This window comes from Diospyros lotus, chromosome 9, assembly GCF_014633365.1.
Source record: "Diospyros lotus cultivar Yz01 chromosome 9, ASM1463336v1, whole genome shotgun sequence".
Taxonomy (NCBI): domain Eukaryota; kingdom Viridiplantae; phylum Streptophyta; class Magnoliopsida; order Ericales; family Ebenaceae; genus Diospyros; species Diospyros lotus.
Window position 1 is genome coordinate 1,334,882 of NC_068346.1, and position 120,893 is coordinate 1,455,774.

The 120,893-nt window shown below is 36.2% G+C and overlaps 8 protein-coding genes and 1 pseudogene across 11 annotated transcripts; 7 read left to right on the forward strand and 2 right to left on the reverse strand.

Annotated features, from left to right (window-relative positions):
- The first annotated feature begins 22,418 nt into the window (after nucleotides 1–22,418).
- Nucleotides 22,419–28,608, forward strand: LOC127810632 (mitochondrial outer membrane protein porin 2-like). Its single transcript, XM_052350203.1, has 6 exons — nucleotides 22,419–22,605; nucleotides 22,714–22,781; nucleotides 27,246–27,356; nucleotides 27,446–27,532; nucleotides 27,623–27,831; nucleotides 27,922–28,608. Exons 1-6 carry the CDS (start codon nucleotides 22,539–22,541, stop codon nucleotides 28,226–28,228), a joined length of 849 nt encoding a protein of 282 aa, XP_052206163.1. The 5' UTR covers nucleotides 22,419–22,538; the 3' UTR covers nucleotides 28,229–28,608.
- Nucleotides 28,609–32,479: 3,871 nt separating this feature from the next.
- On the reverse strand, nucleotides 32,480–33,159 carry LOC127810666 (60S ribosomal protein L26-1). The gene has a single exon (XM_052350249.1). It carries the CDS (start codon nucleotides 33,093–33,095, stop codon nucleotides 32,655–32,657), a length of 441 nt encoding a protein of 146 aa, XP_052206209.1. The 5' UTR covers nucleotides 33,096–33,159; the 3' UTR covers nucleotides 32,480–32,654.
- A 1,540-nt stretch (nucleotides 33,160–34,699) lies between these two features.
- Nucleotides 34,700–38,633, forward strand: LOC127810665 (BTB/POZ domain-containing protein At3g49900). The gene is made up of 4 exons (XM_052350247.1): nucleotides 34,700–35,053; nucleotides 35,204–35,273; nucleotides 35,358–35,870; nucleotides 37,779–38,633. The coding sequence occupies exons 1-4, from the start codon at nucleotides 34,815–34,817 to the stop codon at nucleotides 38,529–38,531; spliced, it is 1,575 nt and encodes a 524-aa protein (XP_052206207.1). The 5' UTR covers nucleotides 34,700–34,814; the 3' UTR covers nucleotides 38,532–38,633.
- Nucleotides 38,634–39,075: 442 nt separating this feature from the next.
- Nucleotides 39,076–43,756, forward strand: LOC127810082 (adenylyl-sulfate kinase 3-like). 2 transcript variants are annotated; one of them, XM_052349324.1, is made up of 7 exons: nucleotides 39,076–39,507; nucleotides 39,837–39,974; nucleotides 41,508–41,657; nucleotides 41,772–41,890; nucleotides 42,038–42,122; nucleotides 42,570–42,616; nucleotides 42,761–43,756. In XM_052349324.1, exons 1-7 carry the CDS (start codon nucleotides 39,213–39,215, stop codon nucleotides 42,854–42,856), a joined length of 930 nt encoding a protein of 309 aa, XP_052205284.1. In that variant the 5' UTR covers nucleotides 39,076–39,212; the 3' UTR covers nucleotides 42,857–43,756. The 2 variants fall into 2 exon arrangements, with proteins under 2 accessions (XP_052205284.1, XP_052205285.1); XM_052349325.1 differs by lacking the exon at nucleotides 39,837–39,974.
- A 77-nt stretch (nucleotides 43,757–43,833) lies between these two features.
- LOC127810081 (peptidyl-prolyl cis-trans isomerase CYP65) lies at nucleotides 43,834–64,064 on the forward strand. Of its 2 annotated transcripts, XM_052349323.1 has the most exons (12): nucleotides 43,834–44,125; nucleotides 44,241–44,303; nucleotides 44,406–44,509; nucleotides 59,492–59,583; nucleotides 59,687–59,776; nucleotides 59,926–60,001; nucleotides 60,103–60,461; nucleotides 61,888–61,922; nucleotides 62,073–62,144; nucleotides 62,257–62,545; nucleotides 63,412–63,525; nucleotides 63,643–64,064. In XM_052349323.1, the coding sequence occupies exons 1-12, from the start codon at nucleotides 43,998–44,000 to the stop codon at nucleotides 63,850–63,852; spliced, it is 1,632 nt and encodes a 543-aa protein (XP_052205283.1). In that variant the 5' UTR covers nucleotides 43,834–43,997; the 3' UTR covers nucleotides 63,853–64,064. The 2 variants fall into 2 exon arrangements, with proteins under 2 accessions (XP_052205283.1, XP_052205281.1); XM_052349321.1 differs by having other exon boundaries at nucleotides 43,836–44,125; nucleotides 61,888–62,144.
- A 5,103-nt stretch (nucleotides 64,065–69,167) lies between these two features.
- LOC127810676 (protein SHORT-ROOT-like) lies at nucleotides 69,168–71,485 on the forward strand. Its single transcript, XM_052350268.1, has 2 exons — nucleotides 69,168–70,463; nucleotides 70,608–71,485. Exons 1-2 carry the CDS (start codon nucleotides 69,645–69,647, stop codon nucleotides 71,274–71,276), a joined length of 1,488 nt encoding a protein of 495 aa, XP_052206228.1. The 5' UTR covers nucleotides 69,168–69,644; the 3' UTR covers nucleotides 71,277–71,485.
- Nucleotides 71,486–88,270: 16,785 nt separating this feature from the next.
- LOC127809852 (ADP-ribosylation factor-like protein 8a) lies at nucleotides 88,271–104,996 on the forward strand. Of its 2 annotated transcripts, XM_052348991.1 has the most exons (7): nucleotides 88,271–88,637; nucleotides 88,948–89,014; nucleotides 89,560–89,641; nucleotides 89,753–89,785; nucleotides 89,919–90,040; nucleotides 104,415–104,576; nucleotides 104,664–104,996. In XM_052348991.1, exons 3-7 carry the CDS (start codon nucleotides 89,579–89,581, stop codon nucleotides 104,779–104,781), a joined length of 498 nt encoding a protein of 165 aa, XP_052204951.1. In that variant the 5' UTR covers nucleotides 88,271–88,637; nucleotides 88,948–89,014; nucleotides 89,560–89,578; the 3' UTR covers nucleotides 104,782–104,996. The 2 variants fall into 2 exon arrangements, with proteins under 2 accessions (XP_052204951.1, XP_052204950.1); XM_052348990.1 differs by lacking the exon at nucleotides 88,948–89,014 and having other exon boundaries at nucleotides 88,272–88,637.
- Nucleotides 104,997–105,735: 739 nt separating this feature from the next.
- Nucleotides 105,736–111,953, forward strand: LOC127809851 (pentatricopeptide repeat-containing protein At5g67570, chloroplastic-like). Its single transcript, XM_052348989.1, has 9 exons — nucleotides 105,736–106,331; nucleotides 106,649–106,840; nucleotides 107,779–107,860; nucleotides 107,991–108,182; nucleotides 108,275–108,388; nucleotides 108,868–108,961; nucleotides 109,041–109,198; nucleotides 110,539–110,976; nucleotides 111,103–111,953. The coding sequence occupies exons 1-9, from the start codon at nucleotides 106,237–106,239 to the stop codon at nucleotides 111,694–111,696; spliced, it is 1,959 nt and encodes a 652-aa protein (XP_052204949.1). The 5' UTR covers nucleotides 105,736–106,236; the 3' UTR covers nucleotides 111,697–111,953.
- Nucleotides 111,954–112,091: 138 nt separating this feature from the next.
- On the reverse strand, nucleotides 112,092–112,644 carry LOC127809853 (splicing factor 3B subunit 6-like protein; annotated as a pseudogene).
- Between the last annotated feature and the right edge of the window lie 8,249 nt (nucleotides 112,645–120,893).

Consider the following 120,893-nt stretch of genomic DNA (forward strand, 5'->3'; position numbering starts at 1 on the left):
AGCTCGCTCAGTTCGACATAAAGTACAAACTAAGGACGACGATAAAGGGTCAAGTGTTGGCAGACTTCATTGCCGAGTTCACTGGATCGATTGACGAGGATATAGAGAACTTGAAAGGACCGTCCTGGGAACTATACCTTGATGGGTCATCAAGTGAACAAGGAGCGGGAGCCGAGGTTATGCTAATAAGCCCAAAATGTCACAAAATCCTCTGCGCCCTGAGATTCAGTTTTTCGGCCACCAATAATGAATCCGAGTATGAAGTCTTATTAGTTGGACTCCGCCTGGCAAAGGAAATATGAGTTGAATCCTTGGAGATCTTCAATGACTCCCAGCTGGTTGTCAACCAAGTACGGGGAGAATATCAGGCCAGAGATACAAAAATACTTGCATACTTACAAAAGGTACGCGAGCTCTTAGCCACTTTTGAAAAATATGAAATACACCAAATCCCCCGCTGCCAGAACTCCCATGCGGACGCATTAGCTCGCCTAGCAACTGCCCGGGATACGAAATTCTTAGGTGACATACCTGTGGACTTTTTAGCTACCTCGAGTACAGAACAACGAGCTGAAACAATGGCGATCACCGTATCCCAAAACTCGTGGATGAATCCTATCTTGGGGTATCTACAAGACGGGAAACTGCCGGAAGACAAGTTGGAAGCACATCATCTGCGAGCTCAAGTAGCTCGATATTGCATCTACGACAATAGACTATACAGGAGGGGGTTCTCAGCCCCGCTCCTGAGGTGTATCGACGGCACTGACTGCCAGACCATGTTAGAAGAAATTCATGTAGGTCTATGTGGTAATCATGCAAGGGCACTTTCGCTGGCACAAAAGGCCCTCCGACAAGGGTTTTATTGGCCCACCATAAAGTAAGATGTCGTGGAGACAGTCAAGAGATGCAAAAAGTGCCAAAGGTTCGCCAAAGTTCCGCGAGCTCCGCCAGCTTACCTGCAGCAGATGAGTAGCCCGTGGCCCTTTGACATTTGGGGCATGGATTTAATCAGGCCACTCCCAACGGCTCGCGGAGGGTGCAAGCATGCCATAGTAGCAGTTGACTACTTCACCAAATGGGCAGAGGCTAAAAAGTTTGCGTAGATCATTAGTGTGAAGGCACAAGCGTTTACATGGGATAACATAATCTGCAAGTTTGGAGTGCCGCAACAAATAATAACGGACAACGAAACCTAATTCACCAGTGAGCAATTCATCCAATTCTGTGAGTCGATGGGGATCCGAAAAAGTTTTACCATCGTTGATCACCCCCAGGCCAATGGGCAGGTTGAAGCTGTCAACAAAATAATCAAGCAGACCCTGAAAACAAAGCTTAAAGCTAGAAAGGAGGCTTGGGTGGATGAACTGCAAATAGTGTTATGGGCCTATCGAACAACAGCTCGAAGCAGCACTGGAGAAACCCCATTCTCAATGGCGTATGGGTCGGAGGCTATGATCCCCGCTGAGAATGAAGTGGCCAGCCACCAAAGGGCCACCTTCAGCTCAGATCGCAATGACGAGCTGCTAGCGGCTAATCTGGACCTGCTAGAGGAATCGAGAGATGTAGCTCGCGTAAGGGTCGCCATTTATCAACAAAGGGTAGCACGATACTACAACAGGAAGGTCCGAATCCGACGTTACAACGTCGGAGACCCAGTACTACGTCTGGTGCTCCTAGGAGCACGAGTGACAAGCGATGGCACCCTAAGCCCTAATTGGGAAGGTCCATTTATTATCAAGGAAAATCTGAATAATGAAGCATATCATCTGGCAAACATGGACGGTTTTCCTCTCCCACGAGCTTGGAACGCGGAACACCTTCGTCCTTACTTCAAATAAATGTAATTGTTCTTGCCTATGCTTCGCCTTTTTATTACGATTAACCTTCATGACTCTGGTTAGAATTCATGAACTTTTATTGCACTTTATTCTCATTGGTATTTGATTGAATACCCTCGAAATGAGGGGCTGAGAAGCCATGGTTTGCAAGGTGGGGCCTAAGTAACCTAGCCACTATGTTACGGTTTACGGCTTAACTGAGCATTCACCTTGGTCCCTCCCTCAGGTCGTGGTCTGCGAGCTGAGAACCATTCATCTTAACTTAATGTCATGGTTTGGATGTTGGAAATGTATGCCCTAAAGACACGTTTAGTTTAATTTATGGTAATGATGTTTCTTTTATTCAGTTTATGGCACATATATTATTTGCATTTAATTGTTGGAAAGGTGTCCATGCTATTAAGTAAGTGATTCATGTGATGGGTCGTTCTTCACAGTTAGGCATGAATCATGGGTACTTAATAAGCAAGAAAATATTACTCTTGATCTTTTGATAGAACTGGACACTCTATCATGATAAGATCATTGTGCAATAGATCCTAATGGAGGATGGCTTGCCTTAGCCAGTAAACAGTCCGTTTACTCTAATTGTACAAGCGCATTTGGAATGCGTAGAGTGGACCTGTGATAGAAGCTAATGACAAAGTACTAATTATCATGGAGCTAGTCTATCACTGCTACTACGTGGACGAGTACTCTAATACTTGAGTATTAGTTGGTGGTCTAGTGAACCTAGAGCTATATTCTTAGATTCATTGTAGGTGAGGTCTGTCAAAGATCAATATCCTTTTGAGTTGGGAGTATGGTTTCTAATTAGCTAAGACAGACTAATACAAGATAGTTTCTGTGATTCACTCCCTTGTGATTGTCCAAGAATAATCGAATAATCCAGGGCCCTAGGAACGTGACTTAAGAGTGTGTGCTTCTGGGTAGCTCCTAGTGATAAGCAAGTACATTCGAGTAGTCACGGATTATTGGACTAGTGATCTAAGGATGGTAGAAGTCATTTAGAAAGGTGTTAGTACATTATTCCTTTCTAAATGATGGGTGTTACGCAGAGGGGTATTTTCGTCATTACACTAGTAGGTCAAAGACATGGCATATGCAAAATTATTCGTGGGGTCAGTGTTACCATATGGTGATAATTGGAACACTTAGAATGACAAAATATAGCTACTAGGTAGCAGGGATATTTTGGTCATTTTAGTAGCCGTGAATAATTTGTCTTTTGGTCCCCGGGGTAGCTCGATGTAACTCATGTATTTTTTAATACATTTGGCTTATTGGATGAATCACATTGAGAGAGAATTATTTTATTCAGAATGGTCCATTGGGCTAGAATAAAATAATAGTTCATTAGGGTTTTTAATTAATTAATTGGGCTAACCCAATTAGAAAATTAATTAAAAGATCTTGGCCCATTAGGGTTTGGCCCACTAGGGTTTTAACCCTAGGGTTCTCCCTATATATATCTCTCTTTAGTTGTTTTTTCATCTAAGTCGTTTTTCATTCTTCTTCACCGAAGAGAGGCCACGAGTTCGAGTCATACTCCGGAAGATCGAAAGGGTGCGTTTGAGTTCTGATGCGACGAAGTCGAAGGCTAGCAGGACAGCCGTCGTCTCCACAACGCGAAGAAGCTCCCATCGCTCCATTCCGTCCGGTAATCCGCCGCAAAAGTAAGTCTCCTAGATTCTTATCAATACGAGGAACGGTTTTGATTTTAAACTGCTTCCGCTGCATGCTTTGTTTCCTCGTTCATGATCCTTCATTGGAACCTATTGAGCAACCACTTCCACAAGTAACTCCGAGCTTGGGTTCATTAGCCGAGGTCCTTTTATCTTGGCCTAAGCCATGGTCTGCGACCTACTTGGGTGGTCCCTCTCGGTTCAATTAAAACTTGTAAAAGCCACTGGGTGTTAGCTGAGGCCGTAACGCGACCTACCTGGACACACATCTCGACTCAACAAGTCAATGAAATAACAAGCCATGATATGTTAGCTGGGTGACTGCACTCTCACCCTGCAATTAAAACATAATAAGAACAAATCATAATAAAACTTTTATATTTTTTTTATTTTAGTGAGAGGTTTATACTCGCCAGTGTACGAGTGCAGTTGTAGTCCAAATTTAAATTTATATTTTCTGGATGAATCCAGGTCGTCCACTGAGAGATTTATTTATGGCAAAAGAAAAAGAATATCACACACACGCACACGCATTTGGACAAATTGGCAACAAGATTTTTTTATGAGTTTTTTTTAGACAACAGATACTAGAAAATAAAGTAAGGTTGAAATTGAAATAAACATTAAACGTAAAAATATGAATTTGGATAGTGCTTGAGTTAAGACAATTTCAGTACCAACCCGTTGATTCCCAAATTTTAGCATAAAAAATTAGCAACATTAATTTAATTTTAGATATGAGGGTTTGTTATTAAATGCAATTAGAGATGATGATAGTTCTAGGTTAAGCAATCCCCATACATGATATGCGAGATTCTAATTTAAGCAACCACCATAAATCCAATTGCAATTAATACACAAAACAACTAAATTAATCATCTGGGTTTAGGTATGATAGCGTTTCCAGTTTTAGTAACTCTCATACATGGCATGAAAGCTCTAAGTTAGGCTTACGCTCCAATCCAAACCTAGTGAGTTTTTAATAATTAATACACACTCATACTGAAATTTAAATTAATGTTACTTATTTAAAGCGCAGCTTTTTTTGGGAATCATTGGCGTTGGACACTGTCCTTGCCTTAACCCAAGATTAGATTTAACTACTCATTTTTATTTGAAAGTTAATTGACATAAATTTAAATGACGTAATTTAAATAACAGAATTTAAATGACAAGAAATTTAAAGGCATAAACTAACCGGCCATTTAGGCGGTGGATAATTAAATGACAAGAATTAAAATTGCAGAAATTTAAAGGCATAAACTAACCGGCCATTTAGGCGGTAAATAATTAAATGACAAGAATTAAAATTGCAAAAATTTAAAGGCACAAATTAACCGGCCATTTAGGCGGTGAATAATAAAGTAATAATAAATGACATAAGAATTTAAAAGAAGAAAGAAAAAAGTAAGATTATAAGAGAAAGTACTAAAGAAAATGAGAAAGAACAAGAACAATTCTCAAAGAGAGAATTATAAGGAAACAACTAAACTTTTATTCAAGAATAATAATCACACTTACAAATGCAATCAAGTGATCTATTTATAGGCCACAAGATGCAATACAAACCACACAATTTCAATTATTCAACTAGACATAATTATATCTAATGAGCACTCACACACTTAAAGTTAAATGGATTTTAGCTATAATACACACCTAATATTAAATGGATTTTAGCTAAAATACATACCTAATAAAGCATTCATAAAGTTAAATGGATTTTAACTATAATATCCACCTAATAGTTAAATGGATTTTAGCTAAAAAACACACCTAATAAAGCTCTCACATAAAAAATAAAAATAGATTTCTATAAATTGGTTTTTAATCTTCATTAGGATTAAAAATAATCCTTGGGCCTTCTCCAAATAATATCTTCCATGGGTTGCTCAAATTGGGTCTTAATTCTTCATGGGCTTGAATTCTTCATGGACTTTAATTTTTCATGGGCTTGATTTCTTCATGGACTTGAATTCTTCATGGGCTTGATTTTTCCATGGGTTTGATTTCTTCATGGACTTGAATTCTTCATGGGCTTGATTTTTCCATGGGTTTGATTTCTTCATGGACTTGAATTCTTCATGGACTTTAAGTCTTCATGGGCTTGAATTTTTCATGCCTAAAAAAATAAAAATAATTTAATGTTATTAATAAATTATATATTATATATATGTATTACACATGGCACATATATATATTATATTATATTATATATATATTACATGCATGCATATAATGATGTATATGTATTATGTATAATTTTATATATTATTATTATTATTATTAAATTTTACTTTAAAATTTCATTTCATTCATTTTTCAATTTAAACTTGCATATAACCATAAAATATATATTAATATCTAATTTAAACCATTTTTAAGATCAAAAGAAGGGTATAATTATAACAAAATTTTTACAAAATTAACCATTAATCACTGGGGTCGCCCTATGACCTACTTGAACATATAACTTGGCGGTACAAGTTGATTTTTCACTAACTGGGGTCCTTTTATCTTGGCTTAAAGCCATGGTCTGCGACCTACCTGAGTGTTCACTCCCAATTTGTTAAAACTTGTCAAAAGCCTCAATATGCCAATCGAGGTCACGACACAATCTCATATCCTAGCAAATTTTAAATATTCAACCGTGTCAGTTGATGTCTGTCTTAATTTGCCTAAATAAGACTATTCGCGACCTACCAGACACGCGTCTTGATCGTCTATCATGACCTGCTCAGCCACTATATGTTAACCAAGATCGCAAGACAATCTGCCTTTACATACACCTCGGCAAGGTACTCGTTATTTTGTTAAGACATACTGGATGGGGGTTTCTTGGAAATTGCCTAAGTATAAGTGTTCGCGTTGATTATTACAATTATCATCGACGAGCTAGTTCGAGCATGTTAGTCTGCGAGCTGGGAAAACTCCGGATCTATCTAGACCTATGTTTGGACGATTCGTTCTTAAGTTATATTCTCGAAGGTTTCTTCTGAGTCAATCTTTCAAGCTAAGGTATACAAAAAATTTACCAAAGTTGTTTTCAAGTTATATCATGAAGATCGGTTATTATGCCAGGACTTCGTCAGAATTTAAGTCTGATTAGCTTGAGTTCACAGAGGAATTTAAGGCGAGATACACAAGTACAACAAATGTTCCTTTTCATTTTAGCTCGCATTACAAAAAAAAAAAAAAAAAATACATAGGGGCGTCAAAGCTAGGGGGTGCGGTCACTTCCACAGGCTGGGCCTCAACAAATGGAGAGATATCGACAGACTGGGCCTGCTGAGGATCGGTAGCTCTAGATTGCTCGATCTCAGCAGCCGATGCCACGACCTCCGATGAATCGAGCAGAGTGGCGGCCTTGGCGGCTTCAGCCGCATATCTCTTCACCTCTTCGATGGCCTACGCATCGAAGAAAGAAAAATCCATTTCAGGGTGATTCAGCCAAAGAGTGTACAGGAACGCCGACAGGTGTCGGACTTGGCCTCTTTGCGCGCTAAGTCCATTCGAGCCCCCACTTTCGCCCTAATATCATCAATGGTCTTTTTTGCGATCTCCTGCAAATGCTTTTTAGCTTTATTTAGCTCGCCCGTGAGCTTTGAGTTCGCAGACTCCCACTTGCTTTTTGATCGACGGAGCTCCTCGTCAAGGTCTTTATTTTTCCGCGCCGCCTCGCCCAGACGCGTCTCCGAGTCTTCAGCCTCCTTCTGAACAGAGAAGAGCTCGGCCTCTAAGGCTTTCTTCTCTTTCTCAAGCTTCCCGAGGTCAGCCTGGAAAGTCGTATTCACCGCATCTAGCTGCGCATTGAAGTCCAGGTGCTGCTGCTTAAGCTTCATGGAGGCGAGAGAAAGCTGTAGGAAAATGATGGTTAGCTCAAGAAAAGGGTAAGCTAAGAAATTGAGATACAAGAGAGAGTAACTTACCACCAAGCTATGACGAGCAATATACTTGTAGAGGGTAGCCCCATTTACCCTCGAGTCGTTCAAAGGCTTCGCGGCTGCGTTTAGGAGGGTGGGTATGGAATCCAAGAGGGGGCCAACGAAGATCCCGCCCAACAAGTCCTCCAAGGCCGGTCCCCCTTCAGGAACCCTAGCCTTTTTCTTCCTGTCGTCCTCCTGCTGTGAAGGCTGGCTGAGTCTCCTTTTCGAACCCACAGCCGGGACCCTTTGAACCTCGCTCGCGACCTCCTTCCCGGGATCCCGAGAGGCGGAGACTCGCTGCCTTGATTGCTGCGGGGGACACTATTGTTGTGTTGGCGCAGGGAGGAGGCGTTGCTTTGGCTGCCCTTGGCCTTGTTGTTGTGGCTGGGGTTGTTGCGAGTGTTATTTCTGTCGAGGCTGGGGCGGTGGCCGCGATTGCTCCGACCTCGCCCCCTGTGAACTCTAGCTCAGGGCCGCAGAGGAATTAACCCCTGGTCTGGCCCTAGACCTCTTTGGCTGGACGAGCTCAAGATCCACCATACCTCCGACTTGGCTCTGAAAGGCGGACTGGAGGACTTTCGCACCAAGGACCCCGACGCGGTCTCATTTTATGACCTCGGTATCGAGGGAATGGACGAACTGGTTATTCCTGAGCAGCTCGTCGGTTATCTCGAAGCTCTCCGAATCCAAGCCCGTAGCAACGAGCTTGTCCAGAACCTCGACGTCTTCCATCGATAGCAGTGGTTTCTCGCCTCCGAGGTCTGCATGACAAAAATAAACGTCAGAAACATTAGACAAAGTAAAGCAATCTAAGTCAACTAAGCGCGCCCTTACTCGGAGTGAGTACGAAACTAAAATTGTCGAGCAACAAAAGCGAATGACAAGAAACGAAGAACCAACTGGACTTGTAGTCGCCCACGTTGGATTTCCCTACCTTGGGGAAGGATGGTTTTATACTGCGAAGGGCGAGCTGCCAAATAATACAGCTCGTCCTTAGCATTCTTGAACGAAAAAAGAAATCTAACTAATTTCGGTAATGGCGGGGGAAGACCGTTCCCGAGAAACAAAATGGTTGGCGAGGTTAGTTGGGCGTACGAGTTCGGTGTCAATTGAAAGGGGGTGAGTTTAACATCGTTCAAGAGGGAAATAAGATATGGAGCTAAGGGGAACCTAAGGCTGGACTCAAGATGCTGGGGGCTAACGGCTATAAAATTTGATGGCGGGTAGGCCGCATGGGAGCTCGGGGCAGGGACGTACACAAGGCAGTTCCTAGAAAGGCGAAACTCCCGAATGCAAGACGCCATCTCATGATGCTTGGCCTTAGATGGAAGTCTTTTAAAGACCTCGCGTCCCGAACTCCCTTCAGCGACCCGATCTTGGACCTCCAGCTCGGTTTCTGAAAAGGTTAGGACGACGATCTCCCTAGACTGCGAGCTCACACCCTCAAAGTCTTGACCCTCCATGATAAGACAATCTTCAGAGTTCGAAGTGTCGTTCTCTCCTACGATATAGTTGCAGCGCTTTTGACCTAAATTTTTGCGGTATTGGTTGGACATCTACAAAGGAAAAGAAAGAACAGTCAGGTCGCAAATCACGAACCAGACCTCAAGAATCTAGAAAAACCCTAAAAACATCCCCTAAATCTTTTAGGCCGAGTGCTTTGCAACGGGGTGTCGCCTAAGGCAAAGGGGCTGTAGCCGCAAGCCTGGTATTCCATGGGAAGCTAATCCTAAGGTCATTGTGCCCAAAGGCCCAGCAAATGCCGAACCAAATCGTGTCGTTTCCCCAAAAATGAAGACGACATCGATCGACGAAGCCAGCCACTGACGACTAACTGACGATGGGCGGCCTCACAAGAAAAAGAAGAAAAAAGAGAAGAAAGTCACAGCAAACTTACCAAACACTGAAACCTGCCGTCTGTACGGAGACTTGTATCGAGCACCGGGCGGAAATGGTCAGCGTCTGAGAGAATGGCAGCAATGGAAGCCTTAAGAGAAGAAGGTGAAAGCGAGAAAGCAAAGGCTGGAGAGGATTTCGAAAATGGCATGAAAGAGGGAAAGGGTGGACACCCCCTACCATTTATACTAATAGCCCAGTCGACCCAACCGTCTGATCAAAAGGCGACTTACCACATGCTTCGCATCCAGCGGCCGCACGACAGCTTGTGGGTCCCACTGGCACAATCATGCGCCGTAATGGGGGAATGTGCACACTAAATGCGCTACAGACAAGGCATGCTGCGTGAAACGACGAGACTTAAAGTAATTGGGTAGAAGTCGGAGGGATGGAAGAACAGTTGGCACACGTCAGTTCCCAGCACGAAGATCGTGCCGCGAATTGGGAGGGCTTATGTTATATGTATTTCCCGCATCAACCCGCATGGGCCAGACTCGGTCCGATGGACCGACCCAATCACCCAAAGCTAAGAAGGCCCAGACAACGTCACCAAGGAAAGTCCAGCCACCACCGAAATCTGAAACTCGTAAAACAAGCATCCGACGAGGTCCCAGCAATCGACTAATGAGCTCCCAGAAATATCCTTCAGATCGTTGGACCATCCAGGTTGCTGGCCTAAAACCTCCAGCTCGCATGAGTGGCAAAGCTGCTGAGAAGTCAGAGGTAGTGTCCGTTCACTTTATCTGCAACAGCCCATGCCCCTCGTAATGAGGATCCCACTCCTGGTTTTGTGAAGACGATAAGGGCTGTTTATCCCCCATTATACACTGATTGTATTTCTTTATGTTATCTAAATTGTAAAAGCCCCTCGATATAAATAAGAATGATAGATATCAAGAGCGACAGGGAGAATAATCGGATATCGCCATTCTGAAGGAATAATTATAGTGTGGTCATGGAATAGGTATCGTTCTGACCAAACCACGTAAAAATTCCGGTGTTGACTCTGTTAGAACGGGAAATGCTATGGCACACACCAAGAGGGGGGGTGAATTGGTATAATTAAAAGCTTGGTAGAAACTTGAAAACTTTTTGACTCAATTGAGGTTTTAGTGACTTAAAACATAGAACATATGAGATGATAAATGTAAAGTAAGAAGAATAAAAGACACAAAGAATTTATAGTGGTTCGGCTTAAACCAAGCCTAATCCACTACCTTAGCTCCCACTAAGGATTTTAAACCAATTCACTAAAATCTCCTACTTACACAAGTAGGCCCTCTAGCTACACAAGCTAGGAAATACAACCTCCCAATTTAATGGGCCCTCTACCTACTGCTAGGAAAAATACAACCTCCCAATTTAATGGGCCCTCTAGCTATTGCTAGGAAAAATACAAACAATCGAATAGAGAATCTAAGAGTACAACTCTTAGTTACAATGATCTCTCAAAAATGATACAAGGCTTGAAGTAAATAATTACAAGTGAAGATCGAAGCCTTGAAGAGAGAAAATTAAAGCACAGACGATTTTAAATACAAATGAGAATAACAGTAAGCTCAAATAATTTCATTCCCATCCATTAGCCTTCTCTTGATCATCTATGACATGTATATATAAGTGTCCCACAAAGTTGAAGAGAAATATAGCCGTTTGGAGCCGTTGGGATTTGAAAAAATAGCCGTTGGAGCTTTCTGCAAAAAGAAATAGTCGACAGAAGAAATGCATAGTTGACTATTTTTACAAGTAAAACAAGAAATAGTCGACAGACAAAACGAATAGTCGACTATCTTATAACACAAAATTTACAATAGTCGACAGACACATTTGTATAGTCGACAGATGCAGAAATATGAAGAAATTTTTGAATTTTATGAACAACAATAGTCGACAGACCAAAAGTCATAGTCGACTATCCTTACTCGATAGTCGACAGATGGCAAAAATAGTTGACAGATGCCTTGAATAGTCGACAGAACAACCAAAATAGTCGACTATTTTGAGGCATAGTCAACAGAATGAAAAACATAGTCGACTATCCTTTTGAAAAGATTGAAAATTTATCAAATCCTCATTTGATTCTTTTGAATCCTCATTTTGATTATTTCGAAAGCAAGTTGAGATCATCAAAAGTATATTTTGAAACAAATCACTCTCAACAAGCAAGTTTTTCAAATCACTCTCAACCATACTCAATATTTTTTCTATAAGCTTTCATATCTTGCTTCAAAACTTATATACTAAAAATTCATTTTCTCATTCATATAATCCACATAGTAGAAATTGATTTTCATATAGTCATTTATCAAAACCATTCATTACCAAGAGATATTAGATATCAAAATACTAAGAGATAGTTTTCTAAAATGAACACTTTCTAAAATGAACACACTTTCAAAAACATGTTCTAGTTGGTCTTTTGCCTTAGAATTATTTTGACCAACGATTTCAAGGAGATTCTTTTTAGATCTTAAAACTTGTTTATGCTAATCTCCAAATAATATAAAAGATCATAGATCATTTTAACAAAGCACTTTGAAATTGATTTTTATTTCCTAACCATATGCTTTGATTGAGAAAAAAATACATTTGAAATTTGTCATCATCAAAACTAAACACAAGAGTAAAATATCAATCTCTCGCTTTTTGATGATGACAAAACTTAAAATCAATTTCAACATATATCTCTCCCCCTTTTTGTCATAAATCAAAAAGGTAAGTCTTTTGAAAAAATGGACTCTTCCTGGAATCAAAAGATAATCTCTCTCCCCCTTCTAAACTCTCCCTCAACGATTGTTTGAAAAACTTCATATTTAAATAAAAATATTTCAAACGATTTCACAAATCTTAAAATAAATAATCTCCCCCTTAAACCAAAATCTTTTCAATAGAAATGAATCATAATCAAGTAAAGATAGTTTTAAGAACTAGAGATAGCTCCCCCTTAAGATGACATTATTAATATCAAACATAATTTTTGAGCACGTCATATATATATATATATATATAAACTTTTTCATGAGATGCAAAAAAAAATTTCATACCATTTTGGGAACTCATGATCATATCAGAGCCAATCTATATCTTTCAAAGTAATCACTCATATTTAAACAATTAAAGCACTAGATCAAATGCATAGCCATTCATCATATAAGAGGCATATACATTAAATGATCAATATAGGAGTGAAATAGATCATTTCAAGCAAATAGAAAGACTCTTTTTGAAAAAGACTCCCTTTTAAACTTATACGGGAGGTTTTAAGATATAGAGACATTTTTCATATAAAAATAGAATAACAATTTGTCTCAATTCAAATGATTTTCGCAAGAGTAAAATATGACAATGATCATAAATTTGAGGAATGAACCACATGCACTCATATATATATGTTCAAAGAATAAGTAGTCATCCAAAAGTATAAATCTAAACAAGTTATGGCAGATTTAATGCAAGACATATTAAGGATAGGCTTTAAGAACATACATTTATCTTTTAATAATCTTAGCCATACTTGTAATCACATAGGATCATTACATATAGATAACTTCAAGAAGCAAGATGATCCTTTAGCAAATAAAGCATGATTTCATACTCAAATATTCATTTGTCACACAAAGATAATCAAGCTATTTCATATAAGAAAAATAGCATTATAAATAATTCAAGACATGAATATTATATGCCATCAAGAATATATCATTTATCAATTTTTTTGAGATCTAAGAAATTGGCGGCCAAGCCCTTTGATTTAACCAATGATAGATTTGAGAGACATGAAGGTGTTAGAACGGGAGATGCTATGGCACACACCAAGAGGGGGGGTGAATTGGTTATTTTAAAAACTTAATTGATAGAACTTGAAAAACTTTTTAATACAGGTTAAAGTTTTAATGATTTAAAACATGAAGCATATAAAATGACAAATGTGAATCAAGTGAGGAATTAAGGAATGCTTGAAAAGATAAAGATGATTTAAAAAACACAAGCACACAAGAACACCAAGATTTATAGTGGTTCGGCTTAACCCAAGCCTAATCCACTACCTTAGCTCCTCACTAAGGATTTTTCAAACCATCCACTAAAACCCCCTACTTAAACCAAGTAGGTCCTCTAGTTCGAGACTAGGAATTACAAAACCTCCCACTCAAATGGGCCCTCTAGCTATACAAGCTAGGAAAACAAGAAATATATAGTTGGAGAGAATCTAAGAGATGAATCTCTTAGTTACAATGTCTCTCAAAAATGATACAAGGCTTAAATGAATGTAAACAAATTAAGATCACAGCCTTGAAGAGAGAAAATTGAAGCACAGTGAATGTAAATAGAAACGAGTGTAAAATGTAAGCTCAATTCAATTCGTTCCCGTCCATTAGCCTTCTCTTGATCATCTATGACATGTATATATAAGTGTCCCACGAAGTTGAAGAGAAATATAGCCGTTTGGAGCCGTTGGGATTTGAATAAATAGCCGTTGGAGCTTTCTGCAAAAAGAAATAGTCGACAGAAGAAATATATAGTTGACTATTTTTACAACTAAAGCAAGAAATAGTCGACAGACAAAACGAATAGTCGACTATTTTATAACACAAAATTTCAATAGTCGACAGATGCTGAGATATGAAGAAATTTTTGAATTTCATGAACAAAAATAGTCGACAGACCAAAAGGCATAGTCGACTATTTTTACTCGATAGTCGACAGATGCTTAAATAGTCGACAAAACATAAAAAATAGTCGACTATTTTGAAGCATAGTCAACAGAATGATCCTGATAGTCGACTATTCTTTAGAAAAACTTGAATTTTCAATACATCCTTATTTGATTATTTAAAAACTCATTTTGATTATCTTTAAAGCAAGTTGAGATTATCAAAAGTATATTTTGAAACAAATCACTCTCAACAAGCAAGTTTTTCAAATCACTCTCAACCATACTCAATATTTCTTCTATAAGTTTTCATATCTTGCTTCAAAGCTTATATATTAAAAATTCATTTTCTCATTCATATAATCCACATAGTAGAAATTGATTTTCATATAGTCCTTTATCAAAAACCATTCATATAGACATTTATCAAAACCATTTCATTTCCAAGAGATATTAGATATCAAAATACCAAGAGATAGTTTTCTAGAATGAACATACTTTCAAAAACATGTTCTAGTTGGTCTTTTGCCTTAGAATTGTTTTGACCAACGATTTCAAGGAGATTCTTTTTAGATCTTAAAACTTGTTTATGCTAATCTCCAACTAATATAAAAGATCATAGATCATTTTAATAAAGCACTTTGAAATTGATTTTAGTTTCCAAACCATATGCTTTGATTTAGAGAAAATAAAAAGACATTTGAAATTTTTCATCATCAAAACTAAACACAAGAGTAAAATATCAGAAGGATCAAAATTTCTTCAGATAAAATCACTTGAACACAAGGATTGATAGGGATTTATCTAAAGTTTGATTTCCAATAGATTTGGACATGATACCAATTGATATTTTCTTTTTGAGCAAGATTCCTTTAATTTTTGCTAGGGCTATAGCATTTGTATTGGCACATTTGATTTAGAATATTGTGGGGATTTATGCCATAGTCTTTTTGTTCCATCCATAAGATTTGAGCAACTACATATTCACCTTTAGTGAAAGAGAATAAAATGGAAATTCACTTTCTTTTAAACAAAGACACTAGGAATTTTCTTAAAACTTGATATGGATCACTAGTGTTCTTTTTAGCTATTTTGCCTCCAAGATGGAATTCATTAGGATTGGATTGAAGTCTAGCTCATAGGTAAACATTAAACATGATGTTCATCCTAGTAGCTATCAAATGTAGCAATGGTCCAATCATATATCTATATAGCTCATTTTCCACCATTTGGCTTTTCCATAAATGTCTAGGCTTGATGAACTGCTCTTTTGAGAGGATGGAAATATTAAATTTCTTAAGAAGATGTATTTTGCTTAGACATGAGGATTATATTCATCTCAAGTTCCCTTTGCATTAGATTGACAAATTGATTCCATAGGAATTTATTTGAAGATGCTGCATAAATCATTTGTAAATTCATAAAATGTCCTTATTATGAGGCTTAGAAACAATGTTATATCTATTTGAGCTCTTTTAAGGTTTTCTTCTAGAACAAACTTGCTAGGACTTCTATACCATGACTTAGGGGCTTTTTTTAAACAATATACTTCCTTTGAAAATTTGAACATATGATCCTTTCATTGAGAATTCTCAAAACCAAGAGAATTTATCTACATATACTTCCTCATTTTTAACCATTCAAAAATGCACTTTCAATATTCATTTGAAATAGCTTAAACTTCTTATGACATGCACATGCCAATAATATTCTCAATGCTTCTAACTTAGCTACGAGGGTATAAGACTCATTATACTTGATTCATTTTTCTTGATTGTACCCTTTAGCTACTAATCTAGATTTAATTCTAATTTTGTTTATAAGACCCTTTTGGTTACTATGATTGGGTGATCCTTAGGTCTTGGAACCAATTGCATACACCACTTCTTTCAAATTTATTTAACCCTTCTTGCATAGCCATAAACCAATTTTCATCCATTAGAGCTTCCTTAATATTTTTGGGTTTATTTGAGAAATAAAGCAACACATTTTCTTATTTATAACCATTTAAAGATGCACTCTTAACATTCTTTATGTAGTTTAAAGGATTTGTGACATGCAATGCCAACAACATTCTTATGGATTCTAGTCTTGCTATGGGAGCATAGGTTTCATCATGATCTTCCCCTTTTTCTTGACTAAACTCTTAAGATACTAATCTAGCATTTTCTAAACACCCATTTGGTTTGAGAATGGAAATAAGAATTTCTATAAGAGGGTGGGAAATTTGAAAAGAATAATAAATTTTCTTTCCCTTTTTTTTTTTTTAAAAAAAATCTTTTTCAAATGAAGAAATGTCACCGGTGAAGGCTACGGCTTTGTTAAACCTCAAGACCTTGAAATGGCACGATGAGGTATCAATCGTGTAAAGACAATCCCTTTTTGCAAGTAATAAACCTAGATTTGAAATGCAGAGAGACAAGTTTCGAAATATAGATATGAAGATTTTAAAATAGAAGTTTTTTTGTTTATGATGTTTCTATTTGAGATAAGAAGATTGCAAATTGACATTCATTCTAAATAAATGATCTAGTCCTTATTTCTTTAAAAAGATCTTCTATGATCTCATTACCTTGCACATATTTTCTCTTAGAAAAGATGATTCTCTTTCTTCATAAGATATATTAGCATATTGTCCTTTGATAGATTTGATTCTTTTGATCTAATGAGAATTTTTCAGATTTTTATCCTAATTCTTCATCACCACCTTCCATAGGTTTTGGAAATTCAACACTCACATAATTAACTATAACTATAATAGATTCTTCTACCTTTAGAGTCATATTATTAAATACTCTATATGCTTTATTTTGAGTAGAATATCTTAAGAAAATTCTTTCATCACTCTAAACATCAAATCTTTCCTAAAAAGTTTTTACCATTGTTAAGGATAAAACATGTACTACCAAAAACATGAAAATATGAAATCTTTGGTTTCCTTTCTCTATATAACTCATAGGGGTTTTCTTTAAAATAAGCTTTATAGAAATCCTATTCAACATATAGCATGAGATGTTAATGGCTTAGACTAAAAAGGAATTTTGTCACATAGCACAATTCTAGCCATTTCTTGTAAAGATCTATTTTTCTTTTCAAGTACCTTATTTTGTTCTAGCACTAGAAAATTATGACCAATACCATTTTCATCACAATAGTGCTTGAATTGTTCATTTCAAAATATCCCCATGTTCACTTTCTAATTTTTGAAATACACATACTTTTATCTTTTGAAAATATTTCAAATGGGCTAAATATTTCACTTTTAGATACAAGACATATTTCCCAAGTTACCTAGAATAGTCATCTACAATGAGACGGATAAAATGTTTTTCACTTTAGGCTTTTGGATTCTCATAGGTCCAATAAGATCTAAATAGATTGAGATTAGAGACCTAGAGGTTGAGATTTTATTTGAAGGCTTAAATGATATACTTATTTGTTAGCCTTTCATGCATGCCTCACAAATATTTTTCATATTTAAGCTTTAGGCAATTTCTCAACAAGATCATGTTTGGATAGATTATAGAAGCATATTCATATTTGCATGACTTAGTTCATTATTCCATAGATAAATAGATGAGAGATGAATGATATTAGGCATTTCTCTTATACTAGATGAGAATAAGTCTATGCACAATTTCTATCCAGTTTCTTATAATCTTTATTTCCTTTGTTTTGAGACAAAATACTTCACATAAATTGACATTAAAGCATACTGTATGTCTCATTTGTTTTTATACATGTAACCTTACAAGAATTAGCATCAATGCATTTATTATGATTCATATCACATAATCGGTAACAATGATCAAGATATGTTTAAGGCCATTTATCACAAACACATTTTTCAGCACATATCAACAAATGTTATTCTCCCCCTTAGTCAATGCATATATCACAACAATATAACTCTCTCTTAATTTTAGAAATCAATATAAGTTTTCAACAAAATCATAAAGCCACACTTATAACTCAAGATCATCAAAACTTATAAACAGAGAGTTTAGGGAAAGAAATATACCACCAAGAATGAAATTCAAATATCTCTTACTCTTGGTTGGTAAAATGAGAATCTATTGGAGTTGATTTTCTCCTTCATCCCCCTTTTCTTTCATGCTTGATTCATCCGCAAGGATTTCACTTTAAATTTCATTTGGATGTCAGGCAACCTGCACAAATAACTATCCACAAGCCTTTGGTGCCCAAACCACCTTGAGATCACCATTGTTAACATAGAAGGTTCTCTTTGGAACCCAAATTTGTTTAAACCTATGTGGACTATTTCTTTCAAAGCCTTTGTTTCTAAATTGATACCAATAGCTAGAATGTGAAGCAAAGGATTTTTGTTTCCTTTTTATGACGATTGTTTGCTTCTTATTCTTATGCACATTCCTCTTAAAATGAGAGTTTTTAGGTATCAAAACATGCTTGGATCCTTGGGGTTTAATATTAGAAACAGTAGACACCTTAGTTCCCTTAGGAATCCATTTCAAATTAGGACCACTAGTTGATTTCCTTTTAAAAGGACAACAAAATGCAATGTGGCCTTTCTTGCAACAATAAAAACATTTAATATCATGAGAGGTGTGTGAAGGTGAGCTTTTGACATTAGCTCTTAGACTAATAAAATTTTGAACACCTATTTCATGATCACAAGAATTTGAAATCTCCTATTTTAAAATGAATTTCTCATTTAATGCACTGTTCGAGGATTTCAATTCAAATTCTTCCAAAAAATTTTCCTTTAAAAATTCTTTATTGGAAGTAATCAAATATTCATTATTAGATTTTAAAACTTCCAATTCTTTTCACAATAAGTCTAATTTCTTTTGAACAGTTTTATTTTTCAAACATAGCTTTTCAAAATTTTCATATAAATCCTTCAAAGCATTCAACTCTTTATTTGTAAAAGAATCATGGTCATTATTTTTAGCATTCAAAGAACCAGACTCATGATCATTTTCAATATCATTACAATCATTAAAATCGACAGTAGAAGTAGAGGTTACCTCCTCTTCTTCATTTACCATGAGACACGTGTTTGAGCTTTCTTCACTAGAGGTATGAGAACTTTCTTTCTCCTCTATTTGTTGATGATTCAATGGATTTTTAACCTGTAAATTTTCATCAACATGCTCACAAGACTTGTCAGAGAGATATAATGAATCAAGAGTACTCAATATCTTTTTAGCACTAGAGCACTTAGAAATTTTTGCATAAACATCTTCAAGTAAAGCTTGATGCAAAATTTTCATAGCTTTGATATTTAAAACAAAACTGTTTTTATCATCTTCACTCCAAACGGATTTTGGTTTTGAAACAAATCCTTTTTCTACAATATACCACAAATTAAAATCAATAGATTGCAAGTAAATACAAATTCTTTTTCTCCAAAAATCATAATAAGAACCATCAAAGTACAGTGCCACATTTGTAGGATAACCTTCCTTAAGAGCCATGGATCTCTCCTTAGGTTGTTAGACCTTGAAATAGGGAGTTAGGCTCTGATACCAATTGTTACGACCCGATCGAGCAATAGGAAGGAGCATAACAACTTACCCTGATGGGCCTACGCGAACTTCCCAGAGGGGGTCACCCATCCCTGAATTACTCCAGGTTAAGCACGCTTAACTTGGGAGTTCTTTGCCAACATTCAGCCCAAAAGGTATCCAGCTGGTGTTGATACCTAAAAACTCTCATTTTAAGAGGAATGTGCATAAGGATAAGAAGCAAACAATCGTCATAAAAAGGAAACAAAAATCCTTTGCTTCACATTCTAGCTATTGGTAACAATTTAGAAACAAAGGCTTTGAAAGAAATAGTCCACATAGGTTTAAACAAATTTGGGTTCCAAAGAGAACCTTCTATGTTAACAATGGTGATCGACTCACGTTAGAAATTTGGGTTCCTTTCTTCTTCTTGGCATTTTTGGATTTACTCACCGCCGCCCAAAACGAATCACGATCGGCTAAAATCGAACGTCGACAGGTCTATAACAAGCAAATATTCTCATTCTCTTCAATATTCAATCATGTCGTCTTTAGCCTTAATTTTCGAATTCGAAGATCATCTTGCCTCAAACCTTTTGTCGTCATTCTCACTCTCGCGTTTGTTGGTGGTCGTCATTGGTTTCCAACAATTGCTTCTTGCTTAGTGTTTGTGTCACTGTCGCTTCAATCCTCTGTAACTAAGAGGATTGAGATAATAATATTTGGTGCTCTTGCCATCATTTCCTTCGATTGTTTCTTGCTTATTGCTTTTGTCGCTGTTGATTCAAGCCTCAGTCCTCTCATCGTCGTTCCTTCTCACTGTCACTACTGATTGCTTGGTACTCAATGTTGGTGTCGCCGTCGATTTGTTTTTACTATGTTTGAACTAATTTTTATAATTTTTTATATTAAAATTATATTTATAAAAATTTCTTATATTTTTTTAATTTACATTTACCCTGCATTTTTTTTTTTAAATGCTATGTTTTCATTTTCATTTCTATATAACCTAGTTCAGGAACCTTCCAAGAAGTGTTCAAAGGGCCAATTGAGAAAAATCTTAGAAGCATTTCGACATTGTCATAAATAGTATCACATAATAAAAATTTATATTTTCTTTCATGCATATATTTTATATAAATATTTTATTTATGAAGATTCATCACTTGGAAAGTTTATTTTATAACTTGAGTTCATCTCTTGTGATATTCAAACATTTAGGTGAGGCAAGCAATTCAAAGAGAAATGTAGTTCTTGAAATGTATGTTTTGTAAGCTTCATTGTTTTTATGACATGTCATATTCATGTTTATGTGATGTACTAAAAGCATGTATAGATTTTATTTTAATAACAAAAGTTGAGTGTTAAGGGGAAGAAAATTTTGGAGGTGAGATGTAAATCGTAAATGATATTTATGATTTTAGCAAATATTATTTTGAAAGTAAATAAATTCCATTTTAATTATACTTACCTTTATAGGATATTAATGGTTTTTGAGTTTTTATTTTTATATAAAATAAATATATGACATGTCAATTGAAAACTTGACATTTAGATCAAAGTGTTTAATATTATTGATTTATTTATTTTATTATTGTTGTTACCAAAATATAACAATTAAAATTTGTGATGTAGGGTCTACTCGAGCTCGGTATCAGGTGAAGTTAGGTTGCCGTAAGAGATGTTGCTTCAAGGGAGATTGTCGTTAGGATGCTCGCTGCAAGGATTTGCCGCTAGTTCTCACCACTAACTTTTGTCACGAGGTCTTGCCACTAGCTCTTGCCTCTAGGTTCGCCGCAAGGATTTGACTCTGTTAATGCTGAGAAAATAGGTTAGAAGGCTCGCGAGAATCTTCCCCGCTAAGACCCTCCGATGCCAAAGTCAATCCCGAATCCTGATGAATATTCAAGAAAAAATAGTAAAGTGTATTCAAAGTGTCTAGATTTTACCAAAGTTGGGGCCCCTATTAATGTTCTGTAGCTGGGTATTTATAGGGCACGGTTCTCAAGGGTGGCTGGTGTCGACACGTGGCGGTTGCTGAATGGGTCAGAGCCAAGCTAAAAAAGTGAGGGAGATTGCTACGACGTAGCCGCGGGGTAGCTAGGCCTCTTGGCAGTGTGCCTTGAGGCCAACACTGCCGCAAGGCAGCAACTCCTTGCGGCATGCGGTTGCGAGGCTGTTGTGCCTCGTGGCATGCAGCCGTGAGGCTACACCTCGCGGCATGCAACCGTGAGGTTGCACCTCGCAACTGTAGGCTGCCAGCTGGCGACAACAATTGTCGCTAGCTCTTTCACTTCTTTCATCACTTTCTTTTCTTTTTTTAATTTTTTATTCCCTCTTTTTTTCATAGCACAACAATTATATAAGTAAATAATTAAATTATTGTCATTAAGTTATTTTGAAAAATACTATTTATTAAAATAGTTTTATTCTATTTATAAGAACTAAAATTAACTATATTAATAAAAATATTTAAGTAAAAAAAATAATCCGCAATTCACGTAAACATAACCTTAAGGTAATGTTTATTAAAATAAATAAAATAAAATTATATTAAAATAATTCATAGGTTTAAGATAATTTATTCTAAGAGTAAAAGATAAATTTATTTATATAATTTAAAATAAAAAATATATGACTTTTTTTTTAAATAAAATTTATAAATATAATAAATAAATATTTAAAATAATTTTTATATTTCATTTTTTTATCCATATTCTAAGCTAACAAACACTAACCAACCAAAAATGAAAATGCTATTTACACCGTCGACTGAGGTGGTTGTAAGAGCGCATAGCAGGATTCCCATATCGAGCCACGTGTTACTATGTCCACCAGGGTCCCTATCAACGGTTGGAATTAGGTCTGTGACGAACAAAGGTCACAGGCGTGGACCTTCCACTTTCCCCCCACGATTCAGCCCCATTTTGTAACCATGGAAGAACTGAAAGCCCCTATTTCTCCTCGTCGCACACGCGATTCACAGACACCGAACAGTTTCCTTCTCTATATGTGTCTGTCTGTCTCTCTCTCTATACGTGTTAGCAAGTATGGGCAAAGGACCTAAAGGACCTGGAGGTCCTGGACTCTTCTCCGATATCGGCAAGAAAGCCAAAGGTAATCTCGCTCGCAGCTCCACTGTTTAGATTTTCTCTCTTTGGTCAACTTCGCCATTGCTAGGCGTGCTTTGTTTTTACCGGTTGTATTGGTGTTGATTTGAACTAGATCTGCTGAGCAAGGACTATACTTCGGACCAGAAGTTGTCTATCTCGACTTACAGTGACACCGGAGTGGTATGGATTTGATTTCTTCGTTTGTCTGTATAGCCGGCATTATTAGATTGTTGAATATCTCCGGTCTGGTCATAGCTTAGGTTTATCGAGGATTGTGGCATCGTTTTAAGTCAATTGTGCCTGAATAATGTATTTTCGGTGTGTTCTTTTCTGCTTCTATTTTCTTCAATTTTTTATGCGACTTGCAGTTTTATCGTTGTTTGTGTGATTTATTGCGGTGTTCTGTTCGATGAAGGTACAGCTCGTATTTGTCCTTGAACTTGCTGCCTTGGTCTTTTTCCTACGTCGGGAACAAGAGTCTTTTATGCATGATCTTGAATTCTTGACTGGAAGTATGTTTTTTTGTGATTGAATGGAGGTACAGCTATTAAAAGTTGGGTCAAATTGCAAGCAGTTTTACTTCAATGGAGTGGTGTGCGCCGCCCCGCATTTCTTTTGCTAGTATAAATATTATACATGGCTAAGCAACTTTTGAGCAATAGTAAGAACTTAAGTTGAATAGAGCGTACGCAGCCATTTGTTATTGTTACAGGCTAGTATATTTAATGAGCTCATGTATATTCTATGAAATGGTTTCCTGGTACGTTCTTCAAATCTATTATGTAGATCTCGTGCTAGTGAATACGAGTTCTGCAAAATTGTAAATTCTAATTACATATATTTCTATTTAGTTGTAAATGTGATAAATGAAATAATACAATAATTAGGAACACAATTTATTGAAGGATAGATAGGTAATATTTATAATCTTGAGCTATATATGATGGATCGTTTAATAATAGCGTCCCCTTCACCAGGTAACACATGCTTCATTAACATAATGAAATGTACCAATAATTGAAAACACAATTTATTGAAGCATAGACAGCTAACATTTACAATCTTGGTCTGTATATAATAAATTGTCTTTTAGTAACTTTCTCTTCAACTTAGGATGTAACACCACAGGTCCTCAGTCTTCACGCGAAAGTGCTAGCTGAAGGTGGCGTGGGTTTATGAGATCAAGAAATATACCTAGAACCCCCATAATGGACTACCAATGTGGGATTGTGTCATGGCAAATTCTCCTCCAATTCTTAGCATCCTTGCTAGGCCAGAAATCCTATTTTCAATCTAACCCAAGTAAGTAACTTAGTCTCAAAACACTTTGTTGACCCTCACTTGGTATTGGTTTTAGATTGGCTTTGATTCCACTTGTAACATCATGAGTCCATACCAGTATTATTAAAGGCCTAAGGCACACTATGGCGCAAAAGGGTGTTGGAGCCTGAGGCCCGCCTAATGGAACTAAGCACATGCTAACTAAAAATATATATATATATATATATATCCTAGTTGAAGAATAAGTTATAAAATAAGTTCTAACTCCTAATAACATATTCACAAGCATGCTATCAAGGAAATTAAAAAATTCAACATTTACTAATGAAAAGAACAATAAAAAATACCAAAAGATGCAATCTAAGAGTCTTTAAGTCAACTTAAATTAAATCTTAAAACAATTTATAGGTTTTAAATCTTAATCAAGATTAACTAATTATGCATTTTAAATAATCTAAAAATCATCCTCATTATCAAGATTAAATATTTCCATATTTTCATCATTAGAAGTATCATCTCTAATACCTTCTTCCACATCATCTCCCTCACCATCTTCATCTAGTTTAAATTCAATTGGAGCATTTAAAGTAGTAGCCCTTTTACTCATTGTCAAATTTGTAGTTGGAGTAATAAATTTAAACCCTAAACTGTTAAAAAATAAATAAAGTAATAAATAATAAAATAAAAACCCTAAAAAACAGTTAAAAAAGCCTAGGCGCACCCTGATGGTTTGCGCCCGCTTGGAAGCATTCCAGGCACCCAAGGTGCGCCTTGGGCCTAGGCGCACCATTAATAACACCGGTCCATACTCAAAAGTGCTAGCTAAATGTGATGCTTGAGTTCATGAGAGTAATAAATATACTCAAGACCTCCTCAATAGACAATTGATGTTGGATTGGGTTGTGATATATGCCTAGAGATTATAAATATTATTATTTCAGAGGGGATATAGGGAAAGGAGGGGAGTTATAGAGGAGGGAACTAACATACTGAGAAATAGGAAAGTCTCTTGAGTCATGACATGGAACTGTGGGAGAGGGTAATTGAGCAAAGCTTAATGAAACAAAACCAAGGTCGCTGGAAACTAATTTTGGGTTTATGTTTGTAGGTCAACAATGCAAGCTATTTCCTTGGCTGTCTATTGAAAAAGACACATAGATAAGCCAAAAAAAAAAAAAAAAAGTTTATATAATGTTTGTGGATTTGGAAAATTGTATGGCAGAGTTCCAAAGAAGTCATTGTGAAAGTGTTGGATTAAAAAGTAGTTTAGATTGCTTACATAAATTTTATGAACTTGTATTGTCAAATAAAAAGGTGTATTAGGACTTCTGAAAGAGATATTGAGATTTTCCCAATCATATTTAGATTTCTGTAAGGACTCTTTGCTCTTGTGATGAATAAAATTACGAAGCACATCCAAGAAAAATGCTTTGGTTCATGTTATTTGTGGATGATATTGTCTTATTGGATGAGACAAAAGAAGTGAATAATAAATTTGAATTATGAAGAAATACCTTAAGTAGGCTAACTTGGGTTTGTCCTTAGTAATTCTGGTCCATAAAGCCATGAGGATTGGGGTTTAAGTTGTCATCTTTGTTTCTCCCCCACCCCCCAAAACCAAAGTTAGACCAGATATGTCTATAGGAAGGAATAGAGTGAATTGGTTCTTTAAGGCCAAATCATTAGTTATTGTTATTCTTAGCCCATTAGTTCCTGGTTTTGATGAGCTTAGCATAATAAAACTCTTTTCATAATTAAGCAGCATCCTTGTTGTGAGTTCGGGGGCAATCTAGTTGCCAGAGCCTCTTGTTACCAGAAATACCAGTGACTTCATGTGTGGTTATCGGCTGGATCTGCAGCATCACCGGACTTGGTGTGGAAAGACAAACCATGCTGAAGCTGCTGAGTTCGTCCCGCTGAAAACATCACCAGAAACAGGAGTCAAGTTGCTAGCGTGGCTCCAATGCAGGGTGGTTGGAAATGTTGTGGTGTCAGCACCAACTGGCGATCACAGGAAGGCCTTCTCAGTTGGGCGGGGAGGAAGAGAGAGGATGGTGGTGACTTTTGAGCAAGAATAAAAAAAATTGGAAATGGAATGGGTTTAAAACCTGTTCCATTTTTTCCACTCCAAAAGAAGTTGCCAAAATTTTGAAAACAGAATGTAAAAACAAAATTTTGAAAACAGAATGTAAAAACAAACACCACTTCCACTGTTTTCATTCCAAAATTTGAAATGGAATGGAAATTCTGAAAATGGCAACATTTTCAAACAGGCCCTAAGTTGTCTTGGTCTTAAATGTAAGCTGGGAATGCTTTACTGTTGAATGAAGGAAAAATTGAAGTACAAAGTATTCCACAATAAAGAGAAAAGAAATGGACTCATGGCCACATTCTGAGACTTAAATCCACCAGTAGCAGCAAGCAAACCTTTTTTTCCTGGCAATATGAGCCTGGACAGAATTTTTGTGGTGATTGTAAAATAATGTGTTTCATTGGCTTTTTCATGTACTTGAAGTTTATTCTTTTTAGTTAAATATCTTCCAACTTTCAACCAGAAAATATTATAGTTAAATATTCTTCTAAATTTCTATGTCAATTTAATGAGAAGATAAAATATGAAGATGCACAAATGGGAAAGGTTTTCAGTAAATAAAGGTTCAGAATAGGCCCATTTCTTGCTTCCTCCATTGGAGTCATCGGACAAACTTCCTCCATCCCCCCCCCCCCCTCCCAAAACCGCAAAAAGAAAAAAGACCCAAAAAATTCTCTCCCTCTCTCATGGAAACACACAAAAAGGAGAAATATTATCATTCTTCTTGTGTTATTAATATTTCCTTCCTATTTATATAGTCAAACAAGAAAATGAGTTCCATGAGTTCCTTTTGGAGTGTGTCATGTGGCAGGTTATACTTGCCAGATCTTAATTTTTATTTTTAGTGATATACCTTTGGCTGATGTCCTGTTGATAAAGTGAATGTCCTGAGGAAGCAAGATTTTCATATTCCTGCAGGTTCTATCTTCAGTATCTAATTTGATTGATTAAGTACTTTTGTGTAATTGATGAGCAGGTTTAATTGATTTAGTACAGTTTGTGTACTGCAAGGGTTTTTTGTGATACGTTTGAACAAGTTAAATCAAAGTATATGTGTTTTGTTTATGCCCACTTCTAGTTGATTTAAGTCTTGCCAGTGCTTTTTTCTTAATGAGTACATAATTTTCTGGAACCTTAATTGTTGGTAATCAAATGCGGATGTGGTGCCTTTTCAAATTTCTTGATTTGGATTGTTTGAATTTGCATTCTGATAGGGAGCATTAACTCATTCAACTGCTCTTTTGATTGTTTACCTATTCTTTCATTTGTAGGCCATCACATCAACTGCGACGAAGAAAGGAGGACTATATAATGGGGTTGTGGCATCACAGTACAAATACAAGAACACATTAATTGATGTCAAAGTAGATACAGAGTCAAATGTGAGTTTCCTAATACCTTTGTTTTCTAGACAATTGAAATTACAGCTTGTTCTCAGTAGGCATATTCTCTTACAACACTGTGTTGGTAGATCTCAACGACTCTAACTACCACCGAGGTTGCCCTACCTGTGAAGACTATCCTTTCACTCAAATGGCCTGACTACAGCTCTGGAAAGGTACATCTAAAGCAAATCATAAACGAAAAGTTAGTTATTGATTACTTTAGATTCCGAATGCTAAAACGTGGCAAATCCTTGTTTATACAGATTGAAGTTCAGTACTTCAATTACCATGCAACATTTGCTACAGCTGTTGGTCTCAACCAATCCCCTACAGTTGATGTTTCAGCAACCATTGGTACCCCAACCATTGCCTTTGGTGCTGAGGCTGGTTATGAGACCACTTCTGGTAAATTTATCAAGTACACTGCTGGGTTAAGCGTGACAAAACCAGACTCTTGTGCTTCAGTGATTCTGTAAGTTCATCACACACTGTAAATTCTAATGTTAGTTGGCAGACATTTTTCATAAGTTTTAATGTTGATTGCTTGATATTGTCCTAGCAGGGGTGATAAAGGTGACACTATAAGGGCATCATATGTCCATCATTTCGATCAATTAAAGAAGACTGCTGCTGTGGGGGAGATCACTAGAAGATTCTCCACAAACGAGAACACATTCACCGTGGGAGGATTATACGCAGTTGACAACCTGACAGTGGTGAAAGCTAAGCTCAACAACCATGGTAGGCTCGGGGCAGTCTTGCAGCATGAGCGTGTACCAAAATCAGTTCTAACCATCAGCACCGAGTTCGACACCAAGACATTGGAGAAGACTCCAAGGTTTGGCTTGTCCTTTGCTCTCAAGCCATGATGATTTTATGGAGGAGATGATGATTGTTGAAGTTCACCCAATTGATTTTTTTTTTTAATTGGCGAGTTCTTGAAAGGAGCTCCCAATAAATGGTTCCGCAGAGCTGTCATATAGATTCTCAACAACTCTGGATGGATTACTTCAATATGCTCGGGCCCTTCCGTGGTCTGTTTTTCTCTCTATCTGCGATAAATTTTGACCATTTTTTTTCTGGCATCTGCACAATTATTCTTCTTGGGAAATCTTTTGTTGGGTTTGATTCAAAACTTCGCCTGCTTTGGTTGTCTTCCAGTACCCAGCTATCCATGTATTCTTCTTTCTGGCATCATGTATTGAGATAATCCTATTTGAGCATGGTATTACCTTTTCAATTGATGTTACATTGATAGCTTTGGTGGTATGCATGCTAAGAGAATTGGCAACTGTGAGGGGGCGGGCATGGGCCCGGCCACGGGCCCCACCTCACACTCCCCCCCTCCTTCTAGCCTGCATCGGGCAACATACGTGGGCAACATAGCTGGGCAAGATATGATATGAAATCAGATTCATTGCATTTAATGAGAAGCTTTTAGGAGATGGACGGTTTCCTTGCTATGTGCGTCGACACAAGCCAGTAAGGATGCAACAACCTGACACATGATCATCTATCTCAACCTAAGTTCTTCAGTTATAGCAACTCTTCAACCCACAGCCAGCGTTCTGTTCTGTCTTTTAACTTCCCATGTTTTAATCGAATTCTCTCAATTCAATTACCAGTATTGGCCTCACCGGTGCTTAGGTGAATAAATGGCATGGCCCATCCCCTCGAAGCACAAATCTTAGAGATTGTTGTGTTGTGGGAATTCATAGCACGTTTTATCCAAATGCAAATGGAAAACATTGACGAGCAAGTTTTATTCAGCAACTCCGCGTAGAAGGAACCGTCGATCCATGCGTAAATTTTGAGTAAAACGTTTATGTAAGATTTAATAAACAGGGGAGGCTGAACTAAGCGGGTGTTTGGCTTGTCGTTTATTAAGATGGCTTTTAAGCCTTTTATTTAAAAACTGTCTAAAATTTTAAAATTGACTAATCTGGATAAATTATCAGAACATAATAAAAAAAATTAAAATGAACTTGAATATTATAAATAAAATTTATAAAAATATTAATTTTTAATAAAAATAAATTATAAATTGATGTTGATTAATAAAAATTTTATCATATTAAATTATATATAATTATTAAAAAAATATATTAATATAATATTTTAGGTTCAAATTTAAATTTAATTTATAAAAATATTTTATGCTTTATGTATACATATATATATATATATACACAGAGAGACGAGCAAGAGATGAAAGCAATGATAAGATGGCCACGATGGAGATTAGACAACGATGGCAATGAGTTAGCGATGACAATGGGGCTAAAGGCGACAAAGCAGATGGAGATAAAAAATAAGCAGCAATGAAGGCAACATAGGGAGATAAAGGCAACGATTGGGGGATGGAACTTGAGGCAGTGGCCATTGCCACAATGGAGGAGATAGAGAGAGGTGACAACACGAAGGAGATGGAGGGAGGACAGAAAGAGTTTTGTGATGTTTAAGGTTGAAAATATGATAATTATTAGAAAACAAAATTATAAAATACCTGATCAACTAAATAAACTATAAAGGACGTTTTGAGAAAAATTGGAGAGAAAACTTTACTAAAATGCTGTCCATTAACGTGTAATCTCTTTAATTTTTAACAAACATATAATTAAATAAATTATATAATTTTTAAACTTCATTGATAGCTTGTATGCGGTCAAATCAGTCAATCAAGAAATGTGATCTTTAATCCTTTAACTAAAATTTGGCCATATTCTACTTTTCAATAATTTATTTTCGTTCCCTTAATCCTTCAATTAATCGAGAGTTGCCATTGAAGCATAAGACGAAATTTTTATTCCACATCAAATTAATTTTAGGGTCTGTTTGATAGTCTAAATTTTTCAAAAAAAATATAATTTTTTTATCTATTTTTTAACTTTTGCATTGTTTGATAATATTTTTTTTCAAGAAATTCATTTTCCAACTTTTGCTCACGTCATGCCATTTTTCTCCAAATCAAGGAATTCAAATTCTTTGGGTGGAGATGGAATTTTTCAGGGAATTGGAAAATGGAGTTGGGCGGCTGGCAGGCTCAGTAGTTTTTTTTTTTTTTGGGGGGGTGGGGGGGGGAGGTAATGTAATAAATATATATATAATAAATATATAAATATATATAAAGTAAATAAGTTTAATTTAGGATGGTTATTTAATAAATAAATATATAAATATATGTATAAAAAGTGAATATGTTAAATTTAGGGTGGTTATTTAATAAATATAAATATATATATATAAAAAGTGAATATGTCAAAAATTATATATAAATTATTTCTTTAGAAAATAAAAAAAAAATAATTTTGTAGTTTCATTTTTTGAAAAAATAATTTAATTAATTTAAAATATGTTATTATTTTAATTTTTTTATACAAGATTTAATATTTTTTAATATATTTTTACCATTGAATTTCATAAAAAATATGTCATTTTCCATCAAACACGAAATGTCAAGAAAATTATCTAATTCTATGAAAAATATTACCAATCAAACACCAAAAAATAAAAAATAACATCATTTTTTAAGTAAAAAATTATACCAATCAAACAGCTTAAATTTCTAATTTCCAGGAATTCATTTTCTCTAGAATTCAATTCCCTAGGATTTATTTTTTTTCCACTCAAATTCCACCCGCGCCCTTAGACTACTAAAAACCATACCCTTTGGCCCTTTAACAAAAATTTTAACATATTCTCTTTTAACTATTTGTTTTCAATTAACTAATGACTTAATTAAAGTGATAAATAAGACCAACCTTCTACACACATAAAATTAATTTTGACAAATTCCTTTTTCCTCTTACCACTATTTACATTCAATATATTGTATGCAATTCCAAGTTAAATTTCCAAAGAATCAAACTTTGTACAACTACCAAATTTATCTTATAATTTCATTAAGCAAATTTTTATTTATCAAAATTAATCTCATGCGTTACAAAGATTTCAGCTTTCCGTCGTTAACTGGAGTTAACTAAAGAATTAAAACAAAAACAAACAAATAATTAAAGGAGAAAATATGCCAAAATTAATCTTATGTATTCAGTCTAAAAAAAATAATCTAACATGTAATAAAAATTTCATCTTTCGTATCACCGTTAGCTTAGCCAAAAACTTTTAGTTAAGTCAAAGGATGAAAAGGAACGAAAACAAAATGATTAGAGTGATGGAATATAATTAACTTTTAATTAAAAAATTAAAATTTGCATTTGTTAATAGTTCATATATATTAAGCTTTTATGTAATTAAGATCACATCAAGGAAATTTTTACATTAAAGTTTCGTTTGTATATAATTAATTACCAATGCAAGTCTTTCAAGTAGGGGTGTTCAAAAAAATCAACTAACTGCAGAAATCGACCAAACCGCACCGCACCGTGTGATTTTTTGAGGGAAGTGGTCCGGCACGGTTTGAGAAATTCTCAAACCGTGCAGGTTTGCAGTTCGAAGATTTCTTGGCTCGGTTTTAAACCGAACCGCCCAATTATTTTGTAATAACAAAAAAATTATGAAATAATTTATTCTCAAAAAAAAAAAACAAATCTAGTAAACAGATTGTCTGTTTTGTTTATATATAAACAGATCGTGGACAATCTGAAACAATCAAACAGATTGTCTGTATAAACAATCAAGTTTACAGATTGTTTATTTATACAATCTGTTTTCTGTAAACAGATTGTATAAATATTAAACAGATTGTTTATATATAATTTTTTATTTATTTTGGTTTATGGACTAAATGGTTGGTCAAACAATTCATTAAACAATGAAAATTGCACCACAAAAATGGATAGATTAATATTTTGGATGTTTTAAACAAACCGCGGAAATCACACCGACCCGCACCACAAAATGGATAAACAAATGCGGTGTGATTTCTACGCACCAAATCAGACCGCGCGGTCTGGTTTGACAGAAAAACCGCACAAGCGATCAGGCGTACTGAAAATGTCAAAAACCGACCAAACCGGACGGTGCACACCCCTACTTTCAAGGCGTTATTTTTGGTGGACATGGCTAACCTTCCAGCTAAATTAAACTATCTAGACTAAACATCTATAGTCAGAACTCAACTCAAAATATGTTGTGTAAAATCTCAACCATTCACAATCGACTGAAGGAAAAAGGGAGCAATTCATAGCTATCAGCAGTTATATCAAAATCACTAAAGGGAGAATACTTCTGACAAACACCTGATTACCAAATCGAAGTTCTCAAAAAAACATAACAAAGCACCAGTAAAATCATCTATAGCGAACAAATAAACTCAAGTACCAGAAGGCGACAGCCTCAGTCCACGCTCTGCATGATATCCTCCGCGGTGAACTTGGTGCCTTTGTCCTTATCGGCGGCGGCGCGGCCCTTGGCCTTGCGATCCAGGAGCGACTTGCGGTCCTTGTCGAGGCGGAGCTTGGTGATGACAACCTTGGAGGGGTTGATGCCGACGTTGACAGTGGAGCCGTTAACCTTCTCCCTGGTGATGCGCTCGACGTGGATCACCCATTTTTTTCGGTAGACCTGCACGACCTTGCCCTCGCGGCCCTTGTAGGTGCCGCGCACGACCTGGACCTCGTCGTCCTTCCTCACTGGCATCGACCGAACGTTGTACTTCGATCGGAGGTCCGTCGACAGAGGGGCGCTCATCAGCACTCGCCGAACGCTCGACGGCGCCGTGAAGTGCGCCTTCCTGCTCTTCCGGCGGGAACTCGAAACCCTCGGATTGTACTTCATTGTCTCACTCCCCTTCTCTCTTCGCCGCTGTGCAACTCGAAAACGGCAACGAATTGTGAAACTTTTAGGGTTTCCTGCGAATTTATAGTCCTTTTTTTTATTTTCTTTTTCTTTTGAGGGAGCGACGCCGCGGGCCCTGCCCTAGCAAGCTCAAAAAATTCCTTCAGGCCCAATAAATAAGCAGGTGACCATTAAGGCCCATTCTGTCAAAGTTGTCGGCCCAGTCTGTTTTAAAATATTTAAGAAAATTATTCAAAAATTATATTATTTAATAAATTATTGTATTCCTGTTGTTATTTTATTATGATTTTAAAATACTTTTAGTTTTAAAATTGAACAAGTTTCATGTTCATTTTTTTAAGGAATTGAATTTAAAAAATAATAGGACAATATTTATATAAGTTTCAACAATTTTTATCATAGTAAGGTTTTTTTAGATAAATTATCGTAACTTACTATAAAATTAAAATATAAAATTTAATGTATTTAAACTTTAAATTTGAATTTTAATTAGCATATTTAAATTTTAGGAATGTAAAATTTATTATTTGTAATTTAAAAATATCTAAATGTCAAATAATATTTGAAAATTTGAAATAGATACAAATGTTTAAATTTCAATATTAAGGTTAATTTCAAATATTGAAATGAGATATTTGGATAGAAATATATACAAATTTAAAAATAATATTTTAAAAATATAAATATTCCCGTGACAATGGATGAGATAGATTATATTAAAGAGCTAATACTTATAGTTGACTTTCTTCAATCTTGTTTTAGTTGTTGCTTGCCTTGCAAAAGGAGGGTGGAGTTTTGTCCCCATATATGTTTTTTAATAATCATTAATTGATAAATTCTAATGATAAAATTAAATGTCATAAAAGTATGAAAACTTAGTCTCTATATAATATTTTTATAAAAAAATAAAAATATTATTTAAACACTAAATGTGACACTTCTATATTACTCATGTTTAATCAATATAAATATACGATGATAAGAATTCATAATTAATGAAAAATAAATAGACATAATCATTTTTAACCTCTTTTTAAAAAAAAAAATTAACTCTTCAAACAAACTAATTATATTATATAGTCACTTTTTTTTCAGATGAGGTATAACTTAGGATAAAAAAAAATTAAATAAAATGATAAATTTATAAAATTAGTTAATAGGGTCAAAACTAATAAAGTGTCTATAAAATATAATTAATTTATTTAAGGGGCTAAAAATATTTTTTTTAAAAATAAGTTAAAAATAAATTTTTTATTTGTAATATGATTAATAACTAATATAAAAATATTATACTAAATATGATTGGGTAAGTGTTGAAGCCAACATTTAATAAGAAAAAGAGTAAATCAAAGACCGTACGTCTTTAAAGTATAAGTGGACTGATCGAATGATTAATATGTTAGTATTAATTTAATTTGTAAGTTCGATCTTTGTCCCGTACAAGAGTAAAAAATTCAACTTATAATTTATCTTTCATTATGTAATCAAAGATACAAATATCAAAAATCATAGGAAAGACAATTATCCCAAGAATAAAAGTAAAGGAATAAAGGTAAAGGGAGGCTCCTCATCGACCATTTTGAGGCAAAAAAACAGCAGACAGAGATGGTATACATCCGATTGAAATGAAAAGTTTTGAATTTACGAGAAAGTTGCGGGGGGAAATTAAGGCAGAGGCATTTATGGTTACTGCAATGAATGCACCAACCAATACACAAGACAGAAGAAACCATAACCGCACCAGTACCAGCCAAGGAATTTCTCGCTTATCTCAAAACCCTAACCCCCCCTCCCCCCAATTCGACGGTCATCAGAATCAGCTCCATCGCCATGGAGAGATTGAAGGTTTGGGAGGATTTGGGAGTGGTGGACACCATCCATGAGGAAGAGGAAGAACATGAAGATTCGTCTCCCCTCCATTGCAGAGTGAAGGCTTGGTAATTTTGTTTTTCTCTCTCTTTCGCTCGTTTTCTGTTTCTAAGAATCCAACTATGAATATTTTATGGCATTCTGGTAAAGTTGCTCCTGTTGACATTTTTTAATTATTATTTGTTTTATGTGAATCGGTGTGTTGGAATATTGATCAGGACATTGGCGACAAGATGTGAAACTGATGTGTTGATTCAAGTTCAGGGCAAACATTTCCATCTTCACAGAGTACTGATATAATAAACTGATACTTTCAAACGATTGATGCAAAATCATTTCTAATTAGTTACTGTTTTTGTGTTTTGTTCTTAGGATCCTCTGGTAGAAAGGAGCCGTTACCTGAAGCGGCATCTGGAGAGATCGCCGGAAATAACTCTGTCTCCGCCGTTTAAGATTACGGCAGAAGCATTCGGCCTTGTGGTCGACTTCTGCTACGGTGCGGACATCGTGATAACCCCGTTCAACGTCGCCGCTCTGAGAGTGGCGGCGGACTTGCTGGAGATGACAGACGCCGACGACGCGAGCTTGAGGCAGAGAACAGAGGCGTATTTCAGACTGGCTGTTGGAGTCAGCCGAGAGTACGCCTTGATCATCTTCCGGTCGTGCCTGCCGTTGCTGCCGGAGGCGGAGACGACGTCGGCGTTTGTCAGCAGATGCCTAGACGCGTTCGGATTTATGGTCGACGACGATGACAGTGTTGTGAGTTGCTTTGACGGCGTTAAAACGGTGCCGCTTCAGGATTTCCAAGCGGTTGTGGAATCCTTGCGTTGTCGGTTAACTGGGAGTCACGACGGGCTCTATAGAATCATCGACCTTTACCTCAAGGTAAATAGTTTCATTTATTCAATTTTATCATAATTTCACATTCTGCCATAAAAAATAATAATAATGAGTTAAGTTTTGACTATATGAATTTTAATTTAATAATTATTTATTAATAAAAAATAATATAAAAAACAATAAAATAAAAACAGAGTACAAGATATACATGATTCAATCATGTGATCTACTATGATGATGACAACACCTCAGAAATACCGTATTAGTGTAGAAAACGTTTCAAAAATATTAATAAAATATAAAAAAAAAATATTTATGAACCGTTTTAGTACAAGAAATGTTTTGGAAATATTGAGAAAATACTAAAAAAAATATTTCTGGACCATTTCTGTAATTTTGAAGGCATTTTGGGACCATTTCATAATATTAAGAATATTAGAACTGCAATTTTGTTAATAAAGAGGTTACAGTGGCAAATTTGGGGGAGTCCCAGAACTATAATTCGTTTAAGTCCCCTTCTTCTCAAATGAGTTACATCTATAGGTAGATAGGACTAAGGCTGACATGGTTGCAACCTGTGTTTGCCCCTCCTTATAAACTATTTTTTTTTTTGTATTTTACCAAGTTAGGGATAGAATTTTTTTTCAAGAAAATTATTGTTAGTTTTTGATTAGTAGGTCATGATTCATGGATGGTAGGATTTATGTTTATGTTTATTGCATTATAAAATTTATGTTTATTTTTAAATTAAATATTTTTTATTAAAAAATATATTTATAAAAATACCCTTATTTTTATTTATTTATGTGTTTTCTTATATTTTAATTTTTTTTAAATATTAGGTTGCGTTCTTTTTGCTTTTCAATTTTCAGTTTTAGATTTTGAATTTATTTTCAGTTTTCTATTTTGGTAATCTGTTTTTAGAAAATTAAAAACACATTCTCTTTGTCATTTTGAAAAACTATTTTTTAAAATAGAAAATTAGAAAACACGTTCTCTTTGAAATTTTAAAAATATTTTTTAATAATATTTATTCAATAAATTTGATTATTAAAGAAATTATAAATATTTAATGTTAATATATTATTAAAAATATATATTTTTTAAAGTTAATAAATTTTATAATATTTTTTCTATTACAATAATAAAATATGAATAAATAAATAAATAAATGTGTTTTGAATTTAGAGTTTATTTTGGATAAAAACACTCAAAACAATTTTTTGTTGTTTTGAGTTTTCTTTATAATTTTTTTTTATTTTTAAAAATAGTAAAGAGAACGCATTTTTATTATTTTAGAAAATTAAAAATTAAAAATAATTTGAAAACAGTAAAGAGAACGCAACCTTATTTTTCTGTTTTTGTTTCATATTCATTTCTTTTTTTTATTTTCATGCAATCTAGAATCCATGTACACGGAGAGTGATAAATAGTTTTACTATAAAAAAATTAAAATAATACATCACTTAATAGAAATCTTGAATACATTCAAATTACTCGTACTTTGTCTCAAAAAAAACTATCTAAAGAGCCATCATATACCATTTAATACTTTTTTATCCATTATCACTATAACTCTTTAAAAAATCATATTTGGATTTTTACTTTTATTTTTTAGTAATATTAAGACTTATGATTATGTGTCGCATTCTCGATAGAAGAATATGAGGTGTTAGATAACACAATAACACATAACTTTTTTTATTTCTAGCATTATTTTTTATTTTGAAGGATAATTACACAAAATTATTTAAAATTAACCATAATATTCCCTTTTGATTAATGACAATTTTAACTAAGTGAATATGTTAAATAAGCATAATCTTTAAAAGAAATTTTTTAATAAAAATTGAAAATATTGTATAGGAAAAAGTAAATATTAAAACAAATTTTAATATAATTTTGAACAAATTTCTCAATTCGAAGGGCCTTTTCCATTGTTAATATACACAGGAAAATGGCGGCAGAATGACAGAGGAACAGAAATGGCGAATCTGCAACTCCATCGACTGCACCATGCTCTCGCTTCGTCATCTCACGCACGCCGTCCAAAACCCAAGCCTCCCGCTGAGATTCCTAGTCCAAGCCATGTTCGTCGGGCAGCTCACCACCCGCCGCTCCATCCTCGGCGCCGGCCGACCCGCCACCGCCGACCGCCGCCACCCGGACCCGACCACCCTCGGCGCAATCCTCCAGAGCGACGCATCGCTCCGCCACGCCACGCAGCTCAAGGCGTCGATGGACGCCACAAGCTCCCGCATCCGGTTCTTGGAAAAAGAGCTCGACGGCTTGAAGATGCTCCTCCACGAGCTCGAGTCCGCCAGGCTCAGCTCGGCCGGCGGCGGCGCAGAGAATCGGGTCGAGCGCGGGCAGAAAGGTTCGGTTTCTTCCGGCAGCTTCCGGATGTTCATGAGAAGAGAACAAAGAATTATCGGCGGCCGGGCTTCTCCAATATCTGAAATGCCCGATGATGCGGGAACTACTCCGAGGCTTGAGAAAAGATTAGGCCGGAAATTGGTTGACAGATTGAAGGACGCTTTTCGTTCGTCGAATTCAGAATCAAAGAAGAAATCTCAGAGCATAGCTCGGAGCAAAGTGGTAGAATTAGATGGGGTAAGAGACGGAGAAGAGTATGGAAATCTTCGGAACGTTATCGTCATAAAGAAAGATGTACCCTTTCACCGGCGTGCTCGATCTTTAGGCTAATGCTTCATTCTTATTTATTTAATTTATCTCTCTTTTTTTTTCTTAATTAATCATTTTGTATTAATATCTTTTTATTAAAAAGTCATTATTTTGTTTGTGCATTGGGGTCACAATTTTCGCCAGGTGTCAAGACAAAAAAAATATAATTTTTCTTTAGAAAGTCACACATACAAAGGGTAAAAGTTTATCCCCTCCTTCAATAATCAATGATTGTTAAAATAGAGTACACATTATCATTGAGAATCATGTTAGATGTATATTTATTTTGTATATCTTGAACTACATAAGGGGAATATTATGATCAAAATATTCTGCGCCTCACACGCGCCTTATGAGAAATTTTTTTGTCATAATACTCTTTTATGTAGTCTAAAATATACAAAATGTAGTTCAAAATATACAAAATAAGTGTACCAATAGCATTTTCCTATCATTAATTCATTTATTCAACTTAAAATGCTAAAATACCCGCCAGTTCCACGTGATGTTCTCAACGGATTGCACGCGCGCATGCCTGTAAGGAATATTTCAGTTGTGGCGTCAACAGAATTTCCGTGCGCGCGCGCTTTCCCTCTTTCCCCATCTCTCTCTATATATTAATCATCCATTGGCTTCAGCTAGAATGCGTTTCACATTCGTTCTTCTTCTATTAGAATCCTTTTGTCTTTAGTCGATTCAGAGATGATTGCCGTTCGCAACCGACATTTCATCAGGAGCTCTTCGCCGCCGGAGATCGGCCCAGGGGGCTCAGCGCCGACGAATTTGGGGTTTCTGAAGCTCTCGGTGCCTAATCGTAGTGCAAAGAGCTTGGCGCTAGTTAGTGGAGATGCAAAATGGAGTTCTCTCGTCTCGGTTAAGGCAATGGAAGGGTTTGAAAAGCCGAGTGGCGATGGTGAAACTGAAGAGAATTTCGCTCCAGAATTGCACCAATCCGACTCCATTACAAGTGATGACGCATTGAGAATGGCTTGCGATGGTATTCTGTTGGCCACTTCTGCTATTTTCTGTTTCAACTGTGAAAAGTGCTGGTAGTATTCTACGTATTTGTGGTTTCATCGGTTTTATTATCCTACATTTTTTTTTTTTTTTTTGCTTCTATCTTATTGCATACATGTGGAACTCCTGTTCTTCTTACCTGTATCCCCTCGTACTTTATTTGCTTCCGTTTCAATTGCATATTCTAGCTCTTGCAAATCGTTGCTAATTCTTCATTGTTTATTTTTGTGAATATTGCTACGAAATATCGTTGCTAAACTTGCTGCGGATCCAATATATCGACATTTGTTTAGCTAATAATCTAAGCAGGTAAAAGTTGCCGGTTTTCTACCTTCAGAAATTCAACAAACATTGCTTGGCATAAGAATCCCGTTGAGAAAATTGATATGCGGGAGTCACTTCAACAGAGGGGTTGTGTCATATGGATCACAGGTCTCAGTGGTTCAGGTTTGTGTGCTCAAAAAATCTAGTTAGAATTAGCTGTTTGATTAATCTTTGCCAGGACTTTGGACTATTTACACCTTATACCTTTGGATGCTTCTTAAGCCATTTTTCCTAATTAGATTCATATAGGAGAAAATTATTGCCTAATAGAAATGAAAGTTCTGCAAGTTTGCAAGATGATGACTAAATATGGTTTTGCTGAATGAGATTTGGCGCCAACGAGCAAATCATCAAAGACCATGGAAATCCAAAACCTGAGTTTAACTTCATAGAATTTGCTATGGGAAATTTGTTGCTTTGGAGGGTATAATATATATGAAACTCGGATACAGGATAAATTTTAGAAATGAAATTTAAATTACTAATCACACCTTCTGCATCTAAAAAGCTACATGAAATAAGAGTTCTAGTGGATAACTTTGGAACTGAAAGGTCTTTTGTTTGTGCTAAGGAACTTTATTACCTGTATTATAAATTAGCTGCAATTTAATTGGCCTACTTATAAGAGTGACCCTATTAATGCTTATACATAGACAACTGAAAATGAATATAAAGTAACATGTGTGTGCCGTGTGGTTCATGTACAATCAATTGTAATTAATTATTTTGTTTTGTGTTGTCCCACTTGCGTGACCGCACAATAATGCAGTTAGTTGCATCTGGTGACTCAGGTTGCATTATTACTGACTGGTACGGGTTGCATGCTATAGAAACAGATAATGTATTCTAATATGGGAACGAAAGATGTAGAGATGGGTAGGTTAAAATGATTAGTTTAAATACTTAATACTTTGTTTAAGTGTTAATTACCTAAATACTAAGCAGTGGTCAAAATAATTATTTGGACAAGAAGTATTTGATTCAGTTAATATTCAATTTGCATGGGAAAGAGGTAACAGTTTATTGGTGTATGAATTTGCAGAATTAGTAATTCCAACTATTTACCTAGTACAACCAAGGTTTAGAAGGCTCGAGTTTATTTATACAACACATGATGCTGACCGCAAAACAGGCAGGGTATCTACTTTGAGCAAAACATGCAATGGATGGAAGTATTTTTTATCTTGATTTTGCAAATTTATCTCTATTTTTGTAGAGATGCTGAAAGTCTTGGAAACATGAAATTGATACCACTATCACCCCCACAAGTTGCGACTAGTTTTTGTATGAAAGAATTCCTACTTGTAATTTTTCAATTGTTATCTGAAATCCAAGTGCACTGTCACTTGGTATCTTTATATCTGAGATTTACAAAATTGTGCCTTCTAAAAGAACTTTACATCTGTCAAGTCCAATATAAATCAGATCCCTTTTTGTTTAAGGAAATTGAATAAAGATTTGATAATTGCTCTAGGCATATTTTTGGAAATTTGCATAACTTATGGTGATAGTACCCTACTATTTAAGACACAAAATTTGTTTATCTTTGTAGTATCTTCCACCCTTGTATAAATCCTTATGTTGCTTTTGGTTTCCAAGTCTTGCTGTAACCTAGTATATCATTTTCATTTTAAAATACTTGGACTCTAATTTTAGGCAAGAGCACTTTGGCATCTGCTTTAAGTCGAGGCTTGCACTCCAGAGGAAAGCTGACCTATGTCCTATATGGTGATAATGCTCGTCATGGTCTGAACTATGATCTTAATTTTAAAGAAGAGGATCGTGCAGAAAACATCCAAAGAATTGGTGGGTTTTAAAGGTTCAACATTTGTGTAACTTCATTGATTTCTCATAAGAAAAAGGAACCTTCATTGATTCTTATATGCAACTTTGTGCATTTCATATATTTATGGTTCTCAGGGGAGGTGGCGAAGCTTTTTGCAGATGCTGGATTTATTTGCATTACTAGTTTAATATCTCCCTACAGAAAGGACCGAGATGCCTGCCGTGCACTGCTACCAGGAGGAGAATTCATCGAGGTTTGTGCTGTTACCTACATTGATAATTTTGCTGATAAATTTGTCGATTTTAATAATTACTGCAAAAAAAAAAGGAAATAATGGACTTTTTTGGCAGAAATAAGAGTTTTTTCATTGCCAATAAATGATAAAGCATATAATTCATAGGTGTTTATGGATGTCCCTCTTAAAGTATGTGAAGCAAGGGACCCTAAGGGCCTCTACAAGCTTGCTCGAGCTGGAAAAATTAAAGGTATCTTCTTGTGGTCTCTTAGAAGACTGGTTTCGATATCCAGAGTGACCTGTTACTGTTTCACCATTTTTCTGTTAGTGTTCTAAATTAAGTTTTTTACTTATGTAAAAAGAAATTTGAGCCTGCTTGAATATCTCCTCTAGTGAACAACTTGTTCCAATGGTATCATAATGTTTTTTACAACAAGAGTAGAAGAGTAGTTAGGGTATCCGCTGGGTATTGTTAACCTGATGTTGCCAGCCATTCTAGCAACTTGTTTGATATTCAGAATTTCTAACATACCAATCTTTTGATAGCAATAGTTGGCCTAAATTCATAAACCTCCAACAACACTTTTGTTCAGGCACACTCTTTGTTTATGATTCTTATCTGATTTAGCATAGGATGAGTTTCATGCTACTATTTTTCTTCTCCTCATGTGACTTTTGTTGTTCTTGTATCTGGCAGGTTTTACAGGGATTAATGATCCATATGAGCCACCATTGAATTCTGAGGTGATTATACTTGCCTGAATAACAAACAAAGATGAAGTTTGAGACGTTCAGATCAAGGATTTCTAGCTTTATAATGGAACCGAGATATAAATGCCATGTTTCCTGCTTGTTTATCCATTGACATTGACTTGAATTTCCTCGCAGATAGTGTTGCAACAGGAAGAAGAGGCCTGTACTCCAGATGAAATGGCTGCAACAGTGATATCTTACTTGGAGGAGAAAGGTTATCTTGGTGCCTGATTCACCAAGTCTAGTCCTCCAGGGTCATCAATTGCAATAACTGACTGGACAGTGGACACTTGAAGTACCATTTCATATACCTTGATTGAATATGAAGTTTTGCAAGTTTATAGTAGCACGAGCCATAGCCATAGCCATATAGTTGAGGGTCTGCAATTGTCCCCTCAATTTTGTGAAAAATACATATTAGTGTTTGAACACAAAATAATACATATTAGTGTTTGAACACAAAATATTTTTCCCAAAATTGGCCCCCTTTAATACATACCTTGTAGGTCCTTTTTTAAAAACAAAAATAATAATAAGTACTAAACAAAAGAAAAAAGAAAAGAAAATCAACGATATTCCTTATACTTTAAGGATTATAGAAGAAATAATGATACTATATTTGATAAGTAATTATTGGAGGAATGATTGTTTGATCAGGTATTATGGAAGGGATGTCTTTTTAAGCAATTGAGTAATATATTATATAAACATAAGATTTATAAGGTTAACAGTTGATTCCTATAAAACTTACTTATTAGTTAATAATTATTATTTTTATTTTGGTTTGATAAGAATAAAATAATTGTTATTAAGAGTGATGAGTTCTTATAAGATTTCATCTTTAATTTGTAATAGGTGTAACTAGTAATATAGTTATATTATACCTGTGATAGGTGTAACTAGTAATACCTGTGATAACAACCCTAATCTAGATTATATATATTATATAGTTAGTTCTAGTATTTCTACTAGTAAAAAATATTATATAAGTGAGTAAATTAAAAAATAAAAGGGAAAAATGGAGTGTTAGTACGTTCAAATTGGTGTAACAATCCCATTAAAAAAAATTAATTTATTCGAACTCGACAAACAAAAAAATAAATTTAATTCGGTTCATGGTTTATTATATTTTTTAACTAAAATTAGAAACAAACATAAAATAATTAAAAACGAGCAGAATCAGAAGCAACCAAAATGGGGTAAAGGGATCAAACTCTGCCGTCGTTTAGAGCGTTTGGACTGAAGAGGTGTAGATTGGAGGAGTCAGAGACGAATCGCTGGAACCCTAATTTTCTGTTCAGTAGTTAATTGAAAGAGTGGAAGCTTTTCTCGTTTCATTTACAGACGTCGCCGGAACCCTAATTTTCGCAAAATGGGGAAGAAACAGCATAGCAAAGATCGAATGTTCATCACCAAGACCGAGTGGGCAACCGAGTGGGGCGGCGCCAAGTCCAAAGATGCCCGCACCCCTTTCAAACGCCTCCCTTTCTATTGCTGCGCGTAACTTCTCTCTCTCTCTCTCTCTCTCTCTCTCTCTCTGTATTTATCTATTTTTCCCTTTTCGTTTATGTTTCTGATTTCGAGCTTTGTCTTGCTCGTGTGAATCTGAATGCAGTCTCACATTTACGCCATTCGAAGACGCGGTGTGCACCGAAGATGGCAGCCTTTTCGACGTATTGTAAGTGTGTCTGCAATTCAGTGGCTCCTGTTACGTCTATGGCTTTTTAGTTAATATTCATTTTAGGGGAAATTCGTTGATGGTCCATTGAATATGGAATAGGAACATCATCCCATACATCAGGAAGTACGGCAAACATCCAGTTACAGGAGCTCCACTCAGGCAAGAGGATCTTATACCCCTTGTTTTTCACAAGAATTCTGAAGGTAGTAAATTTTTTTTTTTGGTTTTAATTGCATCTTGTTGAGTGTTTATTCTGCATGGTTGTCCATTAGAAGCTTAGTTGAGATTGGATTTAGTTTTTAAGCAACTTGTAATACATGAGCAATCGAGTGTGTAGGAGACCAACCCATTGAGTGTAGGGTTTGAATGGAAGAAGTGGTAGATGACGCTTAAATTACATTAGAAACTTACAGTGCTTCCTAGATATTTCACCAGAAAGAAAGAATTTCAATAAAGAATTTGGAATTTGTGTGGAATGTGAGAATTTTTAAAACTAAATTGGATTTTGATGGAATAAAACTCTGTAATGTCAGGACTTGTGAAATATTGTGGACATGGTTGTTTTAATTTTTAAATGCAGTTTTGGCTTATTATTTCATGCCATATCCTTACAACAGTGGAGGTCTCTCTCTCTCTCTCTCTGATAATAAGTAAAATTTTGTGCCATGATCTTGTCACAATCATAGCTATTAATATTGTACCAGATTTGTAATTGGCAGTATTGGTATCAGGCGACACCGAGTATCATTTCAGATACATCACTATAATAAATAGGGCTATTAGCACCAAAAAGCCAAACGATTTCGGTTTTGGCAATTTTATCCAATGTTTTCAATTTTGGCAAGAAGAGCCTAATTTCTGAAATTAGTTGCAATTTTAGCCAATGCTGAAATCAATTTTGACTGGTGTGTGGCTTTGCCCAGGTGGCATGCCACTTGGCATTTAATTTATTTTTTAATTTTTTCTTTATTTTTTGAAGAAAAATGCTCTCTAACATACACACCAACATATATATATATATATAACACATAGAGCAACATATATATATATATATACACACACACACACAACAACATATACACACACATTAATATATATATATACACACAAGAAAAGTCCGATCGAAGAAGTTCGATAATGAAGGCCATATAAGTCTGATAATGAGGGCTAGAATAGTCCGATCAGAAAAGTCCGATCGGAGAAGTTTGATAATGAAGGCTGGAAAAGTCCGATTGGAGAAGTCCGATAATGAAGACCATAGAAGTCTGATAATGAAAGCTAGAAAAGTCCGATCGGAAAAGTCTGATTGAAAAAGTCCGATCGGAGAATTCTAATAATGAAGGCCATAGAAGTCTGATAATGAAGGCTGGAAAAGTCCGATCAGAAAAGCCAGATCGGAAAAGTCCGATAGAAGAAGTCCGATAATGAAGAGTGTAGAAGTCTGATAATGAAGCCATAAAAGTCTAATAATGAAGGCTAGAAAAGTCTGATCGGAAAAGCCCAATCGGAGAAATTCGACAATGAAGGGCATAGAAGTCTGATAATGAAGGCTGGAAAAATCCGATCGAAGAATCTGATAATAAAGGCCATAGAAGTCTGATAATGAAAGCTGAAAAAGTCCGATCGGAGAAGTCTGATCGAAAAAGTCCGATAATGAAGGCCATAGAAGTTCGATAATGAAGGCTAGAAAAGTCCGATAATGAAGGCTGTAGAAGTCCGATTAGAGAAGTTCAACCGGAGAATTCCAATTGAATTTCTCTGATGAAGGCCGTCAAACTTCATCATCGATCTCTCTCTTTCACACTCTCTCTCCCTCCGCCAGCGCCGCTGTCACCCCCCACCACTGCTCAATCAGCCGTCTGTCGCCCTACCCGTCGTCAACCACTGTATATATATTGTTGTGTGTATATATATGTTGTTGTGTGTGTGTGTATATATATGTTGTTGTGTGTGTATGTTTATATATATAAATGTTGTTGTGTGTAAACATTTCTGTATGTGTGTATATATATATGTTGTTGTGTGTGTATATAAATATATGTTGTTGTTGTGTGTGTGTGTATATATATGTTTTGTGTATGTGCAGAGAAGAGAAGAAAGAGCATTTTTTTTTTTTAGAAAATAATGAAAAAAAATTAAAAAATAAATTAAATGCCAAGTGGCATGCCACCTGGGCAAAGCCACACGCCGGTCAAAATTAATTTCAACATTGGCTAAAATTGCAACTAATTTTAGAAATTGGGCTCTTCTTGCCAAAATTGAAAGCATTGGATAAAATTGCCAAAACCTGAAAACGATTGGTTTTTTTGTGTTAATAGCCCTAATAAATAATATATATTATATAATATGTGTACAACCATCAATAAGTAAGTTGTTTATGAGGTATTTTTTGAATGGACATAAAATAATAATGGTTGCATTAGCTGCATAAGATAAAAAAAAAAAATATTAGCTGCATAACTGTACCTTCCTGAGGTCCGTAGCTTAATCTTCTTGATTTGAGGTAAGTACTAGCTTATATGATATTGCCCTCACTAGAACCTTTGCGAGGAAAGGAAGGGAAAACAAAATACAAACCCATTCTATTTGCATGTACTTTATCAAAAGAGAAAAAGAAGGAAAAGCTTCTTGGATGGAGGAATTCCGTTTTTCACCACCACTATGCGATTGTGAGAGCAAAAATGCGTACAAATGCCATTTCTTAGTCTCTTCCCCAACCTCTCTCACATCCATGCAAAGATGGCTTGGCTTTCTCTAAGTTGTCTCTCTCAACAGAGGCATGATGGTGTGAAGGCATGAATGGCATTCTGAACAGAACATAGTTAGTAATCTAGACTAAAAAATTCAATGCACCCTTTTGTTGTTTTCATTTTTTTTTTTCAAAAATTCTGAAAAAATTTCACGATTTCTAGACATCAAAACATGCAAGCAGACTGTTGAATCTTGGATCGGTTTCCTCACAAACACTCTCTCACATCCAACCCTCACCCAATAGAAATAGAAACAAAAAGAAATGTAAACAGAGCAAATAACAAGCAATAACAGAAATAAGAACCAAGGTTGTTAAAATCGGGATTTTAAGTGGGATCGACAAAGGGTCCATAAAATCGGATCGTAAAATCGAATCGTAAAATCGTAAGATTTTAGAGATAATTAAAAATACCCTTTAATTTTTGTAAATATATGTTTATAATAATATAATTTTGTAGAAAATGAATTAATATTATTTAATAACTTGATTATTCCTTATTATAATTCAAAAAATGATACTTCCCAAATATAACTCAAAAACTAGCAAGTTGGTATAGGCAATTTAGAGGCAAAATATAGGTAATTTAGAGGTAAAATATAGCTTAAAATTCTTTAGATGATGCTTCCAATGTCTTCTATTAGATTTAGATTGTAATTTTTTCTTGATTTAACATTGATTAAATCAAGTAATATCCCAATTTGGGGTTGGGTGGTCCATTAATTAATTACCTGTTTGTCTTGATTTACTTATGCAATCAATGTTAAATCAAGTAAAAATTATAATTTAAATCAAGTAAATTGGAATTTATGCAATTAATGTTAGATGCTATGTGATATTGGAATTTATGTAATCAATGTTAAATCAAGTTCCAATTTAGAGGCAAAATATAACAATTCATTGCATAAGTTCCAATGTCAGATGTTATGTGACATTGAGACGTTGGAAGCATCCTCTAAATTACAACTTAAATCAATAGAGGTCTTTGAATCGTAAAATCGTTTGGGGATCTCTGAAGCGTAAAATCGTAAAATCGTACATGTAAAATCGAGATTTTATAGGATTTTATCCCAAATTGAATTTTACATGGGATTTGAATCGTTTGGGGGTCTTCGAATCGTAAAATCGTAAAATCGTACGCGTAAAATCGGGATTTTAACAACAATGATAAGAACAAGAAGACTTATCCTAGTTTGGGCATGAATTTGCCCTCCATCCAGACTGCCAGAAGCTGTTGACAGAATCCACTAGAGAAGAATCCAGAATACAACACTCCCTCTCTATTCTTTCTCGCACACACTTAGACTAAGAATCAATAGCCTCTGTCCTGAGAATACAAGGACCGAGCATTTGCTCTCTCTCAATTCTCTAACTCTCATGTGCAAATACAAAAGAATAGAATAAATGCTGAGTACTTCAGCAGAACCTATCTGCCTCTATTTATAAATAATAGAGGCGGTTACAGACCAGAGACTAAAAACAAAATATAAAGAAATAGAAGGACTTCTGGAACTAATTCCAAATATATTAGTTCCATTACATTTTAACTCATTAAAACATAAAATACAATCATATTTCTAACTCTATTTAAAATCCTTTACTGAGGCTTATGCTAACTGATGCAAATCTTAACAATTTTCTCCACCAATTTGCAATAGTTAAGGCTTTAATCTTCAATCTTCCAGGTCCTGCAACTGCTTCACTTCTCTTCTGTCTACTGGCTTCCTTCTAAGCTTGATTGCTTAGCCTTCTTCAAGCTACATTAAGTAGCTTCATGCAGTGCTTCATCTTGGCTGCTGGAACACTTTTAGTGAACATGCTCGCTGTATTTTCCTTTCCTGCTACCTTTTCCAACTTCAGCTCTTTTCTGTCAAGAATTTCCCTGATAAAATGCAACCGAACATCAATATGTTTTGTGTGTTCATGGTAAGCCTGGTTTTTAGCTAGGTGAATGGCGCTTTGGCTATCAAATCTTAGGGTTGTATCTATCTCCCTACCTAGCAATTCTCCTAGAAGCCCTTTCAACTATATAACCTCCTTTATTGCCTCTGCTAAGGCAATATATTCTGCCTCAGTAGTGGATAAAGCTACAACATGTTGTAAACCTACCTTCCGACTCACCATGGCATCCCAAACCTTGAAGACATAGCCTGTGGTTGACCTTCTCCTATCATGATCCGCTGCATAATCTGCATTGGAGTATCCTAGGATCTTAGCTTCTATGTCTTTTCCTACTCCACCATAAACTAAACCAGTACCTAATGATCCTTTTAGATATTTAAACATCCACTTGACAGCTCCCCAATGAGCCTTCCCTGGGTTTGTCATGAATCGACTAACCACACTCATGGCATGGGCAAGATCTGGCCTAGTACAGGCCATGCTGTACATTAAGCTCCCTACTGCACTAGAGTATGGAACATTCCTCATTTCTACCTTATCATCCTCATTTATAGGAGATTGACTTGCTGACAGTTTAAAGTGCTAAGCAAACAAAGTGTCGAGAGCCTTTGTTTCGGCCATACCAAACCTTTGAATTAATTTCCTTAAGTAATTCTCTTGAGACAGTCCTAGGGTTCTTATCTTTTTATCCCTCTTAATTTCAATTCCTAATATCTTCCTTGCTTCTCCTGAATCTTTCTGTGAAGTCATTTGTTTTTTAGATTAGTTTTTGTTCTTAGTATTTCCTTTGGGAAGTTTGTTAGTATATTTTTCCTTTGTAATATGTATTAGTTAGTTTGTTTCCATGTTGTCCGGTAATTGGTTAAATCCGGTCAGGTTAGGGGCAGTTAGTTGTAACTGCCTTGCCCGCCTCTATGCTTTATAAATAAGGGCTGGGAGGGCTCGGTTGTGTGTGAGATCTCAGGATTTTCTTGTAAGGGTTGTGCGGGTGAGCTAGGCCGAGAGATTCTGCATTTCTCTCGGGATTTCTTCTCTTGGTAGTCTAGGGTTTTAGACTAAGGGAAAAGAGAGGGTTTTCCTAGTTCATATAATTGCTGTAAAGTTGTCAAGATAGTGGAGATTTCATGGGCCTAAGGCAGTCTGGATGTAGGTCTCTTTTATGAGACTGAACTAGGATAAAATCTTGTGTCTCTTGTTGTGTTTTATTGTTGTGTTCTATTCCTATTCTTGTTCTTCCTATCGAGTGATTGTGTGTATATTGTTTGGGGGTATAATCAATGAGTCTTGAGGGGTAGTTTGCTGTGAGTGTGTGGCGGTTTTAAGGACTACAATTTGGTATCAGAGCTCCAAGGATCATCTCCAACAACTCTATCAAGATTTTTCAAGATTCTCAAGAAACCAAAATCAGCTTTGGTAGGCGATTATGGCACCCTCATCGGCCACCCGATATGATGTGGAGAAGTTCGACGGCAGCAATGATTTTGGTCTCTGGCGGATCAAAATGGAAGCCCTGCTGTGCAGTCTTGGATTGGAAAAAGCAATCGAACAAGAGGTAACTACCAAGGGAAGCTCTGAAGGTAAGGATCCTAAAACCATATCTTTAGAGGATAAGGAAATTAACAAGAAAGCATTCAGTATGCTTATCTTGAGTCTTGGAGACAAAGTTCTCCGAGAAGTTTCAAAATTAAAAATAGCCACTAAAATCTGGATGAAATTGGAGTCTCTTTATTTAAAGAAGACTTTATCCAGTAGGCTGTATTTGAAGGCCAAATTCTTCACATATAAGATGCAAGAAAATCAGAAGCTTCAAGAGCATCTAGATGAATTCAATAAGCTATGTCTTGACTTAGAGAATATAGGAGTAAACTATGAGGATGAAGACAGAGCCCTAGTTCTTCTTTATTCATTGCCTAAGTCTTATGAAAACTTTGTAGACATTCTTCAACACGGTAGGGACAAGCTATCGTTAGAAGATGTAATAGGAGCCCTAAACTCAAAGGAATTGAGAATAAAAATGGAAGTAAAAACCACCCCTAGTGATGCCCTAACCGTAAGGTCTAGGAGTACCAAAAAGGACTCAAAAGGAAAAAGGGGAAAGTCTAGATCAAGGTCTAGAAATGGAAAGGGCCCTATTAAATGCTACTACTGCCAGGAGGAAGGGCATATCAAGAGATATTGCCCTAAGAGAAAGAAAGACATGGCTGAAAAGAAAACATCCGATGGTGGAGCAAACTTAGTTGACCTTGGGTATGACAGTTCAGAGGCCTTGACTGTCACAGAAATAGCTGGGAATACTAGTTGGGTGATGGATTCGGGCTGTTCATTCCACATGACCCCTAGGAGGCATTGGCTGCAAAACTATAGAGAAATTGATGGGGGTAAGTTCTTGCTGGGCAATGACCATGAGTGCAGGGTCATAGGAGTGGGTGATGTGAGGTTAAGGATGAATGATGGCACGGTTATGACTCTCTCTGCAGTCGGGCATGTGCTTGATCTCAAGAGGAACTTGGTTTCCCTTGGAGAATTAGATAGAAATGGCCTAAAATTCAAAGGAGAGACATGGGCCATATCAGTGGCCAAGGGGTCACTTGTCTGCATGAAAGCTAAACTGCAGAATGAAATTTATATCTTGCAAGCCTCCACCCTAAGTGGTGAGGCTGCAGCAGTAAGTAGCAAATCCCAAGATTTGGCAAAACTGTGGCATCTAAGGATGTCACATATAAGTGAGCAAGGGCTCAAGGAGTTAGCTAAACAAGGGATTTTAGAAAATAACCAAGTCTCAGTTTTGTCCAAATGTGAGTCTTGCATCTATGGAAATGCAGCAAAACTTAGGTTTAACAAGTCTGCCATTCACTCATCTAAGTCTATCTTAGATTATATACACTCGGACCTGTGGGGACTAGCCCAAACCCCAACCCATGGAGGTTCTAGATATTTCCTTTCTATCATAGATGATTATTCTAGAATGTTGTGGGTTTATGTGCTAAAAACTAAAGATCAAACTTATGGTACCTTTAGAAATTGGAAGACAATGGTAGAAGCTCAAATGGGCAAGAAAATTAAAACCATTAGGACAAATAATGGATTGGAATTCTGTAATAAAGAATTCAATGAAATGTGTAAAGAAAATGGCATAATTAGGCACTTAATAGCGCCTGGAAATCCCCAGCAAAACAAGGTGGCTGTGAGAATGAATCGGACAATTTTAGAAAGAGTAAGATGCATGTTATTTCATGCACATTTGCCAAAAAATTTATGGGGGGAAGCAGTATCTACTGCAGCCCATATTCTCAACCGAACCCCATCTAAAGCCATAGATTTGCAAACTCCTTATGAGAAATGGACAGGCCACAAGCCTAGCCTTTCTCACCTTAGGGTATTTGGGTGCTTAGCCTATGCTTATGTGAAGCAAGGCAAGCTTGAACCCAGGGCTAAGAAATGTCTCTTTATAGGTTACCCAACTGGTGTGAAGGGATATAAACTATGGAACCTTGAACAAGAAGGACCTAGGACAATAATCTCAAGGGATGTGACATTTGATGAGTCATCTACTATGAGTCTAAGCAAAAATGAAACCCAGAAGGACCTAGATGGAAAGGAGGACTCTATGAAGATAGATATTCAAGGTATAGAGTCTGAAATAACTGAAATAGAGCCTAAACCAGATCTGGATCAAATCGATCAGGTCCAAGAAGAAGAATAGGATGCTGAAACCTCTCAATATGAGGAAGAAGAGGCCGACAGTGATGTTGATTCTAGCATTGGTGATCAGCCAAACCCAAATAGGTATAGTGTGGCTAGAGATAGGCAGCCTAGAGTCCGCAGGCCACCTCTTAGGTTTGGCTTCTCAGATTTAGTAGCCTATGCTTTATATAGTGCTTCCAAAATTTCTGATGAAGAGCCTCAATCCTATGACCAAGCTATAACATCTGAGGATTCCCAAAAATGGATAGAAGCCATGAAATCAGAAATATCTTCCCTTAAGAAAAACCAAACCTGGGAACTGGTAGAAAAACCAAAAGGGAAAAGGATTGTAAGCTGCAAATGGCTCTATAAAATAAAAGGAGCTGATGAAAACTCTAAGCCTAGATTCAAAGCTAGGCTAGTTGCTAGAGGGTTTACTCAAGTCCAAGGGGTTGATTACAATGAAGTTTTTTCCCTTGTTGTAAGGCATACATCAATAAGGGTTTTGCTGGCCATCACTGCCCAATTAGACTTGAAATTAGAGCAGATGGATGTTACTACAGCTTTCTTTCATGGAGAGCTGGAAGAAAAGATATATATGAACCAACCTAGAGGTTTTGAAGTTAAGGATAAAGGGGAGAAAGTTTGTTTGCTCAAAAAGTCTCTCTATGGGCTCAAACAATCTCCTAGGCAATGGTATCGTCGATTTGATACTGTTATGATAGGCCAAGGATATTCAAGATGTTCCTATGACTGCTGTGTGTATCTTAAGCACATATCTCCTAGCATTTCAATATAGTTACTGTTATATGTGGATGACATGCTTATTGCAAGTCAATCCCATAGAGAAATTCAGCAACTTAAGCAAAAATTAAAGGCTGAATTTGAAATGAAGGAGCTAGGTGAGGCTAGAAAGATTGTAGGGATGGAAATCTCTAGGGATAGACAGCATAGAAAATTTTTCTTATCTCAAAAATCCTATATAGAAAAGCTGCTATCTAGGTTTGGTATGGCTGTTTCAAAACCAGTGAGTGTGCCGTTTGCACCTCATTTCAAATTATCTTCAAATCAGTCCCCTAAAGATGAGGTGGAGAGAAGAGAAATGGAGAAAATTTCATACTCAAATGCTGTTGGCAGCCTGATGTATGGAATGGTGTGTACCCGCCCCGATCTAGCTCATGCAATGAGTGTAGTTAGCCGCTTCATGGCAAACCCAGGTAGATCCCATTGGATGGCTGTAAAATGGATGCTTAGATACCTAAGGGGCTCTAGCAAGAATGTATTGTCCTATGGTGGAGCTAAGATAGGAGAAAAACCTAGTATTTTAGGCTTCTCGGATGCAGATTATGCTGCTGATCTTGATAAACGTAGGTCCACAACTGGTTATGTTTTTAAGTTGTGGAATTCCTCTATTAGTTGGAAGTCTAGCCTCCAACATGTGGTAGCTTTATCCACTACCGAGGCAGAATATATAGCTGTTGCTGATGCAATTAAAGAGGCTATATGGCTTAAGGGGCTAGTGGGAGAGCTTCTAGGTTTAGAGGTTAAAGTCACTTTGATGTGTGATAGTCAAAGTGCTATACATTTATTAAAGAACCTAGGCTCACCATGAGAGGACAAAACACATAGACATTAGGTATCATTTCATTAGGGATATTATTGAAAATAAACTTGTTGATCTAATCAAAGTTGCAAATATATTTACTAAAGCTGTTCCAGTTTCAAAGCTTCAGCAACATATCAAGCAGCTGAATTTTATTCCAGATCAGAATTGAAGATGGAGCAGGAGTGCAGGAAGCTAAAGTGCAGTGAATCTAATTCAAATGGGTGGAGAATTGTGAAGTCATTTGTTTTTTAGATTAGTTTCTGTTCTTAGTATTTCCTTTGGGAAGTCTGTTAGTATATTTTTCATTTGTAATATGTATTAGTTAGTTTGTTTCCAAACTGTCCGGTAATTGGTTAAATCTGGTCAGGTTAGGGGCAGTTAGTTGTAACTGCCTTGCCTGCCTCTATGCTTTATAAATAGGGGCTGGGAGGGCTCGGTTGTGTGTGAGATCTCAGGATTATCTTGTAAGGGTTGTGCGGGTGAGCTAGGCCGAGAGATTCTGCATTTCTCTTGGGATTTCTTCTCTTGGTAGTCTAGGGTTTTAGACTAAGGGAAAAGAGAGGGTTTTCCTAGTTCATATAATTGCTGTAAAGTTTTCAAGATAGTGGAGATTTCATGGGCCTAAGGCAGTCTGGATGTAGGTCTCTTTTATGAGACTGAACCAGGATAAAATCTTGTGTCTCTTGTTGTGTTTTATTGCTGTGTTCTATTCCTATTCTTGTTCTTCCTATCGAGTGATTGTGTGTATATTGTTTGGGGGTATAATTAGTGAGTCTTGAGGGGTAGTTTGCTGTGAGTGTGTGGCGGTTTTAAGGACTACACTTTCATTTCAAATGCTGACTTTAAGTCCAGTTTTAACTGTTGGATTTCCTCCCTTGATTGACTTGCAATCAACATATTGTCAACATACAATAGGAGATGCAAGAATATGTTGTTTGATACTTCTTTAAAATATACACAGGAATCATATGAACTCCTTACAAACCTATGTTCAATCATAAAAGTGTCAAATCTTTTATACCATTGGCATGGGGATTGTTTAAGTCCATATAAGGATTTCCTAAAAAAGCATACTTGCTTTATTTTACCTTTAGATTTGAACCCTTTTGGCTGCTCCAGGAGAATCTTCTCATCTAATTCTCCATGTAAGAAAGCAGTTGTTACATCCATTTGTTCTAAACACAAATCCATGTGAGTTGTCATTGCAAGAAGCATTCTTATTGAGGTGTGCCTTACAATAGGGGAAAAAACCTCATTATAATCAACACCCTCAACCTAAGTAAATCCTCTTGCGACCAGCCTAACTTTATATCTCGGCTTAGAATCACTTCCAACCCTTTCCTTTATTTTATAGAGCCATTTACAGTCCACTATCCTATGCTTCTTAGGTTTGTCAACTAAGGTCCAGGTTTGATTTTTTCTCAAAGAGTTTATCTCTAATTCCATAGCCTCAATCCACTTACTTGAGTCCTTTGAGGCTATTGCTTCCTCATACGTTTGAGGTTCATCACCTACCACCTCAGATGCACTTGTAGGTGCGTAGGAAACTAGGTCTGCAAAACCATATCTCTTAGGGGGTTTTGATTGCCTTTTCTGTCTATCCATAGCAACATTATATCTATGCTGGTTAGGCTCATCTTCTGCATCTGATCCCTCTTTTCTTTCTTCATGAGGGTCAAAGTCTTGGTCGGCTATGGGTTCCTCTAAATCTACTTGATGATCCAAGTCCTAGCTTTGAGAGCCAGATGTTCCTGCACTAGGAGACTCTTCCTACCATCTTATTTCTACATTTTCTATTGATGGCTCATTTGCACCATTATCATTCAGACCCTTAGCTACAAATTTCTCATCAAAGATGACATCCCTTGTAACTAAAATCCTTTGGTTTTCAAGTTCTAGACTCCATAGTTTATACCCTTTTACCCCAGGTGGATATCCTATAAAAATGCATTTTTGAGCCCTAGGTTCTAGCTTTCCTTCGTTTTACATGGGCATATGCTATGCACCCAAATACCCTTAGATGTTTTAGGCTAGGTTTGTGACTTGTCTATTTCTCATAGGGAGTTTTAAATTCCATGGCAGCTGAAGGGGATCTGTTTAGCACATAGGCTGCAGTATTCATTGCTTCTCCCCAAAATGCCTTTGAGAGGTTTGCGTGAAATAACAGACACCTAACTCTCTCTAAGAGAGTCCTATTCATCCTCTCAGCAAGACCATTTTGTCTAGGATTTTCTGGGGCAGTCAAATGCCTTACTATTCCATTCTCTTTACATAGATATGTGAACTCCTTATTGCAAAATTCAAGACCATTATCAGTCCTAATGGTCTTTATCTTCCTCCCCTTTTGATTTTCTATCATGGTTTTCCATGTTTTGAATGCCTCAAAAGTATGCTCTTTTGTTTTCAAAACATAAATCCATACCATTCTAGAGAAATCATCTATTATGGACAAAAAATACCTAGCTTCACCATAAGTAACAGTCTAGGTAGGCCCCCATAAGTCGCTATGGATGTAATCTAGAGGTCCCTTAGATGAGTGTATAGCAATCTTGTTGAATTTTACCTTAGTGGTCTTTCCATAGATACAGGATTCACACTTATCTAAGCCTGCCACTTGGTTTCCTTTTAAAATCCCTTGATTTGCTAATTCTTTAAGGCCAAGCTCACTAATGTGAGCCATCCTAAGGTGCCATAATCTAGAGTTTGTGGCTACCTTATTATCAGCAACTGCTACTTCCCCATCTAATGCATTAGCTTGCAGAATATATATTCCATTCTACTGGCTAGCCTTCATACACACTAGGGATCCTTTTGATACCTTAAGAATATCTCCCTCTCCCTTAAAACTATAGCCAGTTTTAGTTAATGCTCCTAGAGAGATTAAATTCCTTTTTAGCTCCGGGATGTACCTTACCCCTTGAAGGGTCCAATAGGTATTGTCAGGCATTTTAAGCCTTACATCTCCTACTCCTATGACCTTACACTCATGATCATTTCCTAGAAGAACCTTACCCCTATCAGCTTCTTGATAATTTGCAAACTAGTGTCTATTGGGTGTCATGTGGAAGGAACAGCCTGAGTCCAAAATCCACATTTCCTTTACCGAGTTCTGACATACTGTTAATGCATCAGAACTGTCATACCCAAACTCACACACTGAAACTCCACCATCTGAGACATTTTTCTCCTTGGAATCTTTCTTCCTCTTTGGACAATCTCTCTTAAAGTGCCCTTCTTCTTGGCAGTGATAGCACTTAATCGGACCCCTCCCATTTCTTGACTTAGATCTAGATTTATTTTTCCCTTTGAAATCCTTTTTTGTACCCCTAGATCTTGTAGTCAGAGCATCACCACTAGAGGATCTTTCTCCCTGATTATGCCTCAAGTCTTTTGAATTTAGGGCTCCTATTACATTTTTTAAAGATAACTTATCTCTACCATGTTGTAGAATATCAACAAAATGCTCATATGACTGAGGCAAAGAATGTAATAAAACTAATGCCCTATCTTCATCATCATATTTAACATTGATGTTTTCCAGGTCTAGGCATAGTTTATTAAATTCGTCTATGTGTTCTTGCAACTTTTGTTTTTCTTTCATCTTAAATGTGAAGAATTTTGTCTTCAGATATAATTGACTTGACAAGATTTTTGTTAAGTAAAGATTGTCCAATCTCTTCCAGATTTCTAAAGATGTAGTCATTTTAGATACTTCCTTTAAAACCTTATCCCCTAAATTAAGGATGAGAGTATTAAATGCCTTCTCTTCTATGTTTGCTCTCTGTTTTGTCGAGAGGGTTTTAGCACTATCCCCTACTTTTTCTTTATCCCTTGGTTCCTCTCTTAGCGCCTCCTTTAAACCCAGATTTTCGAGGAGGACTTGCATCTTTATTTTCCATAGAGAAAAATCGTTTGAGCTATTAAATTTTTCAATATCATATCTAGATGCGGAATCAGACATAGCCATTTTTGAGGATTTCTAAGACTGTTCTAAGGGTTTTTGGATGAATCTTGAATGTAATTATGTGAAATCCTAAACTCTGATACCAAATTGTTGAATCTTGGATCGGTTTCCTCACAATAATAAACACTCTCTCACACCCAACCCTCACCCGATAGAAATAGAAACATAAAGAAATGTAAACAGAACAAATAACAAGCAATAACAGAAATAAGAACAAGAAAACTTATCCTGGTTCGGGCATGAATTTGCCCTACATCCAGATTGCCAGAAGTTGTTGACAAAATCCACTAGAGAAGAATCCAGAATACAACACTCCCTCTATGTTCTTTCTCACACACACTTAGACTAAGAATCAATAGCCTCTCTCTCGAGAATACAAGGACCGAGCATTTGCTCTCTCTCAATTCTCTAACTTTCGTGTGTGAATACAAAAGAATAGAATGAATGTTGAGTACTTCAATAGAACCTATCCGCCTCTTATTTATAAATAATAGAGGCGGTTATAGACCAGGGACTAAAAACAAAATATAAAGAGATATAAGGACTTCCGGAACTAATTCCAAAGATATTAGTTCCCTTACATTTTAACTCATTAAAACATAAAATACAATCATATTTCTAATTCTATTTAAAATCTTTTACTGAGACTGATGCTAACTGTTGCAAATCTTAACACAGACAACATTTTTTGTTTCGTTTTGAAATAGGGAAAACAAAAGCAGAAAATTGAAAATGAAATTGGTATCAAATGGGCACTAAACAGTTATTTAGGTGACTTCTTTATTTGGCTGAGACCTCAACAACGACATTAGGTTTTATGGTCCTTTGGCTTTTTAGTGAAAGAGGAGACTTGTGAGAGAGAGGATTAGTGGATTACACCTGGAAAAGAAAAAGGAGGTAAGATAATGAGAGAGGGGGGAGGGAGGGAGGTATTTGGTAGTAATGGTGTCATGAATTAAATTGTATTTGGATAGAATGATTTTAATTGGTTTGAAGAATGTAGTGGACATAATAGTTTATATTTATTAGCTGTAGATCCAGTCAATCTACTCTTTTCTTCATTTTTTCTATTGAATCTTCCATTGCCCCAAGCCAATAAAATAAAATTCAGAAGTTCCCTTTTGCAGCACTCTTCTTATAGCAGTATAGAAATGCTTTTTCTTGCTCTGTCACTCTATGGTTGCTACTTTTTTTTTAAATCATATTTTCCAGTTCTTGTGGTTTAAGGCCATACCCACCCTGGGTGTTTTGTTGACATTGATTACAAAACTTTCGTTCAGGTGAGTATCATTGTCCGGTTTTGAATAAAGTATTCACTGAATTCACACACATTGTTGCTGTGAAGACCACAGGAAATGTGTTCTGCTATGAGGTTTGTTTCTGCATTGGTCATTAATATCGCTAGTTTTTCCATGTTTCTCTACATGTTATTTCTATAACTGTCTGCATTTCGTGTATTTATTTTTGGCTCATAGGCAATCAAAGAATTAAATATCAAAACCAAAAATTGGAAGGAACTTCTCACTGATGAACCTTTCAGTAAGGAAGATCTTATAACTATTCAGGTAATTATAACTTTGAGATGCAGTCTCCTTATTGGTTGTTCTGAAAACTTGTATATATATATATATTTTTTTTTTTGCTAAGTGAAAACTTGCATACAATTTGTGATAACAGATTTTCATGACATCAAATTTATGGGTGTTCTCTACAGAATCCTCATGCTCTTGACAGCAAGGTTCTCGTTGAATTTGATCATGTTAAGAATAGTTACAAAATTGATGATGAAGGTGAGATAAAGGCTTTATCAGTACGATATTTCCTTTTACTTCTAATTCTCTGTTTCTTTTTTCTTGTGATCATGACCAATATGCTCTTTCTCTCAATCCAGAAATAGAGAAAATGAAATCAGATCCAACCTATAACATAAATCTTTCTGGGGATATCAAGGAGATGCTGAAGGAACTTGGAACTGAGAAAGCAAAAGAAATTGCGTTGCATGGGGGAGGTGGAGACAAGGCACAAAATGAAAGGGCTGCTGCTCTTACTGCCATATTAGATGCAAGGTCAAGAATCAAAGAGGATAATGGAGAGGCTAAAGCTACACAATCTTACAGTATTGTAGATGCTGCCTCTGCTTCAGTACATGGAAGGAGTGCTGCAGCTGCAAAAGCCACATCAGCTGACAAAACTGCTGCTCGTATTGCTATGCACATGGCTGGTGAAAGGGCCCCAGTAAATGCAAAATTGGTTAGTTTTCCTTAACAATAGATGTTCAGTGAAAGATGGGATTATGTTATTATCACTACTTGTGCCTGGCAATTACCTGGCTTTGCCTCTTAACCTTCAATTAGTATGTTTTCATTCTTAGAGCAACTCCAAGGGAAAGTGCTATCTTAGGTGCCAACCCCATAATTGCCGAAATGGCACCTCGGATTAAAAATTCTCCACTCCAATGGGGGTGGCAAATGGGGTTGCAAAATAGCAACAATTTTCTTGCGGTGCCATTTTTCCAACCTCTGGAGAGAGAAAAGAGAGAAGTGTCATTTCCAATGGTAAAATCCAACGGCTATATTTCAACTTCTATAAATACATATATTACTTGAAACAGGGGTTTTCAGGCGAGGTGAACGACAAAGTGAGAGAGAGAGCCAGAGAGGCAACAAGCGACGGAGGGCCGGAGGGGCGAGCTGGCGAGACTGAGGCGGTGACACCAGCGAGTGACAGAGTGAGAGAATCGAGAGAGGCAACAAGCAAGAGCGAGACGAGCAATTGAGGGGAGAGCCTTGGAGGGTGAGGCGGTGACCGGAGAGGGGGGGCTAGCCATTGAGGGGAAGGAAAATACAAAGAGAGAGAGAGGCGCAGAAGGGGAAGGGGTAGGGGTATATATATATAATTGATTTTAATTTAAAATAAATATTTTTATTTTAGTTAATTGTTAGAATTTAAATGTTTTTATTTCAGTTTTTGTAATTTAATTTGAATTTTCTAGTTTGATTTAATAAAAAATATTAAAATATTAAAATGACACCCCTATTTTGGCACCTGCCATTGGAGCAGATTTATAATTCATGGATGCCATAACACTATTCAAAGTTGCAAATGGGTGATTTAGCACCCCAAAATAGCACTCTCCCTTGGAGTTGCTCTGTGGTTGCATTTGTTTGATTGTCTTTCTTAGTTTCAGGAACAGAATAAGTCCTTTCACTAAGCTAAATTGTTATTGTTTGTACTTTTTCCTTTTCTTTGGAGCAAGTAGCTGAAGACTGTCTATGTAGGAGGAGACATAAACCTACTTTGGATAGTGAGAGATGACATATATTATATGAGATTAGGGGATGTGGTTTTATCGAATGTATCATCAGGAGCAGCTACTTGGCTGCATAAATATGAAAATTTCTGTGTTGTCTTTCAAGTGTTAGTATGCTAGAGTCACCTAGGCTTTGGGCTTAAATGACCTGAATATATTAAATATAGATGTCAAGCTTAAGCAAGAATGTCTGTGCTATTTGCTTAATTATGGGAAGAAGATTGGTGTTATTTTATTATTGACATCACACATCTTGTTGCAGAATTTATCAAGCATAAAATGAAACACAGTTGGATTGTGTTAGGACTCAAATCATGCCATGGATGGTTTAAACACTCACTAGCTGTTTCCTTTGTTCTTTTCTAGGTTAAGAGCAAGTACACCACTGGTGCTGCTTCAAGGTCATTCACTTCAACTTCTTATGATCCTGTTACAAAGAATGAGTTTGAGTATGTTTTAGCTGAGAAAAATCCCAAGAAGAAAGGTTATGTTCAGCTGCATACTACACATGGTGATTTAAATATTGAGCTGCACTGTGATTTAACTCCCAGGACATGTGAGAACTTCATTACCCTTTGCGAACGTGGCTATTACAATGGAGTAGCTTTTCATAGAAACATAAGGTATTGCAATAAACATTTTCTTTTCATTCATTTTCATTAAAAAAAATTTTCCGTGATTTACTATATTTTGAGAATGATGAATTTCTGAATTTCTGTCATCTGTTTTATGTAGGAATTTTATGATTCAAGGTGGTGATCCTACTGGTACTGGGAGAGGAGGCGAATCAATATGGGGAAAACCTTTCAAGGATGAAGTAGACTCCCAGTTGCTTCACTCTGGGAGGGGAGTTGTTAGCATGGCAAACAGTGGGCCCCACACAAATGGTTCACAGTTTTTCATTTTGTACAAGTCTGCAAATCATTTAAACTTCAAGCATACAGTTTTTGGTAAAGTGGTTGGTGGTTTGACTACCCTTTCAGTATTGGAAAAGGTCCCAGTTGATGATGATGACCGGCCAATGGTCAGTTGTAATTTTTACTTCTTTATTAGGGCTATTTGTTTGAATCTAAAGTACATGTCATGCTGCTACTTCTATTTAGGGCTCTCTGGCTTAGTTAATATAGCAGACATACAAAAGCTTGAAATAACTAAGAACACACGCCTGGATTGGTGCAGTGCTGAGATTAATCTCAGAATGCAGGCCTATCCTTTTAGGGAAGAAACTGCACTGCTCTGTGAGCAGTCCATCCTGCACCAAGATTTATTGAAACCAATATTGGGCATTCAGCCTTCAGCTAAGAATATATAATGTATTTCTGGGTCTTCTTCTCTCAGCATCCTTTCATTATCTCCATGATTGTAAGTTGTTAAGAAGTGATCTGGATTCATCATCATCTGTTCAGCATGCATTCGTACACCTTATTCATAACTCAAAAATTGACCTTTTCACAGAGATTTATGTTTATGTTGCCTGCTTTGTGTTTGATATAAAATAAAGAGTGGCACAATTTGGACATGGTAGAGTTGTGCTTGGCATATTTTTTTTTGGCTAAGTATCCACTTTTTAAAATTGAAGTCAAGGACAGTACTTTGTTGAGTGGTTAGGTGTACTCCCGCTAGCATTATATGTCTGTTTGAATTTTGCCCCTTTCCGGTCCTATGATGAATAGGTCACGTCTTTATAGCATATCTGTTTGTGGATTACTTGTGGATGCATATATGTTTATTCTTTACATGTCCATCAACCTATTGTTTGCGCATTTTATCTTCTTTCTGGTTGATTATCTGCGCATTTTGCTACTACATGTAGTATTCCTGCTTATAAAGTTCCTACATTTATCAATGGTATATTAATGTTTGAATAAAACTCTTATGGTTCTTTTGCAGGAAGAAATTAAGATAACTAGTGTAACAATATTCGTCAATCCGTACACAGAACCCGATGAAGAAGAAGAGCAAGGGAAAAATAAAGATGAGAAGAATCCTGAGGATGAAGAAAATGTTAGTTCAGACCCTTCAATTCAGATTAAGATAAACTTTTTGCTTGCTTTTTTTTTTTGTTTCCCCTCTTTCTTTCTTGTACTGAAAGTGAATATCTTCTTGTTCGTTATGATTCAGGACAAGGTTGGCTCATGGTATAGCAATCCAGGAACAGGAGCAACAGAATCTGCAGCCCCAGGTGGTGGTGTTGGAAAGTACTTGAAGGCAAGGATTGCAAAGGCTGATTCTGCTGTGGTTGCTGACCCTGGTCCACAGAGAACCGTAGTAGCAAAGAAAAGGAAATTAGGTGTCCCAGTGGGAGAATTTAAAGATTTTTCGGCCTGGTAAGGTTTTTGATGTTATGTGCCATACTTTGTTGTATGGAGGCTAGCCAGCAGTGTACCATGTGTGTTACAAGTTAGAGAAAAAGAGAATGATGAAGAAAGAGAGATTTGGATTCCTTTAGTAATGAATTGTAAGTGTAGGTTACACAATACAGTACCTCCAATCTAAATCTTTCTAGACTTGCTTTTGATGAAATACAGTTCTTGTTCTTTTATCTTTCAAGGTGTTAAGCTTAATGGTATTTCTACTTCCATAAGTCCAGATCCTCTTTTTATTTGTAATTAATAATTGTAATGATCTGATGCTTTCTAGGTACTTTTAGGACTAGCAGATTGAACTTGAGAGAACATTCTTGTAATTGTCATGGAAGTGGCTGATCTCCTTGCAAGGCACACTATAGCTTGTAACAACTTGATGGCTTCATCCTCCAACTTGAATAGTGGTTCTTAACTATCTTTGAGGTGGAAGGAATGTCCTATAAAGGATCTCTAGAACCATGCCTTACCCCTAGAGGTCTTGATCTTGATGTTCTAGATTCAAGCTAGGACGCCATTTCTTCCTGGAGAATAGACTAGACTAATCATCATTTTGTCATCCCCCACCCTCTCACAAATATTATTGGAGAGCAAAATATTTTACCAGAATTTGTGCTGGCTTTGCTTGATCTATGTTACGTGAAGTCTTAAATATTTGAAGCCAGATGACATTTGAGATTTTTTGAGCAGTGGTAGGGGACATCTTCATTATATCAGTTGTGAATGCACTAACTGTGTTAGTAATTGAGTTTATCATTTCATGCAGAAACGTTAACTGAGTTCATCATGCTGTAGCGTTCTTGGTCCTGACGATTAGATGAATCAAACATTCAAGCAATCCACATGAAAGTTTTTTAGTTGTGTACGTTATATACATGCTAATCAACAGTTTAACAATAACCTGCTTCCCATCTTATTCTTACATCAATGAGTTGCAATTTCTCTAGCTATGGGGCTTTTCTCCTGTACTATTTAGTAGCTCTAAACGCCTTCATTTCATTCCACGCCTGAGTAGAAAACTAATGCTTGCAGAATGCAGATCTGCCATCAGATAAAATTCCAGAACTTGATGCCATCAACTTCTTCTTGATTTATGGTCCTTTCTGTAGATTTTAGAGTTATAATGTCCAAGCTGCATTCTAATTTCCAGCACCCAAAAATTTACCTGTTACAACTAAAGGCCAAACTCAATTCCCCAAAGTTAGGTTTATCTCAGGGTTGACTATGGACTCAATGTTATTGACTAGGCATTTGATGTATAAATCTCATGGTTGATTCTGGACATGAACAAGGTTATTGACTAGAGATTTGCTGATTTGGTGTACAAGACTTGGCTCATACTTGGCAGTGTGAACCCCATCAATGTGACACTAGGCAGATTAGAAGCATACTCCTTTTGCAGATTCTATATTTGTATTCTAGATGATGTACAATATAACTGAAATATCCCCTTCCGTTGAGTAAAATGACAAAGCAGAATTGATGTAGTCAATCCTATGCTATAGTTTTGAGGTTCTCAAGGGCTTGTCATGACTACTTTCTGAGCTGTTTTGCATCAAGATATATAGTCAAAGAATTTTACTTTCCTGCCAATGGCATGACTTCGTCATGTATAATGGTTTGGGTTTATGCCTTATCTAGCAAGTACCTTAAATCAAGCATGGTCCTTCCTTTATGAATTCGTGTATCTTGAATGTGCTATGTATTCTCCAAGAATTAGTATCTTTTGATGTTGGTCATTGCCTTCCAGTCTCCCCCAAAAAGTAGAGGACCTTAATATAGGATTTTGTGAATGTTGGGCACTTGTTCTCTTAATTGGAATGCTAATTAATTACTCAACAGCTTGCATATTCTTCCATTCTCTGCTACTTATATTCTAGATGATGGTCTCCCCGAAACACAGTTTTTCTTTCCTACAAGGTTAGTCATTTATGTCTCTAAATCTTATTGATCTTTATCCTTTGATTGCGCGAAAATAAATGGGTTTCCTTCCAGTTTTGCAATGCAGTTTGTATTATTCTCTTATATTCAAGTACAGGTTTGTTTTCTCTCTCTTTCTAATGGACGGCACTGAGCGCAGATCTATACAAGATTTAGTTGGTTAATTATTTGTCTGTCTGATGTCCTAACTGGGTCTAACTGACATCATTTGATGCTTACTCCTTTGTTTACCCTCTGTTTGGAAAGCATGAAAATTCTCTAGTAGTTGATTGTCTGATACAAACCTAAAGCAAATTATATTTGGTACCTTTTTCTATTTCTTGTCTCAATCCATCTCCCACAGCCAATCTTGGATTCTTTAGTATCGTTCATATTGTTGCAGTTAATTTGGACTGATTCATTCATCATTATTGTCAATTTAACCCAGCAGGGTTTGTTCCACTCTTCAAAAAGGGCAACCCATAGGGCAGAAACTCCTCACTAAAGTAGGGAAGGATTATATATGTACGTATATTTTTAAAAAAAAAAAAATTTAAAGAAGCCATCTTCATAATTCGAACTCGTCTTTTTAATCACACAACAATTTTATTGTTTTTATTAAGACTTGGTCTCTATTCTGTCGTTGTAGACTAGCATGTTTATATAGTTAAAGAGTCCGTTTAGCTTAGTTGAAAATATAGCAACTTATAAGATTTAAGAGCTTATTTGCTAATTAGATAAATAACTTATTTTAGTTAGTGAGGATAATTTGGACCTCTATTCAGTCAATATTAGCTGATTTTAGGGTAATTTGTAAGCTAATTTAAAATAAGTTAACACGGGATTAGCTTACCAATAAACTATTGAAAGAGTTTATAAGCTAAGTAATTTATAAACTCTTCATGATTAGTCAAACAAATAGAAGAACCGACATACTCCTTTTGAGCAAAACACCCACTTAATTGTCCTTTCGTCCCCATCAATGTCTCCCATATAAATCTGTTTGCCTTTAAAGCTAGTTGGAGTTGGACGGATGAATGGATCAACAATAATCTTTTGATAGTGCTCATTGGGGAAGCATCACTTTCATTTTCTTACGAGAAGTTGCTTCGGAATCGGAGAGTGGGAAATGTGATGGAAACGTACTAAAAAAGTAGTTGTGTTTGGTAATGCCTCTCAACATCAACAATAGCAGACCAAAACAGCTGCTCCAATAAGGGATCTATAGGTTAAGAATGGTGGGCTCCACAGCCTGAACTTAATTTCTTTTTATATTTGTATTGTTAGCAATAATTTGTAGTTGTTTAATGCCATATCATTTGAAATCTTATCTTAGTGTTCAAGCTATAGCTACTAATGTGATTATGCATGTAACATTAAGAATTCTAACCTAAGTTTGAGTTACAACAAACTCTTTTTTACTAATGTCTCAGCTTCTTCATCACACATTAGTTTCTCATAATTTTTTGGCCCACCTCATAGTGGTGTTACGCTGGCTGACAATTTTTTATATCAAAAAAGTGTTAAAGAGTGGTACTTCTGAGTTTATAATTATAGGGTTAATTAATATATAACAAATTTTCTTGAGTAAAGTAGTCATTGTCAAAGGGTTAGAAATATCCACCGTCATATCTTGTGAAAATAAAAATATTATTATTGTCATTATCACATCATTTTAATTTTATTATTATTTGTAAAAGCGCAACCATTCCTTTCTAATTAGAATGAAGCTAAACCCAGCAAGCGTCACGGCACAAGTGGCCAAGTCTCCCTCCAGTTAGATTGACAAAACCTTTGTATCTTATGGTGAAGGCAAAGATTAAGTAATAGAGAAGGGTCCTACAAATCCATAAAACATCCCTTAATTTAAAGCCTAATTAGTCATTGTCTCGAAGACTTTTAGGTGCCCAACTAATTAACACCACTGATTTAGGAAGCATTTTAGATTAGTTAAATGCAGTTTCTTTTGTTTTTGGGGCTCCTGAATTGGAAAAGAAAAGAATAATTTGATTGAGATATAATTCTTGGGAATTGAAGAAGCAGAAGCAGCAGCGAGCCAGCAGCAGGTGCCTGTCTCTTTGAGAGACAGTGCGGGCTTTGTTTTGTTGGGTTGACTGGAATGGTCAGTGCCCTCTCTCTCTCTCTCTCTCTCTCTCTCTCTCTCTGGTCAGCATTCATATTTCAAGCTGTTTGGAATTGAATGCAAATGCTCTCTACCTAATTCCCAGTGGTGAATAAAGGACAAAGAGCCACAAACATGGAACTTTCCCCAATGATTAATCATAAAAACCTTGAATACCCAACACACCCCCTTTGACATTCCTCTTGAGACAATATTTAAACAAATTGGGTGGTACATATCTGGTAAATAGAGTTAGTTTTTGAAATGATGGAATTTATTAATGCCATCTATTATAACCTTCGGAGGTGATTTATGATTATGATACTTTTATTATAATTAAATTATCCATATGATATGTGAGGCATGATTAAAATGATTTAATTATCTAAAAAAATAAAATTAATAACTAGATAGATATTCTTGTGTGGAAAATAATTAAAATCAAACAAGTACTAAACAAAAGAGTTAGGTGATTATGAAAAATTAGATAAGAGAATTTTAGGTATCATGTACCCATAAAATGATGCGAGCTATAAATATAGAAATAAATGACAAGTTAAAAATCATATATATCCATCTAATGAAATTAAATTTAATATGTTCTTGTTCTTTTTATCTCTTAGGATTCATAAAATATGTCACACTTGGACGAATTTTATAGTATACTATCAAACACACTTTCTTTCCTTTATTTGGATTCGAGATTTGACAAAGAAAAAAAAAATATGTTCAATATTATATTAAAGTGATGAGTAGATTACTAAATCTATAAAGTGTAAACAATATTTTTGTGTAGATATCATATTAAAAGCTGAAAATAAAGCCATCTTTATTTGATATACATATATATATGTATGTATATAAACCTTTAACTAATCTTAAGAATTAAAATAATTTAGAATGAATTTCAGTTAATTAAGCAAGATCTTTCTACATATCCAACATACATTTTGATAGATCGGCCCGAATCTTTAAAAACCAACCAAAATCAAAGGGACGATGGGTCTTTTGCTGCATAAAGTGAGTTGTAAAGGGGGGGCTCTCCTAGATAAATGACCTATGTGCCGATGCCATGGTGGTGTGTCCATAATTGGACCCAAAAAGAAAAAGGGGAAACAAAAATTGTCCATAAAGCATGATAGGCGTTTGGATGAGAGGAAAAGTGAAAGAGCTAGCATGCCCTAGAAATTGGAGAAGAGTGGGCACACACTTTTGGTTAATATATTGGAGAGGAACGTATGGGTTTTTGAACTAAGCATAGAAAAGGAAACAAAAGTAGAGGAATTTTGGCAGAGATTGGAGAAGGATTAGGAGGCAAGCCTTGTGAATGGGTTGGTGCGTTTTATGATGATCATCATGCACGCCGGCAGGCAGCTTTTCTGACCCCTTTCCTTCTCTTTCCCGGAAAATAAATAAATATCAAAAAAGAAAATTCTAACCCCCACCCACCCAAAAAACAAACACCTATTTTCAGCCGTTCCTTGCTGAATTTAAAAAGACAGCTTCAAAGAAGAGCCAAGAAAAGAAATCCCCCCCCCCCCACTGTTCATCAATTCTCTTCGGTTCCACCGAAAGGAAAAGTTCGATTTATGCTCGCTTAGATTCCTTTCTCTCCTTCCCAATTCAGTAGTACTCTTGTTGGTCTATCAACCCAGGCTGTGAGCTGCAGATTCATTCATGGAGAGGGTTTGTTTTTCTTGAGGTGGGTTTCGTTTTAAATGGATACTTTGTTCAGACTAGTCAGTCTCCAATCTGATCGGTCCTTCAACTCCAGCCGAACTTCCAGCAGCTCCAGGTCGTCCCGGCAAAACCCTAACCACAACGAGGAAGACGAAGAATGCTTCGTTTTCATGGATGAAGAAGACTTCTCTTCTTCTTCCTCCAAGCACTACTACCCTAATTACCAGCATCACCAATACCAACCTTCCCCCACTACCACCACCACCACTACCAACACGAGCACTCCGCCGCCGCCGCCGCATCATGGTTTCGAGTCGGCCGAATTCTCCTTTTCTCCGGCCCGGGACTTGAGCCTCGAGTTCTCTTCCTCCCTCTCCGGCACCTGGGCTTCCGATATTCTTCTCGAGACGGCCCGAGCGATCGCCGATAAGAACAGTTCCAGGGTTCAACAGCTGATGTGGATGCTCAACGAGCTGAACTCGCCGTACGGCGACACCGATCAGAAGCTCGCTTCTTACTTCCTCCAGGCTTTGTTCAGCCGGATGACGGACTCCGGCGAGCGCTGTTACCGGAGTTTGGTCTCCGCTTCGGAGAAGACTTGCTCTTTCGAGTCAACGAGAAGAATGGTTCTGAAATTTCAGGAAGTTAGCCCTTGGACCACTTTTGGCCATGTCGCTTGCAATGGTGCAATCATGGATGCTTTCGAAGGAGAGGGAAAGCTTCATATCGTCGATATCAGCAACACGTATTGCACGCAGTGGCCGACGTTGCTCGAGGCTCTGGCGACGCGCACCGACGAGACGCCGCACCTCCGGATCACCGCCGTGGTGGCTGCAACCGCCACGGCAGCGCAAAAGGTAAAGCCACGTCCCTTCAAAATGTTTCAGTACTGTTTGAAGAATTGATATAAACGATACGTCACATTTCTTTAAATGGTCACATCTAAATTGCTGATCTTCGATCAGACCGGTGCGTATTAAAAATCGTGTCTTTTGAATCAGGTGATGAAGGAGATTGGAACTAGAATGGAGAAGTTTGCTCGCTTGATGGGCGTTCCATTCAAATTCAACGTGGTTCATCACCACGGAAGCGATCTTTCCAATTTGAACGTGGAGGAATTGGGAATCCAGGACGACGAGGCTCTGGCCGTGAATTGCGTCGGCGCTTTGCACTCTGTCGCGGCCGTCGGCGGGCGCCGGAGCACAGTGATCTCGATGTTCCGGAGCTTGCAGCCGAGGGTGGTGACTGTGGTAGAGGAAGAGGCCAATCTAGACGTCGGCGTGGACGGACACGAATTCGTGAAGGGTTTCGAAGAGTGCTTGAGATGGTTTAGGGTTTACTTCGAGGCGCTGGAGGAGAGCTTCCCGAGGGCGAGCAACGAACGCCTGATTCTGGAAAGGGCGGCGGGGCGGGCGGTGGTGGACCTGGTGGCGTGCCCACAGTCGGAGTCCAGGGAGCGGCGTGAGACGGCTGCGGGGTGGTCGCGGCGGCTGCATGGGGCCGGATTCAGCCCCGTTTCGTTCAGCGACGAAGTGTGCGACGACGTGCGGGCTCTGTTGAGGCGGTACAAGGAGGGGTGGGCAATGGCACAGTGCCCGGATTCCGCCGGAATATTCTTGTCTTGGAAGGAGCAGCCGGTGGTTTGGGCCAGTGCGTGGAAGCCGTCTTGATCGTGACCGCCACAAACGGTGGTGGGTCACACGTGTGTGGGTTTTTTTTTTGTCACGTGCGTGACTGTGTAGTTAGTTTGCTTGGTGGGTTGAAGGGCAAGATGATGAGCGCAATGGAATTAAAGAGCAACACTTGACTGCTTTTTCATTTTATTGGATGAATGAATGAATGAATCAACAGATAATGAAGTTAAATATTCGTATTAACATTAATCATAGTTTTAATTTTTTATTAATTTTTTCGACACTTTCTATAACGAATTCTTATTTGTCTCGCTAATAATTTTCATTAAACAATAACATGTGTTTTATATATCGAACATTCTTATTTTTAATTTTTCATCTCTTTCTTTCATCTTCAAGATTTCTTTCTATTCTTAATAAAAATGGGTAACAATATTTTGTCCCAAACAAAAGATCCCAAGTCATATAATTTCTCAATTCTAACACTAGCATCTATTAGATCGAATAATGAAGTACATTTGATCTAATAACATAATTTTGTCACATCTAAATTAATACCACTCCAAGCAATCAAAATGTTAATTAATTTGGCTAACAAAATGTTGTGATAGGTGATTCAAAATTACATGATAAATGTTTGCATTCTATCTGCATTTCATGTGAATATTATTTGGTTTTAATTTTATTAACATTTTAGTGTTATTTGGCCATATTTAATATCAGTCGTTGATTTTTTATAAGTGGTCATCGCGTGGCTAGCATTCTTTTCTCTCTCGATATGTAAGGCTGCTATCTAAAACTCAATCATCACTTTTTTACTGTTGCAATCAAAGAAATTGATGAAAAGAGAGGAGACACAACTTGTAAATCCTATGATTAGTAAGAATCTACGATGTAATGCTCTATCTCTAGTTTAAATCGTTTCGTCGTGGGAGGTAAGGTCAAGAGGCAATGGTGAGTACAATGTTTGCTCGGTGTTGATGCATTCTTGTACTTGTTTTGTGGTTTCTGTCTTCTTGATGCGATACTGTAATTGTTTTATTTTTTGTTGAATAAGTGTAATTACATTGTACTCTCTTTAATATAGTAGATTGACTAGAAACAAAAACTTTTATCGTGATTAGGATCTATTTACGGATCTAAACACCTATATTTTTGTGTTCTATTGTGTGTTGTATTCTTGATGCGATTAGTTTATTTTGATTCGATTTCTTGACTTGATTCTTGGTTACATTTGTTGACCGGTTAACTCAATTGAGGAAAAATTAACACAAAACATAAACATACTATTTAAAAATGAGGTAATAAGTTCAGTAGCTCTCATGTCTGTCCAAAGTGACAAACCCTCACACAAGATGGCAATGGCAAGTGAACTTTTCAATTCGTTCTTTCGAGCACTCTATTTAATTCATCTTTATCACTTTGTCATTTTAACAAAAATCATTCACCAAGTCAAGCAACAGTCTATTATTAAAAATTAAATTATAAATTGGATGTGATTATTAAAAAAAAATCTGTTAAAAGATCAAAAAAGTTTAAAAATTTAAAATAACTCTGTGTGCCAAAAAAGTGTATTTTTTCTCTAACTGGGGAGTATTCCGCACAACGAGTAAACTGAATAACTCCGACATCCGATAAATCCTTCTAAAAATTCTACAAAAATTATAGATATCATTTATAAGGAATTCTAATCTTGATAAGATCTCAAAATATTGAGATAAACATTATCTATAAAAATTTTAATTCTAAAAAATTTAGAACTATGCTCTTTTATAAATAAGGAGATGCTCATTCTAAAAATATACGTCTTTAATATTGGTATTCATACGGTATTCAACTCTTCATTGTACAAAGAGTAATATTTAAAATAATTGATTAAACAATTAATTGATTTTTTACCAGCTAATTTTTTTTTCTAAATTAAATTCAAGTTTAGTCTAATTTCACATTAATTATTGGTAAAGATTAAGGGGCATTCATTATAATTTTAGAAACCTTAGTACCTCCGATGTAATTTCATGATTAGCAAACAATTATGGTTCAAAAATTGGTAAATTACAATGTTAGTCCTTAAATTTTATATTTTATAACAAATTAGTTACTCTATTTTTATTGTTGTTACAATTTAGTCCCTCTTTTGAATTTTCGTGTTAAAAAAAAACTAACACAATATATAATTATATTAACCTTAAAATTACTTAATTGTGGAGTTTAGTTTACTTTTAACTTTAAGTGATTTTTAGATTTGAATTATTATATATCACCTCAGTTTACATTAACAAAATTTGGTGACAACCCCTTGAAATAGTGTAAATAATTTACTATATAAGCTCAAGAGCTTAGATTACTACGAAGTCATGTATTTGAATTTGTCTCCGTATGACTATTAATAATCTACCCCTATTCAAGAGTTCAGTTTCAAATTTTTACTTGTAACTCATATGGTACCGAGTCGTGCGTAACAAATTGTAAATTATTGAGAGGGTGGGATAGTCCAAGTAAAAGATTATGCATTGATCGGGGTTGCTTTTTACGTGAATTTTTTTTTAATAAGAAATCAAAACAATGACTAAGTTATAATTAAAATTTAATAATAATAAAAATTAAAATATATTAACTAATTTAATGGAGTTGGTAGTAATTAGGTGATAATGATAGGGTTGTTTAAGGGAGGAATGGGATTAGATTATGATACCGAAGGTCGTTATCTGGGGGACCACGTATACATAGAATCTTTGGGCGGCCGCTCCGTTAAGGCACCGTTTGGCAAATCAAATGGAAAAAGGTGTTTAGGTCTTTAGTGGCATAGTGGGCAGGACGCTCCCTCGCACGCTGTGCAGCACAGGTGTCACCTTTTCTTATTATTAGTTCTCTCTCCACAAAACAAAATTATACTCTCTCTCTCTTCTTAATTGTGTCCGAAATATTATTTAAATATTCATTTATAATATTTTTATAATACAAGTTATGATGGATAAAAATATTTTAAGGGAGTTGTTTTTGAAACATTTTCTCTTTTAAAATTTTAAAAAATGTCAAAAAAATATTTTCATGTTATTTTTATAATTTTAAAAATATTTTGAAACTATTTTATAATATTAAAAAAATATAAAATATATATTTTTGATTTAAAAATGTGTTTCTATTTATGAAGAAGTTAGACCAAATTAGAGACATAATCTTCTCTTTCTCTAATTTAAATTTTTTATATTTTTTTAAAAAAAATTATTTAAATATATTATAAAATTTATGTTTATTTTTAGATTAAATAATTATTTTTTTAATTTTTATATTAAAAAATATATTTACAAAAAATTCTCATATTTTTTTATTTACCAATTTCAGTTTCTTATTTTTTTTAAAAAATATTATTTCTCTGTTTCTAGTTCGTATCATATTCGTTTTCATGCAACCTAAGATATGAGTTTTGTACTTTATTTTAAAATATGATATATTTATTACAAATTAATAAAAATGCTTAATACTAAAATCAAAATACATTAAACGTATTTTAACAAGTACCCTAACACTCGATAGCAAAACTCTTATGATATTTATATATTAATATGTCATATTATATTAATAAAAATATGTAACACATAAATATATAATTATTACTAAAAATATCATACCTAATTGTTCGAATAATATTTTCCTAATTGTTAATAGTACTTTAGACTTTAAATAAAAAATCCATATATAGTAATTTATAAAGTATACTTGACTTGTATAATTGGAGTGGAATATATATTAAGTTGTCATCTAACACATTAAAAAAAAATAATGAAATATTGTCATTAGTTTAAATTTATGGGTAAATTACAACTGAACATGTTTAGATTCGATAAAAAGATAGAGATATCTTTAATATTTTGAGAAATAATAAAAAATAATAATTTTTATTTACACTTTTTCCTTAGTGTTACTTTGCATATGTTAAAAGGTTTTATATGATAAAATACTCTCATCCCATTTTCACTCCCTTTTCTCTCCTTATACAGTGAATTAACTAAGTCTAAGTAGCCTCTTAATCTCTCTTTCTAGTTCATCAGTGATTTAGTCATTCTTAAGAGTGTGTAAAAGTTCAATTTAACATAATCTAACAAAATTGATTAAAATTGTTAGTTTGATTTAGTTTTAACTAAGAATCGGTTCGGTTCGATTATTAAATTTGATAATTATGATTATTTTAATTTAGTTCAATTCTCGTATTCAAAAAAAATCAAAATAACCAAACTGACTAATATTTTTGGGATTTTTTGGTTTGTTCAGTATTTTCAGTTGGTTTGGTTTTTTCATATTTAGTCAATTTTTTCAATTGATTTGATTCTTTTATTTGTTCGATTGGTTGTAATACCCCGAGAGCCCAGAGAAGTTAGTATATATCGAGGATAATGTAAGAAAGGAAACAACACCAGCTGGATACCTTTTGGGCTGAATGTTGGCAAAGAACTCTCAAGTTAAGCGTGCTTGACCTGGGGCAATCCAAGGATGGGTGACCCCCCTGGGAAGTTCGTGTAAGCCCATCAGGGTAAGTTGTTCCGGTCCTTCCTATCGCTCGAACGGGATGTTACAGGTGGTATCAGAGCCGACCCTTGGCGAAGGTGGTCCGATGAGGGCGGGGAGTGGCGCCGGGGCTCGAGGGCCTGTACAAGGAGCGGCTTCTGGCAGGCTTCTAGGATGGCAGCCCCCAAGGGGAGAAGGTCTGGGACCAGTTGTAAGGTCGCATGACGAGGACGTCATGTGCTTAAGGGAGGGAGAATGTAATACCCCGAGAGCCCAGAGAAGTTAGTATATATCGAGGATAATGTAAGAAAGGAAACAACACCAGCTGGATACCTTTTGGGCTGAATGTTGGCAAAGAACTCCCAAGTTAAGCGTGCTTGACCTGGGGCAATCCAAGGATGGGTGACCCCCCTGGGAAGTTCGTGTAAGCCTATCAGGGTAAGTTGTTCCGGTCCTTCCTATCGCTCGAACGGGATGTTACATTGGTCTATTTCAATTTTTTACATAACTGTAGCCTATCAAATTTGGGCTAATTCGTCGAACAGAAGAGGAGGGTAAGGGAAGGGGGTATTTTTGTCTTTTTCCCAACCCTTAAGAAGGTTTAATTTACCATGAATTTAAAAAATAATTTCTTCAAATATATATATATATATATATATATCTTTTTGCTGAAAAAGTGAAGGGTGTCCTGGCGAGGCGTTCATTGTCCGGCGGCCCCACCACCAGCACGGTGGTGGTGGGTGGAGGTGGGAGGACAGTAAGGGTGGCGCTTTTTGGCCCACCGGAAAGTAAAGGAGAAAAAACTACTGAGCCATATATGCAAGTGTAGAGATAGTGGGCAGTGGGGTCTACTTTTATATTTTTTCGTACCGTCTTTTAATTTTTTTTTTGTTATTTTAATTATACGTTTATATTTATATTTTAAAATTAATTTAATTTATATATCTTAGTTTTTTATTAATTTAAACTTTTTTTGATTTCAACTATATTTCTGGACCTGTTTTTTCTAGTTAATTTAATATTTTTATATTTTAACATAAATAAAATGTGATTTGTATTTTGTCATCTCACTTTATATTTTTTTATATATAAAATATAAAAATTAAATTAATTCAAAAATATAAGTAAGGATGTAATCAAAATAATAAAAAAATTTAGTTATCACACAAAAAAATCAAAATATAATAATTAAATTAATTTAAAAATCAAGTTATAAGATGTAATCGAAATAATAAAAAATTTATATAATTACATGAAAAAAATTGAAAGGTACAGTAGAAAAAAATATGAATTTAGCCAAAATTATTTAAATACTTATTTATAATATTTTTAATAATATTTATACATAAATACATTGCATATTTATATTAATATAATATTTTAATATACAAGTGTCATTTTTTTAAAATGAGCATTAAAATAGCATTTTCCTTCTCATTCACTCCCTGTCTTACGTAGTTGCTTTCTTGTTTGAATAATATTGGAAGTCATGATTAGTGTCTTCACTCATGTGTCGCATTCTTTTTAAAAAAGATGTTAGACAAATAAGACAATAACACATAATTTTTTTATTTTTTTAATAAAAAAATTTCACATTACTAATTACATCATCATCAACTATACCTCATCATATTATTCTTCTAGTTTAGCTAACGTGGTCTGTCTTCAATCACCGGGGTTTTACAGAGGGAGTCGGCCACTTGGAGGGAAGCTTTAACTTGAATTTCTTTTGGAACAGTGACGATGACCGATTGTCTCTTTTAAACACACACATACATATATATATATATATATATAAAAGTTGACAAGTGCTCCCACTTACATTGATTTTTATATAAACAATTATATTTACAAAAATATTTTTTTATTTACACATCTCTCTACGTTTTCATTTATTATTTTTTAAAAAAATATCATTTTTTTTATTTTTATTTCGTATTCATTTTTCATTTTCATTTTATATCGTATCTTATCTCTCGAATCAGACATAGATATTATGTAATCTTAGTTCTAATTTGTGTAATTATTAATTTAAATATGCATTTTCAATTTTGATTGCCATTTGAGTTCTTTTGTGTATTGGTTACTTATTCTTTGATTTAATAAAAATTATATTTTACCAAAAAATTTATTTAATTATACAAATATTTAAAATTATTATGAATAAAAATCACAATCACGAATAATGAAAAATTACAGATGCAATTATAAAAATTTATAATAGTTCGATAACAAAAAAATATGATTATTTTAATAATAGTAACCAAATTAATTTAAGCTAATTCCTAAAGTGAAGAATATTTGGCCACAGGGGGGAGAAGGATAAGCATAAAATAAAAAAGGCCTAATAATAAGGATGGTTGGGCCTAATTGACTGCAGCATTAGTCACCAATGTCACGCTCTTAATAAACAAACATTATTTGGACTTAAGACATACATGGAGTTGCCTTTAAATAAAGGGATTTTAAATAGTATTTTTTTATTTAATCAATTCTTGCAAAATGATCTATATGTTAGGGTCATTGTCTAGCTGTGTAAGTGTGACACATTAATTAAAACTGATGGTGGGTGCTTAGTGATGGAGAAACGTGGGTCCACATTAGGAGAATAATTATGGACCAATTCATAATGTAATAGTAAAATGGAAATCTTATTTTCTTATCTAGTGTTTGTTAATTAATATATAGATAAAAAAAGTAAAATATCATAAATAAAAATATTTTTATTATATTTGTTAAATTTATCTAACAACTCTTGAAAATGAAGTCACGTAACTTCTTATTTGAGTTTTTTTAAATAAGATAAATTTATCTCGATCTATATAGATAAAAAAAAATGACGCCTGTGTCATTTAATATATTTTAAAAAATTTAACAAACAGTTTGATAAAAATATTAAAATACTTCGCAGTCTTATCTTGGGATGAACGCCCTTGCGCAGCCCTCACCACTTGTGTCCTCAATTCCGATAGATGAGGCAAATCCTTACACTTGCGATTTACCTCTTATGCAAAAAAATGATCGAACTCACAACTCACCGATGTGAACCTAGCATATCATTTATCCGACCGCTCGACCTATGCCTTTGGGGCATCAAAACCTTATCTTGATCATTACATATTTTGGTCTAAAAAATATTCCAACTTTATTTTAATATAATTTTATATTACTCATGATACCTTATTACAAATGTTAAATTTAAGTTTTTAAATAACATTTTTATCAATATTAATTTTTCAAAATTAAATAAAACAACATTAAAAGTAAGGGTGAGCAATATTTTAATTAAACAAAAATATTCGAATCAAACGATCGAAATTGCTAGTTCGGTTTGATTCAAGCTGTAAGTTGATTAGATTCAGTTTCTAAGTTTGATAATTTTGATTATTTCATTTCGATTTAGTATTCGTATTAAAAAAAATTAAAATAACTACATCAATCAAAATGTTTGTTCTTGCAATTTGTTCTTTTGATTTTTTTGGTTTGAGTTTATATATTAATATAAACTCAAAAATCACTCAGTGTTGAAATTAATATAAATTGTAAAATCAAGTGATGTTGAGATTCACAGTACCTTAATAAAATTTGATGAAAATTCAAAAGACAAACTAATTTGTAACAAAAATTTTAATTTAATGGATATAATAATAATAATTAAAATATAATAAATAATTTATTATAAAATATAAAATTCAAATATTAGCAATATAATTTTCCCATTATCTAAAACACATGGAGAAGAATACAGTTAAGGGCTCACGAGATTGGGCTTGCAAAAGGGCCGGCCCGCAACAAGATTGGATTTTGGAACTTGGGAAAACAAAACAAGAAGTGTATGTTCATTCATTTAAAATTATATAAAACTTAATAATATTTCAAATTTGATGGTATAGTAATATATATATATATATATATAAGTGTGTGTGCACGCACACACATATGTGTTTTTGTGGGCAGAACGTGTAGAGTCTTGGGTGGCACATCTAATCCAAAATGTGGTTTAGAATCGTCTTTCTACTATTTAATTTTCTAATCTTTAGGATTTGGTTTTTATTTACATTTAACGCCTTTCTCCAAAATGCATTTGATAAAGTTCTTTACGTACTAGAGTATTGGCCTTCGTGTTGTGAGTATATTCCAGCGTTACTTGTATATAATTTTTTTTCTACTTTATATATTTTTAATTAAAAAAATATAATACACAAAATAATATATAAGCATTGGTGACAACTCTCCTAATATAGAGGGTATCAACAACCTATAATCGATGATAAATTAGTATTGTAGAAAAGAAAAAAAGAAAGAAAAATGAGACAAGAACAACATTTTTCTCTTATAATTGAATAGTGTTGCAACAATTTTCTTTTTTTCTTTTAATTAGAAAAGGGGATGATAATTGATATTTAAGATTAGATTTAAGTTAATTTTATTTTAATTAACGTTGTTATTGTAAATTTTCCAATAGTGTTCAAGAAAAAAGAAAAATTAAAAAGATTTTAAAATTATATAGAAAATATAAATATTTCAAGTAAGGTGAGCATTTTGGCAGTTTAGAGAATTATTCAAATAGAATATATCTAAACTTTTTAAAATTAGAATCAAATCAAACAGAATGAATAGATGCTCAAACTAAACAAACTAAAAAATAAAAAAAATAAAAAAAAATGAGAAAACCCAAATTTTGGTAAAAAAAAATGTTGTCATTTTTTACATTTTGGTCAATTTGATAATTTTAATTTTTTTAAATATAGAGATAGAAGTAAATTGAAATAATCAAAATACTCAAATTTAGAAATTGAATCAAACTAAAATACAGATTGAACTGAGTCGCTAATTTTGGTCAATTCAATTCGATTATTTCAATTTAATTAAAATATTACTCACCCTTAATTTTATGGTCATTAAGTGACTCTTTCCTCAAATAAACCTATATTCTCAAAGAATAATCAAGAACTTTAGAGAGTTAACATAAAAAGAAGGCAAACTTGGAAAAATAGGACTCTTGGTTTGAAACTTTGGAAAAACAGGACACTTTGAAAATATTTGCAAAACTAGGACTTTTGAACTTTTACTAAATAAAAATGTTCATGTTTTAAATCAACCAGCTATAGGATTTTGTCGGTCTCGATCTTGTCTTCTTTTATTCCCCTTATTCTTTTCACGAACATTCTCACTCGCCCGCTGTTAATTTGCTACTTTTTCATCAACCGTTTCTTCAAACCCATTGTTATCTCCATACCAAATATGTATTTATTTTATTATCTTCGGAAATCTGTGCCAAAAAGAATATTGGTAGGTTGACTGATTTTACAGTAGTTTATACTCTCTGTTGATTTTTTTTGAATGAAAACATAATAGGCTTGTAAATGAATTTGGTTATGGTTCTTTATTCAAAACTCAATTAAGTGAAGAGTATGCATTTAACTAGTTTTATCAAATATTGGTTGATATATCTAATAAGTCATGATATATTTCAACCGATATAGGTTAAAACACATACACCCGCAAAAAATATTTTGATATCGGTTTATATATTGGTATGAACTGATATATCGATAACATGTTATCAGTTGATATCTTATTTAAATCGATATCTTTTAACAGACATATCCTTACACAACAAATTATATTTACAGCAATAACATAAGAGATAAAAGACGAGAATGAGCCCTGAAGTCATTCAAAAGTGGAGCGACTCCAATTTTGGGCTGCACGTACCACATGTTGCCCACGTTGTCAACTTCGACTTGCCAAGAGGATGTAGAGAAATCTGAGCTTGTGAAACTAAATAGTGGAATAAGTTCTTTCAACCGATATCATTTGCATAAGCTATCTATGTATAAATTGTAATGTGAACAAAAACTAAATAGATATACCAGTATTGTTGTATCGGTTGCCAACTGATATGAATTGATCGATATACATTACATCTGCTATCATGATATCTCTGTATAACAATGTAAACATAAACTTACCGATATAACTGCATCGATATTGTTTTCTAAACATTTTATACGATATTGTAAGAATCCCTATCCAAGGCCAGCAATAGAACTTTCTCAGACTTCTCAAATACTGGGGTAAGTTCATTCACAAACTCTGATTCACTACCTCATATTGCTAGTTTAGATTCCAAGTACATCGCTAATGTGTTGCTACCAAACAGATATTGGGGCAACAATGCATTGGCAATATACTTGAAATTTGAACTAGCAATAGGATGCAGTGCAATCAGAGTCTATGAATGAACCTGCTCCGATATCTGAGAAGCCCAATGAAAGTGATCTCTATTGCTGTAACACCCAAATTCCTGGGAGCGTTAACGTAACGTAAGATTCCGGAGATAAATTTTTTTTTCAAACAAAAACCCATCACAAAAACCATTCCCCGAAGATCCCGTTACACCTTCTTAGTATATCAACTATGAACCATTAATAAACCAAGACAGATTCACCAACACAAATGCGGAAGCTAGATCGAAACCTCAACAGGTCATAACCGAAATCACTTTATTTATATATAAAGTTGCACCAACTTTTACATGACGTTTTCAAAAGTAAATAACATAACTGAAAAGACATAATGTAAACTATCCGCTAATCGCCGTCACTCCTCGACGATTCCTTTCCCTTTTGCACCGCTGCCTTCACCTGGAACGTTTGAATATTCCAGGGACAAAGTCCAAATTAGATGATGAATCATCTAAGTGAGAGTTCAAAACACATTTTTCATGAATAATGCAAGACATGAAATAAACCAATATACCCGGTAAGCCCTAGCTTAAGAGAATTCTCACGCGCTTAACCCTATCACGGGAAAAGAGCAATCTCTCTAAAAGCTATGCCACCACACCGACTCGACGACACGACGACGCGACGCGATTCTAGCTTAAATGGGGCTGCCAACGCATCTTACCAGAATACGTTCCCACCTTAAGCATCCAGGAACCACCATACAATCCCAACTCCAAAATTTCACATGGACCACCTAGTCGTCCTAGTGCAACTTCCCTAGCCAAACGGCCTGGCACGAAAATCAAGGCGGCTATCCTGACATGCACACCTAGCATCAGATACCCCTATTATTCCGTCACGCCCTTGGAGAATTACGGCTACACTATCCAGACAACATCCTAGGCTGACATCCCACATGAACAACACAGTATGGACCACCTAGTCGTCCTAGTGCAACTTCCCTGACCAAACGGTCTGGCATGGAAACCAAGGCGGCTATCCTGACATGCACACCAGCATCAGATACCCCTATTATTCTGTCACGCCCTTGGAGAATTATGGCTACACTATCCAGACAACATCCGAGGCTGACATTCCATACGTACACATAAAACTCAAGACAATGCCACAATTCACAATTCAATGTATCGTATAAACAACATTTATAAAATGCAATGCACAGTTCAAAACGTTTAGGGACAAACCTCCATCATAAATCCAACCGTCACCGGTTACCATTTTAATGCACAAAACCATTTTGCATGAAATCACCATATGTTCAGATAGAACAAGCACAATAAATCAAGTTTTGGGGGCAAACACTCACAACTTAAAACCAAGTTTTCAGGTAGAACACTCACCTTGAACGAAACTCAGAACATCTCGAATCTTGTGCCCAACCTCAATTTTCGTGCAACTCCTCAAGTCTTTTAACCAAACCACCTCCTTACAGGTCCTCACACGCTGCCTAAGTGCTCTACGCGTGTGATGCCTCGCGTATGCTTTAAAAACCCTCTGTCCACTAAACCCGAAGCACTCTCGTCTAGCACAAATGTATCACAACTTCGAATGAGAGAATCCTTAGCCTTGAGCCTTATTTATATGTTTAGGAAACTTAGCCACTAAGAAATATATATTCTGCAATTATTTTAAATCTTTCAAAATCTTTTCCAATCATTCCAAAATCTTCTAAGATTCTCTGCAATCATTGTAAATCTTCTATAATCATTCCAAATTTTCTAATATCTTTTGTAATCATTCCAAAATCTTCTAAGATTCTCTACAATCATTGTAAATTTTCTATAATCATTCCAAATCTTCTAATATCTTTTATATAATCATTCCAAAATCTTGTAAGATCTTCTGCAATCATTGTTATCCAAATCGAATCTTTTGTTATCCAATCAAATTTTATACAAATCTTATCCTTAAAGTTATCATGAGCCTTCATCTTATCTCTAACGTCATCATGAGATTTCATCCTTATCTCTAAAGTCATTTATGAAACTTTTTCCTGAATCTCCCAAATGCCCCTAGTAAAAAGATTTCAAGAATTACACTTTGGCCCAAACTTTTAGATAATTACACTTAGACCCTTTTTAACATGGTCTCCGGACTAATTTTTAATTGCATTTTAGTCCCTGAAAAATGGACTAATTGCGCTAATGCTCCTAATTTTTAGGTAAATTACACTTTTACCCAACCTCAAAAATTACGATTTTGCCCCTGGCTCAAAAACTGAACTTCTCTTTAAAGACCTTTATAACCCTTTGAAATATCCTAAAACATTCTCTTTAAAATTTCGAAAAAATATCGTTTCGATCTCCCTTTGTCAATTTCGAAAAAACTGTACTTAGGCCCGAATCTTCGTTTTAGCTACAAACCCTTTTGTTTCTTCCAAAAACTACTGAAGGGTTACTCTATATGCCAAATATGAACTTCCTCGGGGTTCCATTGACTTCCCGGATGCCCCGTACGATAATTCGATATTTCAGCCTAAATCACAATTGCCTTTTTTTAGCTGTACCGGGAACCGTTCCCCATCCAACTTATTTTGATGCCTAAAATCATAACTCGTATTACTTGTCGATACTATACCATTTTCCTTGGCTATCTAGGGTCCAGGGTACTCCCTCTGACTAATTCGATCGTCCAAAGTTGCGTTAGTGTACCCTATAGTCTTATTTTCCACAAAGTCCATTTATGCCCTTCATCAAATATTATTTATGACCTCAAATCATTCTCGGGTATTACAATTGCTGGCCTTGGACTGAGATTTTTACAAACATTGTGAATGCAAATCATATTCCTCCTAATACCTTCGTTAGGAATAGAAAGCAAACATTTGAAAGAGGTGAGATAACGAGAGCAATGAGACAAATTTGGTGATTGTGACCAATTTGACCACAACGTCTGCATTTTACTCTCATATTCTCTTCACTTGCTGAAGAAATTTGATAAATCTTACGTCTTCTACATTTGCGTCTACTTGTTGGCTGTAGCAATTTAATAGATGCAATTTCCTCCAGCATGGTCCAGTCGGCTTGGCTGCCTACAGACATTATCGGATCTGCATAGGTACACAAGAGAGCTTCTGTTTGGTAGTATGAGGAGTACAATGTGTATGAGTCAATATTGCGTGAACATGCAGTAGCCAAGGCATGACCACGCAGCAGCCAAGGCATGACCACATGACAATTTGTTGAAATCAAACACTCGACATATACAAGTTTTCATGTTCAAGTTGACAATGCCACCAAAGTGACCATCTTGAACATTGAATCTATACATATCAATTGGTTTTGAACGCCAATATTAGGAGATAGCCAATCTTTTGGCTATTTCTTCATCAGCCCAAGTTATTATATATCCACCCATTTTACTAGAATCACTCTATCTCTCATAAAATCATTGTTGAAACATATTCCTAATTCGCTAGAGTTGCAATGAGGCATTTTGCAATGTTTGTTGTTATTATATCAAACTTCTTGCCATTCAAATATGCACATGCCCAATGACTAAAACAGCCTCTCTAAGTAGGCATCGACGACTGGAGTATATCGTTTGAGCTCATTAAAGTACTCATGAAATTCTGATAGTCGATAAGCCTTCATAGCCTTGTAGAAAAGAATATGCACATTTTCTTGTTTGAATTTAGCATTAACGTTTTGGCTAATATGATATATACATGAAACGTGTAATGATTTAGGGAACACCATCATGACTGCCTTGTGGATGCTCTTGTGCCAGTCAGACACAAATACCAAATCAGGTATCTCATCACCAATTGTAGAGCATAATTTATTGAAAAACCATTCCCATAAGGCATCATTCTCGGAATCTTCGACCCCCCACGTTATAGGATAAAACATTATTGTTATCGTCTTTGCATGTGGCAACAAACAAACTAGCAAGATACTTACCCTTAAGGAAACAAGCGTCAACTGCAATAACGAGTCGCATCTTGCTACGGAATTTGGCAAGGCATGCACCAATGGCCATAAAAAGGTACTTGAATATGTTGCCATTCTCACTCTCGATTTCTGTAATAGTCTTGGGGTTATTTAACTTTAACATGTACAGATAAGATGAAAGCAACTGGAATGATTCCTCCGCCCCCCGATCATGTTCAAAGCCTTTTTCTATGATCGCCATGCCTTATATAACTTATGTTGACCCCAAAGTCTTTGCGAAAATCGTCGACAATGTTCTTAGCTTATAAATACGCTTAACATCCTCCAAATTGGTTTTTATATAAGAACCAATTACTTTGATTTTCACTTAACAATGATCGCAGCGTATTATTGAAGATGAATATGAATGAATATTTACATATTTTCTTACTGTCCAACCAAAAGAAGTGCCAAGCGTGGCTGCCCTCAACCGTCATTCACAATCACGGTTCTTACATTTCATATACATTACATTCTTAGTTGACTTGACTACTTCGTATTCATAATTCTTCTTCAAAGCCAACAAACTTATTCGTTCATGCAATTCTAATTTGGTGCAAAAATTTGGTTCAACTCAGCTTTTGACACTGCCGACGATGTTCCCAAACTAACCCTTAATAATTTCGAAGATGGGAGCAAACTAGGCTGCCCAGCACAATCATCGACCTTTACATTGATAATGTCCAAATTTTCATCATCATCAACATTGAACACATCTTCAACCCCATGTCCAGCATCATCTCAATTAACATCTTCAACCCTATGTCCAACAATATCCCAATTAACATCTTCATAACCATTTCCATCCATAGGATCATCGCAATTAACCTCGTCTTTCGACGATATTGGACTATCGCTGTCCAAGCATGTCACCGGAGAATCCTTGCAAACTTTATTTTCTGCGACCTCTTCCTTAACACCAGAATTAAGGGTGCGTTTGATAGGCATGGAAAATGAGGGTGGAATTCGTTTTCCATCTAAATTACAGGAAATTCTACCAAACAGTTTTTCAATTCCATGGAATTCGAATTTCATTTTAGTTCAAAAAGTGAATATTTTTCTTGAAATCAAGGAATTGAAATTTCTAAGGGTTGGGGTGAGAATTGGAATTCCATTCTCATTTTCCAACTCTATCAAACGCACCCTAAGTTGTAATTTGTCCAAAAAATTAGCACACAATGCGTTTCTGGACTCTATTCGAGAGCATTCAACTAGAAAGCACTCAACATCTGTATCATCATGAATTTTCCATGGAAGTGCGGATAGATCCGACTGCTTAAACTTTTACTTCAACACAACTGACTTCTCAGCCGAACTAACATTGAACTTGTTGTATAGGGAACTTACCAGTTGGTCGAATGTGCAATCTGGCTCCACATGTATTACTGACCCACATTTATCAGTCACGTATTTATATTCTTTCGCATCAACATTATATTGCCACTGACCTCTATAAATCACAAGTACAAAGATAAGTCTCGAAGTTGCCATTCCTATAATATAAATTGAATTAATTTCTAAATTAAATAAAAATATATTGGTTTTGTAAGTATAAAAATATATCGGTTGTGTAAGGTCATATTGGTTAATATATATCGATTTACATAAGACCTTAACCGATAACAATCTACTGATATATCAGTTGAGAAATGATGTCGGCACATATATATCTGTTGATGTATATCCTTCCATGATTGATATAAAAATCGATATAATGATTTTTTATGATACTTTTGTGTTTGAACCTATATTAGTTAAAATATGTCGGGACGTAAATTGTTGATATATTAATCGATATATGTCCAAACTAGCGAAATGCATACTTTTCACTAAATCAATTGAGCTCCTAAATGAAGAACCAGACCTGACATCATTTATAAACTCATTATTTTTTCATTCAAAAAATAGCAGAAATAAGGATAAACTATCCCAAACTCACTCAAACTCCTCATATTCGTAGATCAATTTTTTTCAAAGATAGAAAAATAAATAAATATTTAGATGGAGAAAAGATGATTTATGTGTGAAAGTAACATCATTTAGAGAAGAACAATAATGAATTTGGAGAAGACAATTGATGAAGAAACAACAAATTGAGTGAAAATGTTCGAAAGAGGAAGGGGAAGAAGAGAAAACAGGATCGGGATCGATATGATCCTATAACTGATTGATTTAAAGTGAGGATATCTTTATCTAATAAAAAATTTAAAAATCATAATTTTGTAAAAATTTTCAAAGTGTCATATTTTTTCAAAGTATCGTACCGAGAGTCCTATTTTTCCAAATTTCCCTAAAAAGAAAACTTCGGAATGAAGTAAGGGTTACGTTAACTAAAGAAGGAAAACAAAGAGAGGCGAATGAATTGAACCATCAAGAGAGCATCGAGTGGTGGTGGCGGCCACATTCGCCAAAACGACGTGCGTATCAATGGGTTCTGTCGATTGGCCCGCGCCTTCGTAAAATTGCCCTCACGCACGCTCACGGGTGGGTAAATCTCTCACTCGCCGATCAATTCACAGCACAGCAGCGAGGGAAAAGGTTTCCCCCAGAGAGAGAGAGAGAGAGAGAGAGAGAGAGAGAGAGAGACCTAGAGATCTCCCTCTCTGGTGAAAGATAGAGATTCATACTTCCATAGATTTCTCTCGTTCTTGAGTCCTCTCGCTGCCAATGGGCATTTGGGAAGCTTTTCTCAATTGGCTTCGAAGGTTAGCTCTCCGCTCTCTCTCTCTCTCTCCCTCCCTATTTTTGAGTTTTTCGTTTTTATACGACTCATAGATATGAAAATATACGCCTATATGTAATATAATTCTATGTATCCAGAGGGTACACGTGAGCATTTCGATAACATCTCGATGTTTTGATGGCAAATTCTTGAGTTTTTTCCTTGATAATTTGGGGAAAAATAGGTTTTTGAGTTCGTACCAAGTAATAATTACTTGCGCCAGATCTGCTGTGATTTGTCTTCTCGTGAGTTATGACAATCGATCTGTTTTTGGTGTAAATTTCATTTTTCAGGCGTCAGGGTATAGGAAATGGTGATGGATTTGTCGGAGTTTTGACACAGGCGTTTGGTTTCTGTTAGGTCAAAAATCGCATTAACGAAATTAAATATACAGTTTTGCTTCCGAAGTTTCGTTTGTTTACCGATGGATGGAACCTTGTTTTGCAACGATGGAGCTAGTTTATTTTCTTGGGCATTCCCGTTGGGGTACGAGGGATGACTTCTTCTGGAATATAACAGATGGATCAGAGCCGTTGGAAGGAGTAATATTTAAAATGATTTGTTGATACTGGCATGAAAACTGCCTACAACGTTTAAAACTGAAGAAATATTGTCTGATTGAGTCGAATTGTGAATCAATAGGAAGATAATGCAACTATTTCAAGAGAAAAAGGAAATGTTTAACAGAGATTTATTGTGTAGGTTATCCAGGCAATGAGGATGGCATTAGAGGGTCTCTGATGTCTTTTTTTAGCGGAGTTATTTTTTTTTTCGTGAACGTTTGATAATATTAAATTGACATAAGTGATTTTCTGTTTCCTTCGACTTCTCTAGCTGCCCCATTCTGTTGACATGGTTTTCTGTTTTCACAACAAAGGATCACAATATTGTCTACCATCTTGCAGCCTTTTCTTCAAGCAAGAAATGGAGCTTTCTTTAATAGGGCTCCAAAATGCTGGGAAAACTTCACTTGTAAATGTTGTTGCTGTAAGTAATTAAGTATAAATATAAAACTAATGCTTTCTTATTTCCATCCCTCAAAGTTTTTGGGGCCTAATTATGTTGATTTGACAACTGATTTATTGTTTTATCTTGTAGACTGGTGGATATAGTGAAGACATGATCCCTACAGTGAGTTTATCTTATTTTGAAGCGTTCATACCTAGCTTTCTGTGCTTTCCAAGCATTCTCCTAACCACTATTTGTTTCTTCATGAGTTCTCAGATACAGTCCATTAAACTCATTGTTTATCATAAATCTCCAGGTGGGGTTCAATATGAGGAAAGTTACAAAGGGGAATGTTACAATAAAGTTGTGGGATCTTGGAGGTCAACCCAGATTCCGCAGTATGTGGGAGAGATATTGTCGCGCAGTTTCTGCAATTGTGTATGTAACTGTTTTTGCATCTCATTTTATTCACAGTTTGCATAATTTAACTGTATATGGTAATATAGAATTCTTTCATTGCAATTTCAAAAGAAATATCTATACCCACGAATGCAGTTTTGAGCATTTCATGTTCCATAGTCAGATATGATACTCCATGTTCATCTTAGGGCTGACTTATAGTTTCAGTTAAATACTCTTCGATTTCATATGTGACATTGAATATATATTTTGTTGGATGACTGTTAATTTCTTTACAGATTGTCTGGAATGCATTACAAAATAATAGTACAATAAAAATGCCACTTTTTGGTAGACATTTTAATCATTTTCAAGAATCCATTTTATTAAAGTATGCAGCTTTCCCCTTTCCCTTTCAGTATTCAGTCTTTGAAGTAAACATAGTACCAAAGAATTGATTTTATTATATCAGGGGACCATGCAGCCAACTGGCCTGCATTGATGGCATCATGCACTGGCTATTGATCTTGTCTTGTGTTCTCAAGCTAATTTTAACTTTTTTCTTAGACTTATTACTTCAATAATGTTTTTGTTTCTCAGATCAAGCTGAACTTCCTACTACCTCTAGTGCCTTACTTGATCCACTTGGTTGATGACAAACTGTTTATAGTTTGATATTTTTTTTTTTCTAGTTCATTTCATCCAATTTTTTTCTTCTTCAATTCTTTCTAGCTTGTTATTTGTAATTTTGTAGGTTGAAAATCCCAGGTGTTTCATCCTATGCCATGTTGGCAAGGATGACCCACTTTGTGTACAATTATTATTAGGATTCCAATGTTATTGTGGACTCTACGGAGGTCCCATGGGAAGATATGGCGGGCATTGAGTTTACAGACCGGTAGAAATGAGAAAGGAAGAAAACTAATGTTATCGCCCACAGATAATAGACTTTAGATTCTCATTTTACCTTGAGCTAGCTTAGAGAATCTCTCTTTGCTATTACTTTCTTGATCACATTAGTTGTCTTCCTTTTCTTCTTCAGCAGTTATTTGCCAACTTAGTGCCTGCCTTCACTTCCCATAGGGCCTCTAAGCTTGCTAGAGGTTAAATGAGGATCTAAAATCAACTAGGGCAGGGGGGTTGAGAGAGAGAGCATTGCATGTTTTTTTTATGTTTTCACGAGAGCCAAGGGAGTGAGAAGATTGTGAGTTAGAATAGTCTTGTTCATTCTTGGGAAAACTTGTATCGTGGGAGAGAGAAAAATGGAAGTCCTGTACTGTTATCCATCAATAAAGAAGGTTGCTCGGTGGTGGTTTCAAGGTTGGATGTAGTGCCAATTCAATTGGCATGAACCATGATAAAATTATGTCTCCTCATGTGGTTTGCATGTTTCATTTCTTGTTCTGTTTATGCTTTGATTTCTATTCTTTATTATATGTTTGTGTTGTGGTGTGTTGGCCGGTGAGTTGAGAGTGTGTTTAGGGGTGTTTGATCGGTTTCTTGTGAGAATTACAAGGCTCACAGTGCTCCCAATTATAACAAATTGGTATCAAAGCCGGGTCTCTCATCAAGAACTTAGAATTTCATCACATACCCGCAGGAATGGCTTCTATAGCCTGTGCTGCATGGTATGATGTCGAGAAATTTGATAGCCAAAACGATTTTAGCCTATGGAAGATGAAGATGAGAGCCCTTTTGGGAAATCTTGGGAAATCTTGGATTGGAGGAAGCCTTAGAGGCTGAAAAGCTTATGCCCGAAACCCTAACTGAAGTCTAGAAAAAGGAAATCAGGGATAGGAGGAAAGAGACCGACAAAAGAGCCTTTAACACCCTTATTCTAAGCCTAGGAGACAAAGTTTTGCGGGAGGTGTCAAAGATGATAATCGTGGAGGAGCTTTGGAATAGGTTATATGCACTCTACATGACTAAAACCCTTTCTAACCGGTTGTATTTGAAAACACAACTTTTCTCTTTCAAGATGACTGAGGGTTAAAGGTTGGAAGACCATATATGGACAGTTTTAATAAACTGTGTTTGGATCTTGAGAATATAAATATTAGGTATGAAGATGAGGATAGGGCATTGGTTTTATTGCACTCTCTTCCTAAGTCCTATGATACCTTTGTGGATATCTTGAAACATGGAAGAGATAAGCTGACCCTAGATGATGTGATAGGAGCTTTGAATTCCAAGGATTTGCAACACAAGATAGAGTTCCAAAAATCTGCCATAGAAGCCTTGGCAGTGAACTCTAGAACAGAGAAAGGAGACCCTAGGTTAAATGGTAGGTCTTGGTCTAAATCTAGGAGTGGCAAGAAAATGGTTAAATACTTTAATTGCCATGAAGAATAGCATATGAAGAAGAACTGCCCAAATAGGAAGAAAGAATCCCAAGAGAGAACCAGCCCCGAATGTTCAAACACCATGTGTGGTTTTGCTATGAGAGTGCGGATGCCCTATAATATTTTCTAGGTATGCAAGAAAAGTAGCATAGGTCCTAGGTTTAGGGTGTACTTCTCATAGGAAATGGGTATTTACCCATAGAGAGATGGTGGAGGGGGAAATGGTTTGTCTAGGCAACAAAATTAAGGTCAAGGGAATTGGATATGGTAGAGAATAGGAAGCATGGTGGAGCTGTTCCAGAATATTAGAAGCTATAAAAATATGTTCCTGATTTAAAAGAAAGCCTAATGTCCTTAGGAAGAATTAGATAGTAAAGGATTTCTCCTATAGAGGAGAATTGGAGTCCTAAAAAGTTGCACAAGAATCTCTTAAAGAGATGGAAGCAACTCTCAAGAATGGAGGTTATGTGGTGCATGCTTGCATTTATATGTGGATAAGCTGCAGCCACTAAAGGATAGCTTATGATAAGGTTAGGCTGTGTCATTTATTGAGGATGGCTCACAATGATACCTAACATCAATATGTTTGGTTCTTTCATGATGGGATTGATTCTTAGCCAAGTGGATTGCACTTTGACTGTCATACCTTAACTCAACCTTAACATTTCTTCCTAGGAGTTCACCCACAATCCCTTTTAACCAAAGACCTTCCTTAATTGCTTCAGTAACAGCAATGTTTTCTGCCTCAGTGGTGGAAAGAGCCACCACAGGCTGTAGGTTGGTCTTCCAGCTTATGGTAGAATTCCATAGCTGGAAAACATATCCGGTTTAGGATCTCCTCCTATCTAGATCTGCTGTATAATCAGCATCCGAAAATCCTATAATGCAAGGTTCTTCTCCTAGCTTTGCTCCCTCCACCATAAACCAAAGCCATATCTAATGTTCCTTTTACATATCTTAGAGTCCATTTCACAGCATCCCAGTGAGCCTTCCCTGGATTGGTCATAAATCTGTTAGATAACTCATAGAGTGAGCCAAATCAGGCCTTGTACAGACCATGCTGTACATTAGACTGCCCACTGCATTTGAGTAAGGAATCTTACTCATTTCTCTCATGTTTGCTTTACTATTTGGAAACTGCTCATGTGAGAGTTTAAAATGCTGTGCAAAAGGGATAGAAACCTCCTTTGCATCCAGCATATTAAATTTCTTAACCAGCTTGCTAAGGTATGTCTTTTGGGATAGGATAAGCTGTCTTTGCCGTCTAGTTCTCTTAATTTCTATGCCTAATATCTTTGTAGCTTCTCCTAATTCTTTCATTTCAAAGGCTGGCCTTAATCTCAGCTTTAAATTTTGGATTTCTATGGCTGATTGACTTGCAATTAGCATATCATCTACATATAGGAGAAGATATATTGATACCTCATTAGACATATGTTTGAAATACATACAGCTGTCATATGCACTCCTTTTAAATCCTTGGACTATCATAAAAGAGTCAAATTTCTTATACCATTGCCTTGAGGATTGCTTTAATCCATAAAGAGACTTCCTAAGCATACACACTTGCTCTCTATTCCCTTTAACCTCAAATCCCTTTGGTTGCTCCATAAGAATATTTTCTTCCAACTCTCCATGTAGAAAGGCTGTTGTGACATTCATTTGATCAAGCATTAAGTCTAAGTGTGCTGGTATGGCTAATAAGATCCTAATTGAAGTATGCTTTACAACTGATGAGAATACTTCATTAAAATCTATACCGGGTACTTGAGTAAAGCCCCTAGCCACTAGTTTAGCCTTATACCTAGGCTTATTTTCTTTCCCAGCACCTTCCTTAATCTTGAACAACCACTTACAGCCCACCACCCTTTTCCCTAAGGGTTTATCTACTAAAGTCCAAGTCTCATTTTTCATAAGGGACTCCATCTTAGATTTCATTGCAGCTTGCCATTTCTTGGAGTCTTTAGAGTGCATTGCCTTTTCAAAAGTAAGAGGCTCCTCACCAACTTCTTCCATTGCACTTGAAAGTGCATAGGAAACTAGATCCGAATATCCATACCTAACTGGAGGTCTTACAGTTCTTCTTTGCCTATCTCTTTCAACATTATACCTCTCATGGTCTTGCTCACTTTCTATACTAGATGGCTCTTCACTCTCGCTCCTGTAATCTGAATCTTGACCTATAGGACTATCTGATGAATTTTCAGACATCTCTTCTTCTGGAGTTCATAGGGCTGTCTAAGACATTTTCTGAAGGTCCTAAATGCTGTTCAACTTCCACAGCTTTAGTTTTCCCTTCATTTCCCTTAGATATACCCAACTTTATGTCTTTTATAGTGGAGTTTTCGTCAAAGGTTATATCCCTAGATACTATTGTCTTAGGAAACCGTGATTCTAGACTCCACAATTTATACCCTTTTACACCAGAAGGATACCCTATAAATATACATCTTTTAGCCCCCGGTTCAAGTTTCCCTTGCTTAACATGGACATAAGCCAAGCATCCAAACACTCTTAGGTGATCCAAACTAGGTTTATGTCCTGTCCACATTTCATATGGGGTCTTAAAACCTATAGCAGCTGAGGGAGATAGGTTTATAATATAAGTTACTGTGTTTACAGCTTCTCCCCAAAAAGTTCTGGGTAATTTAGCATGAAAAATCATGCATCTAACCCTTTCGAGCAAGGTCCTATTCATCCTTTCAGCAAGCCCATTTTGCTTTGGATTTTCAGGGGCTGTCAAATGTCTTAGGATTCCATTTTCTTTACATAGTTGAGAGAATTCTTTGTTACAAAATTCTAAACCATTATCAGTTCTAATGATTTTAATTATGCTGCCTTTTTTATTTTCTATCATGGTTTTTCAGCCTTTAAAGGCTTCAAAAGTGTGGTCTTTTGACTTAAGGACATACACCCAAACCATCCTAGAAAAGCCATCTATAATTGATAGAAAATACCTAGCTCCACCATGAGTCAATGTTTGGGCAGGACTCCACAAATGAGAATGAATATAGTCTAAAGGTGCTTTAGATGAATGTATGGCAATTTTGGAGAATTTTACCTTAGTAAATTTCCCAAATATGCATGACTCACATTTATATAAATCTGTAAGTTTTCCTTCACTTAGTATCCCTTGCTTAGATAATTCCTTGTTATGTCATATGTACTAGATTAGAATTATATTTGTAAACAGAGAGTTCATGTATGCTGGCATTTGTATGTTTTCTTTTCTGTGTTAGGGTTAGAATAAGTATTTTTCTAGAAGGTATGTTTCTAGAAGGGCGGCTGACCGAGTTTTATTGTTTGTTAATTCCGCTTAGTCGGTTAGGCAGTTGTAAACTCACATCCCTATGGTCTATAAATAGGGATCGTGGAGATAGGCAGTGGTGTGCTTCATTCTGAGAGTATTCTTTGTTTCTATCTTGTGGATTGGGATCGATTGAGAGGTTGGGAGAGTAAGGCTGGGCATAAGTCTTGTAATCTCAGGAATCCATTTAGTTTTCAGGGTATATGAGCTAGAGTGGATTCGGGGTACTCTTTGTAATCATCCTAATAGTTGTTTCAATATAGTGGATTGGAAGGAGGCGCTTCAGTCTGGACGTAGCTCTTACTTTGAGATCGAACCAGGATAAATCTCTTGTTGTTCTTCGTTTTTTTGATTGTTCTTGTTTCCTTCTTTTATTGTTTGTGTTCTTGGAGGTGGTGAGAGATTTCTGTGAGTCATTGAGCTGAGAAAGTCTAAGGGAATTGCTGTGTTTTCTACCAACATTCCCTAAGGCCTTGCTCCCTAATGTGAGCTATCCTATAATGCCAAAGCCTTGTCTTATCACAGGCTTTTAACTCAATGGCTGCAGCTTCTCCACATACTGTGGAGGCTTGCAGCACATAGATTCCATTATTTAGGACTGCTCTCATATTTATTAGAGAGCCTCTAGATACCCTTAGGACTCCACCATCGCCTCTATAGGAGTAGCTGTTTCTATCTAATTCTCCAAGGGAAATTAGGTTTCTTCTCAAATTAGGAACATATCTTACAGAATTCAATGTTTTAATGGACCCATCATGTAGTTTGATCTTTATATCTCCTATGCCTTTAATCGTACATTCATGATTATTTCCTAATAACACCTTACCTCCTTCTATTTCTTTAAAATTCAAGAACCATTGCCTATGGGGTGACATGTGGCAAGAGCACCCGGAATCTAATATCCATACAGTTTTATCTGTATTTTCAGATATTACAAGTGCATCAGCACTATCATAGTCATATTTACAAATGGATGAGGCATTTTCAGTCTTAGGTCTATCTAGGAAATCTTTCCTTTTGTCCTTCCTCATGGCAGTTGTAACATTTTATAGTTCTCCTACCATTCTTGGATTTAGTCCTAGATCTTCCATTTTGCTTCCTTTTTGTCGGGTCTAGACCTAGCTGTTAACATATCTCCAACTGTGTTCTTCCCATTTACCCTATGTTGCAATTCTTTTGAATTTAATGCCCCTATTACATCATCTAGGGTTAGGGTGTCCCTGCCATGCTTTAATATATCTACAAAAGTCTCATATGATTTTGGGAGAGAATGCAACAAGACTAATGCCTCGTCCTCATCATCATATTTGACCTCTATATTTTCCAGATCTAGGCACAACTTATTAAAACTGTCAATATGGTCTTGTAACTTTTAACCTTCATTCATTTTAAAAGTAAAGAACTTTGTCTTTAAATGCAATCGACTTGATAGGGTCTTGGTCATATAAAGGCTTTCTAATTTAAGCCAAATTTCTTCTGCTGCGGTTTTCATTTTTGATACCTCTCGCAACACCTTATCCCCTAGGCTTTCTTGATAATCTCTTTTTTCTGTTCATTAGAGTATGACTTAGACATTTTTGATTCACCATCTAAAGATTCTTCCAATCCTAAGTTTCCTAGTAAAGCTCTCATTTTCATTTTCCAGAGGCCAAAATCATTCTGGCCATCAAACTTTTCAATATCATATCTAGTGGTAGACATTCTTGATACTATTTCTATGATAGAAACTTCAAACAGTGAAAATCTTGGGCTTTCTTGATCCTAAGGACCTGCTCTGATACCAAGTTGTTATCTTAGGAGCACTTAGAATTAGATTATTTAGACCGAATCCACTGCCTCACAAGCGCACACACTCACAATTCGAACAACTAAAGAGATCAAATCTAAATGAATGAAAACAGAATGTAAATTGATAGAAATTAAAGCAAACCACAGAAGAACACAAAGCCTTTATCCTAGTTTAGATTGCCCCTTAGGACAACCCTACATCTAGCCTCTAAAGCCTCCCAAGAGCAGCCTTCCTTTGATTATCAGAATGCTATCAGTACAATCCCTCATGATTACAAGCCTTCAAGATTACAAGGACTATTCTAACACACATCCTTTCCTCTTTCACTTTCTTGTGAGAATGAATGAATCACCCTAGACCTCTGTCCTATTTATAGAAAATAGGGTGGTAACTTCTAGGAACCTTATAACCGATATAGACATTTTTAGTTTTGACCTTCCAACTTAATTATATTTGCAAGTTGATAACTGCCTATCTATATCCTCTAAATTTCGATGCATCCTTACTGCCAATGTGCTGGATTACACGAGACAACACTAACAATGCCTTACTGTAGTTAGGGTTTTATATGATCCATCATACATTTTCAGCCTTATATCACCAATTCCTAATACTTTGCATTCATGGTCATTGCCTAGCAAGACCTTTCCCCTATTTATCTCTTGATAATTTTGTAGCCAGTGTTTTCTAGGGGTCATATGGTATGAGTAGTCGGAATCCATAGCCCAATCATTACTATCGGCTCTTTCTGAAACAACTAGTGCATCAGCACTGTCATACCCAAACTCACATGCATTTACTCCACCATCAACATGACCCTTTTCATGAAGGTCTTTCTTTTCCTTGGGGTAGTTTCTTTTAATATGGCCCTCTTCATGACAATAGTAGCATTTTATAGGGTTCTTTCCTGTTCTTGATCTAGACTGAGATTTACCCCTTCCCCTAGGGTCTCTCTTAAAGCTTCTAGATCTAGTAGTCAAGGCATCTTCTGGGGTGGTTTTTCCTTATACTTTGTTTTGCAATTCCTTAGAATTTAGGGCTCCTATTACATCCTCTAATGATAGAGTATCTTTATCGTGTTTTAGGATATCAACAAAGGTCTTATATGATCTAGGTAAAGAATGGAGTAAGACTAGAGCCTTGTTCTCATTGTCATACTTAACGTCTACGTTTTCAAGATCTAAGCAAAGTTTGTTAATGTCAAATTCTTGAAATGACAAGCGAATTCTCAATCGCTTGAGAATGGCGGTCGCGAGAGAATGTGGGAGAGAATTGAGAGGGAAACTAATTTCTAGATTTCATTCAACATGTGGGGTAGGCGTAGATCGGTTGCTTTTATACTGAGTTATGGCCTAAATGGGCGCCAAAAACGGTTATCCCACCCACTATGCTTATCCGTGGGCCTTGATTTACATAAGGCCTGCAACCTATTACATTGGCCCAATATTCGACTAACATAACAATCCCCCCGCCCCCTTAAAGCATTTCTTATCCTCAAGAAATGTCTAATAGGCTAGCAGAGTTGGGAAACTGTCGAAGGTGGTTTGGGAGATACTCCCAAGTGTTGTCGTCCTCATGGAGAGATGACCATTTGACTAGGACTTGAATGAGGGGGGCTCCATTTCTGCGAACCACTTGTTTGTCTGGGATGGCTGAGGGCACGACTTCCTCCTTTTCTTCTCCGGCCATGGGAGGTAGTGAGGTATTGAACCTCTGTGCACCTATGGCCTTCTTGAGGAGGGACGATGTGGAACATCGAGTGCATTTGTGTCTCCTTCGGTAGTTGCAACTTGTAGGCCACTCTTATGATCTTCTCTACTATGGGAAATGACCTATAGGACTTAGGGCTTAGCTTGGAGATTAGCTGATGGGACAAGGCCTTGAGATGTTGTTGGCCAAGCTTTAGGTAGACCTCATCCCCCACCGAGAATACCTATTCACTCCTTTTCCTGTTGGCCATCTGCTTCATTCTGTTTTGTGCCTTGGCTAAGTACACCTTCACCAATCTTATAGCCTCTTGTTTTTGTTACAAGTAAGTTCCTACAGCTACCACGATAGAGTGTCCTCCAAGAGCTGGTAGGAGCCTTGGTTTATAGCCATAGAGGGCCTCAAATGGTGTCATCCGGATGGAGCTGTGGAAACTTGAGTTGTACCACCATTGGTTAACTGCCAACCATTTGTGCCATCCCCTGGGTTGTAGGAAACTGAAACACCTTAAGTATAGCTCCAAGGATTGATTCACCCTTTCTAATTGGCCATCAATTTTAGGGTGATAAGCCGTAGACATCGACAACTTAGTGTTGAGTAACCTCATCGGCTCATTCCAAAATAAGCTTGTAATATTCAATCCATGCAGCTTCCTGAAACTATGGATTGTGGTATGCCATGCAGGTTCACCACACTATCCATGAATATCCTTGCAACTTCCTGTGCTGTGTATGGGTGAGATAAGCCAAGAAAGTGGCTGAATTTAGAGAACTTGCCCACCACCACCATAATACAGTCCTTCCCTTTTGATTGCAGAAGCCCCTCTGTAAAATCCATAGTGAGGTTAGTCCACGCATGGTTAGGCAGTGGTAGGGATTGTAGAAGGCCCGGATGAGCCACTATCTCATGCTTACACCTTCTGCACGCATCACACCGTCCCAAACATACTTCTTTAACTGAGGCCAACAGAATACTTATTGTACTCACTGGTAGGTGTTCTGAATGCCAGAATGCCCTCCAATGGGGACTCATGGAGTGCATGTAAGATTTTTCCCTTCAACTCGTCACTGTCCCCAATTACCAGTCTTCCTTTATATCGGATCACTCCATTGTTCAGTGAGTAATCTGGTATGCTATTGGCATTCACACTCAGCTATTCCAATATCCCCTTTGCCCATTCTCCTTGTTGATAATTGGCAGTCACCTCTTGTAGCTAATATGGGACTACTGCCGAAATGGTTTCACAGACTCCCTCTTCTTGGCAGCGAGACAAGGCATTTGCTGCAACATTTTCTTTTTCCTTCTTGAATTAGATTACATAATCCAATCCCATAAGCTTGGCCATGCCCAACCTCTGTTGCAGTAAGATTTTGAGGCTTTCATGATCTGTTTTTATAACAAATTTTCCCCATTCCAAATAATGTTGCCATTTTTCCACTGCCATCAGTTCCTTCTTGTAAATGTCAAGGCCTTGGTGTCTAAGGGCAGGGATTGGCTTAGGAAGGCCAATGGCTTGCCATCTTGGGAAAGAACTGCCCCTATTCCATGGTTGCTAGTATCAGTCTTTAGCACAAATGGCCTGCTGAAATTGGGTAGGCATAGCACTGGGACTTCACTTAAGGCTCATTTCAGCTTCTCAAAAGCTTCCTCCACTTGAGGGTTCCATTTAAAACTGTCATTCTTCAACATCTCGGTTAGTGGTTTGCTTATTGTCCCATAGTTCATTACAAACTTCTGGTAGTACCCTGTAAGCCCTATGAACCCTCTCAGTGCCCTAATGTTGGTAGGTTTTGGCCATGCCACCATTGCCTCAATCTTCTTGGGATCTGTCCCTACTCCAGCCCTTGGGATGATATACCCCAAGTATTCCACTTGTTTTTGTGTGAAAGCACACTTTGACCTCTTGATGTACAATTTATTGAATCTCAAGATCTCGAATGTAGCCTTAAGGTGGTTTAGGTGTTGGTCAAAAGAGGGGCTGTAAACCAAGATGTCATCAAAGAAAACCAGCACAAACTTTCTGAGGTAAGGCAAAGATTTGGTTCATGAGGGCTTGGAATGTGGGTGGTGCGTTGGTTAGGCCGAAGGGCATGACAGTGAATTCAAAGTGGCTGTGAAGTCATTTGTCTTAGATTAGTTTTCTGTACTTAGTAGTTTTCTTTAGGAAATTTGTTAGCATATTTTCTTATTGTAATGAGTGGTTGTTAGTTTGTTTTAAGCTGGTCGGACGGTGGTTTATTTCGGTCAGGATGGGCAGTTGGTTGTAACTGCTTTGCCCGCCTCTATGGTCTATAAATAGGGGCTGGGAGGGCTTGGAAATATCATGAAAAACATTGGGTTGTCTTGAGAGAGTTGAGCGAGTATGTGCTAGGCCGAGAGGAGGGTTGATTTGTATTTTCTCTTGGGGTGTTCTTCTCTGTTTAGTCTAGGGTTTTAGACTGAGGGAAAGAGAGGATTTTTTCTAGTGCATGTAATCGCTGTAAGGATTCAAGATAGTGGAGTTTTTTTATGGGCCTAAGGCAGTCTGGATGTAGGTCTCATTTATGAGACTGAACCAAGATAAAATCTTGTGTTTCTTGTGTGATTAGTTGCTGTTTGTGTTCCTATTTCTTGTGATTTCTATCGAGTGCTGTTTGGCTTAATTTCTGAGGGTGTAATTGGTGAGTTCTTGGAGGGATAGCAGGCTGTGTGTGTGGCGGTCCGAAGTACAACAGTGGCCATTGTGCGTTTTGAAGGCTGTCTTGGAAATGTCTTTAGGATCCATTCTAATTTGATGGTATCTTGACCTTAGGTCCAACTTAGAGAAAACGGAGGCATATTTAAGTTCATCCATGAGGTCCTCAATGATAGGAATGGGGAATTTATCTTTAATAGTAATGGCGTTGAGTGGTCTGTAATCGATACAGAACCGTCATGTACCGTCATTTTTCTTAACCAATAGGATGGGGGAAGCAAATGGATTATGGCTGGGTTGGATCACAGATTGGGTTAGCATTTCCTTGACAAGTTTCTCAATTTCAAATTTGAGTTTTGGGGGATATCGGTTGGACCTAATGTTCACAGGTTTAGCATTAGGTAAAAGGGGTATGGTGTGGTCCAAGGATCTTTGAGGGGGAAGGGCTTTAGGCTCTACAAACAGATCTTGGTATTCAATTAAAAGTATATCAAGGAGAGCCAATTCGTGTACCTGCCAAGTAGCTGTGATTGATGAGTCTCCCTGTTGAGAGCTTTCTTCAGCCTCTAATTCCAACTGTTCAGTAGCCTCAATTGAGAATAGTTGGGCTACTTGTGACATCTTCTTCTTGAACAGCCTTTGCAACTTATTCCCTTGATCATCTTGCATGTCCCCACTTCTATATTCCCTTGTAATACTACCATCATTCCATCCTTCTTTAGGGTAACCTCCATTTTGTTCAAATCAAAGCTGATTGGATTTACTCCCCTCATCCAATCAACCCCGAGAACAATGTGGCATCCCCTTAACTTCAGCAACCTTAGGTTAGCCTGGTAGTCCTCCCCTTGCATTTCCCCGCAAAATCCCAAGCATGTAGATTTGCTGATGACCCTGCTTCCATTGGCCACGGTTATAGATAGCGGTTGGGTGCTGGCTAATGGCCACTACATCTTTTTAGCCGTGTCCTCATCTATGAAATTGTGGGTACTCCCACTGCTAATTAAGACCATGAGGGTGCTATCTTGGACCTTACCCCACTCCACTTTTATAATCTTACTACCGGCCATTCCTTTTATAGCGTGTAAGGAAATGGCCCCTCCTCCCTTTCTTCTTCTATGGTGATCTCTTCCTCTTCTTCCCCTTCTGCTCCTTCCAATAGGAGCTGTTGTTTCTTACATTGGTGCCCAGGGGTATATCTGTCCCTGCACCTAAAGCACAAACTCGCAATCCTCCTCTGCTCAATGATCTTGTCTCTCGAGGGTAAGCTTGAGTCATGGGGTGCATTGCTCAGATACTTCACCCCTGTTCCTCTAAAATTTTCCTTGTTCTAGATCCTCCCTCCAGACAGCATCATCCCCAGATTCATTCCCCTGCTCTGCCCCCTTTGCTTCTTTATTAAAGCCTCAACAGTCAGTTCTTGTAATAGTGCATCTTCTGCTGCCTCCTGCACCGATCTTGGTCTCATCATCTTCACCATGGATCTGAGATCATCACTCAGTCCACTGATGAAATTCGACACAAAATACTCCTCTGTCAAGTAGGGGTTTCTGTGGAGCATAAGCTATTTCAGCTCTTTAAATTTGAGCTGATACTCATGAACAGTCCCCATTTGCTTCAATTTGTTGAACTCTTCTACAATGTCTACCGTTTGCCGTTTGCCAAACCTTTCATAGTCCCCCGGTGAATTCATCCCAACTGTAGCCTTCTCTCACCCCAGACCGGCCTTGGAACCATATATCTCCTACATCATTTAGATATGCTGCGCCAGATTAACTTTCTGGTCCTCAGCCACCTGGTGGATATTGAATATCTCTTGTTATTTAAGGTTGGAGTGGCTCCTATTTCATTACAGATGTATGACTAGCTAGAATTCATGTAATGGTGACTGGTAATGGCTTCATCTGATTGTGTGAGTTGTAGGGTGGCAGGTGGGGTGAAGATATAGGATAGAAAATGAATGGCCACATTGAAAGTTGTCTCAAGCCTTTCTTTTCTTTTTTGGTATTTGGGAAAAAGAAGGGGGGGGGGGGGGGGGGGGGTTATGATGAGAAATGTGACTTGATCGGCTAGCACCTTTGAAGTTGGCTAACTTCTTTGATTGAGAATGGAACTTTGTTGGCAGTTGGCACTTAAAATTACAGCAGGCATGAGTCTCTGTAGGCTTTATCCTATCTTCAGCTCTTACCCAGATGGGGCTTCTTTCTATATAACAATTAGGAAAGAATAGGGCGTTATACTAGGCAAAGGTAGTAATCTGATGGACAAAGTGCTAGCTAGCATCAAGAATAGGAAGGCAATGAGCTTCCAGCGAATGATTTAGGGTTGCTCATAGTGTAACTTTTTGCTGCTTGTATATTTCCCACCCAGAAGGTACTTCTAGAATTCTGTCATCTAGCTGTTGACCCTATTATATTGAGTGCAAGATTACCAGAAGTACTTAATTTTCTCTAGTTGTACTAAAAGTTGACCATCTAGTTTGTGGAGTTGAATTAACTTTTTGGATATATTTACTTGCATTACTAGTAAATCACAACTCTTCTTTCAGTCTTATGTTACGTCACCTAAGGTTATTCTTTGAAATTCCTGTCCTGCAGTTATGTTGTTGATGCTGCTGATCATGATAATATCAGCATCTCAAGAAGCGAACTCCATGATCTGCTGGGGAAACCATCGCTGAGCGGAATTCCCTTGCTGGTGTTGGGTAACAAGATCGACAAGCCGGGAGCCCTGACTAAGGAGGCCCTGACCGATCAAATGTAAGTGGCTGGAGATGTTGCTACCGGGATATCATTCTTAGCTTTCGGTTTTCAATCTGGAAGTAACGATTATAATTTATCATGCAGGGGACTAAGATCCATCACTGATAGAGAGGTATGCTGCTTTATGATCTCTTGCAAAAACTCGACCAATATCGATTCAGTTATTGATTGGCTTGTCAAGCATTCGAAATCAAAGAGCTGAGGAACAAGCTTCTATTTGCCTCCCCCCTGTATTTTGAGATCTGTACTTTGCCAAAGTTTCTGAGACATAATTTGGAGTGCTTTGCTGGCGAGATTTGTTTGTCCTTGGTTGGTTCCTAATTAATCTTCTGGCTGCTGTTTTCGTCTTTATAGTTGCTGTCTACTGTATATTAACTAAATCGTTTGTCTAGATGAAAGTATTCTTTGCAATTTTCAGACTCTTGTCCCTTAAACTAACACTTAACTCTCTTTTGATTCTTCCAAATCAGTTTCATTACGTATCTTATAATAGTATTTTCGTATTCATTACCATTCTTAGTTTACCTTCAAGAATTACATGTATTTGCTTCTGCTGCACTTTTAGCTTCTCATTGTATTTTTTATATTTTTTGGATCATTTTTCTTGTGGAAAGAAAATATAAAAGAAAAATGAAGCTGATTTGGAAGAATCAAACCCTCCTCAACATGGTTCAGTGTATATTGAAAGAAAGTCAAATGTCAAAAGAATTTTAAGGAGATGCGATAGTATTTGTAGTTTATTTATTGAATCGATTTTCTCAAAAAAGATCAGAAATGTCTCTTGAAATACTTTGTTTTATGTTTGATTTTAAATTGAAGGAGAGATGAATCAATTTATTAGAGTTATAATTTATATAGTTTAATTTATTTAATGGAATTAGAATTTATAATAATAATAATTATTTTTTTAGTACAAAATAAGCTAAATTCTAGAAGAAATATAAAGCTTTAAAATTGTCTTTCATGATAATTAATTATAGCAAAGAATTTTCATTTAAAGAATATTATAATAAATTTACTTAAAATAAAATTTTAAAGAATATTATAATAAATTTACTTAAAATAAAATTTTAAATTGATGCCAAAAGGCCTAAATTTTTTATTGGGAAAAAGAAATTGCGAAAAATAAAAATCGAATAATCCCATTCCCAGCCAGTCATCCTCAGCCCACAGGTGACTCACCTCCTCCTTCCCGCTCCTGTGCCGCAGTGTGTGTGTCAATGCCATGGAAGCTTCAACCGGATCTCCTCGCCTTCCCGCTCCGGCTGCCGCCGAACCAAACGCCGGCAAGATCAAGCGGAGCCTTATCCAGAGAGGCGTCAATCCAACCCCCAAACACCTCCAGAAAGCACTTCGCAAATCCTAGCGTGCCCTATCCTATCCTCCCCAACCCCAATCCCTCGGTGAAGAAGCCGATTTCCAAGCCATAAAGGCCGAGTACAAAGCCTTCAAGAAATTCGTCGCTCCCAAATCTGAAATTCGCCTCGTCGGGAAGCCTTGGGAGGGGTTGGAGAGAGTTCGATTGCGAGAGCTCGCCAGGGAGGAGTACGCTGGCGGCGGTGGCGACAGGATCAAGTCCGAGCACCTGAGAGAGCTGAGTGATATTCTGGAGACTGACCGCGACAAGTTCCAGTGGCTCTTGGACGACGATGTTGAGATGGAGGAAGGCTGGTTGGAGGAAGAGAAGCGGAATTGGGCTCCGGCGAAGCGCTCCCGTAGCGAGGCCGAGACAATTCGGTTTCTTGTTGATAAGTTTGTATTCTGACCTTTCTTTTTTTGGGTCTGTTGTCCAATACAATAACACAGTTCTATGCATGTATTTTCATGTTTCGTTAAATCATTGTTTCCCAACTGAGATGCAGAAAGTTCCTCAATTAACCTGTCCACTAATACGAAATCATGACACCTGTCATGTTCAACCTGTAAATCTACGTAGAGAAAAATTTGAAAAAATTGTGTTGTCAAAATGATAAATTTTATAGGTGGTGAAAACGGTATTAGAGATTCTGAGAATCATGTGATAAAGGTTTGTAGGAAGTATGGCTTAAATTCATATGTCTGTATGTTAGGCTGAGCTGCACGGAGCTTAATGTGAAGGACTGGAAGTTTTCTAGGATGATGAAGCAGTCAGGGCTACAGTTCACTGAAGGTCAGTTGCTTAAGCTTGTTGAAGGGCTTGGTGATAAAGGGAAGTGGAGGCATGCATTATCTGTTGTGCACTGGGTGTACAGCCAAAAGGAGCGCAGGCATTACAAGAGCAGGTGAGAAATTGTTGGCATTTTATTTGATTTATGCTTGATAAAGTTGATTATGTTCCCATTTATGCTTATGGGTTATCTGGTCGATCAAATAAGGCTCATCTTAAATGACACAATTTGGATATGCTAGTCTGGATTCTGTTTATTGGAAGGTCTTGAGGTTTTGTACCTAGGCACCTGTTCTAACATGGCAAAAATAAAATTGTAAATGATCTTTTCAGATTATTATTGTGGGCTGCTAACATTTTCTGATCATTATTGTGAAATGGAACAGTTGAGGGGATCCAATACGAAGTGGGTTCTATTTTTATTTTCTACACTCATGGTTAGATTTGTTTAGTGCTCAAAAGTTTGAATAATGGGAGATTGCTTGCCCATATAAAGATTAATCGTGGTGAATTGAGAAGCATGGATATCTGCATAAGACAAATGTGATACAGTCTCAACATGACAAACCAAGTTAATAGAAATAATAATTCTCATTTAGTATGCTTAATATTTTACCTAACCACATTCCATGTGATGAAAAAAATTGTGGACAAAAAAGCCTTAAGATTCATGCCAAATGCATATTTATGAACAAATGGTAAGGTTTAGGCTTTAGAGATATTAAAATAGAGAAGTACAGAGAAGGGATTAATGGTTATAAATACACAGTGTTTGATTGATAATATTATCTTCTGAGTTTTTCTCTTCTCCAAAGTGCTTTCTGATTCTTGAAGTGTTCAAAACTATCAGACATGTTTGGATGTTTATCTTATGCGTGTTTGATGTGAATGAGACAATGCTTCCATTATCTTTTACTTATATATGTTATACCAAGACTTGTGCTAGTGATTTTGGTTTGTCAAACAATCTGAAGTCAGTTAGGTAATATTAACCCGTGCACATTTCAATTAGAAGACTCATATATGTGTATTTGTTTGTTTATTGTATTGTAGGTTTGTATTCACAAAACTCCTGGCAGTTCTTGGGAAAGCAAGGAGGACTTGTGAAGCCCTTAAAATCTTTGATTTGATGCTTGTAATGTTCAAAAACTTCATGTACTAATGCTTATTGGAATGGAGAGAAAATTACTTAATATACTTAATTCGTTTAGGTTTATCTTTAAAGTTTTATAGATATTGATGGGATCTAACTCCTAACTTTTTAGGAACATTGCCAAACATATCCTGATATGGCTGCATACCACAGTATTGCTGTTACGCTTGGTCAAGCTGGTCTTCTGAAAAAACTGCTGAACATTGTTGAATGCATGAGGGAGAAACCTACAAAAAGAATAAAAAATATGCGCAGCAAGAACTGGGACCCTGCTCTTCAGCCTGATCTTGTTGTGTTTAATGCTGTAAGAGAAAGTTGATTTGCTTACTGCCAAATAAGTGTTACTGCTTTAATTTATAGGGATAACTGCTTGATTTGTTTTGAATTGGTGTCTAGGTTCTGAATGCTTGTGTTCCATCCCATCAGTGGAAGGGTGTATCTTGGGTGTTTGAGCAGTTGAGAAAGAATGGTCTAAAACCTAATGGAGCGACATATGGACTGGCAATGGAGGTAGTTACGGGATCTTGGAGTTGATTATCACATAATTGCTGTATTCATGGTTATTTTTCTAAATACACTTGCACAGACATAATTAGCTTTAGCAACTCAAAATTGTCCGGAAATATGGAGTGACACATTACAGGTGTTATATGCATTACATATGCATATTTTATGGATATGCTAGTAAAATTGAAATTAATCAATAATTTTCTTTGTGTTTTTTACATATCATTCTTGACGCGGACACCCACCCATATAAACATATACTATACTTTTGCAGAATTTGAGGTTCATGCCATTCCTCTGGCAAAGGTATAGGTTTTTCTTGTGAGGCTGTTGTGTTCCTTTCTTCTTAATTTGTCCACAGCTTGTTTATGTTTTCAGTTGACTGTTAAAAACTTTGGCGAGTGTTTATATCCTTCCTTAAATAAGCATTTATCCTCAAATTATATTTGTCATCAAGTCTGACGGGAGGTGCTGCTTGGAAGGTAATGTTGCATTCTGGAAAGTATGACCTTGTCCATGAGTTCTTTGGGAAAATGAGAAGAAGTGGGGAAGCTCCGAAAGCCCTTACATACAAAGGTAGCATTGGTCCTTCCATTTTACAGTAAAGGGGACTAAAATTTGGTGGCTTACAAGCCTGTTTTTTCTAACTCTCCAGTTCTTGTTAGAGCCTTTTGGGAGCAAGGTAAAGTTGAGGAAGCTGTTCAAGCAGTAAGGGATATGGAACAAAGAGGAGTTGTTGGGACACCCTGTGTATATTATGAGCTAGCTTGCTGCCTTTGTAGCTATGGCAGGTGGCAAGAAGCTCTGATGGAGGTCAGTTTTTCCTTGTCCATGGGTTCATTATCACGGCTTTTAAATTTCTGGGATGTGTTACAGCTATATTCCTCTGCTTTTATTACTAATTAGATTTTGTGGATCCTCTCTCTCTCTCTCTCTCTCTCTCTCTCTCATGGAACCTATGCTGATGGTGGTTTGCTAGGAGTCAACTAAACTCAGTAGAATCCTGCGTCCCAAGTTTCAGAAACCTGGGATCAGCTAGACGGATGAAGTGTTTTTTAAGTACTTCTCCTTGGTCCCATGTGCATTCCACACATTTTTCCAGCAGACCTACTCTTATGTACACCCCTTAGGTTTTGCTCTGATTTGCACCTCAGCTCAGTAAATCCTTTCGGGAGAGAACTCTTGCATATGTGAAGAGAGTGGATCATTCATTCATCAGACATGTCTTTAATAATCCTAAGTACTTGAAGAATAGTGTTGATCCATGGCTGAGTTCTAAAAAAGGTTGTAACATACCAGTATTTCACAAGTGATCAATTCTTCATGGCCGAGTTCAACTAATCCATGTAGGAAAATTCATAATTGAATGGACAGCTCCAAAGTGCAATGTTTGTTGTAAAATATAATCCAACAATGGGTTACAAAAGATTTGGTCAAAAACATTCATCATAATGAAAGCACTCTACCCTTAGGAAGTTTTTTCTCTGCATCATCTGTTTACTGGCTATTTAAGTTGAACCCAGGCCAGGGTGATCTTATAATCAGGAAAGACATTTTTTGTAATGCCTTTTTTCTGTATAAACCTATGAATGATCTGGACTTTGGGGGGGAACTTTGAAGATTTCTAGTAGACAAGCTCAACCACATGATTGTGCTTGGAAGCTTCTTTTTTTTTGGGCTAAGGGAAAGCTTGGTTTTTACTCGGTACTTATTTTGATGTTCATGGAGCCTTCTTTCTCAATACTTAGATCAGAAACTTAAAAAAGTTTTTATGTATTCTTACACCATAGTCTCAAAATATAAAATTTGGGTACATGTGTGGACACTTGCTAGTATCTGATTATGTTTAATTTGATTACATATGCTGCCACCATAGCATGGCAAATTCGAATGCACTCATGCAACAGATGCTTAGTAATGGTCCATGAATAAACATGCTTGAGATGCATCTTTATTATGAATATCGTAGAAAAACTTTTTTGCTATATTATTATGTTGTCATTAGAAGTTAACTTTTTGGATTTTATTTAGAATTTTGATCATGAAATAAGATTATATTATAAAAGAAATCCATAGTAGGTAGTGACAGTCATGTAGTCTATCAATCCTGGTGCATGTCAGAGACTTATTCTTTCTGAAAAATATGCATGCAGGTTGAAAAGCTGAAAAAACGTCACACATACAAACCTTTGGAGGTTACCTTCACTGGCATGATAAAGTCTTCCATGGATGCTGGGCACATTCAAGATTGCATATCTATCTTTCAACACACTAAAGACCATTGTATGCTTGACATTGGCATCATAAACATCATGCTCAAAGTTTATGGGAGGAATGATATGTTTTCAAAAGCCAAAGATTTATTTGAAGAGGCCAAAAGAACTCAATCTGATTCTACCTCTAGCCCGGATGGCTATGGTTATTCTCTTGTCCTAGATACGTACACTTATAGCACAATGCTAGAGGCTTCTGCTTGTGCTCTCCAGTGGGAGTACTTTGAGTATGTGTACAGGGAGATGGTTCTTTCTGGTTACCTGCTTCATCAAAGTAAACATGCATTGCTGCTTGTTGAAGCCTCCATAGCTGGGAAGGTAAACTATAGGCTAACCTTTTCTGTTCCTCTTTTGTGTACTTTTGGGTGGACTGTTAGGAGCTATTGGTCAATTTCTCATAGCAGAGCTAGGTTACAACTTCTAACCAAATTTTTCCTGATGCAGTGGCATTTGCTGGAACATACATTTGATACCATGTTGGAAGCTGGTGAAATACCTCATCCATCTTTCTTTACTGAATTGATGTGTCAAGCAGTAATTCAACATGATTATGAAAGAGTAGTGAACATAATCAAGGCCATGGCTTATGCTCTATTTCAAGTGAGCGAACAGCAATGGATAGACCTGCTTGAGAGAAACAGGGATAGAATCAGTCAGGATAGTTTAAGAGACATGTTGGAAACTCTCAGTAGTTGTGATTTACCCATTGAAGCCACTGTGTCTAATTTGTCAAGATCGTTGTTATCTCATTGTAGACCTGACGATCAGAGAGGGGATCCAACTGTAGACTGTCCATCTCTTGACCATTCATCATTGGCTGCTGATAATGGAAACATAGTTCATAGAGTGGCTGATGCTGATCCAAAACTAGGGTTCTCAAATCATAACTGCAATGGCGATGCGAAGGCTAAGTTATTTCCCAATCTTGAGTATGATTTGGCTTTTGAGATGGCATCTGATGAATTTGCTGATGACTCTGATGATGAACTCCCGGGAGTTCATACATTGATCGCGAAAGCTTGGACAACGAGGAGGTAGAACTTGAAATAAGAGCAGGCAATGTTGGCGGGACTATTGATGAAGAATCTAACATACCCTCTGCAAATGAAATTCTGGAATCCTGGAAGCAAGACAGAACCAGAGATGACATTTTCTTTCCCTTCATTTGAGTGCTAGTTGTTCATACACAACTTATCAACTTGTAAAGAGTGCATCGCATAATGAAATTGTGTGAATATTATCTTCAATCATGAATCAGTCTGGATGAATTAGCTGAGGAACAATGATGGAACATGGGATTTTCGTTATCATTCACAATCATGGTTTACATGGTGAAATGATTTTGGCTAGTGTTCAATTCTTTTAAAGTAAAACATATAAATAAATGAGCAAGGAACTTGGCAGATTCCATAAGAAATATAATCCAAACCAAATTCTCACACAATCGAAGTCAGCTAATTCAGTTTTCCTTTGTTTTGTTTTTCCTTTTTCATCAAAGCCTATCCACTAGTTAGTAATCCAACACATAACAGAGAAAAGAAACCCTAGATAGCCAGAAAGATCTCAACTGGCTCATCCTCCAATTACAATGGCCTTGATGATGGTGATCTTTTACTTGTCTGTGGTGGAGATGTCGTACTTCTCCTGTAACTTCGTGATCTCATCTTCCTTCTTCTTGTGGTCGAACTTCTTGCTCATCTTGGTCTGCTGGTAGTAGAGCACGATGAGGTAGCGATTGGCGACGTTGAAGCCGGAGAGGTGGTCGACGACGGTCTTGGCGTCGTAGATGTCCTCGTAGACGACGAAGGCGGTGCTCCTGGTGTCCTTGTCGGTGTCGAACTAGATCTTGCTGATCGTGCCATACTTGTAGAAGATGTTGTACATCTCCTCGCTGGTGATATTGAACGGCAGATTCCTCATGCACAACACCCTGTTCACCTCCGGCGACAACTGGGCGTTCCCCTTCCGTAGGCTGATCGTTGTCATTGCCTGGTTTTTTGATTTGTCGAAAACACACAAGTTCCCCTTCTCTCTCGATAAAATGGTCAATTAGGGCTTCGCTATTTCAGATTGAGAACGAATCCCCAACAAAAGGCAACGAGGCGCGCACCGCCTTGGACGAAACAATGTCGTTTTGGTGAATTGATTATGGTCAAATCTATTCTTCATCTAAATTTTTTATTATTTTAATTATACCATTAAATTATATTTTTAAATAAATTTAATATTTATTATTTGACATTTTTTTCATATATCAACTTAAACTATTCATTGTTTCTATTATACTCTTAAATTTATATTTTAAATTCAATTTAATTCATGTACTTAAATGTGAACAATATTTTATTATCTTACTTTATTTTTTTCATATATAAAAGTAGAAGAATTAAATTAATTTAAAAATATAAATTTAGAGATGTAATCAAAATAACTAAAAATTTGTATTGTCACATAAAGAAAAAGTAAAATATAAAAATTAAATTTACTCAAAAATTCATGTTCAGGCATGTAATGGATATAACAAAAGGTTAAAACAGTTACACGAAAAAAAAAATAAAAATAGATGAATAAAAATATGAATTCGGCTAATAAGTTTATAACTTGGAAATTAGAATAGCATCCAAGTAATTATTTAATTCGAACTCTTGGTAAATAATTTTTACATAAAGAATCAATTAAAATGAGGTATAATTGACTTGGGTTATGATCCCAAGACTTGTATTGTTAACAATATATGTATCTATAACAATATTTATGAGTCACTTAACTGACCTTGAGTGCAATTTTGTGCACCCCATTTAACTAGGGTAACTTTATCCGTCGTGAGTTTTGTTAACTTAAAGCAGTGAAAGGGTTATTGGAGAATTAATTTTTTCACTCTCTCACACGGCCCAATGTAGCACCCGCTCGTCTATTTTCTGATTCTCTCACTCACTCACACAACTCTCTCTCTCTCTCTCTCACACACACTTCTTTTCCAAAGACAATAGCTCTCTCTCGAGAAGGAGACGGGTTTCCATCTTCGACAATACCTCTATCACGTGACTCTTTCTCTCTCTCTGGAGGTGGGCTTCCATCTCCGGCATGGTCCAACAACAACTCTCACTCTCTCACGCAACTCTCTTTGTCCCTTCTAGTAGTGGTCGCGATGTCCCTTCCACTTCCTGCGTCTTTTCCAATAACAGTCACAACGTCCCCTCCACCTTCGGCGCCCCAGTAGTAGCCCTCCACTTTCTCTGACGTCTTGTCTGCCTCTGGTTCTAGCGTCGGTCCTCACATTCTCTCAAGTTTGTGTTTCTAACACTATGTCCCTTGATTTTTGCTTTGATCCATTTTTCTTTGTCTTGAATTTGTTTAACTTTTTTTTGCTTGATTCGTATTTCATTGATGAGTTATTAAACCCTAAACGCTGGGTTATGTGAAGCAAGAATTACATAAACTGGTAGCGGTTGAGGTGTCCCCTCCAACAACGACCATGGTCCTGGGGCGTCATCTCCAGCAACGCCATTTCTTTGTCTTCAGCTTGTCGTTAGGCTTTACCTTCGACGTGTCTTCCTTGAATGATTAAAGAACCAGGTAAGACACAAAACCACTCCTTATAACAAAATTAAAAATATTGAAATATTTTTCTATGGATGAATGTTTCGTTATTTATACTTTTCTATAGGTTAACATGGATAATAATAAAACTCTAAATATGAAAGCAACTATTAATAGTTATGATGAAGAAATGAGTAATCAAGACTTGAATTTTAGTGATGATGAGAATTTTTCTGTAGTTGATGAAGGGTATGGGGGTTCAAATGATCAGTTTAAAGTAGATATAGATTGCGAGGTAGAACCAAAAATTCGAATGACGTTTGACACAACAAAAGAAACATATGACTTCTATAATAGATATGCAAGACAGGTTGGCTTTAGTGTGAGGATATTAAGAACAAAAATAAAATCCAACGACAAGCACTAGTTTGTTCATATGAGGGCATTTCCAGAAAAGTCAAGACACCTGAAAGAAAAAGAGATAGTCGACGGTTTGATTGTAAGGCAAATTTTGTGATTAAACGAATTCCCAATTATAAGTATAGACTAATTGAGTTCAAGTCAAAGCATACTCATGATCTTGTCCCACCTGAGTATTCTCATTATTTGAGGTCTCATAGGAAAATCGATTTTTCACAAGTTGAATTTATGAAAAAAATGTATTCATTTGGAATAAGGCAAGGACAAATTTTTTCTTACATGTGTGAAGAAGCTAGTGGAGCCCAAACCTTAATTTCACAAGATTTGACTGCTACAATTTATTACAAAGAACACGGCTAAATTTTCCAAGAAAGGTGATATCGAATGTCTCTTTAAATACTTCAAACAAAAGAAAGGGGAAAACAAACATTTTTTTTACTCTTTTCGAACTCAAGAATACGGTGAGATAAGCAATGTATTTTTTTGTGATGCAAAATCGAGGCGAGATTATGGGTTATTTGGTGATGCAATATGTTTTGATACAACATTTCGAACAAACAATTATGACATGTTATGTGCACCAATTGTCGGCATCAACCATCAAACATCACTTTTTGGATGTAGTCTACTTGATAGTGAAACGATTGATGCAGTAATGTGGTTGTTTACTACTTTCTTTGAGGCTATGGGAGGAAAAAATCAAGAAGCATATTCATAGATCAGTCTGCAGCTATATCAAGTGTTATTGATGCAGTATTGCCTGAAGCCTACCATGGATTGTGTTTGTGACATTTATGTTAAAATGCTACAAAGAATTTGAGTAATAATGGATATAAATCATTTGCACCACAATTCAAAGCTTACATTTACAATCCTAAAACAATTGAAGAATTTGAACAAAGTTGGGACAAATTGCTTGAAGATAATGGGTTAAGAGGTAATAAGAGGTTGCAAAGAACATATGAGTTGAAAAAGAAATGGGCTCAAGTGTACAATCATGCTCACTTTTGTGCTAGCATGACCACTTCACAGAGAAGTGAGGCATTAATAAGTTTTTGAAGGATTATTTTAATCATGATAGAATTGTTCTTCGAAATTTGTAAGTCTATACTCTACAGCCATGGATAATCACCGTGAAAAAGAAAGGGAGGCTAAACACTTAACACAACAAACAACACCTAATTTGGTTTGTAATTGGTCTGTAGAACTTGAAACTGCAAAAAAATACACACACACAAAAGTATTTTATTGGTTTCAAGAAGGTATTAAGCAAATCATTGATTTGTCATTGGAATTGGATAATGATGATGGAACTATTCGTACCTATAAAGCTAAAGAGATTGAAGGTCGACAAAGGATTTGCACACTTGCATACAATCACTTGAAAAAAATAGTGTCATGCACATGTAGAAGCTTTGAGTTCAATGGAATCATTTGTTCGCATACATTGAAGCTGTTCTGCTACTTAGAGTTTAAAAGTTTACCTCCTCAATACTATTTGAAAAGATGGACAACAGCATCACATGAAATTACTTGTGACCTGAGATAATTTCAAATGACAATGACCCAATGCTATCAGCTCATTATAGTGAATTATCACAAATTTCGCAAAGAATTATTGTTAAGGGTTCAAGATGTCTTGATTTTTTTTTCGTTAAGCAAGTCACTACTGCTAAAAGTGGAAGAAAAGATTGAGGCTTTGGCTATAGCCTTCGATCAAGATGTGAACAAGAGCATTCCCATTGACACACATCATAATTCAAAATCAAACATGCAGCAAAAGCTACAATTGAGAGACCCAACAAAAAGACGCTCGAAAGACTAATGTAGCAAAAGAATGAAAGGTTCACTGGAAATCAAATCATGAAAAAAGAAATCGCTAAAAGTAATGGGTCAGTAGTTAACCAAACTTACTTATATTAATTGTCATTCATGTATGTATGTGACAAAGAAAAAAACACGATATATTTTTTGGATGGCAATACAGATAATAGGAATGCAATCCACATCTTGGAGGCTTGAACTCTAATCATGTTGTAGATGCGGTAAATAACGATCCTATTTTTATAAAGCAAACGTTTGTTGTTAATTCTCTTCTTAAATTTATTATATTTATGTGAATAATTAATTTTTTTTTATATTTATGTAGGGAGTATTTGGAATGGCTCAACAAGCATATTATAACAATAATAGTTGGCAATTAATGCATCCTAGAGGCACGTATCCACATGCAAGCTTACAACTTCAAGCCATGTTTCAACCATGGAATATTGCATCTCAAAAAAGGGCACTCATCTCAAATGATTTCTCAATGTCACAGAAAGTACATAAATTCTATATGTTTTGAGGACAATTTAGTAGTACTATTACATAAAATGCTAAGCTTACTATTTAATTAACATCAAAAGATAAATGCATACAAAATATGTTTTCTACAAATTTGGTCTCTATTTTGCCTTTACCATCCCAACTTATGATTTTTCTATCCATTTTGTGGACTCTCATCAGGCTTCTTCATCTCAAATGTTTGCACCTCCAAAAATACATGAAAGTCAACAATTTCAAAGTTCGTTAACATCAAACTTCATGAATTAACCGACATTGTAGAAAGCAGTGGCTGTGGTTCACTAAGTGTAAGTTACTATTTAATTAATTATTTAGTTTATTTTATTCTTTTATCCATTATTTGTATAATAAGAAAAGTTGGTCATTTAACATGATGCAGTTCTTATTTGGGTTGATTTTAGTGTTTAAGCTAATAAAAAATAACTTGAACAAGGATAGAGAAGGAAATCAACAACAGTTCTAGATGTAGATGATCTGAAAATTTTCATTTGTTACACAGGTTCTTATTTAGAATAAAAAAATTATCTTCATAAAAATATTTGTCTTTAAACATGCAGTTGGTCATGCTACATTGTATCACATATGTAATACCCTAAGTTTTCCTAGGCATTGTTGTTTAAGAAATAAAACATTTCCTTGGAAATCGAAGGATACATGTGAAGTTCCGAGGTAATCGCCGAGGAACGAATAAAGGGTTTTCCGAAAAATCACGGAAACTATCGCAAGGGGACATCATCTAAGGTATTTTGGAGAAGTTTAAGGAGTTATAGGGGCTCAAGGGATATAAGTGCAAATAAGTATTTGGGTTAAAGAGTTATTTGTAAGAAGTTAAAATATCTTGTAACTAGTTAGTTAAAGGAACCAAGTAAGCTAACTTAGTTAGGAGACATAATCATGAGGAATCTTGAAAAAATCAAATTAACATGTGGTGGCACATGTTTAAAAGGACACATGTCACAAGGGGGAGAAATGGTTCAAATCTCAAGGGACACTTGGCACAATCCTACGAAAGTGATGATTACAACCTTATCTAAGTGACACATGGCAAGTGACACATGGCACTCTTGGATTGGCCATAAATGCCTATAAATACCAAGGCCATGGAAGGGAAATTCTCACCATTAATCAAGAGGAAAAGGGGAGGTGAGTTGAGAGGAGAAGCTTTGCCCAAAAATAGAGTGGTAAAACACTTCGTCGGAAAAGTTGGATCGCCACCGTAAAAGGCATTAAACAGTGACAAAACAGCAAGTTAATTCTAATTTCTTTCCGTAGTTCGATAGATAATTGAATAAGGGTCGTGTGGTTTCAAACGGAAGTCAAATCGGAGTTCGGATGAGGGAGAACGGGCCAAAAAACCTCAAGACAGCAAAGCTGGAGGGGCGGCGCGTGCAGTTCACGCGCCACCTGACTGCCGCGAGTGGAGCGCGTGGGGCTCCTTCCCCAAGCGCGTGAGAGCGCGTGAGATGTCCTCTTGGGCCCCAATTTTGTACAGTTGGTCCTTAAATTTTTCCCTAGGACCTCATATAAAAATAGTTTAGGTTTGAGTTTCGAAGTTATGTTATTTTTGCAGAAAAACTTTCCCGAACCCTGTGAACAGTACTTTAGAGCTTCCGAATCAGCAAGGTGAGCACTTCTTGCATCTTTATATTACATACTGAACATTTTGTCTTCACACGGGTAAGGGTGATTACTTGCATAAGCATGACTTTCCTTTAAATCAAGCATTTTCTCTTTCTTTGTCATGCATCACTTGGTGTGTGTGGCTAGCTGAAGTCAGGATCTCATGTTAGACTGGTGAAAAGTCTTGGAGATGTGAGAACATGATTGATCAGCGGGGGTGATTGCAACACCTCGGCGTCACTACCACACAGGCGGTTTCATATCATTCTACATATCTCATCACATGCATGTTATCTCTTCTTGTTGCACTCACTTAGATATAACTATCTAACTTGGGTGTCTCATACCCCTAGAACATTCAACGTTCCAGGTGGGTTAGTCGTGACAGGTGCCCCGGAATCAAGTCAGAGGAAAGGAAAGGAAGTGGTTCTTGGATAGTTAGCTCCTTTACGTTTTAATTGCAAAGCGTTGTACTATTACTTTAGTGTGAGTTTTACTTGTTGTAAAAGGGAGCCTAAATGATCCCTAGATTTTCAAGTTGTATTATGGCTTTTCAGATGGTTTTTGTGTTAAAAGCATATAGTGGAAGCCTTAAATATCTAGCTTATGGTTTTATAAAGCTTTCAGGTTCGATCCTTGCTTCTGTTGGCAAAGGCTTCCATAAACGCCCTTTGATTACCATACGGTTGCTAGCGTCATCATGCATCTTTGTATGTGTACCTTGGAAAAAGAAAAGTGGGGCGTTACAATATATGAAATAGACTTCTCTGAAATTTTTACATATAATACCTCTAGTTGGATCATGTGTAGCAACATTTTATATGGGTAAGTGAAAACTGTATATACTTAGGAATATACTAATTTAAAACCCATACTCAAAGAAACTTGCAAAATTTCATTCCTTTAGTGACCTACCATATTTGCTACTATACGAGTTCGTCTATTGATATATTCTATGAAATTTTTTGCATACCAGACAATGTATTGGAATTACTTGTTTTTCCTTTCTCACGTACTAATCTTCACTGTCTTATATGCAAGTTTGATGGAGTTGAGATCCATGGTATAACACCCCACTTTCTTGATCGTGTTATAACTTAGGATAATTTTGGAATAATATATATTTTTTTTGGAACTACAACTAACCAAATGATTACTCATGTCCATCCCAAAATTTTCATGCGTCTATCCCGAAAGAGAATTATCATAAACCTTAAATGCAGAAGTTAAGAATTGAACCTAATATTACAATCACCATAAATCAAATAATACATTATTGTCTTTCAAAATGTTCAGAATGATAAGTAGTAGAAACTTAAATACATCAATTTCAAGATCTTAATCTTAGGTCATCGTGCACTTACTAAGTGCTATCACATGCATCTTCTGTATTTGCTTTTGCTACAACAACATCTGGAACATTTGAATATTCCAAGGGCAAAACCCAGGTTAGATAATGAATCATCTAAGTAAGGAAACAATAAATATAATTCTTGCATGGATGCAATATGTCTTTTCCATTTCATTTCGGTTTGAGCCGACAGTACCTTAATGTCACTCCCTATTTTCATGGCTTCATGCAACATGCAGAGGTGTATGAGTGCACCATTGGAAGAGCAGCGGTGCCAACCTGTACTTTCAAACCCTTATGCGATGCATGTTCAATAATATCGACATATACATATGCACATTTTATCATCAATGCATATAAATGCAATCTACATGACACATTCACATTAAGACATAATAAAATCATATACTTAAAATCGGGTTTTGGGGTCGAACCACTTACAAGCCCTTTTCATAAACTAAATTCAGTTAGATAGTACCACTTACATTTTAGCTTCAAATCAAACCACCTAAAAAGTGTGTACTACCTCGATTTGCGTGCTAAGCCTCGAAATTCTCACAAATCACCCCACCTCAAGTCCAAAGCACCATATTTATTCACATAATCATTAAAACCCAATTTTCATTTTTTTTTTTGCATTTTTCTCTTTTTTCTTTCTATTTTTCTTCACTAATATTCCAAAATAAATACCTACTCAAATATTTTTCCACAATAATTCCTAAAATAAATTTAGAAAAATATTTAAAAAAAATTCAGAATTACCTAATTAGCCACGCACCCGCATGGCGCTAGGGCGAGTGGCTGCGCGTGAGCTTCATACGTCGGTCGTCTTCTCCCACACCAGTACACTAACGATGACTCTTACACCGACCGATTCCTTTCCCAGAGTCAATCAACATGGCATGCCCCAATGCACGAAAGGAAGGCCAGATGTGCTCCGATCGACCATTTACAGGCT

Bases quoted from the DNA above. Each gene is read 5' to 3' on its own strand.
- LOC127810665 (XM_052350247.1), top strand. From the start codon at position 34,815: ATGCACCAACCAATACACAAGACAGAAGAAACCATAACCGCACCAGTA. The intron at 35,054-35,203 runs GTAATTTTGTTT...AATATTGATCAG, and splicing joins CATTGCAGAGTGAAGGCTTG to GACATTGGCGACAAGATGTG. The intron at 35,274-35,357 runs GTACTGATATAA...TTTTGTTCTTAG, and splicing joins AACATTTCCATCTTCACAGA to GATCCTCTGGTAGAAAGGAG.
- LOC127810082 (XM_052349324.1), top strand. From the start codon at position 39,213: ATGATTGCCGTTCGCAACCGACATTTCATCAGGAGCTCTTCGCCGCCG. The intron at 42,123-42,569 runs GTATCTTCTTGT...TGTATCTGGCAG, and splicing joins TCGAGCTGGAAAAATTAAAG to GTTTTACAGGGATTAATGAT. The intron at 42,617-42,760 runs GTGATTATACTT...ATTTCCTCGCAG, and splicing joins AGCCACCATTGAATTCTGAG to ATAGTGTTGCAACAGGAAGA.
- LOC127809851 (XM_052348989.1), top strand. From the start codon at position 106,237: ATGGAGGAAGGCTGGTTGGAGGAAGAGAAGCGGAATTGGGCTCCGGCG. The intron at 106,841-107,778 runs GTGAGAAATTGT...ATTGTATTGTAG, and splicing joins CGCAGGCATTACAAGAGCAG to GTTTGTATTCACAAAACTCC. The intron at 108,389-108,867 runs GTAGTTACGGGA...GCTGCTTGGAAG, and splicing joins CATATGGACTGGCAATGGAG to GTAATGTTGCATTCTGGAAA.
- LOC127810081 (XM_052349321.1), top strand. From the start codon at position 43,998: ATGGGGAAGAAACAGCATAGCAAAGATCGAATGTTCATCACCAAGACC. The intron at 44,304-44,405 runs GTAAGTGTGTCT...AATATGGAATAG, and splicing joins GGCAGCCTTTTCGACGTATT to GAACATCATCCCATACATCA. The intron at 59,584-59,686 runs GTTTGTTTCTGC...TTTGGCTCATAG, and splicing joins GAAATGTGTTCTGCTATGAG to GCAATCAAAGAATTAAATAT.
- LOC127810632 (XM_052350203.1), top strand. From the start codon at position 22,539: ATGGGCAAAGGACCTAAAGGACCTGGAGGTCCTGGACTCTTCTCCGAT. The intron at 22,782-27,245 runs GTATGGATTTGA...TTTCATTTGTAG, and splicing joins CTTACAGTGACACCGGAGTG to GCCATCACATCAACTGCGAC. The intron at 27,357-27,445 runs GTGAGTTTCCTA...CTGTGTTGGTAG, and splicing joins AAGTAGATACAGAGTCAAAT to ATCTCAACGACTCTAACTAC.
- LOC127810676 (XM_052350268.1), top strand. From the start codon at position 69,645: ATGGATACTTTGTTCAGACTAGTCAGTCTCCAATCTGATCGGTCCTTC. The intron at 70,464-70,607 runs GTAAAGCCACGT...CTTTTGAATCAG, and splicing joins CCGCCACGGCAGCGCAAAAG to GTGATGAAGGAGATTGGAAC.
- LOC127809852 (XM_052348990.1), top strand. From the start codon at position 88,600: ATGGGCATTTGGGAAGCTTTTCTCAATTGGCTTCGAAG. The intron at 88,638-89,559 runs GTTAGCTCTCCG...ACCATCTTGCAG, and splicing joins TTTCTCAATTGGCTTCGAAG to CCTTTTCTTCAAGCAAGAAA. The intron at 104,577-104,663 runs GTAAGTGGCTGG...TTTATCATGCAG, and splicing joins GAGGCCCTGACCGATCAAAT to GGGACTAAGATCCATCACTG.
- LOC127810666 (XM_052350249.1), bottom strand. From the start codon at position 33,095: ATGAAGTACAATCCGAGGGTTTCGAGTTCCCGCCGGAAGAGCAGGAAG.